A 144,179-nucleotide genomic window follows, 5' to 3' on the forward strand; every position below is an offset into this window, starting at 1 on the left:
TCTAACAGCTGTCCTTCACCATCGAGAAAACTGAGGCCCAGAACATTAAAGCAGTACTTTTCTGAATATCTCAGTTAAACTACCTGATTTATTTTGTATTTCTCCAGAAGATTATACTCCATGTTATGAAGTTTTGTCCTATCGCTTACATTGGACTCTACCAGTCTGCACAAATTTTCCTTTGGATCTGTGAAAATCTGTTAGCCACCTCTATTGAGAGGTGGGAAATAGAAAGTAAGAGGAAAGAGTCGAATCATCGCTGGCTGTAAGTTGAGTTCTGTTTAAGAAAATCCATGTTCTAGCTTGATAAACTTTCGCTAAAAGTCTCAATTAAGAGCAAGTGGTCCTGGAATTTTTTCTCAGGTAACTAGTTTATGCTCTAAAATCAGATTAGAAGTTAGTTGGGTTCTTTGATCTTTTTTGTTTGCTTATTTGAATTTCAATCTTTTCTATAGAGAACATGAACTACTCGTGTAACTTAATAAAACTGTTGTAAAGAAGTTAGTAAATTGTGAACACTTCGAATTAGCATGAAGATGTTAACCCCATGGGAGAACTGTCTGAATGGAATTGCTGCCCAGAACTGACTGACTATAGCCTTAGGACTGTTTTTAATGGTTCTCTAGTTCATTAAAGCTAGGTCTGCTAGGCTAATATAGCAGTGTGAATTCATTTTTGAAAACTCACTCTGCTCCAAACACATAGCAATGATGGATAAAGTACAGAAAGTACCAAAAAATTCAACTGACCTAAAAAGGAGAGATTAATATCTTACTGGGCCAGTCATGGAAAAGAGATTTTTTTCCATCTATATATTTTAAATTTTAATTTTTTTTAGTTTGAGATAATTGTAGATTCATATGCAGTTGAAAGAAATAACATAGATACTATCTACTACTTACCCAGTTTCCCCCAATAATACCTTATGCAACTATAGTATAATATCTCAGACAATTGACATTAGTATAATCCACCAATCTTAACATATTTCATGAGTTTCACGTGTATTTAATTATTTATTTATTTTTATTTATTTATTTTTTAGGTAGAACTTGGACTTACGACCCTCAGCTCATGACCTGAGTAGAGATCAAGAGTTGGAGGCTTTAACCAACTGAGTCACTCAAGCACCCAAACATGCATTTAACTCTATGCAGTTTTATATTGCATATACAGATTCACATAATCACCTCCACTGTCAGGAGACAGAAGAGATCCATCACCATAAGGATCCCTTGTACTGCCCTTTTATGACCACAGTCCTCATCTCTATCCCCTGGCAACTACTAATCTGTTCTCCATCTCTAAGATTTTGTCATTTCAAGGCTGTCATATAAATGGAAGAATCATACAGTATGTGACCTTCTCAGATTGGCTTTTAAAACTCAGCATAATTCACTTGAGTTCCATCCAAGTTGTTATATATAGCAATTCTTTTCTATTGCTGAGAAGTATTATATGGTGTGAATGCGCCACAGTTTGTTTATCCATTCACCTATTAAAGGATATCTGGGTTGGTTTTAGTGTTTGGCTATTACAAATAAAGCTACTATGAATATTTGTGCACATGTTTTTCTGTGAATGTTAAGCTTTCATTTCTCTGGAATTTTCATTTCGCTCAGAATTTTTTTCTGTCTCCAAAAATAAAAACATAATAGGATGAAATCATACCATTCTCACAACTGGTCTGTGAGTCTGGCTTAAATGATAGCACTCATGTTAGAGATGAAGAGACTGGAATTGTCAAAATGCTTCAGTAGAGTTAGTCTAAATGTAAGCTTTGAAACTGGTATTCTCTCTCATTTAAGGCCTTGTTTATTCTTTAAGACAGCTCTTTTAGAAGGAAAGTTTACTCCATACCTTGAATCATAATCTGCTACCTTTGAGGCTTTAGGTACAAATGTCTAAAATCACCAAATTCTGCAAACATATAGATGTCTGTGGTTTTGAAAATTGATCCTTATCCCTATTCTCTTAATGAAGAGAACAGTCCAGTGACTGCAGACAATCAGGAATGCATTAGTGCCAACTGGGGAAGAGCAGGGAGTCTGCAAAGCCTTCAGCTGAAGCTAGATTAGCAGCCAGAAATTCTTCTTCCCCATAAGCTGGAAAACAGCTGTCTCTGGAAGCTCTTGCTCCAAAGGAGGAATTACTTACACTCTTTTCTTTAGCTCAAGAGATCAAGGCCTGGCCAAATGAAAGACCAAGTCGTTTGTCTGTTCATTCACAAAGGGCAAATCTAGCATCCCCAACCTCCGACTAGCTATACTTGAAAAAGTAACCTGGAAACTAAGAACCACCAAACCCTAAGCTTCATTATATCTTCCTTGGATGGTTTCATTTTATTCAAATGGGCCACTCAATGATTATATTTTTGTCAATATTTATCCATGTAAGAGGAGATGAAAAGGCTTAATGACTCAGCAAAACCTAAAAAAAAAAAAAGAGAGAGAGAGAAAAAGTGAGTCTAAATCCATCAAACCCAACATGTGCATTTTAGAAGATAGGGAACCAGCCGAATTTAACAATATGCTAAACAGGTAAGATATTTTATCTTAGAATTGAAGTCATCAGCAGTGAAACATGCAGCTTCTTTACTCTGTCCAGAAAAACAAGAAATGTTCTGACTCTGTTGTAAGAGTCATGAATTCAACCCAGGGCAGGCAGGGATGCAAATGACCTGAATATGCCACTTTCCACAAGTAATTCAGATTAAATGAATTCCCCACCTTTCCTGGTTACTGGGTTGGCCTTACATAGAAATAGAACTGATCATTGCCAATGAAATGGGATTCCACATAATAAAAACAATAATGACAATAGCAACTAACATTTATTAAGTGCCAGCCTGAGGCTTAAATGCTTCACAGGGATTATTTCTTTAAATTTTTGTGATAATCCTATAAGGTAAGTATAATCATCCCTATTTTATAGATAATGAAACTGAGGCTTAGAGGGGATAAGTAAATTGCCTCATATCTCATAGCTACTAACTAATGGATCCAAGATTCAAATGTGAGCATGATTAATTGCAGAGTCTAAGTTCTGAACCATATGCTGAGCTCTTTACTCTTAAACTTTATATTAGAAAGCCACTTGCTTGGATAAGATACAGTCCCTTACTAAATGGCAATCTCATTTGAAGGGGATTACATGTTCAGGTGTTATGGTATTACTAATCACCAACTCCAGTGTCACTGAGTTTTCCAAATCCTTTATAACTTGATAAAAAGCTGAGAGAAAGTGTGTCAAAGAAACAAAGGAGAGTGAGTATGAGAAGTTTAAGGATGGCAATGAGGTTGTGGAGGGGCTTTGGGAGTCTGTAAGAAGGCTATAACCAGAGTCCCTATGACTGCTACCAAGTCTAGCTGAAGAGATTTAGAGCAAGCCTACTTTTATTCCTCTGCCTATAAAAGGCATTCATACCCACACAGGACTGGCCTTACTCACTGACCATTCTTTTATGCTGAATTAACTTTACTGATACTTCTGGGTGGCAGTAGTATACATTCTTCTTAGACCTCCTCCCCAATACACTTTCATCCACGTTTTTGGGTCTTAAACTCCATATAGGTACAGTCTTCTTGCCTCTGTTTATACTCAATAACCTTTGATGAGTAAGAAACAGATTTACAAATTAAAGGGATGGAGAGGAGTAGAAACTAACACGAGCTGAGGATCTGTTATGTACCAAGCACTGTGCCAGGGATTGACATATATGACCTCCTTAAATATTAACAGCAACCCACCCATGAAGGTGTATTATCTCCTTTTAACATTAGAGGAAACCCACATCCAGAGCCCACTCACAGTTTCACAGCCTCACCAAGCCAGGATTCAAGCACAATCTTACAAACTCCAACTTCCATTTTTGAGCCACTACAAGATCAAGTAAGTGAGCTATAAAGTAAATATCTTAGAAACAAACCCCTGATTAAAATTAAAATAATATTCAAAGGAGCAAAAAGGATACTGACACCTTCTATGCATCTTGATAGTCAGGACATAAAAGAAGGCGGGATTGGCCTCGATGGGGAAAAGTAGTGAAAGTAATGGGATAGAAAACCTAGTCAACCATAGAGTTTGACGGCCACTCATTTGGTGTGGTTGTGAATGGCATGTGCCACTCATGATCAACAGAAAGATGGCCTAGACGTTGAATCTTTTAATCCTTCCCTGAGAGGAGGACATGTACAGTTAACATTCTAAATAAAGTTACTTTTCTGATTACAGGGCTGATTTCTGACTTCAAAGCCCAATGTGGTTTCTTTGAGAGGTAGGATGGGCCACTGTGAGTCCTGGTTCCCATGTGGTCTTCTAAGAGCAGCCAAGCAGAAGATAATCCTGGGCTTTCTCATTGCCCTATTACAAATGAGGTTTTCTGTGAAGAGTGACAGCTTTTAGCTTTTGCCTCTCCCACAGGAGTTTCAGTTCCAATCATTAGCATTATTTCCCAATGAAAGAAAGGATGCACAGGGAATGCCGTTGGCCAAATTATGTCCTTGTCTCACACTCAAGTGCATTTCTCTTGGTTTGAGGGAGAAAGCCTTGAGCTCTTCTAGAGGCAGTTGTTTTAATCATCTCTTTCACCCCATTGGTGAAGGAGGGATTGCCACCCTAAAGTTATGTGGATGACTAAACACATGAAGCCAACACTGCACAGATGAGGTCAACAGAAGTTTGTGAGTCACATATACTCACAGTCCAGGAAAGGAAGACACTGTACATCACACATGGCCACATGAGAATTCACTCAGGAGCAGAGGGAACAACCAGGCAGGCTGTGGAAGACACGCACAGTAGTATGAAGAAGGTGAGATGCCCTTGATTTCCATGGGAGTATGTAATTGATTTATTTGAATAATAATAATTCCATGAGCTGACAGGGAACTAAAGTCTGCACTATGTGTGGTCTCTGTGTTGAGAAGTTGCTGGCTGGAAGACCTTACCCACAGGAGCAGAGCAGGGAGGTAAATTTGTGATTAGGTCTCAGTTTTCCTCAGAAGTCAAGCAAGGAACACATCATTTTAGGCCTTAGTTTTAGTCTTTGTACTGCACAAGGACATGTCATTAATGAACAAAAGTAGAAACGACATAATACAAATAATACTAATTTTGATTTGTATATGTTCTTACTCTATCAACTTACATGCTCTGGAAGTAAACATACCTGCCCTTCCCCTTTTCTTCATGAAGTCTTGGAAAATACTCTGTTCCTTTTGATGGAAGGCCACAATAACCAGTAACTTAGAGTTATTGATTGAAGAAGCCGATTTTTGTTTGAGCAGATGTTGCCATCCATTTTTAAAATTAATTTATCAAATATTTATAGAAACTCTGAATAGAAACCCTCAGTATATGAGCTATATCAGAGTTCTTTGGTTGCAGGCAACAGAAACTGACCCTGGTTGACTTCAGCAAAAAAGGAATTTGTTGGACTTCATTTGAGTAGTTTAGAAAAAACAATCAAACAAACAACCTAAAGAACTCAGAAAAGATAATAATCAGGGAAGCTCTTGGGATCATGGCAACAGAAATGAATGGACACTCTTATTAAGGGCAGCATAGTAAAATGAATCAGCTCTAACACTTCAGTCATTGGCTTAACATTCAAATTCCAAGAAGAGTCTTAATGGCACTACTTAAATCTTGGCCAAAGAATGGGGAACACACTAATTGAATGCCCCATCAAATCTGCAATAGGTAAGGGATGATTTCTCAAAGGAAAATCAAATGATTGTTTATCCAAAGAAAGGGGAAGGGATCCTGGGTAGGTAAAAACAAAACAAAAAATACAAGTACCCATTTCTAGAGAGATTTTTTTAAAAATATTATATGAATTAGAATATCCGTGATTATTAAACAAAACAGGTAAGTCATATTTTAGTTCACTTGTTGGTTATATTTCCTGTGTATTTTTCTATTTGTATACATATCTTTACATTTAATTAAAATGAAGCATTTTCAATGCCTCAATATCTAGCTATAGGGCAGATTGTTATGGATTTAATTAATTAATTATTTGTTTGTTTGTTTAATTTTTTAAAGTAGGCTCCAGGGGCAACCCGGGTGGCTCAGTGGTTTAGTGCCGCCTTCAGCCCAGAGCGTGATCCTGGAGTCCCGGGATCAAGTCCCACATTGGGCTCCCTGCATGGAGCCAGCTTCCCTCTGCCTGTGTCTCTGTCTCTCTCTCTTTCTGTGTCTCTCATGAATAAATAAATAAAATATTTAAAAAAAAATGATTCAGAGTCTGAATATACTGTGTTCTGTGTGTGTGTGTGTGTGTGTGTGTGTGTATGTGTGTGTGAAAGCAAAACAACTGGTATCTAGAACTGTGTGTCCCCCTTGTCACATCCAAAGATTCTCTAGCTGTTGGACAATAGGTCATCTAGTTTCTCATTTGTCTCTACAAGAGAACTGGGCCAGTATAAATATTTTTTCCCCAGGGATATTAATCTTACCATCCATCCTTGAGAGTTAGGAAGGAAGCAGAGAAAAATAAAAAAATAAAAAATAAAAAAAAAGGAAGGAGGCAGAAATGGTTATGGTTAGTCTAGATCTTAATATTTTAATATTTTTAATATTTGTTACAACCGCTTTGTGCAGGCCTATGAAGGAGGGAAGATTGTGGGCCAAGTGGTAAGGAAGGGTTTTTGGGAAAGAAATTTGACTTAAAGTCATGACTATCACTTAAAAATGTGTAGATGAAGTTTAAACCAAACATTTCAGATTAAGTTTCCTTATCTAAATTATCTCTCCCTTTCCCCCAAATCCCATCAAAATGATATAGATAATGTCAAAGGAAAAACAAACCCATTGTAGTACTGAAAAACTGAAAGGAGTACTTCCGAGTGAATAAAGAATTTCTGGAAGATATAAAGCAAATGGAAAATCCCCCCAAAGCTGAAGAACCTGTAACTCCATGTAGTTGAAAGAGAGGAATATTCTCCCTCAGAAAAGAGAAAAAGAGAGATGAAACAGAAAAAGTAGGAAAACAAATCTTAAAAGGAAGGAAGGAAATAAATTTTTCAAAAGAATCTTAAAATCCTAAGATCAAGGATAATAGGAATTAAAAGAAGGCTTGCCTGTATGGAAAGGTAGGTTGGGTAAATAATTAAAGCCTACAGAACAGCTGCACCTGTGCTCTGCTCTCAGAGTTGCTGGTTCTGTTGTTTGTCCCAGGATATACTCTTCTCTTGCCCAAATAAATGAAAATCTAATACAGAGTATTCTCAGGGTAGTTGTTGGGACAAGAAAAGCATGGAGCTTCCTAGATAATATATGATCACTATGTGATGGCCAGTAGAAAAGAAACAAGCAACTTGTACATCTTTCTCTCACCTTCACTTAATAATTGCCAAAAGAAAGTTTGCTATATTCAGAACCTGTCAATGCCAGAAAAGCAAAGATTTTCACTGGGGCTAAGGAAATGCACTTTAGCTACCTACCTAGGTCAATATAGAACATTAATAAATATGAATATACAGCCAATGATCATCAATCATTTGAAGAAAATGAAGGACATGAAAGAGAGAGAGCAGGAGTGAAAGAACTACTTCCTGAAGAAACAAAGTTAATAGAAGAAACATAAGAGAGTCAAGAGCATGTCACACCCAAAAGAAGAGCAGATGGCTTTAAAAAGAATTTATCAGAATCCTTGGAAATTAAAAACATGATCCCCAAAATAAACAACAGATGGCTCAAATAACAGAATTTACATAGCAGAAGATAAAATTAGTAAATTAAAATATCTGGCCAAGGAAATCTCTCAGGATGCAATAAAAAATAATGAGATGAAAATAGGTGCAAAATTAAGAGACAGGAAAGATAGTTACAGGAGATCCAACATTTGTCTAATTGGAGTTCCAGAAGGGAAGAAAACCAAGAAGAAATTATTAAATAAATAATTATGCAATCACATAAAAAATGCTCAACATCACTAATCATTGCAGAAATGCAAATCAAAACCACAGTGAGAAATCACTTCAATGCACTAGGATAGCTATCATCAAAAAACAAAACAAAACAGAAAACAGAAAATGACAAATGTTGGCAAAGATATGGAGAAACTGGAACCTTTGCACATTACTAGTGGGAAGGTAAATGGTGGTGTTTCTGTGGAAAATAGTATGGTGTTTTCTCAAAAAAATTAAACATTGAATTATATAATCCTGGAATTCCACTTTTAGGTATATATTCAAAAGAATCAAAAGCAAGGACTCCAAAGACATTTGAACTTGTTATTCACAACAGCATTTTTTACAGTAAATAAAAAGTGGAAACAAACCAAGTGTCCATCAGTGGATAATTGGATAAACAAAATGTGGTATATACATATGAAATTGCTCAACCACAAAAAGAAATGAAATCCTGATACATACTTCAACATGGAAAAACCTTGAAAATATTATGCTTAAATGAAATAAGCCAGGGACAAAAGGACAAATATTGTATGATTCCACTTATATAAGGTGTTTAGAGTAGTAAAATTCGTAGAGACAGAAAATAAAGTAGTGATCACCAGTGGCTGGAGGAAAGAGGGATGGGGAGTTATTGGTGAATGGTTATAAATTTTGGTTTCAGAAGATGACAAAGTTTTGGAGATGGATGGTGGTGATGGTTACACCATCATTTGAATATAGTTAATGCCACTGGATTGTACATTTAAAAATAGCCAAAATGGTAACTTTTATATTATGCAAATTCTGAAGCAAAACAAAATATATTACATATTGTTTTTTCATTTAAACAGACATTTTTAAGAAGAAAAAATTATATAACATTTCACTGAACTTAAAAGTCTTAGATTGAAAGAATTAATTGAGTGCTGAGCAGGAATAATTTTAAAAGAAATAAACCTAGACACCACAAACTGAATTTACTGAAGTCTAAGATTAAACAGAGACTCCTAGAGCCACAATACAAGAAAAATAGATTACTTAATCATATTGACATCTTACCTACAGTACAGGATGCTAAAAACAAAAAATGATAACAACAACAACGAAAAAACAATGGAGTGATGCCCTCAAAGTTATGAAGGGAATTATTTTAAACATAGAATTCTTTCTTGAGCAAAACTAGCATTTAGGGATCCCTGGGTGCCTCCGCGGTTTAGCGCCTGCCTTTGGCCCAGGGCGCGATCCTGAAGTCCCAGGATCGAGTCCCACATCCGGCTCCCGGCATGGAGCCTGCTTCTCCCTCCTCCTGTGTTTCTGCCTCTCTCTCTCTCTCTCTCTCTGTCTATCATAAATAAATAAATAAATAAGTCTTTTTTTTTTTTTTTTTATGATAGTCACAGAGAGAGAGAGGGAGGCAGAGACATAGGCAGAGGGAGAAGCAGGCTCCATGCACCGGGAGCCCGACGTGGGATTCGATCCCGGGTCTCCAGGATCGCGCCCTGGGCCAAAGGCAGGCGCCAAACCACTGCGCCACCCAGGGATCCCAATAAATAAGTCTTTTAAAAAAAACTGGCATTTACATGTGGAGGGAAGAGAACGTTTGGACCTATAAGGTCTTCAATGACCGCTTAAGAACCCTTCTTAGAGTAATTATTAGAAGATGAAATAGGGCAAACTATATTTCATTTAAAGAAAGACGTGCAATTCAAGAAAAAAATAGAAACTAAAAGACGTTTTAATTAAAGTTAAATAACTATTTATAGTGTGTCTATAAAATGCACTACAGTTTTTAGGAAAAGGTATGCATAATGTAAAATAATTAATAATAATTAGAATTTAAAATTCAGAGTAATTTCAACAAAACCTGGGGAAAGGAATGGGGTGAGAAATTAAGTGAAAAGATTTGACTAGTTTTGTAGGGAATGGGATTTTAGATAGGGATTAAATACCAATTTCAAGAGAACACGTTTATATATGATTATTGAAAATTTAAGAATACTAGGCAATAAAAGCAAGATTTAGAAATTTCAGATACCATGGGGAGAAAAAGAAAACTTTATTGACAAAAGGGAAAAACAAGGACAATTGCAAAAAAGTAAGCAAGACCAAACAAAGTCAAGAGTCTTGCAAAATAGAAAACACAAGAAGGCAGGAAATGTGACTAAGGATAGATTTAGCAAAGACCCAGCACCTGCATTGTCCTGGGAACTCTCCGGAGTGCTTTGCAAGTATTGACTATTTTAACCAAGCATATAATTATCTCAATAAGTGGGAATGGGTTAAATCCCTCAATTAAAAGAGATTCTTATGTCTTAAGTTATGTTAAAGTAAGGGAAGAATGGGAGCAAAAGTGAAAGTGAGAGCAAGAGAGGAAAGAACACCTTAAAATAAAATTAGTTAAATTTTGTAAAACAAAGAACTGGGAAAACTACAGTAAACCAAACCAAACAACAAAATAGCAATGGCAATATGACTATTGAACAATAAAACTCAAGTTGAAGTGCATTAAATAAAAGAAAAGGATTATTTGATAACGATGAGAGCTAGAAACTATTAAAAGCTTTAAGAGTACTGACTTATGAGCCTCAGAATAATATCAAAATTTACTAATCCAAAACTATTAGGAATACCAGGATTTGAACTGATTGAGAAGATAATAGAGTGAAGGAGGAAGTCTCAGTAAAAAGAAATTACCCGATCAGTGCTCGTCCTGGGAAATGGTCACCTGGACTACAACCGAGGCTCACTGGAAGAGGTTGAGGGAGAAATAAGACTTAAAACATGGAGCAGGTTGAGGAGTCTAGACTTTACCTTCCAGGAAAGGTGACAAGGAGCAGGAGAGAGAAGTGATAAAAGGAAGATTAATCAGGCAGCAATTGCAAGACTGGCTAGAGGGGCGCCTGAGGGGCTCAGTCAGTTGAGTGTCTAACTCTTGGTTTCAGCTCAGGTCATGATCTCAGGGTCATGAGATAGACCCAGGACAGCGGCTGTGCATTCAGTGGGGAGTCTACTTGAGATTTTTTTCCCTCTGCCACTCCTCCTTGCTTGCTCTCTTTCTCTCTCTCTAAAATAAACAAATCTTAAAAAAAAAAAAAAAAAGAAAAAGAAAAAGAAATAGCCGGAGAAGAAATGGAGTATTGGCAAAACAGACCAAAGTGCATACTTACTGTTGGTAAACCAGTGGTACATTTTCACAGATCTTTATGTTCTTGGATTATCACAAAGAAGTGTTTGGAAATTGAATTCAATAATGAAAGCACTCTGAAAACTGAGGTGCTATAAATATGTAATATTAATATTAATTATTCTCATTCATTCTATAGTATTACATTTAAATACTTAGAGTCTCTAAATTATGATCAATGTAAATTGGTATCTGTAATCCTTATCCTGTAGGTAATTGGAAGCTTTGAAGAACGTGATCAAAGTGAATTATTTTCACCAAGAAATCCAAGAAAAGCCAGAGTATGAGCAATTACAGAGTCTGTCCAAGCATATCGCTTTCCTCTCCGTTTTTTTTTTCTTGCATGGTTATCCCACTCTATACTATGCAGAAAGTTAAGATACAGGAACTTGAAAAGGTCCTACTAACTAGAAGGACATTTTCTCCTGTGGGAGAAGCTTTTTTTTTGTTAGGATATCAAATCAGTTTTGTAAATCTAAGAAAATTTTGATATTTAGGAAATACAACTTTTAACTCTGTAGTGCTTAAGATATGCACAGAAGCAGGCCATGAAGAACAGATCTGACTGGTTTTAGGTACTGTTGTCAGAGACACACTCCCCCTGCTCAGCTGCATTCGCAGGGGAGAGCCAAGATGGAGATAAGCCCAACAGTAGATCATTCAAAAACGCATTGCTTTTTAGTTTGGGAGCATAATCAATTACTTCCTCTTCTTGCAGCTAGGTCTTTCTAATTGCATATTCCCTAGGTTAATGCTCAAATTCATTTGCTATCCCTGACCACACACTAATTTATAAGTGTTGGAATGGCCCAGATATGCTTGTTGGCAGTGGTGCATTAGCCCAGGATTAGCCATTTGCCACAAATAATTACAAATGGGTGATTCACACCCAGATAACTGAGAATCCTTAAATATATATATTTTTGTTAGGAGCCAATTGTTAAATGCCTGTGATAGCTGTAATTCTGTGTGTGTGTGTGTGTGTGTGTGTGTGTGGAGAGAGAGAGAGAAATTAAGAAGGATTTTATGATAATTTTATGGTAATATTTTAGCACTAAAAGGTAATTACGAAAAATCTTGCTTTTAGGAATGAAATCATTCTCTTTAGTCTCTCTCTAACTTCGAATATGTGAGAATTCTTGTTTTTAAAGGAAAAAGTTCGATGATAATCTTTAAGTAAATGATTTTAATGTCACATACCAGAAAGAGAACATATATATTACATATGAGGTATCATTTCTCAGCTGAATTCATCAAGAATGATCATTTTCATGATTTTTATCAAAGCTTACACTGGTAATAAAAATAAGCATAATTATCATTCTGGCTTCACAAAGCACTGTTGTGAGGTATTGAGAGTAGGTGTTAAGATAGGATTATTATTGAAGGATATAAACCATTTATATATTTTTCCATAATATCTATAAATATAATAATTTAGAAGGAATAATAATCAAAGTTTATATACAATAACATTTTCTTGACAGATGGAAATAGGTGAGTAGTTCAGTATTTGGTGAATCTGTCCCAAATTACAAGCTAAAGATGAGATAGTTACTGATAATTGGTAACAGCAATTGAGAAATTAAATGAATACCAGCTTGCCAAAACCTCATATTAGAGATGATTACTATTCTACCCACCAATCATTTTCTTGCTGCCCACTTGCTCCTCTTGGAGATGTCTGGCTGTGACCAGAAGGGACCTTAGAACAATGTGTCCTTGCCTAGCAGACAGTGTGAGCTGATTGGACCAAGGTTGAAATCTCTCCAAATCTGAGGGCATCACATTCTCTCTCTTGGTTTTGGATATGCAAACTAGAATGCCATTTGTAATCAGAGATGGAAGCTGCTATTTTTAGGGACATATGTAATAGTATATTTTTCAAAAGACAAAAGCATCAAGCAGGTGCAGCAGAGACAGCACATGGGGCCAGAGAAACAGGGAGGGAGAGAAAGAAAAAGAATTTTACTGATCACTTTTTGATTCTGTAAAATTTGACTCTACTTGCTAAAGTTGGGTCTTGAAATGCATCTATATCCTTACAATAAACTTCTCTTTAATTAGCCCAGCTTAAATGGATTTCTTCTTGTAACCACGCATAAGAAACGGTTCAACCACTACGTTAATCTTCAAGACTTCTAAAGATGGCAATAACTTACATTTTTCTGCCAGAATTTCTGAGAGAAGCAAGCAAAGAAGATATCAGAAATGTAGTTGCCTCAGTACATTTTGGTTTGGATTCCAAATCAGTTTAGGGAAGCAGTGGGTGAACATTATTTTTACATGGCCCATAGTCAGCTTACTCTACTCACAAGTGGGACTACAACACTATGGAGATAGAAGTTGTCAAGAATTTTTAAATTATTTTCTTTTAAGTGATATTAATACCAAGTGTAGGGATTATACAGAGCAACTGGGTCTGCCATTCATCGCTGATGGAATTGTTAAATGATACAATCGCTTTGGAAACGATTTGACAGTTTTCTATAAAGTTCACAATATATTTGCCTTTTGATCCAGCAACTCTACTCCTAGGTATTTACCCCCAAAGAAATGAAAACATGTCCAGAAAAATACTGAAATAAGAATATTCATTTCAGTATATTTATTGTAGCATAAAATCAGAAAAAATCAAACTGTCCATCAACAAAAAAATGGATAAACCAGTTATGGCACATTCATACAATGGGATGCTACTGAGTGATAAAAAGGAAGAAACTTCTGATACACACAATGGCATGAATGAATCTTGAAACGACTGCTGAGTGAAAGGAGCTAGAACCCTAAGGTGTATTCAGTAGCAGGCAAATGTAATATATGGAGACATAAATCAGAGCAGTGGTTGTCTGAGGGGAGTGGTTGCAGACTTTGAAGAGAACTTTCTAGGGTAAGAATTTTCTAGGGTGATGGCAATGTTCTGTAACTTGATTAGGATACTGGTTTACAAGTGCATACATTTGTCAAAATTCATCGAATTTGCAATCTGTGTGCTTTACTGTGAGAGAAAAGTAAAGACATTATTTGATCAAAAAATATATGAGGGCAAAAACAGTTACTAAGGCAGAGTCGGTAAAACAGGAGAACGGAGGGGGATACATTCAGAGGAAAGAGGCTCCAGCTTGTTGTTCAACTCCAGGGTTCCTAGTACATCTGCTTCCCCTGGAGACCCTGGTAATAGACACTGACCTTGAGATTCCAGCACACATGAAATATATGAGACCCCAGATGAGTTAACCTCTCGGCTATAAAACAGTGATGGTGACAGTGAGAGCACTCACTTAGTGGGAACTCTGTAAGAATTAAGTGACTTAACACATGCAAGGCTCTCAAAAAGTGCTTGGCATGTAAGAAGTACTTGATAAATGTTAGAATCTTGTTCTTTAAAAAAAAAAACAAAAAAACAAAAAAGAACTCTAAAGTGGATCCTCATGCATAGACTCGCTATAACAAGCTTTAACATATCAAGTAAAAAAAAGATATATGGACTTTTGGAATTTTGAAACTGCCCATATATTTCTCTGAAAATGGTGGTTTCTATTCAGAGAAGAGATAGTTCTGAACTTTTCACAGGAAGTCAAGAAGTTGTGAATTGTAGTAACGGTTTCACTATGTTGCGTACCACAGTTGGGTGGGAAAGACCACTGGGGTTATAAGCATTTCTTCTCATGCCAATGACTATAAAGTAAACATACCATTAACTGAAGTGGTTACTGTGCCGGTTTGTTTTCTCCAAATTACATAAACTATAGCTAGTGAGACTACTAGTGGAATATTGAATAGTGCATTTGCTCTTATTGGTTCATCCTTCATTTGATCAAAGGCTATGAACATCTTCATTTCACTTCAGATTTTACCAACGGTATCCATGAATTAGACCTCAAAATGACTACATTACTGCAAACTAGATTAACTTAGCCAGCTTATATTACTGGCAAGAGTTTGTCTTTGTTCTGAGATAGATATACTGTTCTCAAAATCTGATAGAGCCCTCTTTAAAAAAATTTGATGAATTCCCTAGTAGTGTACAGGAATCCAGAGACATTACTTACTGAAATGGATGCAACCGTATAATGTATCTTATTGAATCAGGACTATTTCCCAGTTGATTATTGGATGCATAAATCCAATCAGAGTTATCACCTATCGAACTGAAAACATTAAACTTACAAAGAAAAATGGATCACCTGACAAATCATAAATATTGCCATGGCATCTACATCATGGTACTCTTTTGTTTTGAGTCAGGACTTGGGAGAAATATTAACTGTTTCAAGGGACGGGGAGTAGGGTATGTTCTCCTTAGGGACAACCCCCTATAATCAGGTTTAGGAAGTCAAACTACCCTTCACATCTGAAAAGGCACCTTTCCAAGCAACACGTGACAGGCTCCTTCTGTCTCCCTGTCCTTTCTCCTTGGAGCCAGTGACCTCCAGAGCTGTAGACAAAGCAGCTTTTCTGCTGCATTTAAAACAAACAAACAGCACAGGAAGGTGACCCCATGTGATCAAGAGAATATTAGGCTGTTCTCACTGATCATAAGAATGTAAAGTCGAATTCTCATTAATATGCTGTTCCTGCTTTACTCCTGAGAGAAAGTTGAATTTGGGGTTACCAGGAGAAAGCAAGGCCATCCCAGGGTGAAGCAAAGTGGGTTTTTTCATTTTAATTTTAGAATGGCTTGTCAAATCCTCTATTATTTCCCTCCTCTCTATGCCCCATTATGTTTTTCTTTGTCTCATACGTACACTTAGACATCAAGTAACCACATCTTACATTATTTCTAGAGACTTCTGCTTTCAAATGTTATGTATTTTCCCCATCGGCATATTCATATCAGTCAGATCATGTTTCCTGCTTCTTCATTTGGAGACCAAGGTCACTAGTACACCCATGATGAAAAGACGGCCCTGTTTCATACAGGCTGTCTGTCTTCATTCCTCTATCATTAAGTGTGGCAGACATTTTGCTACATTGGTATTCTCTGCCATAGTCTGTATGTTAGTTAACATTCTTTTGGTTGCGAGTGAGAGGAACAGTCTCTGGCTAAGTTAAGTCAAAAAAGTAACTTATTGAAAGGGTGCTTAAGCAGCTCTCAAAATCTGAAGATGAAGAAAACAGCCAAGCCCGCTGGCTGAAATGTTGGCAGCAGGACTCCATGGACCTTCTTTCTACACCATGAATCAGCAACTAGTGGTCCCATCTCTGTGTGTCTCCATTCAAAATCCCAAATTGGAGATTCCCTCTGGAATCTGATTTGCTTAGCTTAGGTCAGGTGTCCACTGCTGTATCATTCAGCTTCAGCCAGAAGGGAAAGCAACTTGATATAACATTGCTGCTGAGGGCTACCCACTCTTCCCATGGGGCGTTTCCTTGAAAGGAAAGGGAAAATGGCCCTGAACCGAGAGGTGACAGCAGGAGGCATTTGAAGCTCAGGAACCTCTCTGTCCATTGTTTTGAACCGAACCATGCCTGGCAAGCATTTCTTCAATACTCTTCCATCTTACTTCCAACAATGGCTAGAAGCATTGCCCCTGCATCCTAAAAGAATGGCACATTCTTCAGCCCAAATGTTTTCGTGGCTTTAGAAATGTTATTTGGCTCACCTTGACATGGTAGACAGAGTGCAAAGCTAGCAATGGATTACAATATACCTACCAAGCGTGATAGACTAAGTTCTGAAAAAGAAACTTCTAAAGCCAAGTAAGATACATCTACCTCCCAGAAGACATAATTTAGGATGGAAGGAGGAAGGGCTCTTTTAAAATGCCAGCTGGTTAGTTTATAGCCTCTATCAGTGCTGCAGAGATGGAAAAGGAAGGTGTCAAAAAAGTAAAATAGCTGATTTACTCTCTACAGAAGATTAACAGCTTTGCTAGGCCAAGGCAAGTAAGGAGGTAAGAGCAGAGTGAAATGTTACTGTTGGACCCACACTGATGAAAAGGGGTTGGGTGAGCAGATTGACCAACTTCCTTCTATTGTGATGAAAACATTGCCATCCATCATGATAGAATCTAGCCAGTCAAGATTTGGGGATCCAGATTGTTTAAGTTTCATTTTCACAAATTGGGACAAACAATGATTCTGGAACTAAGTAACCAAATTTCCTCTTCTTATCTAAATTCAGGATATCACAGACCATTAGTCTCCTCTGAGAATGTATTCACGTCTCCCTTTATGGAGTAGAGACCAAAAGCCCCAGAAGGAAGCTGTAACTTGGTGAAGGTTAGCATCAGTAGGGTTGCTATAGCCAAAATGTGGACCAAACCCAGGAAACAAGAGGTCAGGCAGGATTGGAGGCAAACCAGTTTCCAAGCCAGAATTGGCTTGTTGGGGCATCAGATTGGCTCATCCTCTTTCTGAGCACCGCGAAAGGCAAGTGCTTGGCTGAGAATCACTGCTCCTCCTGGCCTGGAGCGAGAGCAGCACCAATCTTACAACCAAGCCTGAGTCTGGAGGAAGAGGATGAGGAACTGAGTGCAGGACACTTGCCTCCACACATCTGGAACCCAAGGTCACTGACTGAAATAATCTAAGGAGGTCATAAAGGCATGGCTAAATTCTGGAACATAATGAAATGAAAATATCTTTCTGAACCTATTGTAAAAAATCATGTGCTTTAGCAGTGTGCTAAGAAAACCCATCAGAATCTCACCTAGTTTCTAAGTTTTTCCAATGTAAAGGATACCTTTCTATTCACCCATGACCTGGGGTATGACTTCATGGGATTCACAGCCCCTATCATATTTAAACTGTGCCATCCGAGCCTCTGAGAGATATTCAGGTATTAGGTGAGTGCTTCTAAACCCTGTCAGATTCAGTATCTCTTTTTAGAGCAAGTATTTTGTAACATCTCCTTTCCTATCTTGAGATGATAATCACAGATAATGTATCTTAACTTAACTTGTAACTTTTTAAAAAAAATCAACATAATACCATAGCTGTAATTTTAAGAAATAAATAGAAAGTAATTTATAATAAAAAATACATATTTCAATATGTAAAAGCTCAGACATGCCTGCATTAAAAGAATGAAAAAGCCAGATATTTGTACCTATATGCAGAATTACTATGATTGCAACAGCTAAAAATGCCAACAGTTATAGGCGCTGTGTTGGCAATTCAAGTGCCCCAAGCAGTATTGCTGTCAGTGATATAATTTTCTGAAGTGGCTAACAACTTTTATTAAATTCCCAACAAAGCAAAGTATAATCTTCCATCCATTTGCATGGTAGCTGCACTCATGGGAAATTCAGTATATATTTAAAGTGTACCCAATGTAGTCTGTGTTTAACATAAAGAAGAGTTAGGCTTTAGGCTTAGATAATTATAAACAGGTTTCTCACCTTCACTGATGTCTTTTGGGACATTTAAAAGACATGTAGATCATGCATCAATTATTCGCTATGCAAGACAGTCTTGTATATTGCAGAAGATACATAATCCCTGACACTTAGCTCATGAATGGCCATTATCTCCCCTAAACATTGTGACAATCGAAAATTCTCCTCCACATTTCCAAATGGTCTTAGGGGAAAGTGTCTCTGAGAGCCACCGTATGACGGCATCTTAGTATGAAATATCATTTAAAACACAAGAGTCAATTAATTGGCCCTTATGCAGTATCTTCATAGTTTTAATGGTAAAAAATTTCAAGCATGCAAGACTCAACTCTGGGCACAGGGAGAGAGGGGACAACTGGAGGGTCCCTCAAATAATTTAAGCCAAGAGCAGATGAGAATGTTATAAAAACTAGACATTTGATCTAGAGAACTAGTAACTGTATCGTTGAAAACCTAAATCATGTACCAAACCTATACAGATCAAACCTGCCAGGTTTTAATCAATTGTCCAGAATGGAAAGAGCTCACCATTTTAGGTTGCTGCATCCACCTGAGAAATCGCTAACATGGCATCAGATCCGACTCTGTTCTGTGCTTCTGACCTTCTAGAATACTTCTAATGTTTCATGGAATGTTTTAATGTTTCATATTTAATGTTTGCACATTAAACGTTTAATATTGACCTCCTGTGACTTTTGCATAATCTAAGCATTAAGCCCTTTGAGGGCAGGGATCTTTTCTAACATATCTTGGGCTTCCTCCCAGGAACTAGTAAACAATTGGTGAGCACTCCCAAGAAGGAATGGAGAACAAGGGATGGGAAGAACTGCTTCCAGGGACTGGAACCTGGTGGCAGTCAAGAATTTTTGCTGTCTCCAGAGATGGGGAACCTGGTGGCATGTGGCCTGCTGGATTTCAAAATCACTATGATTAGTGACTATTCTCTACCCCTCATCCTTCCACCTTATAAATGTGTTTGGTATGTCCTTCTCATCTCACCATTGATGTAGGATGTGAGTAGGGGGAGGGGATGGAGATCCTTGTGTTTCTAGTTCATAAGTCTCTAGGTGGAGAGGCACTATACTGGAGGAGTATATGCTGAAGAACCTCATCGGCAGCTGGATTTGACTATGATAATAATCCTGGACTTCAAGTCTGATACCATAATGACGTGAGACTTTTGAGACTGTAGTAGATTTGCAAAAAAAAGGTCACAATCTCTTTGAATTTCTTCCCACACTTGGTCCTGTGGCCCACACTTGGTCCTGCGTCCTGCTTTTGTCAGTGTGACACCAACAAAGTACAAAAATAAGCTTGAAATGTGCTTGCACTTTGGGATTCAGAATTGTTTGGAAACCCTGTAAGCAAGCTTGACTTGCCTTCTAAAGGAGAGGATGTGGAAATAGGCCACAGCCATCCAGCCATCCAACCCATCCACAAGCTGACCTGCAACCACATGAGTGAGTGAGCATGCGGAAGTCCAGCAGAGCTGCCTATGTGAGTCCGACCCAAGTAGCCAACTTACAGAATCATGCGCTAATCAGTGGTGGTTGTTTTAATCCACCAAGTTTTGGAGATGGTTCGTTACATACACAGATGAACCTATGTAGTAACTCTACAGCTCTCAGTGAGAGGAACCTCATCACCACGAACAGCCACTGTGAAGTTCCCCAGATTAGAACTGCAGAAGGCTTCATTATCTGGCTCACTGGAAACATCAAAGTTCCCAGCTTATCCAAAGGAACACTGGCCACTCTGATTACTGACTTGTTTTATATATCCAACTTTTACACATAAAGGTTTCAATCTTGCTAAGTTATCAGATCCTGAAACCGCTTGAGAGAAAGAAACTTCACGGTCCAATACACCTACCTGACATTTTTAGGCAGTTACTCTGACTTTAATTTTACCTTTGGCTTATGAAACCTTATGTAATGCATCAGTTTTGCTCCCTAAAAGCTTTAGGGTTTATCAAATTACATGTTGTTAGTTGACCCCTCTGCTTTTCTCCCCATTATGCTGGCTTACTGCAAGGTACGTGTGATTAAATATCATTAACCAAGGGGAATAAAGAAGTCTTGTAAATACGCATGCCAACCTTTGAGCAAATACAGTTTGCAGGCTATTTCAGAAAAGAAATGCTGGAGTTCTCATCTGGCACTTCTATTTCTGAGTTCAGTGGGGGCTATGTGAGGTGACCGGGGTGCTCAAGTAGGGGTAGACAGGCCTGGTTTCCTAGTGAGGCCATTCCCTCTGTTTTCTGTGAGATCTTAGAGTTCTTTAACCCACCCCAAATCTCAGCTTTCCCATCTGCTAATGGGAATGATGAAACCTGCTTTGCCACTCACAGGGTGGGTGTGAGGAATAAATGAGGTCATGCTCTTGAAGAGATTTTGAAAACTCAAGACAAAAACTTCAAAGCTACGTGTGTCAGCATTATCAAGTGTTCACCAGGCAACAGAAGCTTTGTGTATAAAAAGTTGCTTCTAATGACAAAATTTCACCTCTACACAGTAATATGTTAGTGAATCAGTAGCTACCACGCTTATCAGAGAGAAGAAGCCAACGCAAAGCCCTCAGGCCTTGGTTCCCTGGCAGCTAGGAAGCCAGGGCACCTGCCCTCCCTGGGCAGTGGTCTCCACCTTCTGTTCAGAATTTCTCTGTCAGCATGGTGGGGGAGATCTTCTGAGCATGCATCGCATTTATTTATGACATTAGATCATTAGACCATTTCTATGGTTACAGGGTGTACTTCTACCAGAAATGTATCCACACTCCTCTTATACACACCCCCTGATATTTGCGAGGCCCAGGGCAAGAGGCTGAATGGAAATTCGCATGCCCTATGTATGAATATCATTTAAGTATCACATAAACTCATATGGGGGTTAAGTAAAATATATTATATTCTCCTATCTTGACAAATATACCTTCACACTAACCTTGAAGGCTGATTTCAAAGTTAGAATTCCTCAGACTTCTCAGACATATATGTAGACATCTCTGTCCTCATGCCTCAGCTCCACCCACACTTCCCACAAAGTTAGTGGTTTTGGCCTCTGCTCTGAGAACTGTGCTAGGGGAGTATGGTCCACGCGCAGTAGGCAGACCCAGTAAGAGGTCTGCATGAGCCCTGGAAGTGTGGTATGGACTTTTGGGCAGACATTTCTAGGGTCCTAGATACCTAGAGTATGGTCCAGAAGGGAAGTCATGGGCGCTCTTCATGGCTGCATTCCCTTGGTCCTATAGACTCCTCAGCCTTACTTACTGGGATCCCTGAGGTCTTCAGCTCTCAGAGTTACCACTCCCCTTTCCCCAACTTCAAAAGCAAAGTCATGACTCAAGAAGAGATTAGGAGGGACCTTAAAGCTGTTTTGAAATGAACAGGGCATGAGTACCATCCAATCATCCAACCATCAGTGGTAAAAATAGACACAGACTATGAGCAGTTGCTATGGCCATAGTTTTGCCTGGAGCTGGCATCTCTCTCTCTATCTGATATTTGTTCATAGCTTGTCCCTCTCCCTGCTACACTGGCAAAGTCCATACAACTGACACTCTGTCCCACGCGACTTGCTGGAACTGGAACTCTTCCCTGACCCCCCAGTGTCTTTGACCGGAGCCCTGACACCCTTCCAAGTTCTTCCCAGCTCCTCTTTCAGGGGCTGGATGCCTCAGTCAATAAAATTACCCAGATGCATAGTGCCACTATCTGCCTTACTGTGGTAAAACCTGCTGCCTATATCCCCACAGATCCTCCCAACCCACTGGCATGGGCCCCATCGAGTTTGTCTAGAATTATTCTTCCCATCCACTTCCTGAGCACTGAACCACCATCAGGCTGGCTATATGGATAGACTAGATGCAAACACAGAGAAACAGAAGCAAGACTTTGATGTAAGCAGGGTCCTATCTTTCTGGCCTCGCCCTCCCTATTTCCAGGCTTGATAGTCCTCGGTTTCCACCTTTGTGGCTGGGAACTCTTTTCCATCCCATAGCTCCAGCCCAGAACTCCTGGATCCATGGTCATCTTCCCTGGTTTGCTCTTTCTGCTCCCTGCTTCTAGCAGAAGCTGTGTCCTGACTCTTTTTGACCTGAGCTCCAACGTACCTTCTTGCTCACTCAGAGCATCTGACTAATCATCTCCCACTTGGGAGAGGTGGGATTCCTGATGCCCACCCCCCACCCCGGGCCTACAGGCCCTTGTGTCTCAGGCAGTGTCTCATGGAGTACCTGGGTCCCAAGTAGAAGTACAAATGCAGTTCCATGTATAGTATGCCTAAATGTTTTAAAGTTATACGTTAAGCCAACCAACTGCTAAATAAAACACAGTCTATTATCTTAACCTGGACAAATGTACCTTCCTGGTGTCCTTGAAGTCCAGATTAAAAATTCAGTTTACTAAACTCCTCAGAGCTTTATGCCAGGATGTGGAGGCCCATAAGAACTAGTCTTCAACCTGCCACACAACCTCCTCATCTTCTGACCTGCCTTTGCTCCACATGAGGAGGGATCTTGAAAGGACATGTGGACATCCCACTCCTCATGCCCAGGGTTCATCCACACTCTTTGAAAACATCTTACCTTTGCCCACCCCATCTTTGAGGCGACCAAGCCAGGGAGGAGGTTGGCACAGGCCCTGGAAGCAGCCTGAGGCTATCTGGATGAGGAAATCTGGGGTCCTGGATACCCAGGCAGATGTGGTCTAAAAAAGGGGATGTGGGCTTTACGTGGGGAGTTCCCCTGACCACGGATTTCTTGCCCTGTGGGGACTGGCACAGCAGGGGAAGGGAGAGAATGAGCCCATAACACCTGAGGTCCAGTGCAGGACTTCTCTTCCAGGCCTAGAGGCTGTTAGGAGAGAAACAACGAAGAAGTTTGGCTTTAAATGTGTCCAACCTGAGATGCTGTCCTACGTGGAGCTGTCCTATAGGCCTTTAGGAACATGGTTACAAAGTTTGGTCAAAGAACCACAATCAGCAGAAACGTGAACATCACAGAGCTAAAGAAAGAAAATTAAGTGGGATTTCCCATACCAGCTAACAGCTGGTAGAAAGTTATTGAAAACAGGGAAGCGTTGTAGTGCCCCTGGAATCACTGCTCCTAATAGTGCAAAGGTGGTTGCCTCTGCCTCTCCTGGTAAGGCTGTTTTAATAAGATACATGGCTTTCTAGGAGCCATCTGGGGCAGCTGGAAGGCACACTAAGCTAGATTAGGGTTGACTACAAGTGCCAAAAAATATCAATGGCTTACGTAGTGGCAGTCGGGCTGCAAAGTTGGCATCACAACCACCAGGAGCCAGGCTCCCTCTATCTATCATTCTGAATAATAGTTTCCACCTCATGGTTCAAGGTAGGTGCTCAAACTCCAGTCATTGCAACCACATCCTAGCAAGCTGGAAGGAAGAAGAAGAAAGTACACACCTTCACCTTTAAGGACATTTCTCAGAAGCTGTACGGGGCAGGTCTACCTTCATCTATCTCACTGGCCATCTCATGGCCACACCCGACTGCAAGAAGCTGGGAAATACAGCATTTATTCCAGTCTGCTAGGGTGCTCTCCTCACCCCTCTCAACAGGGGGTTCCATTACTGGAGCATAGAATGGAAATCCAAGGACAATTGGACAATTAGAGACTCTGCCACAGGTTGGAAGGGAAGAGGTAACAGAAAGGGGTGGCCTGAGCAGCAGGCTTTCTTTGCTTCTGCTGCACAGAGAAGTCCTGGGGGGTACAGCCCCCCTTCCGCCCTGGTCCTTCTGCTGCTGTTTGGGGGGGATGGAGACCTCCCCCACCGCCAGCACTGGGGCCTTTCAAGTGAAGCCCGAGCAGTCGGCCCCTGTGGAGGTTCTGGGTGACAGTCAAGTCTTCACCTGTCCCTGCTCTGCTCATCAAAGGCTGGCTGTCTCTCTGAGCGAGCTGCGGCTGTTCTTGGGCCCCGCAAGCTGAGAAGTTTCCGGGGATCAGCAGTTCTGGAAGCTGACTGGCCCTCGGGTGCCCAGCACATGAGCAACTATGCCGCGTGCAACATGGGGCTGGGCCGCGCAGGGCCTGCTGCTGGGTACCCAGTCCGCGACGGTCCCGGAGGCCCTGCGTCCAGTCCTGGGGGTGCAGCCACCAGCCCAGGTGGCAGCTCGGGAACCAGGGGACGTTGAAGTAAGGAAGAGGAAGGAAAGTAAGAAGCAGAGCCTTCCAATGAGAGTCTATCCTCTGCCTTCGTGCTCTGAGCCCCTCAAAGTCAAGGGCTTCCGGGCGTCAGGAGGCAGCAGGTCAGGGAAGGAGAGTCCAGGGCACTGCAGACCCCTTGGGGCACCAGCAAAGGGGCCACTAGGGCCGCATCCCAGCACCAGCCTGCCCCGCCCGGTAAGTCCTCGGAGACCCCATTGATCCGTGCTCTCCCCCAGTTACCCCGCACTGCAGGCCCAGGCCGGGGAGCAGCATCCTGGCCAACGCACAGGGTTTGGGGCCAAGTGGAGCCCAAGTTAAAATTCTGGAGCTGCTATTTACTAGGTCCGGAGTCATAATCATAGTAACCTGAGCCTCAATTTGCCTACCTGTAGGATGGAGGGGAGAGGGAAATACCTCATAGGGTAGCTAGGACACTTCCATCAGGATGGTCCGCATAAACCCCTGGAGCAGTTCTGGCCCATGCACACATACAAGCTGTAGTTGCCTCCTCTGTCCCTTGTCCCCCACTGCAAGCACTGAAGCCTGGGTAGGGCCTGCCCAGGAGAACCCCGCTGCATCTAATAATCCTTGCCCATCCCCACTGTGCCCAGCCACAAATTCCCTCTCAGCTGCTATTCTTGACTCTCCGGTTGAGCCCTACCCTTACTTATCCAATTCGTTCTCACCAGTCACAGAATGTCCTTTCTCAACAGCTGCCTGGCCCACATCAAGTTCTCCCTGCCCCAGAGAGACTTATGGAGGAAGTCTTTAATTTCTCCTACCACAAAAAACTGCTTGTTGGCTAAGTGATAGCTCAGCCCAGATGACCTGGGCCTGGCTAGTCCGGACAGTAAATCCACAGCTGTGAAAACATGTGGTCCTAGGAACTGAGCATCCCCTGATTCTGAAGCCCCTCTGAAGCACCCCCACAGTGACTAAAATCTTCTTTTGGATCAGAGCAAGATGCAGGGCGGACTGGAGAAACTGGAACCCCAGACACTTCCTTCTGGGCTGTTACATATATTTGTAGGTCAAACCTCCTTATTCCTCCCTCTACCTCTGGCTGGTGACATCCGCCCTGGCCAGAGGAGCCTGGCCACACCGAGTCTAGCTAACACTGGAGGCCTTAGACTGGCAGACACAGAAGAACTTGCTCCTGATCCTGACTTGCTTCCTCAGTAAGACACACTTGGGGAGATCTGAATCTGCCTTCTCTTCCTCTTCCTCCAGCCACAGGGCAAGGACCCCTATAGCCAGCCCTCTGCTGGGCTCACTTCCCAGTCCCTGAACTGGTTTCCTTCTGTTACCTCTTCTCTCCTCTTCATTATGAATGCTTCCCTCTGGATTGGATCATTCCAAACACCATGAAAATATACTTTGCCATTTCCCAGTTAATAAACAAAACAAAACAGAGACTTTCTCCTCACTCTGCTTCCAACCACTATCCTGTTTCTCATTCCTTCATGACACAATCCATTATGGCTTCCATTCCTTTCTCTCTGCTGCAACTGGTTATCAAGACTTCCAAAGATCTCCATGTTGACAGGTCTTGGGGAATATTTTCTACCTTCATCTTGCTTAGCTTCACATCAGCTTTCAGTTGACCACTGTCCTTCTTCTTTGGCATCTATAATGCCAACTCTCTTGTGATTTTTGTCCCTAGTCACTAATCACTCTCTCTCTAGCTTCTTTGCTAGTCTACCCTCTTCTATCCAACTCCTAAATACTGGAGTTGCTCACTTCTCAGCCCCCAACCTTGTTTTTTTTCTTTACACTCTATTGAGGGCCAGATATGTCTCATCTATTTTTGTGGGCTTAGATCTCTCTAAATACCATTTATATGCTGAGTACTCCTCAATTCACAAATATTTCTCAAACTTCACCTCTGAAATTCATATTCAACTCACTACTAGAATTATCCATTGAGGATCTTACAGGTATCTGCAAATGGCCAAAATGGAACTTTTGATTCCCTTAAGCCTCTCTTTCTTCTTCAGCCTTCTTCAACCAAGAAAAAGGCATAACACTTCTACCCAGTTAGTTGCTCAGGCCAGTGATTCTTGTTGAATGTACATTCCACAAGGGAAGGGATCTTTGTTTTCATTGTTGATGTGACTGGCACATAGTAAGCACTCAATATTTATTTGTTGAATAAATGATTTCCTTAATTTTTCTCATGCTCCACATCCAATCCATCAGCAAATCTGATTAATTACACTTCCTTTTTTTCAAAAAAAGATTTTATTTATTCATTCATGAGAGACACAGAGAGAGGGGCAGAGACATAGGGGGAGAGAGAAGCAGACTCCATGTGGGGAGCCTGATGTGGGACTCCATCCCAGGACCCCAGGATCACGACTTGAGCCAAAGGCAGACGCTCAACCAGTGAACCACGCAGGTGCCCCTGATTAATTACACTTCCAATCCAAACCAGCACACGCACCTGCTCATGCCTCTTCATCTCATGGCCACCATTCTGATGATCTCTCACCTGGATGCCTGAAATAGCCTTTCTTTTTGTCTTGCTGCTTCCACTTTTGTACCTTGCCAATCTGTTTTCTTTACAGCATCAGATGATACCACTCCTTTGCTTAAAATCTTTCAGAGGCTTCAGGGTAATATGAATTCCATTCTTCTGGCCTACAAAAACTTGAATGGCTATTTCTAACTTTTGGATCTCATTTCATTATCTTTCAGACTTTCTCATTAACTTTTAGTTATTGGTCTTCCATGGATATCTACAAATTTCCAATTTCCTTCCACCTCAGGGCCTTTTCATTCACTGCTCCTTTTGCCGAGGAGTATTCTTTCTTCTCTTTGCTCTTTGAATGGAAGATTCTTTCTCAACCTTTATGTCTCAGCTTAAATATCACTTTCTCAAGAGATTTCATTGAACAGCTTACCTTGGTATTTTCTATTACAGTACTACCATTATTAACATTCAGTAGAATCTATCATTATTTTGACCATTTATTTAAATGTTTATTGTCCCTCCCCACCTCTTTCTCTACTCCTCCTGCATGTTTATTAACTTCATAAAATCATAGGCTGTGCCTATCCTGTTCACCATCAATGCTACTGGTCTGGTATAGGTACCAGCATTTGCTCTAAACTGTATTTATTGAAGAATGAATGAATGACTCAGATGTGCTTCACCTGTCAAATTACATGTGCATTCTTGAGATATCTGGTCCAACTTCGCAAATATTTGAATATTAAGTAACTCAGATATCAGTTCTAGGTACCCATTCTTTCAGATTTACATATGGTTGAGAGTAATTCTCTTTCCTGCAAAAGTTTAATGTCCTCCTCAGGATGTTTATGAATTCCTGGTCTTATGCTCTCAAGAGCACTTCTGGTCTTAATTTGCTGCTCCTGTAAATTCTCAGTCTCGTTCACATCTCTTCTCATGAAGCTGTTCTTAGATTTCTGCTCCAACATATTCCAGATGAGAAACAGCTTTCTCTTTCTCACTGGCCCCAAACATCACCTGACCAGGCATTTGAGGATAAAGTAGAGTTTCTTGATGTGTTAGAACATTAGTTGGGATACAGAAGAAGAAGCCAGAGAAACAACAGTGTTTACACTACAGCACTAGGAAACAAACAGCTTTAAATGTCAACATTAAACATTCTTGTCCTTAAAAGTCCTAGAGATACCACCACCGCCACCCTGCCATTGGTGATTTTTCACTGGTGACATTTCATGGCCTGGCCTCTTCTCCTTTCCCATTGTTCTTCCCCTAATTTCTTTTGGAGAGCAGCTTAATGCTCTCTTCCTCTTCTTTTAAACCAAAGGGTGGTGGGAGGGAGCAAAATGGGGGGTGAGTGACACTTGCCTTTCAAATAAACACAGAAATAGTCTAGTCCCTTGGAAAAAGAGTGGCGGCTCTCTGCTCCTCCCCGTTCGACAGACAGCTGTATCTTCTGGTGCATGGCCTTCTGTGTCCCCACCCGCAATGTGTCAGTTGTGGATCTGACCTGCCGCCTGGAGAAAGCTGCCAAATATGACGACATCAAGAAGGTAGTGAAGCAGGCATTAGAGGGCCCCCTGGGCTACACTGAGGACCAGGTTGTTTCCTGTAACTTCAACAGTGACACCCACTCTTCCACCTTCGACACTGGGGCTGGCATTGCCTTCAATGACCACTTTGTCAAGCTCATTTCCTGGTATGACAATGAATTCGGCTACAGCATCCGGGTGGTAGACCTCATGGTCCACATGGCCTCCAAGGAGTAAGAGCCTCCTGGACCACCAGCCCCAGCAAGAACAAGAGGAAGAGAGAGGCCCTTAGCTGCTGGGGAGTCCCTGCCCCAACTTAATCCTCCAACACACTGAGAATCTCCTGACCTCCAATTTACATCCTAAACCTCAAGGAAGGGGAGGGGCTTGGGGAGCCCTACCTTGTCATGTACCATCAATAAAGTATACTGTACCCAGCCAAAAAAATAAAAAATAAATAAATAAAAAGAAACAGAGTGGCTGCAGATTGTTGTGATTAAAAAAAACAACAAACCCTTTTTAATTCTATTGTACGTACTCGTACTTGCACCAATTAAAAGAAGTATATTTATTGCTATAAGTGCCTACATTAATAGTGATAGAGAGAGAGGGATGATAGAGATAAAGACAGAGATAGAGATGATTGGGCAATTATTTTGGTTTTCCAAAGAACTCCTGTGGAAAGGCCTGAGGCCCATGACCTTGATTCTCAGTGAGTCATGACTTTGGAGTCTGAACAAAATTCTTCTTCTCTGGGTCTGCAGCCACCTTACCTCTACTCTCTCTTACTGTACCCGTTATACGTTGGCTCATATAGACCAAGTAGCCAAGTCTGGTAGAGTGTGAACTGGGGAAAGGGTTTAAAGACATTTACACAAATCTCAGTTAATATCGGATCCAAGGAAGAATAAGAATCTTCATTTGGATGTAAAAGTATGGAATACCCTTGGGATTGGTTGGACTTGATTTCCAAAGAATAACTCTGAGCACATAGGAGAACTCATACATCTCAGAAACAATAAGGAAAATAATAAAAGGACTATGTTCCTCTGGTGAAAGAGATTGAAATCATTTGCTCTAGATGAAAACATTTGGAAAGGTCATGTTTAGATTACCCAGGGAACATAATAGCTGACTCCCTAGAGCTCAGAGCAAAGTGCACTCTCAGACTTCACTCTGAGATTGAAGTAGGTTTTCTTGTACTCTAAGTACAAGTTGATATATTCTAGACCATTTAGGCTGAGAAAACCTGGTCTCTAAATACAGAGGAATTCAGACTTTATAGAGAGGTCTGAGCCATTACTTGCTTGCTTTAATTAATGGGGAATGGGGTTATAAATGGAATAATCAGCATCAATATTTCTGTGGGTCACTGAGTAAGACACATGCCAAGTATTCTAGAAAGAATAGAGATAAGACTGTCCCACCATCCATGGCAAGGTGGAGAAACAAGGGGTTGTTGTTATTCCTGTGGGTCTCCTCTTACCCACAAATGGCGAACAGGGCCAATCCTTGTCCCCAGCTCATTGCCTCTTCCAACATGTTTCCTTTGTAAGCTAAGTCTGTGAAGAAAGCTGGGGCCTGCCTAGGGGCCAGGCACGGTCTCTCTGATGAGGACAGCTCTACTCTTGTTCTCTGGATGGCTTTTACTACCAACACTTCAATCAGATCCTCCTTTGCTTCTTGCCTTCTTGAATGCTACGTTGCTAGATTGGGTCAGTAGAGGTTAATTCGATCAGAATTAATGACTAAAGGAATTCCTACTCAGTCTCTTCTCCTCTGCCTTCAGGCGTAACTCACTTGGGAGATCCAACAGTAAGGATTTAGGGGGCTTCTGGACTGATGTTTGTAGTCAATAGTGACCCAAAGTCCCTTTCCTTCCTTCCCTGACTAGTTCTGTAGTACTACAGGCACTGATGTGATTCCTCCCTTTCCTCCACTCCCTCCAAATTCAGTATATAGGCAAGACATTTAGATAGATCTCCCAAAGCCACCTCCTTCTCTCCATCCCCACTGCCACCAGCCCAGCCCAAACCTCAACTGATGTGAAGGCAATTTCAGATGCTTCCTTCTCTTCTCTCTTTTCCCATTTTCCACACATCAGCCAGAATGATCTTTTAAAATGCAAATCAGATGATGCCTCTGTCCTGCTAAAGCCTCCAATGCATTGGCAGCTTCAGAACTTCTATACAGGTTAGAAGAAGGACTGTCGTGCATCACTTACCTAATATTGTGGAAACAGCAATTAAAGAATGTGTGGAGGAAGGACTCATGGGCTTATGGGGGGTGGAGGAAACCTCAAACCACTTTGAATAAAATCTATTGTATCTTATGGCTTGAAAAGACCTCCATGGGGTAGCTCTCCTCTTTCTCTTTGCCCTCAGATAGACCCACTATCCCTTTGCTCACTGTGGGAGGGACCAATGTGGACACACTGGTCCCTCCCACAAGCCGAGCTCTTTCTGTCCTAGGACCGTTAGCACATGCTCTGCCATCCGTCTCTGCTTCTGCATGACTGAACCCTCCTTGGCCACCACGTCACCCCCTCAGGGTGGTCTTCTCTGACCTCCCTTAGAACCACCTCCCATCCCCCCTTCTCCCTCTTTCCCATTACTCTGTATCACCACACTGAGCTTTCTTCATAATACTTTCCTCAATTTTGTCAGTCTTCCTGACTAGACTGTAAATTCCAAGAATGCAAAACAGCATTTTGATTTTGTTTCCCAGCACTTAGCACAGTGCTCATCACAATAGGCACTCAAAAAATACCCGTGAATGAATGAATGCTTGAATGAATGAATGAATGAATGAATGAATTATACTGGGTGGCTGTATTATTTCTTTTCTGGCCAAAAGAATCATGTGTGACTAAATTAAGAAGGTAACAAGGAGGGCCGCCCGGGTGGCTCAGCAGTTTAGCGCCACCTTCAGCCCAGGGCCTGATCCTGCAGACCCGAAATCGAGTCTGCATGGAGCCTGCTTCTCCCTCTGCCTGTGTCTCTGCCTCTCTCTCTCAATCTCTCTCTCTCTCTCTGTGTGTCTCATGAATAAATAAATAAAATCTAAAAACAACAACAAAATAAAAAGAACATAGCAAGGATTAACAGCAAATTTGGGCTCTGCACGCAGTTTCAACCATTCACATGCATAAACCAAAAACTGGAGTGGGAAGTATAGATGTATTATCAAGGGATAGTCTGATGGCCCCTGAACCCAGAGAACAGGTATCAGGGATCTGGGAAGGTACGTGTACAGATATATCATTACCACACTTAAGTGCATCTAGAACCATATGGTCTAGTGCTGGGTTTCTCAGCCCCCACACTATTGAAATTTGGGGCTGAAAACTTCTTTCTTGTGAGGAGCTGTCAGGCACATTGTGGGAAGTTTAGCAGCATCTCTGGCCTCTGCACACGAGATGCTAGGATCACCCTACCAGCAGTTGTAAACAACCAAAAATACCTCCAGAAATCACCCAATGTGCCAGGAAACAAAATCATCCCAGTTGAGAACCACTGGTCTAGGGCACCACTTAACCATCTTCAGATGGATTGCAGTGATCTGAAAGACCTTGGGGTGTGCAAAAGAAAGAAAGAAGAAAATGAGATTGGTTATAGGTTGCTTTTTATTCCTGGCATGAGGACTAGCACACAGTATTCAAAGGCCAGAATGTGTAATCAATCTAGTTTTAGCTTCAGAAATAGACAAAAGATCTACAGAATGAAGCCTGAAGCTCACTAGAGACTTCCAAAAGAAGAGAGAGGTGAATTAAATACGACTAGATAAAATAATTCATGCAACAGCAACAGGATTTAATTACGGCTGGCTGCAGTCTATGAATGTGAATCAAAAAAAGTGCCAAAGGCACATCGAGCAATGATGACTGAAATGATGCTCATCGTAAACGACCGGCTTATGAACCAGGGCTTGCTGGATAGAACATGGGGAATGAGCCGCGTCTGGTAGGGCCTTAATCAATAGGCAAGTCCAGGTAAGCAGTTCAGGAGCTGCTAAACTGATGCGATCATTGGCCACGGCACGGGGACGGGAGCGCTTTATAAATCATCCTGACATCAGTCCAAGCAGTAGAAAAGCAAAGCTGAGGTTTCGGGCGCTGGGTCCGGAAGGAGACGGCATGTGCACAGAGAAAGTGAGTAGAGAGAAATGAGAGGGACGAGGCGGGAGTGATCTGGGCTCTGCCCGTAGGGAACAAGCGCCAAGACTGTGTTGCAGAAATGCAAACTGAGACACAGAGAAGGCGTCAAAACAGTTAAGTAAACGGGCCTCGAAGGCACTTGGAATGGAAAAATGATTATGGCGCAGAGCCCTCCCAAGGAAAACAGGAAACACTCTGCACTGGGGGAAAGCACAGAACCTTCCTCGCACAGACAATCCTACATGCAAGTGGAAACTTGAAAGGAGACACGGAGCCGCAAACTCTCGCACACACACTCAGGAGCCACATAACAGCTGCCTGATGCAGAGCAGAGTCTGTGAATGTGTCTTTGAAATTATCAGTGGCAACAGCTGAATAAGACAGAAGCTGTGAAGGCTTCTTCTCTGTTAAGAGAGGCTTTTAGAAAGTATCCGGGAGGCCACGGGCTTCAGGATTTCAGCAGCAGGGGAAAAGCGTTTTGAAGCCCTAGGCCGCAGCCTGAATGTAGGAATTGCTAAGAAAGTGATGCTTAATTACAAAGAAATCAGCACAGATTTTCAGTGGGGAAACTGTTTTGCAAACCTGCGAGGTGAACCTGTAAAGGAACATGTTAACGGCTGAAGCTGCCTACCCAAATCATTTAAACACCTTTCCGGAAAGCATTTGACACCATTCTTTGTAAAAACCCTAATCTGCAAAAATATATTCTGGCATTTACAAGGCAAGCTATTTTAACCACAATGAGAAAAGAATCCCCCCCGCCCCTTCCCCAAACCAATTTTGAGATAGGCTATCGAGTTACAGTCAATATTCTGGTATGGCAGGAAGAACACTGAGGCTCATTTGAAATACTGTGTGCAGCTCTGATAAGGACATAAATATGGAGAAGGTGGAGCAGAGAGCAACCAAGTGATAAAGAGACTCAAAGGAGACATACTTTACATTAGCACGTATCTTGCAAAATCAGCAACTGCACAGCACTTGGTCAGCAAAGAAGGGAATTTATGAGTGGATTTCATTGAGATGTTAAGGGGAAATCTAAAGGGATTACAACTGATCATGCAACAGGGCTGTTTGATTTTGAATGTATGACCAGGGTCTGCAAATTCAGGTGCATTTTTAAAAATGTAAAAAAAAAAAATTTCTTGTTTATTTAGTTGTTTGTTTGTTCACTGGTGGAGGTCGTGGGCCTTTTGAAGTGGGGAAGAAGGGCCTTGAGCAGTGTAGGGACAATGGAGCAACTGTGAGAACTGTGAAAAGGAGAAACAAAGAAGAAAATGAATCTTACAGCATCTTGGACATGGCCGTATAGATTCATCCCACCCTAGACTGGAGAAATAGCTGTTTTTCTCCTTAGGTCCATCTCACAGTTTTATGTATGGATATGTTTCTTCTTAGATCAACCTCATTGCAGATTTTGTGTAATCTGCCCCATGACGCAGAAAGCAAGCCGTCTCACCATGATAGAGAATCTAGAACACCTACATCAGGCTTCTTAATGTTCCCTGTGGCTTCTTTCTTATTTCAAGTCCAACACATCCTTCAAGATTCACCCAAATTCTATCTCCTCTAAGAAGTCTTGGTTGACTTCTTCGGTTGAATGTGATTGCTTCCTATTCTGAACTCCTCTGGCATTCTCTTCTCTTCGTGACATCATTTATTGGGCGTTTACTTTATACCTAAAGTAAGTTGTATCAAGAGCAAAGAAAAAAATCAAAGACTATGGCATTTTGAGTGGGGAAATAAAGCAGGAACAGATTAAAATGAGAGAACTGGGATCTAACTCAAATTAAGATTTGAAAATGGAATAGATCAATTTTCTTAGAAAAGAGAAAAAGGACTTTAAATGCTAATATATGGTTTGTGTTTATGCTAGGTTACTTCATTATGTTTTCACTAGGTAATCCTACTCTACAATATTTGCCTGTGTACATATACTTATGTAAATTTTTATTTATTTTTTAATTCTGGAGGGAAAGACACCTGTTAATAACTATGATTTCCTCCAGGGAATGGAGTACCTGAGAGACACTCAAAGAAGACCTAATTGACATGAGCACATCCAGTAGGGAGTGTGAGAGGGGGGGAGATGATTGAGGACTTTGGATTTGCCCCATTCGTGGATTATTTTTATTTTTGTAATGCATGCTCACGTGAGTACCTGCCAGAGTCTCAGAAGAAATAAACCACCGCAATTATTTTAACAGTGAGAATTTAACATAAGGAATTTTTAACCAGGTGTTAAAGCATTTCAAAAGCGTAAAGGGAACACCAAAGTACCACACAGGTCATCACTGCCCAGAGCACCCACCACCTGGAGCTGGGGAACAAAGGGAGGTCAGCAATCACTACATGTTAAGAGTCTGGAAGGGAACTTGGCTGGCCCTGGTGCCTCGGGATCTCAGAGGGCGAACTCAGATCTCCGACAAGGGGCATCAGGGATGGTAGGGAAACCTCAAAACTGAAATCAGTGACTAGGGGAGAGTCAGGCAGGAGGGCCTTGGCTGAGCCACCCCCGCAGGAACAGAAGAGCAGGGAGCGGCTGGCTCTTCCTCCTTCCCCTTCCTTCCACCCTTCCCTCTCTCTCTCCCTCTCTCTCTCTCTCCCCCTCCTCCACCACCCATGCCCCCTAATGGAGATGATTGCAAAGCTGTGCCAGGGAACTGTGTACAGTGTTGGTGAACCTTATTCACAGCTTACCAGTTATGTTGTGCAAACCCTATGATCCCCGTGGGTGATATAAACAGTTCAGCTCTCTCCTAATCCTAAGAGTCAGAAGCAGCCTCAAAGACGTTAGAAGTGGACCCCGCACTGATGTCTAACCAGTCTCCTTGGAGAGGAACATTGGATTGGTAGGGAGTACACGCAGTTAGGAGCGAACAGTTTTTATTCTTTCTCTGGCTCTGCCACTAAATGGGCTATCGTATATAAACTATGTCATCTCTTTTAAAATAACAATAGTAATGGATGTCTGGGTGGCTCAGTGGTTGAGTGTCTGCCTTCAGCTCAGGTGATTATCGGGGTCCTGGGATTGAATCCCGAATTGGGCTCCCCACAGGGAGCCTGCTTCTCCCTCTGCCTGTGTCTCTGCCTCTCTGTGTCTCATGAATGAAGAAATAAAATCTTTTAAAAATAAATAAAATAAAATAACAATAGTAAGAATTAACCCCTGTTAGAGTATGACTCTCTGGCCTCTGTTTCCCTGTCCATTTGAGGAGGTTGGACCAGCTGATACTGAAGGCTATTTCTGCAAGACACTAGGATCCTAACACAAAGGAACTCAAAGGTCCTGACTAAAACATAACTACAAAGAAAAGCTCCCTCACATATTTATAGACCCCTGATCTCTCAAGACTGATAATAGCACAAACTTTTACATAAGTACAAAAACTGCCAACTTGACATAGGTTATTATTCACCATCATCTATTCTCCTGCTAGGAATTAGATGAGAAAAAAAAAAAAAAGGAAGAGGATCAACAGCTTTTTAGAAAAAAAGTCATTTAGGATAATCTGTTTCTTGCTTTTGGCGTTTAGGTGTGTGATCATCCCACATTTGACTATAACCCTTAATATTAAATTGGGGAGAGGATAATGCATATTTTTTATTACTTTGTTTTTTCCCATTTTTATATCCTGTTTGACTTTAAAATTCTCAGTCTATCACAGGCCTTTGAGATGAGTTAGTATTTTCAAAATGGAAAGGTCCAGAGACCAGGGATGCTTGAGAACTTGCCTGAGGACACCCACCTGGTAAGAACTGAGCTGGGATCTGAACGTGTGATGAGTTTTACCTATAGTGACAGTACCAGGACTGCCAACACTAAAACTGATCTTGTCGTAGAAATCCTATTTTTTAAATAAAAACTCTCCTGTCAGTGTGTAACCTTGTAACTCTTGACGAGCCAGGGATAGGGACATTAATACACTGCCAGCCCCTTGGCCAAATGACCTGACACCACTGAATCCCTGGAAGTGTCACCAAAGCAAGTCATAGGCCAGCCGCCCACCATGCTAATGGGGTCCACAGGTGTCCAACATCCCCAGAAACTTCACACCTCACCACTGGGCCTGAGTTGTAGAATATGATGGAACCCCTAAGAGTCTCAGGAATGGAGTGATTTTATAAGCACAGACACTCATTTTCTTAGAAACGTTCCTGTGAAAAAAAATTGTGCACCTAGGCTAAAGCAAGCCTCTTCTGTTCACCATCAGATGATTTTAGCTACAACATTTATAGTGCCATTTTGGGCTTATGATGAAGTCCCTTGTAGGCTTTTGGACCCCCCCTGCTGGGAAATAGAGGGCTCACTGTAATAACAAGATGCCTGCCTCAGAGAGAGATCTTGATTCTTCATCTGCACATCTATAGAGCCCCAGAAAGAGTGAGGGCAAGAAAGGGAGTGCAGGGAGGAGAGCAAGCCTTCCCAAGGAATGGTCTGGGGTGCAGGTTCCATGTCAGAACTCCAGGGACAGCTAAGCAGAAGGAGTGGGGAGAGCTGGTCCTGTTTCTCCTCTTCCCTCCCCAGATAGGCTGGAGGTCCTTTGAGAATGCCATGCCCTCTTCAGTGTAGTCACAGCCTGTGCCCAGTGTATATAGGGCTATCGTATATCATATATAATAGCCCTCATACCTGAAAATGAATTACTTTAATCAACTATCAAAGTCAACAACTAATTGCATCCAATATTATCTCTGAAGGGAGGGTGGAAGGTACTGGGGGTTTCGTAGACCAGGGCACAAACCCCAGGAATTCCACCATCTTTATAAATCTATACAGGTACACAGCTTCTTGAGCCTGGGTGTCTTCGTTTGACAAAGGTGAGTGATAAAACTGCTTTTGTTGGCTGGAATAGTAGTTTCCTATGGCTACTGTAATTAAAAACAACAACAACAACAACCTTAAAATAACAGAAATTCTGACTTTCATACTTCTGGAAAATCAAGTCCAATATCAAGGTATTAGCAGGAGTACGTTCCTTCTCAAGGCTCTCGGGAAGAATCTTTCCTTACCTCTTCCGGGTTCTGGTGGCCCCAGGCATACCTTGGCTTATGGCAGCATAACTCCAATCTCTGCCTCATCTTTACACGCCCTTCCCTCTGTGTCTCTTGTCTTATAAGGGCATCAGTTGTTAGATTCAGGCCAACCCTAATTCAGATGATCTCATCTTGATTCTTAACTAATTGCATCTGCAAAGACCTTATTTCAAAATAAGGTTAAATTCTGAGGTTGCAAGTGGACATGAATTTTGGGGTGTGGGGCGGGTAACGGGAAACATCACTATCAACCTATGATGGCTGACTCGGAGGCTAAATGAGAAGTATCTCACACAATACTTGCATGTTATAGGTCTTGAATAAATAAAGGGATGGTTTTTGGTTTTATTACTATTGCTACCGTAGGAGCCATTGTTTTCCTAGGCAATCAAAACAAAATCTTTGATCTAGGAATGAAAGGGCAGGCCTGGGGAGTAGTAGGGGAGAGGACAGCACAGAGACCCAGCAGAGAGAAAGTGCTAAAGTGATGATTACTATGTGGACTTGCTTCATTTCTATGCCTCCCGAGGCCAAGACCCAGGATAAGCTATCAGCGTTGGTTGGGGAAACTAGACTCTTCAGCCTGGCCCGGCTTAGCTTTATTTCCCTGAGGGAAGAGAAACAGAAGAATCTGGGGAAAGGAACTCCCCACATCCCCACTTCTAGTATATGTATTTCAGAATGTTTCTTACAGGAGTGGAAGAACAGATTCTGGAAGCAACACTCCCACAGGCTGAGGGCTTCTCACTGAAAAGTGACTCTATCTCTCGGAGCTGAGCATAGAGAGAAACTCATGATTCCAGATGATTCCCGAACCCTGGAAATCAACCAAGGATAGCAAAAATGTGAAGTCAGAGACAGCTGGAAAAGCTAGACCCCTTCCTCCCCAAGGCCAAAATGACAGGCATCCTGAATGTTCTAAAATTAGGTCAACACAATTTTGAATACACTAAAATTTCATTCTGATACAAACTGTGCACTGCCAAGCATTGTAACTAATAGTTTTGGTATGTTTGACACATCTTTATGTCATCAGAGGAGATGGAGGGGAGAGAGATGAGTCACAACGAAAAATTATTAATTATTATTATTATTATTATTATTATTATTAGTCTTCCCTTGAAGACTAACTTCGTTCTTCCAGAGACTAGCCTAGTGGGCTGTCAGCCAAGTGTTCCTAACCTTTTCTCTATATCATGGATACTTTTTTGAGAGAGAGAGAGAGAAAGAGAGCACGCTCACACACCTGAGCATGCACAGTGCGGGGAGGCTCAGAGGGAGAGGAAGAGAATCTCAAGCAGACTCCACATCCAGCATAAAGCCCAACATGGGCTGGATCTCATGACCTGAGATCATGACTGGAACTGAAATCAAGAGATGTGTAAGTGACCGAGGCACCCAGGCATCCCTATACCATGAATACTTTTGACAGCTTGATAAAGTGCATGGGCCTCTTTTCAGAATATGTTAAAAAGCAAAACAAAATAAAATAAAACTACTGACACCAATATTAAAATACCAACAACAAAACAACAAATTCGTGATATAGTCCTTATGTGCTTCTTTTTAAGGTATTAAATCACAAGATCCAGCAGGAGGTCCTCCTGCTACTGTAATTTTGAAGTAATGAGGGATACAACCAATATTTCAAGATCTCTGCAGCACCCATGGTGGATCTACAAATATCTGTGATTTGTTGCCTACACTTCATAATTGAAAGAAATCCTACATTTTAGTAAGAGGATAGTGAAAATAAAACATAGTTTTTTGCCCTATCTAAGGTCACAGTAGTCTATCAATGGAGATCAGTGGCCCCCAAATTTAGAACCCCTGTTCTAAGCAAACTTTTCTTTTTTTTTCTTTTTTTTTAAGCAAACTTCAAAGGTACCCAGTTTTTGGTGGGGCTCTGCGGGCTAACCTGAGCACCAACACAGTTATGTTGGCAAAGGCGGCCCCCTGCTGGCCAGAGGGTTTGTGCTAGTTATCTGAAAACTCCTTTAATTGGCCATGTTAGAAAACAATAGGTCGGGCAATTAATTCATTCACATCAAGAAATGGAGCAGGAAAGCTACTTGTCAGCCAGGCTCCAGGGTATCTAATCAGTATAGGTTTAAAAGCTCCATTTGGCTTAATGGGGAAGTGCTGATGGTTTGTGGCTGGCTGTTGGTCATTAGCAGAAGAGGGTGAGATGCCAGCCCAGCAAGCTGTTTCTAAGGGGGCTGCTTTCACCTGCTCCTGGCCAAGAATGACAAAAACCCTGCAGATTGGTTAAAGGTTAGATTTCCACCATGGGCTTGTCTAACCAAGATCTTTAGGACCTGCATTTGGTACTTGGAGTGTGGAGCCAAGGGGAAGGGAAGGAGAGCAGAAATGAATTTAGGACTAACTGTGAGCCACATACCAGGGTGTTTACAGATATGCTATTGCAATCAATGACTAATGCAACTCTGCATTTTTTAAATTGACTTTTTTATTTGTTTTTATATACAGATGTAAATGAAGCTTGGAGAGGGATGTTGTCACTTGCCCACGGTCACTGAATGAATAGCCGTGTGGGTTGGAGGGATGGGAGCCCATCTGATGCCCTGTTTCTGCCACCAGAGGCAGGGCAGTGAGATGCCCATAACAGTGCCCATTCCTCTTGGCACAGAGTTCTGGAGACTGTTGTTTGGTTTGAATCCCAGGCTTCACCATATACTAATGGTGTGAACTTAGAAAAATTAATCCATCGTGTGCTTCAGTTTCCCAAGCTGTAAAATGAGAATAATAATAGTACCTATTGTAAGGGATGTTGCATTGATTATATATGAAACCCATCTGTAGGCAATTAATAAATGATAGGTGTGATCACTCTCAGACAATATTGCCTCCTGAACACCAACACAGCAACACAGCAGCCGATAGCTTAGACCAGTGTTCCTCAATTGCAGGCGATTTTGTTCCCCAGGGGACACTTGGCAATGTCAAAGACATGTTTGGTTGTCACAACCAGGGGGCCAGAGATACCTTTAAATACCCTCCACAGAAAAAGATAGCTCCTCCCACAACAAAAAGTAAGTAGCCCCAAGTGTCAGTAGTGCCAAGATCAAGAAACGCTGCCCTGAACTGAACAACAGGGAGATAAAGGATATTTTGCCAGATAGGATGAGGCACTAGATTGAAACCACAAGGCCCCATCCTAGCAGAGGGAGGACAGACAATAAGCAAACGAATAAAAAAGAGACCATTGGATGACAGTAAATGCTCTGAGAAAAAAAAAAAAAACACCAGAACATGATTGGGTCAGGCGGCTTTAGATTGGATGAACAGAAAGTCTTCACAGAGGAGGTGGCATTGAAACTGGAACCTAGATGACAAGAAGTGACCAGCCATTGAAGATCTGAACAAAGAGCATATAGCTGGCAAAGGGATAGTTCTTCAAAAGGTGCCAAGGTAGGGAGAACCTCCATGTGCCTGGGGAACAGAAGGAATGGGAGGCTAGAGACTAGCCATAAGGAAGGACGTAGGGAATCAGGTAAAACTCCCAATCAAGCCACACAGAATGGCTTCTTTTGGACAATGCTACCCCTTGATGTACTCCCTAGTTAAAAATGTGGCCTCAAAGAACTTGATGGTAACTAAAATATGTGATTTGTTATGTGGTATAAATTTTAAGTTGGTTTTAAAGTTGGATTTTTTCCCCCTTTAGGAATCAATACTAGGAAATCTCTTTCCTAGCAATAAATTAGTTAACAAGGTCAGTTATTGGAATTGGCTATTTCTGTTTGAGATAAACCGCATTTTTTTTTCTGTTGGAGCTTTTTCCCTGAGTGGGGTGTCATATTACAATGCATATTCTGAGAATCAATAAAGCCAGGATAGGGGGTGGGGAGGAGGGCAGATGAGGCGCTCTGCTAAACCCATAGAGCTTTGCCCATAGCTCCTCTGCACTTAGAGGCTAAGGAAGGCTCATCAAAGGACCTGATTATCTACTTTTTCCAGTGCTCCTGATGGATTTCTTCCCATGAAGGCAAAAGATGCTGTAACTTCTCCTACAAAATTGAAATTGAGTTGTAATTCATTAAGCAAGCAAATGAAGTAAATTTTGATAAAATATCCAATAGACTGATTGGTTTATAGGATGGAGGGGAGGACTGTCAAGAGGTTTCTATTTTTGAAGAGGGGATAAACTATCTCCAGAGTCCTCCAGGCAGGAATGTATGGTATAAACAACAGGAAGTGAGCCCTCAGAGGTCTGGACAGATTATTTGGAGCATTCTTAAGCAGCTCTGGATTGAGAGTCTTCTCTGGGTGCTCTATTACATCTAGGTTTTAAAAATTAGCTGGGCAATGTTTAGGACTATTACTAGACCCTACTTAGAAAGTGTGACGGGGTCTCCAAAAGCTAGCTCTTGGTCAGTGAAGCTGGCAAAGCAAACCTGTCAGCCATCTACCAGAGTCCACACTGACTTATGACTCAAGGAACCCAATTAGGGCAAATTACTAGTTGCCTCCTCCTCTTCCTTTAGTCTTAGGACCCTTAGTTTTATTTGGGCAATAAATTGTGCCCAGCAAAAGACTGTATTTCCCAGCCCTAACAAAATTATGTTTGGCCATATGCCTAATTCCTAGCCAATGAAATTAAATGGAAGTGTTTTGTGTGATCTCTGAGAGAGCATCTTAAAAGACAGCTGATGGGTACCCTTTGCTTATTCTTTTCTTTTCCTATTCTGCTGCTGGAATATAGATATAATGGCTGGAGCTCAGTCATTTTGTACTATGAGGACAAGGGTCATACTTGAAGGAAGGCAATACTGACTGGAAGGAGGCTGGCCCCCCCAAAGACTCTGTGGAGTTCACATACCAGCCCAAAGTATACTATCTCTGTACTTCTGTTAAGTTGAAAATAGAGCAAGCAATTGCACTACTGGGTATTTGCCCCAAAGATACAAATGTAGTGATCCAGGAGGGGTACCTGCACCCCAAGATTTATAGCAGCAATATCCACAGTAACCAAACTCTGGAAAGAGCCCAGATGTCCTTCGACAAATAAATGGATAAAGAAGATGTGTATATCACATACAATGGAATACTACTCAGCCATCAAAAGAAATGAAATCTTGCTATTTGCAATGATGTGGACGGAACTGGAGGGTATTATGCTAAGTGAAATAAGTCAATCAGAGAAAGATAATTATATGATCTCACTCATATGTGGAATTTAAGAAACAAAATGGGATTTTAGGGAAGGAGAGAAAAAATAAAACAAGACAAAATCAGAGAGGGAAACAAATCATAAGAGACTCTTAATCATAGGAAACAAAAGGAGGGTCGCTGGAGAGGAGGGGGTGGGGGGATGGAGTAACTGGGTGATGTGATGAGCACTGGGTATTATATAAGACTGATGTGATGAATCAATGACCTCTGCCTCTGAAAACCAATTATATGTTAATTAATTGAATTTACATTTAAAAAATCAAAATTAAAAAAATAAATCACCTTGGCAGGCCTCATCAAAGGAAGAGAATGGAATTCACATGTTCAATGGCCTTTTTCATTTTATACTGGTTTAAGACATCTGCAATCATTGATATACAGAAATAGGCCCCTCACCTTCAGTCCCTGATAGCAGAGTAGTTAATAATCCTCAGCTAATAAGAAGTCACCAGAGGATCTGGGAAGTCCCTTTTTGTACTGAGCTTACTGATCTTTCAGAATCAAGAGTATGAATTGACTGGCTCTACAGTAGTCATTCTTAGAATTAAAACAAGAGAGGTAGTTCCTTGCAGCATGGGAAAATAATTGTTACTATTCACCAAATGCTTCTCAATCTCTGCCTTCCAGCCACACAATAGAATTATACTTGGTGGCTCTCTGTAGTTGAGTAGGGTCATGTTCTGGCCAATGAGCTGTATCACTTCCAAGCTTGATATTTAATTGCTCATGTGAGACCCTTCAGAGCTGTATTTTTCATTTACCATCGTTTCAGGTAGTGGCTGCTCATCAGCTCTGTCCAGGAGGGCAGGCGATGCCAGTGCTGAGCAGAGTCCTTGGGTATCTCATATTGGATAAGTAGTGTAAACAAAAATATAATTTTTTTTGCTTCAATCCCCTGATATTTGGAGATTGTTTCTTACTGCAGCATAATTATTATTCTGACTGATATACTATAACATCATCCAGAAAAAAACCTTCTGAAGATGGAAATAATCACGGGAGAACTGAATGATATAATCTATGGTCCCAACAATCAGAGAAAAGACGTAGGTAAGTTCCCTCTGCTTTGAATCATGCACTTAACCCTTTTAACATCAATAAATTCTGCTCATGAAACTTTTTTGTTAAGCAGTGTCTATAACGTAGCTACAAAAATCTGTCCGTAAGCAAAGCCATCCTCCCATTCCCCAGTGACTTCAGACCCCATCAAATTACCGCCCAGCCTGGCATTTAGATTCCATACACAATTAGCGCCACCGTGTGGTATTCACAATAAGTGACATTTGTCATAGAATTATAAAAGTAAGGTCACTTACCAAATAATATCATTTACTCATTGAGAAAGGGATTGTGTACATGATAAAAGAAACCATATCCAGCTTGCTAGGATGTCAAATCAAAAGCAAGAGGGGAAATTCTCCTGTCATGTGAGCCAGGAAACTAAATAGTAGTGAGATGTGCTCATTTATTTATTCATTCAACTAATATTTACTAAATTCTGCTATATACCAGATATTGTTCTGGGGCCTGAAAATACAGCAGTGAACAAGGGAGACAAAGTCCTTGCCTGAGTTGCAAATATAGACAATGGAATAAATCAACAAAGTAATATATACTACAATGGCAGATATGATAAGTACTATAAACCAGAATAAATCTGGGCTAGGGCATAAAGGGGGGGGGGGGGGAGAGAAATTATTTTAAATAAAGTTGACAAAAATAAAGGCAAACTGTCTACATTTAACCCTCCAAAAGTTACTTACTTTGACTGATGTGATGAATCAATGACCTCTGCCTCTGAAAACCAATTATATGTTAATTAATTGAATTTACATTTAAAAATCAAAATTAAAAAAATAAATCACCTTGGCAAGCCTCATCAAAGGAAGAGAATGGAATTCACATGTTCAATGGCCTTTTTCATTTTATACTGGTTTAAGACATCTGCAATCATTGATATACAGAAATAGGCCCCTCACCTTCAGTCCCTGATAGCAGAGTAGTTAATAATCCTCAGCTAATAAGAAGTCACCAGAGGATGATTTTGGATCATCCAAAATCTCAAATATATATAAACACGAGCCATTCCTTTGCAAATAGTAAATGTCAAAATGCTTCCAGATGCCCAAAAACTTGGTTTTTAAACATTATCCTCTTAGTCCTCTTAGTTACTGTAACAAAACTACCATAGACTGGGTGGCTTAAACAACAAACATTTATTTCTCACAGTTCTGGAGAGTGGGAGGTCCAAGATCAAGGCGAGGCAGATTCAGTCCTGGTGAGAACCCCCTTCCTGGATTGTAGATGGCCATCTCGTTGTGTCCTCACATGGCAAAAGGAGATTTCTGGGGTCTCCCTTTTGAGAACATTAATCCCACTCATGACGACTCCACCTAATAACATGATATTGGGAGTTAGGATTTCAACATATGAACTAGGGAGGGACACATTCAGTCTATAGCAACCATCCTGAAAAGAAATCATGATTATTCAGAGAAAACACTGATTTTTCAGGACTGAGGCAGGAAATGAAGATCCCATTTTTCATTATGACAAAAAATGCAGCATTCAAAGACTAATAACAACTATGGTCATGATAGTTTTTACCTGTCACAGCAAACAAATTATAGGGACTCCCACTGGTCAAATTGGGGACTATTCAAGCATCAAGATAATAGTAACTGTTATTGATACTGCATTGGCTGATTACAATTCATGAATTTGTGGTGATTTGTTTTTTTAAGGGAAGAGGCTCTGTTTTATAGAATGCCAATGGAAGGTATTATAGAGAGAATCATTAATTTGCAAACTATAGCAGAATTCATGAAAGGATCATCCTGTATATTAATTCCTGTTGCCAATGTAACAAATTAGTACAATCTTAGTGGTGTAAAACAACACAGATTTATTATTTAACAGTTCTGGAGGTCAGAAGTCTAAAATGAGTGAGTATGGCTGCTCTCCTTCTGCAGACTCCAGGGGAAAATCTGTTTCTTGCCTTTTCTACTTTCTAGATGCTGTCTACATTCCTTGGCTCTCATGGCCCCACATCATTCCCACATTTGCTTCCATTATTGCATCTTCTTCTCTCTGGTTCTGACCTGTTTCCCTTTTATAAGGGCTCTTGCAATAACACCAGGCTTACCCAGAAAATCCAGGATATTCTCCTCATCACAAGATCCTTAATCAGATCTGCAAACTCCCATTTTGCCATGTTAGGATAACATATTTACAGGTTCCAGATATTAGGATATAAACATCTCTGGAGACTATTACACAGCCTACCACCGTATACGGTGGCATATATGTGTGTATGTGTGTGTTCTGGGTATATGTATTTATGTGTATATATGTGTTCTATAATACCAAGTATACAAATCACTTGTAAGATATTCTTGCCAAAAATGTTTAACTTGAATCTAATCAAGTATTTAGTGCCAACTTCCAGCCAGCTTACAGAAATGACAGCATAATAAATAATCAAATACATTGCGTGTATGGGACATGCTATATGTGCACTACCCTAGACTCCTCAAAGTTACAGTGTCATAAAAATAAATGGAGGATAGTCTAAAATTTTTAAAAGAACTTGAGACATAATAACTAAATGCTATGTGTGAACCTTGATGGGATCTTGGTTCAAAGGTATTTTAAAGACGGTGGAATTTTAAACTTGGGTTAAATATTAGATATTATGGAACTATGGCTAATATTCTTGTATTTATATAGGATAATGTCCTTAGTTTTTGGAAATGCACGTTGAAATATTTAGGATTGAGATACACAATTCTGAAACTTACTTTCCAATGGTTTAGATAAAAACTGTGTAGAGGGGGAGGTGGAGAAGTGAAACAACATGGCAAAATGTTCATGTTTCGTTACTCTAAGGGGGGAGTATATAATCCTATATTGCAGCTCTGACAGTTAATTTTATGAGTCATTTGGTTAGGTCATGATACTCAGATAGTTGGCCAAACATTATTCCAGAAGTTTCTATGAAGACAATTTTAGACGAGATTAACATTTAAACCAGCAGATTTGGGTAGATTATCCGTAATGTGGGTGGGCCTCATTTAATCAGCTGAAGGCCCGAATATAAGAAGACTAACACCCTTTTGCTGCAAGTATGAATTGTGTCAGGAGACCATCTTCTGACTTAAACTGCAGCACTGACTCCTCCTTGGGGCTTCCGCCCAGTTTTAGTGATATAAACATATCTATCTTCCTGGGCTATCTAATTTATAGTTAGCTAGCTTATTGCTAGCCTCTCAAAAAGCTAAAAATGATTAAAAGTAGCAGGATGGGGAACAGCTGGAGAGATTTAAATAACCCAATGGTGCATAAGAAAATGGCTTTGAAATGGGAAAATACACATATTAAATGCACTACATAGGGACGTGTAGTCTTTCCTTTATGGATAATTGAAGGCAGAATCAAAATTGTAAAGGAAGTAATGATAAATTAATAACAGACTTTAAAAATGAACTTCGGGAAACTTTTAAACAGTAGACAGAAAGGGGCTTCGTTCTCTTGGTGTCAGTGGCTCACACCTGAAATAGGGAACTTAATCAGAAAGAGTACAATGAAATGGAAAATTGCCAAATTGGAGAGTTCCAACATGTAGCTGAACATTTAAAGAGCTTTAAGAAGTAAACTAGATGGAAGTCAAACCAAACTTATGTCCCTTTAGATAAAATAACAGCCCCCCAACTTGATATATGTTGGCTATTGTAAATAATGCTACAAAGAACATGTTTTAACTTTTCTAGAATTTCACAGAAATATAATTTTACAATAACTACTCTTTTGCATCTGGCTTCCTTCACTCATTTTCCTTCACATACAACACTTTGTATGCTTATCATATTCTATGCATCCTATATGCATATCCTATGATAAACACATGTTTAACTTTATAAGAAACTGCTAAGGGCACCTAGGGGCTCAGACAATGCTCTGCCTTTGGCTCAGGTCTTGATCCCAGGGTCCTGGGATAGAATCCTGCATTGGACTCCCTGCTCATTGGGGAGTCTGCTTCTCCCTCTGCTGCTTCCCCTGCTTGTGATCTCTCTCGTCTCTCCCTCTCCCCCAAGTGAATTAAAACAAAAACAAAAACAAAAAAACCTGCCAATATCTTATAAATGGTTGTGCCATTTTGCATTATTACTAACAATATTTGAGAATTCCAGTTGCTTCAGATCTTCACCAATATTTTGTACTTGTAGTGGTATCTCCATGTAGTTTTATTTTTTAAATATTTCATTTATTTATTCATGAGAGACACAGAGAAAGAGGCAGAGGCATAGGCAGAGGGGGAAGCAGGCTCCATGCAAGGAGCCTGTGTGCGACTTGGTACCAAGACACTGGGATCAAGACCTGAGCCAAAGGCAGATGCTCAATCACTGAGCCATCCAGGGGTCCCTAGTTTTATTTTTCTATTAAGGATGTAGAGCATCCTTCTATGTGTTTACTGGCAATTAGAGTATCTTTCATGGAGAATCTATTCAAATATTTTGCCCAGTACTTAAAGGGCTGTTTAACTTTTCATTAATGAGCTATAAGCATTACTTGTATTTCCCAAATATAGGTCCCTTATCAAATGTATCTATTCCAACTATTTTCTCCCAATCTGTGACTTAGCTTTCCGTTTCTTACTGCTTTCAAAGAGCATTTAAGTTTTAATTTTAATATATTCCAATTTACTTTTCTTTAATGATTCATGCCTTGTGTATCCTAAGAAACCTTTGTCTATCCCAAGATAGCAATTTGTAAGTTTCTCTCTGTAATTTCTAGGATTTTAGCTTTTAAGTCTATGACTCATTTTGCATTCCCAATTTTGCACTAATATTATATATGTGAGAGGCAAAAGTTGAGATTAGTTCTCATTTGAGTGTATAGTTATCCCATTTGCTAAAAAGATTACTTTTGCCTCACTCAATTACTTTGGCACTTTGTCAAAAACCAATTATCCAAGAGGTACAAATTTATTTCTGAACTCTATTCTGTTCATTGACATTTCTTATAAAACAGGTCTACTGGAGAAAAATTCACTCATCTTTTCCCTGTCTGAAAAAAATCTTTTCTCACCTTTTCTGAAAGATATTTTTGCTGAATATAGAATTATAGGTCAACAGGCTTTTTCTTTAAGCACTTTACAGATGTTATACCAAGGTCTCTAATTTGCACTTTGAGGAAAGAAAAATACAGTCATTCTCTGCATGGAATGTCTTTGTTTTCTCCAGCTGCTTTCCAATTGTTTTCAACAATTTGATTATGGTATACCTCAGTGAGGTTTTATGTGTCACTCTGCTTATTGAATTTCTCGCATCTGTGAGTTTATAGTTTTCATCAATTAGGAAAAATTTCAGATACTATTTCTTATATTTTGTCTTCCCTACCCCAGTTTCTAGGAATCCAGATACAAGTATGTTAGAAGATTTGTTATTATCCCATAGGTGGCTACAACGGTAGCTGTATTTTTTTTCTTTTGGTGCTGTAGTAAGCTTCAAGTTCACTGATCTTCGGTTCTGCAGGGACCAATCTAGTGTAATTCCATCTCATCCTTCTCATCTAGCTAGTGACCAGAAGTAATCAAATAGCAGCACTGATTTTTAAAAATAAATCTTAGGGATCCCTGGGTGGCGCAGCGGTTTGGCGCCTGCCTTTGGCCCAGGGCGCGATCCTGGAGACCCGGGATCGAATCCCACATCAGGCTCCCGGTGCATGGAGCCTGCTTCTCCCTCTGCCTATGTCTCTGCCTCTCTCTCTCTCTCTCTCTGTGACTATCATAATTAAAAAAAAAAAAAAAAAATCTTAGATGTACTTGAATTATTAGTTTAAATGTATTAACTACAAATAAAATATTTAAGGGCTATTAATTTAGAAATGTGTAGTTTTTTCAATACTTTATTGTATACAAAATTATTTTATGTATAGTTAACATTAGAAATGATATTGAATATGAGACCAACAATGAGCTGTTGCAGTTTTTTTTTACTTTGATCTCTTTTATAGAAGGTAATAACAATCTGTGGAAAATGCTTTATTGTATCATGCCAGTATACTACAAGGAATATTTCAAAATAATACAAAAGTAAGCCACAGACTTGACTAAGTGAAGATCAACTCATCCAAAAATCACTTTCCTTAATTTTTCATAGTAATTGCCAGAAGTCCAATAAGCTGATTTTTCCAAGAAGGATCATTCTAATAACTTTGAGTGTTCAATCCGTGCAATGGTCCAGTCAGGCTTTACTCCTTGTGTAAACTCCCTCTGAAATCTAGGGAAAAAAATTACAAATAATGTGAATCTTAACATTAATCCAAATACTTCTTGGATAATTACATAATTTGCAAATGTACAATAGAGGCAGTTTTTAGCAACAAGCTAATGGTTAATCATAAATAAAAATCAAGGGACGCCTGGCTCAGCAGCTGAGCGTCTGCCTTCGGCCCAAGGTAGGATCCTGGAGTTCTGGGATCCAGTCCCACACTAGGCTCCCTGCGAGGAGCCTGCTTCTCCCTCTGCCTATGTCTCTGCCTTCTCTCTGTGTCTCTCATGAGTAAATAAATAAAATCTTAATAAATAAATAAATAAAATCAAAACAAAAAAGTTTTATTTACCAATTCAGTCAAAAATATCCTCACAAAATTAGAACATTCTCCACTAAAATGAGTATTTTTAATGAACTGATATACATTGTAACATCTGCCAGTTCTTAAGAGAAACTTGGGTATTATTCTGCTATTAAATACTAGCTATAACAAATGCTTATTAATATGAGGAAAAATAAATTGGGACTATGGTAATGAAAAGGGTACTTTAATGGAATTTGGTTTATAGACATTAGGTCAATTTTGAAAATAACAGTTTTAGTAGGGAACATCAGAAAAAACAGAGGTGAGCATTGATTATATTGTTATTTAATTATAAATAATGTCTTGAAAAGGAGATGATTCAGATTTTGTATAACAAAGCAAAATTCAATAAAAAGAAGAAAGCACACTTCAAGAAAAGTGAAAAAAAAATAAGGATACATTTACCTTAGTGAAACGATATATTTTCTTTCTTAGGTCATTTTTGGGCTGTTTGTTATTTAAATCAAGTTTATATAGTTTTGGTAACGTACTCTCTTTTAAATAAATATATAATTATTTCTCCACTGACTGGCTCGATTGGTTCGCTGTTCCAAATCTTATTAGCACAAAAGTACATGACAGTGTCTCTTTTAAATCAGTTTCTAACCTAGTAGATAGTACCTACTCATATGCAGGAACCCTTCAATTTTGTATCTGAACTCCTACCAGAGTACCTGGTAGATAAGAAATGATCAATAAACGTCTAGAGAGTGGGATGGTCCATGTGCCAACTGTGGCAGATTTTATTTTCCAACAATGGCTATAACCATATGCCCCATCCCACATGTTCTTCTGCAATGTGACCCTGCTATTTCCCATAAAAAGGTGGAGTCTCTCCATGCCCTTTCAACCACAGGTCCTAGGACTATTTTGACAGGTAGGCTAGGTGGAAATGATGTTCCAATCCCAGGCAAAGCTCCTCACTAGTCTAGCCAACGATCATGTAAAACATGTGAACAGCCTGAGCTACCACAAACCCAAGCCATGAAGAGAGGCCTTGGAGAATGAGATGTTATGTGGAGAAATCAAGGAGCACCAAGGGGGTGTACATGTGTGTGATGAAGCCACTGGGGAAATGAATCCTCCAGCCCCACCACCCTAGTTGATGACAGACGAGGCAAAGAAAAGCCCACAGCTGGGTCTTTCCAAAATTTCTGAGCAGTAAAACAGCAGAGAAAATAAACAGCTGCCTGAAGTGACTGAGTTTGGGAGTGGTTTATAATGTAGCAAGACAGCTCAAATACCTTTTAATTAAATTCAGCAATATTACCTCTTTCTAATTTCTGAACACTTCTGTTTCATGTCCAGTATGTCTTTATGACTTTCTCTCTTCTTAAATAACTTGTCAAATTTCAATCCTTTTCTTCCTAAAGCTCCCTTTAGTTTTCATACCTTCATACTTCCTTCATACTACCTTCCATTTTCTAGAGAAAGGAAACAATGAAATGAGATTAGACTTACTCATAACTTGCACTAAGAAGCTGTTTAGTTTCCACGTTCTGATCCCCCAACTTAACCTGGAATACACTGGCTCCACTTAAAGTTTCACTGGGGATGTTGGCACTGGTTAGATACCAAAAGCACATCAGGATGTTAACAAACTTCCTTCCTTAGAAAAAAAACACACACACACACATACAAATACAAATCACAATAATCTATCATCCATGTATCCACAATGAAAATTAGAAATTGGCAGCAGCTACACAGTTGTTACAGATCATTTTTTGTACTTATTCTATCCTAACTTAAGATACTTATATTGATACTTTTTTATTTTTAGAGAGTTCTCTTAGGGTTTGTGACATATTTGGCTTTTTCTCTGCATCTCAGAAAGAATAGTTATGATTTATTGAACATGTACCATTTATCCAATTCACCTTGCTATGTGCCTAATGTTTATGACAATGTCCTGTGTTAAAATGAGTTAATGAAAAATAAATAAATAAATAAAATACAATCAGTTAATGATCATGGTGCTGGATGCAATTTGAAATATTAGGGGAGAAGATAATATTTATCACTAAAAGTACCTATAGAAATATTTCAAATTAACATGTATATGAAAAATGTTTAACTATTTAAGACTCTATATCAGAAGTGCCTTGGAAAATATGTAAGCAAAGGCTAGATTTCCTGTGTGCCTGGCACATGATACATTTGCAAGTATTTGTAGAAGAAATAAATGAGTCAATAGATTTTTAGGAATAGGTATGCATAGGGAAAAAGGTATGCATTAGACAAGGAGAAGAGCCAGACAACCACTAAAGTTCCTTTCATCCTTTTTCATGCTCTCCAAACAAATCCAATTTGGGAGTTCCATAGTTAGTCTTATTTTCAATAAAGTCATTAACCGATATTATTTATTTTTTCTTTCACATCTTACTCCTATTTAATATACAGCCGGACATTTAAAATGCTGAATTGTTTCCTTCAGGTTAAGAAATATGAAACACAGATATTTTCTATTTGAGACATGATAGCTGCCTTAGACAATTTTCATCAACTTAAGTGACGATGCCCTCTCTTATGAATGAAATAATAGTAGACAATGGTCCCAGATACAAGGGTTTAAGTAACTATCTCCTATCTCTACTCTTCCAGAGTCAGGTCTTTAATGAATGTATTATTTTCCCTGAAGTCTGCTTGTACCAACAAACCCCCCTATTCCATGACTCTCCACTAGTTTAGCTTATCTGGCCAACTATTTATCATTTAAAGCTGACTATGCTTTAGCATTACCTTTCTCATCATAGTAAATGGAGATGTCTCCTGTCGATGTGTATACAATTTCATCTATGTCAGCAGCAAGGGCATTTTTATGGTTGTCAGGTAGTGAAGTAACCTTTTCCTTCAATACATGTAGCACCTGAGTATGGAAAAAGCAAACCATAGTTCACTTGTTGAATTTTCAAATGCCTTTCAAAAAGCAGATGAATTCTTTATGAATTTTTCTAAGCCTATTTTAAAATTTACTACCATATTTACTCATATTCAAAAGCAAGGCTGAAATGCATCAAATTGTTCAACAGTTAATTCCGAATAGAACACTTAGGATAAAGACAAATGAAAGACATAGTTACTTATGCCTTAAGTAGCAAGTCATTCTATTCTGTGCTTTTATATAATCCAAAGTACCAAAGTAAAGACACAGGGACACTGGCTAATGGCACACATACTACTTTTAAGCATAAATAAGGGTAATATGCATCATTCTATCGTAGGAGAATAACATATTTATTTTTTAAAGTAAATTAAAAGTATACTTTACCTCTTTGGCCACAAGTTCTTCCAATAGATCAAATTTACACTGTGACAGTAACTTGGACACATGAGCAAAAGCCTTAAAAAAAAAAAAAAAAGATGGAAAGAGGTTGGTAATCGTTATTGCAAAACACCATACAATGTACAATGCTCATATACAATGCTCATATTTAAGTAGCTTAGTATCACAAAGACTATTTTATGATAAATAAATAATGTCAAATACTATGATTTGTTCAACAGTTAATTGTGTCAAATACTATGCAACATGTCAAATACTAAGTTATCATTGTTAGGCATGACTCTTTCAAATTGATTGGCTTTTCTCTTCTTGTATGGCCTTCCCCTACCATATACAGTGGTGAGCTGATTGCCAATTACGTATCCACTTTCAGGACCTGGGAAAAGATGCTGTGTGTGTACACATTAGCTCCTAAATAAAAATCTTTCTAAAGATTTCCTTTTGAAATAATGAAGTAATCACTGTTATCACTGTAATGACTATAATATGCAACCCTCCTCTTAACCATGACCACAAAGAATTTGAGAAGCAGTACAATCTAGGTTGTACTGGGAGTCTAGAGATTTAGGTTGCAATCTGAACCTCATGAAGATTGGTAAGGCAGGTTTGACAAAGTGGGAAAAAAGGTAATGAGGTTATACAGTTTCATACAGTGGATACCAACTCTGAAGTAGAAGAATCCCATTTTAAAGTAGGGGGAAATGAACTGCAATCCTCCACATCCTTTGCAGTGAGAAATGAAACTGCAGAAGACTCCACTTATCTTTAAGGAGCTTTCAGATGACATGAGAAGGGAAGTGAGTAAACTGACAAGTTCAAGAATTATGATGGGTAAGAACAGGATGACCTGAGCAGAAAAGTCACTTAGGCCAATCTGGGAGGACCAGAGAGAGCCTCTTAAAGAAAGATCTAAGATGAAATCTGAATAACTGGCAGGACAAGGAGGAAGTGCAGACATATCAGGCAGACAATAACTGTTTAGGACGGGATGGGATGGGATGGGATGGATGAGCAGTGTTTCCCCCACATTCATATGTTGAAACCCTAACTCCCAGTACCTCAGAAGATGACTATATTTGGAGAAAGGCTCTTTAAAGAAGTGATTAAAAAAGCTGAGGGTGGGCCTTAATCCAATCTAACTAGTGTCTTTATAAGAGGAAATTTTGACAAAGCACCCAGGGCACATGCACACAGAGGGAAAAAAACCATGTGAGGACACAGACGACAGCCGTTTGCAAGCAAAGGAGAGAAGGAAGCCAAACCTGCCAAAACCTGGGTCTTGGACTTCTATAATCCGGAACTGTGAGAAAATAAAGTTCTGCAGTTTAAGTAACCCAGACTGTGGTATTTGGTTATGTGCTCTGGAAAACTAGACAATAATAGAGTTGAATTCTGAGAAAATGCATATAGCTAAATGGATTTAAGGACCCCTTAAAAACACTTTAAAGGTCCTGAGGGTTCAGAGACACTTTTATATGTCAATAAGCCTTCATGTGAGGAAGACGGGTGGTATTTAGGTAAGAAGAAACAAAGACTATAGTGATCATGGTGAAACCCAATCATTACATTCTAGTTTGGCCAAGCTATGACGTTTGTGTGGCCAAAGATTCCACCAGAACAAATGATCTGATAAGATAATAACAAACCATTAGGAGGCTGCTCTGACCAGGCTTTGATAATATAAGATTGTCTAACCCAAAGAGGCTTCTATGAAATAGCCCTCTAATGCATGCAAGCAAGATACGGGAAAATAAACGCTACATGATTAATGTGGTTTGATGGTGTTACGTAATAGGGAAGCTCAATCATATGCACATATCAATCATGTGATATTGTGATAAGGCTGTAAATACACATTTATTCTTCCTACTGGTTCCTGGCACAGAGGAGCTCCTAAAATAAGCCCCTTTCAACATACCTGAGTTTAGGCTAATGAGGTGACTGTTGTCAGAAGAACCAACCTTGTGATTAGAGGGTTGGAACTTTCAGCTCCACTCCAAGACTTTAGGGGGGGAGAGGAGCTGGGGATTGAATTAATCACCAATGGCCAGTGATTTATCAATCATGCCTACAGAATGGAACGTAAATAAAAACCCTACATGAAGGGATTAGGAGACATTTCAGGTTGGTGAACACGTGGAGGTGTTGGGAAAGTGATGTGCCCAGAAAGCATGGAAGCGCCATACCCTGCTCCACACCCTTCTCTGTACATCTCTTCCATTTTGCTATTCCCGAATTGTGTCCTTTTTAAGAAACTGGAAATAGCCAAGTAAATTGCATTCCTAAGTTCTATGAGCTGTTCTAGCAAATTATCGAACTTCAGGAAGGGCAATGTGGCCAATTTATAACTGGCCAGTCAAATTGAGAAAATGCATATATCCAAATGGATATACTTATGAGTAGCATCTGAAGTGGAGGCAGTCATCTGGGACTGAGCCCTTAACCTATGGGGTCTGCGTTAACTCCAGAGAGTGTCAGACTGTTGCAGGCTGCCCTAATGAGGCCTGGATGACACATGAGAGTCTAGCCTAGAGAGGCTTCTAGGAAATAGCCCTCTTTTTCATAGAAAAGGCTAAATCTGGCAAACAAGATTATAGGAAAACATACAGTATATGATTAATGTGGTTTAATGACAGTAATAGGGAATATATCATGTTATTTGTACGTATTAATGGAAAGCAGGGTCTGTGGAGCTAATAAAGCTTAGTTAGCACTGGACCACCTATTTCTCTGGCTCATGCAATGAATAAAAGCTTCACTAGACTGTACTTAACTATCTCAACTGCTAGTGACTAGAGGACCAACACTGCTTGTAGACTGGGTCACAGGACAGTACATATAATGCATCCTGGAGCCAACTGTTTTATCATCTGAAAAGGATTGTCAGACTAGAATGATGATCCTTAAGATGCCTTTCTGGGGGTGTCTGAGTAGTCTCATTAGTTAAGCATCTGCCTTAGGCTCAGGTCATGATCCCAGGGTTTGGGGATCGAGCCCCACATGGGGCTCTCTGCTCAGGAAGAAGACTGCTTCTTCCTCTCCCTCTGCTGCTCTCCCATGCTTGTGCCCTCTCATTCGGTCAAATAAGTGAATATGATCTTTTGTTTTAAAAAGACTTTTTGTTTTCATGTTCTCTGGTTAAAAAAAAAAAATCTGAATGAACATGATCTGACGATAACTTAATATTCACAACCCAAGATAACATTTTATTGCTGGGAAGTTAGCTTAAGGAGAAAGGGCGAGTGGAGCCCAGGTGAATAGATGAAGTAGCTAAAGTCTTTGCACCAGCCCTAGAATTATACCCATGCAAAGAAAGATACAGTTGTATCAGGAAATCTAGTAGGGAGAAGGTTTTTTGGCTGTGTCCTCTTAAATCTTAGGTGCTGATGAACTGATTTGCCTGATATAAAAGGGTACGTTAAGTAATCAATGGCTTTAGGGAACTGGTAAATATTTGCCATGGATGACACATTCCTTTTGAAAGTCACAATGGTTAAATGGTTAAAGCAAAAACTGACAGATGAGGCAAAAACTGTTTATAGACTGGCTGATGAAGGTGTGGAGATACTACTTAAAAGCAAGGAGGAGGGCTAAAATAGGACCAGAGTGGCTAAAAAGTGTCCCATGTTCCTCTCTGTTCAGAAGATATGGGGCCTAAGGCCTGATTCCTGTCCATGGAGGCAAGAAGATTTCATTCCTTACTGACACATAAATGAGCTGGTACAGTTATGTAATGCTATGAGGTAGACAAGCTCACATATCATTGGTGAGTACGGAGGCGGACAGTGGAATCGTGCCAATTGACCTCTGCATGCACAAAAGACTTTGAGAACTGACACAGCGGAGATTTACCTCTTATAATGCTATTAATCAAGCTTGCCCTTTGCTCTCTAATCTTCTTATAAACACACAAAGCAGTCAAGAGTTGACGCAAGGAAGCAGGAACCAGGAGTTAACATCAACACTGATTGTACAAAGTTGGAAACAACTTAGGACTGACAGGTCGTACAAATAAATATAAAAACGGCTGTGTTTACAGAAACAATCTGAGATAAATTAGGACTATATCACTATCAGTATACGATCAGCACTGTGAAATGGTTGCAGTTACAAGTTTAAGCAATATGACAGTTTTGAGTTAGGAAGCAGACTAGGACTTCTGAAACGTTTGGGAATGACCAACTCTCTAGGTGATCCAAAACAAATTTTTATAGAGGGACTTTCCTCCCAGAAAAATGCCTGGACCCACACAATCCGTAAAGGGCAGCCCAGCTGGCTCAGCGGTTTAGCGCCTGCCCTCAACCCAGGGTGTGATCCTGGGGACCCGGAATCAAGTCCCACGTTGGGCTCCCTCTGCCTGTGTCTCTGCCCCTCTCTCTCTGTGTCTTTCATGAATGGATAAACAAAATCTTAAAAAAAAAAAACAGATTAAAAAAAAAAAAACTGTAAAAAATCTCAGGACCCAAAGTGACCCTTATGTGGCAAGGGTCAGGCCAGGGAATTATCAGTCCCTGGGAAAGAGACACAATAGGCAGGGGGTCAGGGCTATGAATCGCCAAAGGCTATTTCTCAGGGTGCGGGGTGCTGTGTGCCTATCAGCCACCAGTTGGTCTCAGCAAATTCTCTGAAAGGGGAAAACTGCTTATCCCTAGGTTCTTCTCTAAAGCGCATTGTGGGGAAGGATTAGGGAGGGGGTCGGGAGACGGGCAAGGAAGCTCTACTCACAGAAAGATCTGTTTGGGCAGCCTGGTGGCCCAGTGGTTAACCATCTGCCTTGGGCCCAGGCCGCAACCCTGGAGACCCGGGATGGAGTCCCACGTCGGGCTCCCTGCATGGAGCCTGCTTCCCCCTCTGCCTGGGTCTCTGCCTCTCTCTCCCTCTCCCTCCCTCTCTCTCTCTTTCTCTGTGTGTGTGTGTGTGTCTCTCGGTGTATGTCTCCATGAATAAATAAAATCTTTAAAAAAAGAAAAAAGGGGCAGCCCCGGTGGCTCAGCAGTTTAAGCGCCACCTTCCGCCCGGGGCCTGATCCTGGAGACCTGGGATCGAGTCCCACGTCGGGCTCCCTGCATGGAGCCTGCTTCTCCCTCTGCCTGTGTCTCTGCCCCTCTCTCTCTCTCTCTCAATAAATAAATAAATAAATAAATAAATAAATAAATAAATAAATAAATATTTTCTTAAAAAGGGGAAAAAAGATAAAGTTCTGTTTTTCTCCCCCAAATTACACCGTTGCACCGTCTTACTCTTGCAAAAACAATCGTTAACTACTCATTCATGTATCCAGCAAAGGTCTGCGCGCTGCCTACTGTGCGCCAGGCACCGCCTCCTCGACCGTGTAGAAGAATCGCGTTCAGGAACGATTAAAGCCGTGGTAGCTTTTGAGTGGCAGAGATGGGCTTTGAATCGCATCCATTTCTATCGGATTCAAAACCTGTAGGCGGAAAAAGAAACCGGGGGGCTCCACCCAGGCGGTCCCAACCGGACCCCGCACTCCTCGGCGACCTTGCGAAGCATCAGCAGAAGCTGAATTGAATGAAGCCCCAGAAGGAGCCTCGGGCTCCGCGTCTGGGTCCCTAACCGCCCCCCCCCCCTTCGGATTAACTGCAGAAAACGCATCGCTGGACCCTTTTCCCCCCTTTTTTGCGTGTTAACAGCTCAACCCCCAACTCCGCAAACCAACCTGCTTCGCTCCCTCGGAGAATTCCGCGATGCTGAATTCCTGGTCGAAATAGGCCCAGATTAGGAAGGCGTAAATTCGAGTCCGAACCCAGTTGATGGGGTTGGAGAATCCCAGGATGATCATTTTGGTTTTCTGGCGCGGCTGGGGCGGCTCCTCGGCGCTGTAGGTGCGCCGGGCGTCGGCGGGGAAGGCGGAGAGGGCCGCGCGCGGGCCCGGGGGGCTGAGCAGCGGACGCGGCGGGCCCCGAGCGAGCAGCGCCGAGGCCCCGGCCCCGCGAGGAAGCGGGGCCGCTCCGGAGCCGAGGCGGCGGCGACAGAAGCAGCAAAGTCCAGCCAACGGTGGCCTCACGTCGGCTCCCCCGGGGGCCCGGGGTCCGGCGGACCCGCCCGGCAGCGGCGGCGGCTTGAGCAGCAAGCGGGGCCGCAGGCGGACGGCCAGCGCCATTTTTATGACTTCTCACCCCACTTCCTGTCTGTGCTGCGCCGAATGGACGTCGGCGGGAAACCAGCGGAGCGGCTTCCGGAGAAGGAGCCTAGCGATAAAGCGGGCCTGCCTGCTGCTGCCGCCGCCTCTGGCGAGTCAGCCCCGCTCCGGGTCTCACCGAGAGGACTCCGCGTCCTCAGCGCCTCCGCGCCCGCGACCCAGCTCTCCAGCCAGCCGCGCTCGGCGGGGCCGCCGTTCCGCGGACCTTTTTTTTCTCTCCGGCTCGTGTTTCCGGGCGGATGGCGCGCTGAGGAGCGCAGCGCACCAGGTTTCCTGGACTCGGAGGAGGACGGGCGTGGGCGGCCATGGCCTTTCAGCGTGTCCCGGTTCCCCGGCTCGAGGGCGTCTCGCAGGACCGGTTTATGCAGCAGCTCTATCCGCAGGTAAGGCGCTCCCTACCACGTAGCGCGGCTCCGAATGGTTCCTTGCGGCCCAGGGTATGGGGAGGAAGCAGCGAGCGGCTGGGGCCGCGGGGGCGCGCGGGGCGTGGGGCGGACCCATCGGCTCCGTGCTCCGGGGAGAACAGCTCCACGTTCGCGGGCAGGACAGCAGCACGACGGCGGGGAGCTGAGTGCGAGAAACGGCGGGCCTGACAAGCACGGCCGGCTGCGAAGGTGGCCTTCGGGGGACCCCCTTGCTCGCTAGGCCTCCTTCCGTTACCATGGCAACGGGGGGGGGAGGCTGGTTGGTTGGTTTTCTCCCAACCCCACGCCGCCTCCGCCTCTCGCCCCGGGTTTCCGGAAGCTCAGGGCAGGCATCCCCGCCCCGGCTGGTCGAGCGGAAAGGTGGCCCGTGGAGTCCGCTCGCGGTGCTGGATTCACAGCAGCAGGCGTTTCGCTGCACTGAGCCAAAAGGGGAGGAAGCGGTGGGAATGCGTCGGGAAGCTTGCCCCGGCCCTGGATTCCGACTACCCCGGGTTCCCACGGTGCAGGGGTTGGACTCTCTTCGTGTGTGTGATTTTGAACCTCAGCTCTTCAACAGAAACCTCAAGAGGAAAATATTAAGGAGGAGCGAAGTATTTTTACCTGCAGTGCTTTGTAAGGGGATCCCTACTTGAGGAAAACTGGGACTGGAGAGCCCGGCCGATCCCTAAAGAAACAATAATCCGCAAGGTTGAAGTAGGTTTATGGTAGACCCCCTCGCTCCCGACGGATTTTGCTTGATGTTTACAAGGGTGGTCAGAGAGCTAGAGTTCTCACTATTGAAAAAAGCAGGAATGGGCAGCACGGGTGGCTCAGCGGTTTAGCGCCTGCCTTGGGCCCAGGGCGTGACCCCGGGGTCCCGGGATCGAGTCCCGCGTCGGGCTCCCTGCATGGGGCCTACTTCTCCCTCTGCCTGTGTCTCTCATGAATAAATAAAATCTTTTTTTTTTTTTTTTTTAAAGCACGAATGTTTTGTTTTTGTTTTTGTATTTTAGGAGTTTGCAACCTACAGAGAGGATCTAAGCCTTTATTTGTTGGTCTAGTGCTGTATGGTTTGTGGTTGCCCTCACCATCTCCATCTCAGGACTGTGTTGGTATAAGATGCTTGTAGAGCACTGAGGAGAGGCAGGGATATATGTGGAAATGCTTTGTAAGAAACATGGTGAAGGGCATTTTTTAACGTGATCTTCCCAGACATGATACATAATGTGTCACAAAGAAAGCATCACTGTTTCTTAAAGTAGAAAATTGCCAACAACACTGTGGTCACAATGTAATAAACTTAGAAGTGAGTAAAACTGCAAAATAAGGTCTTTCTGCTTGGAAACCTTGAAGAATATCTATGAGGCGGCATAGTCTTCAGATTTTTTTTTAAATATTTTTTTTTAATATATTTTTTTGATTTTATTTTTACTTATTCTTGACAGACACAGAAAGAGAGAGGCAGAGACCCAGGCAGAAGGAGAAGCAGGCTCCATGCAGGGAGCCCGATGTGGGACTCGATCCTGAGACTCCAGTATCAGGCCCTGGGCCCGAAGGCAGGCGCTAAACCACTGAGCCACCCGGACTGACCTTTTATTTTTAATATTTTATTTTATTTTATTTTTATTTATTCATGACAGACACGAGAGAGAGGCAGAGACACAGGCAGAGGGAGAAGCATTTTTTAAAAGATTTTATTTATTCATTCATGAGTGACACAGAAAGAGAGGCATAGACACAGGCAGAGGAAGGAGCAGGCTCCATGCAGGGAGCCCGATGTGGGACTCGATCCTGGATGTCCAGGATCAGGCCCTGGGCCGAAGGCAGGCGCTGAATCACTGAGCCACCCCAGGATCCCCAGTCTTCAGATTTTTAACGTGTTTTGATAATTAACAGTGTGATATAGGTGCATGAAAAGATAGACCAGAGAAATAAAAAAGTCTGGAGATACACATACATCCAGAAATAAATTTCCGTTTATATGGAGATTTAGGATGTGTTGAATTGAATGTTAAAAACGACTGGGGCACACCATTTGCTTCGATGTGGATGGAACTGGAGGGTATTTTTTTTTTTTTTTTTTTAAAGATTTTATTATTTATTCATGAGAGACACAGAGAGAGAGGCAGAGACACAGGCAGAGGGAGAAGCAGACTCCATGCAGGGAGCCTGATGTGGGACTCGATCCTGGGTCTCCAGGATCACACCCCGGACTGAAGGCAGGCGCCAAACCGCTGAGCCACCCAGGTTGCCCCGGAACTGGAGGGTATTATGCTGAGTGAAATAAGTCAATCGGAGAAGGACAAACATTGTATGATCTCATTCATTTGGGGAATATAAAAAATAGTGAAAGGGAATAAAGGGGAAAGGAGAAAAAATGAGTGGGAAATATCAGAAAGGGAGACAGAACATGAGAGACTCCTAATTCTGGGAAAGGAATTAGGGGTGGTGGAAGGGAGGTGGGCGGGGGGTGGGGGTGACTGGGTGATATTCTATATGTTGGCAAATTGAACACCAATAAAAAATAAATTTATAATACAAAAATCACTGGGACAAAGGAACTTTTTTGTTTTTAAAGATTTTATTTATTTATTCATGAGAATCACAGAGAGAGAGGCAGAGACACGGGCGGAGGGAGAAGCAGGCTCCATGCAAGGAGCCCAATGCGGGACTCGATCCCAGGATCACTCCCTGGGTTGGAGGCAGATGCTAAACCACTGAGCCACCCAGGAGTCCTGCAAAGGAATTTTTAAATAAATGGTGCTGGGGCAACTGAATAGTCACTTAAAAAATGATAAAATTATATTTATGTCTGACACCATACACAAGAGTTATCTTTAAATGGATCAGAGATGCAAATGTATTTAAAAAAAAAAAGAAACTATACAGTACCAGAGGGAAACATGGGTAAATTCCTCTATAATGTAGATCTGTGGAAGGACTTTGTAACTGTGCCTGAAAATTCAGGTGTAGTGAAAGATTAAAATTTGAATACATAAAATTCAAGCTGGGGGGGGGATACCTGGGTGGCTCAGTGGTTGAGCATCTGCCTTCAGCTTGGGGTGTGATCCTGGGGTCCTGGGATCGAGTCCCCTGTCAGGCTCCCTGCATGGAGCCTGCTTCTCCCTCTGCCTGTGTCTCTGCCTCTTTCTCTCTGTTTCTCATGAATAAAATAAATAAAATCTTAAAAAAAAAATACAAGCTGGGAAAAAAATATTTGCAACATGTTTCATAAAAGGGCTGTGAAAACCCATGTATGTAAAGAACTTTTAAAAATTAAAGGGTGGGGTGTGAAAGGCCACAAGTCTGATAAAATGTGAGCAGTTGTCGCCTCTAAACATGAAAAGATATTCAGCTTTACTCAGAACTTAAAGCCACACTGAAATACCATTTCTTATCTATCATTGGCAAAAATCAGAAGGCCACTTTTTAATAATAACAATACTCTGTGGCTCTGTAATACTTGAGGCTGTGAAGAAACTGGCACTCAAATACTTTATGCCAAGTGGTGCAACCCTTGTGAAGGGGAATTTGGTATCTATGTCTCTGTGTTTACGGTATGATCCAGCCGTCCCTCTTTTAGGAGTTTACTTTAGGGATTACTGGAAATAACCTAAAAAAAACTTTGCATAGGAGAGTGATTAAATTGTTCATTTACACTATGGTATACAAAGTTGTAAAAAAGAATGAACTGATAGCAGTGATTTCCAGGATATATTTTTAAATTAAAAAAAATCAAAAGAAAATACATAACATGCCACCTTTTTGTGTAAAAAAGAAGGGGAAATAAAGAAGTATATATGTTTTTGGTCTTGTTGCAAAACAAAACAAAAAACTGGATTGATAAACCAGAAATGAGACTAATTATAGGGCTTGATTGTGTACGAGGTGGAAGAATGTGACTGGTGTGACCTTTTTGTATAGTTTGGACTTTGGGGATCACATTAATGTTTTCAATTCTAAAGTAATAGTAATAAAATTAACAAGAATGAGGAATGATTTAAAAACCTAAAATTCTAATATAGAATGTAAAAACAAGGAGAAGAAAGATAAGTAACCCAAGTCACTTTTGAATATAATACTCTGTGTCCTCAGTCTAAAAACTAAAATGATTGTAAAGAAATACTGAGCTTTAGTTAATAGACTTGCTTTATATATTGATGTGACTTAGCAATTGTGAAAGTACTTACCGTGAATTTGTGCAATTGATTAAACATTGAGGATGATGGAAGTGAAGTTTCTCACTGTTAAGAGAGATATAAATAAAAATTAAAATGAATCTTATGGTAAAAGATCAGAAGGGAGGTATCAGTATTATGGCTCATATATACATGCGTTAAATGTATATATAGTATATATGCCTGCTTGGAGAGAGATAAGTAGATATGGTATATACCTATGTGGGGTGTATGTCTGTGTGTGTATGTGTGTACACGTATTTGGGAAAGGGGGAAATGAGTATACACAGACTTCCACGTATTTCCCAGCTCTGTTCACTGAGAAAGCGTAGAAGTAATGATACCCCAATAGCAATGAACACACTTAACACCCAGACCATGGTTTCTAAGTAGCATTCCCTTTAAAGAAGCCAGAGCTGCTTGAAGAAATGACTGTAGGGCTGGGATGGAAAAAGTATAAAAGGATTCTGTGTGGTGTTTCTTTTGTTTTGTTTTGTTTTGTTTTTGCTATAAAGTAAGGAAGTGTTCAGGTAAAGTCACAATAGCCAGCTTGTTTTGGATCCTCCTGGCCAAATCTAAGATAATTTGAGCATCAACATTTTATCAGTAGATTATAACCAAGTGAATAAAATTAATAAGTGGAGATAAGTAAATTAGAGCATTTTGACATTAGAATGCCAGCTAATATAGAAGATGATGAAATTTTTAAAAATCATGATTTTTTGTATTCATCATAGCATAATTAATTCAGGCAGGAATTACTGATCAAAGTTAACACCACAAATAGAAAACAATATCATGTGCTACCTGATATGCTACACTGAGAAGGGCACAACATTGCTTCTTTGGCACATTGCTTCCCAAAGTAGGTGACTTGAATATTAAAGAAACGTCAGATAAGCTGAAGTTGAAGGGCATTCTACAAAATAACTGGCCTATACTTTTCAAAAATGTCAAGGTCATGTAAGAAAAATGCTGAGGAACTGTTACAGAATAAGAGAGACATGGCAACTAAATGCAATGTGGCATCTCAGAAAGAGGAAAAAACCCCAACAACTATAAGGGATATTATTACGACAGTTAGCAAAATTTGGATATGGACTGTGAAGTAGTAGTAGTAGTATATCAGTGTTAAATGTAATTTTGATAATTATTCTGTGGCTAAGTAAGAAAATGTCTTTGTTCTCAGGAAATATACTCAGGTTTTTGGAGATGAAGGTGTATGATGTCAGCAACTTACCTTCAAGTAGTTAAGGAAAATTTAATTCTTAATAATATGTTTGTCTCTATACACATAGTGAGAGTGAGAACAAATGGTAAAATAAATGGGGCAAATGTTAAATTAACAGTTGGTGAATCAGAGTAGAGAGTATATGGGAGTTCTTTGTTCTTGCAACTTTTCCACAAGTTTGAAATAGTATCAAAATAAAAGGTTAAGAACAATATTGACTATAAAATATACATTTTAATCATTTATATTTTTGTCATAAATAATGCTTGTGAAACTACTTTTTTTAAAGATTTATAAAGATTTATTTATTTGAGAGTAATAGCAAGCATGCGGGTGGGGAGGGCAGAGAGAGAGAGAGAGAGAGAATCTTGAGCAGACTCCCCACTGAGTGCTGGAGCCCCAGAAGCAGGACTCAATCCCATGACCCATAAGATCACAACCTGAGTGGAAATCACTAGTTGGATGCTCAGCTGACTGAGTCACCCAGTCGCCCTGATAATTCTTTAAATAATGTTGATTTTTTGTCCTCAGCTAATGATGGTACTACTATTTCCTTTTATTTGTTTTCCTAATGTTAAAATTTTGTTCTAAGTATATTATATTGCTGTTCTTCCTATTTTAGTTAATAGCATGAATTGTCAAAAGACTTGAGTTTGAGCATCTTAGGATGCAGAATCATTTCTTACTGTTTTTGTTCTTCTATTGCCAAATATAACTCCATATATATTTTCATTTTCCCTAATTTTTTTCTGTTGTATATTTTCCCAACTTACAGAGAAAACCTCTAGTGTTGGAAGGAATTGATTTGGGGGCATGTACAAGCAAATGGACGGTGGATTACCTGAGCCAAGTTGGAGGGAGCAAAGAAGTAAAGATTCATGTTGCTGCAGTTGCCCAGATGGACTTCATTAGTAAGAACTTTGTATATAGGTATTTTCTTCTGAGGTTTACTCTGGGACTACAAATAACTTCTTTAAAATCTTTAAGATATTTTTATATTATTATACAAAGACCGTGTGGCATTTCATCTTTTGGCTATTTTGATATAGTCATGGAACAGCTTACTAATTTTTAAAGAGTGGGTTTTAAAAGGCAAAAATTCTGAGTTGTTACAATTATATAAAGACATTTTCAAAGACCATTTTTCATATAGGGTGTATGCCTGATACCTAGGCATAGGTATCAGGATAGGTTTTCTTTTTCTGCTCTCTCCAGAAATATATAGGACATGTAGTTGCTATGTTTGGTATAGTTTTTCATCAACTTGGATAGCTTTCAAAAAATCGTATTAAATTTTCTCTTTTGACAAAATAAACTTAAATACTTTTAATTTCCCTTGTGGTTGTCATTTTATGCTTTGAGATGAGATGTCTTAAAAGTAAGATAGTTAAAAGATGCTGAATGTCCAAACTTGAAAGTTTCAGATGTCAATAATCTTATAGATTTAATGTTATTTATTCCCAGAAGTTTCATTAAAAATGTTAAAAAAAACCAAATTTTTATATTCTGAGCACGGGCAGTTTCCAGCAAATTCAGTCTTTTGAAAAACTATGTAGTTCACAAAAGACGATTTTTAAAGAAAGGTAGTTCTCACTGTTCTTCCAGAGTTTAGAGATGAGTAAATAGAGCTTCTAATGTCCAGAGTCATTCCTTTCTCATTAGAGTTTTCCAAGCTCATATAGTAGCTTGCCAAAACATTTCTTAGTTTTTGATCCTTTGAATATCCACCATTATAGTTTTGGTTTTTAATAGGCCGTGAATTGAATTTAATTGCCGTAAGTTTTTCTAAGTGTAAGAACTTTCCATTTTTTATTAAATCAAAAAGGTGGAAGCAAGTGCTGGAATGATGAACATTTTTAGGTCGGCCGTTAATGATGTTTATTTTCCAGAGAGTCCAAAGCCATAACAAATGGGTATTGAAACTTCATCTAAAAATTGCTTTGCTATTTTGTCATGTTCCATAAACTTTTCAAAACTTGTTTTTGAATCACATACATTATGTAATAGTTCCTATCCCAGCTTTCTCCAAGCCTTTCATTAGAGCAACTGAAGAATTGCAAGATTATTTTCTTAGTGCAAGAAAAAAATAGATTTAGTCATTTTGGCAGTTACTGGGGAGTAGGAAAAAAGGGAGACATCTAGGTCAGAGAGAGTCTAGAAAGGAAGAAATCCTACACACATATATCATCATTATCACTTCAGTTTAAAGTTGCATGTCTGCTTATTAAATATTTGAGGAGCAATACATTTCCAAGTCTTAGCTTTTACTTCTTTCTTCTGGGTGGCTCTCATTGTTCTTCCTGAATCAGGGTACTGTGAACGGGAGGAGTCATGTGTGGTGAAAGAATACTGTTGGTATTCTTCTGGTTATAGATTTAAAAAAATAAATCAGTCTGACTCTTATGAGCTTAACTGCTCTGTCACATCATCTAATTCATGTCATCATCTTGCTCTTATTGTTTATTATACTTTTATCATTCCTGATCTTGGTTTGCAAAGCAGCTTTTGCAAATGGGGAACAGAAAAGTGAAGATTTTTTTCCTTGTTTCAAATGTTGGTAACTGCTTTCATGCTGCTGAAATGGTTTAGTATCATTGTTGTTAACCCCACCATTTGTTCTTTACTGAACACTTACTATATATCAGGTGCTGTGCCATGCATCCTAGGTTATATTAATCATTTAATTTAGGAACAATCTATGAGGTAGTTTTGTTTTCAGTAATTATACAATTAAGAAAATGGAGGCTTAAAAACATTAAGTAACTTGCCCAAGATCATATAGCTTGAAATAATGGAACCAAACTTATACCCAAATTTGCTTGACTCCACAGAACCCATGATCCTAACCCCTCTTTGATATTATCTCCCTTACTAGTCTGTCTCCCAGTCCAGACAAATGGAACTTAAATAACAGATGTCCTTCTTTTTGAAACATGCACAGGATAGATAAAACCTTGAGTCTAAGAAACTTTTAATTCATACCTCATTTCCCCCCTCTCAGCTTTGCTTCTACAGAAGCTCTGAGAGGCACCACTTCCTAAGGAAAAAGATTGCTGAGAGCACCCAAGTTCTGCTTCTGGAATTTTTTTTTACTCTATCTGCCCTGTTCTTGTAAAGGTTTTGAAACACTTTTGAGTTTTCCCTCATAAAAAGATAAGCCTGGGCAACGGCACCAATTACAGGGGTAGCTCTGGACCTGAGAGGCTTCCATATTTTCCCCAAAGTCTTCCAGAGTTGCTTTGGTAGAAATGAAGGGTATATGGTGAGGTCAGAGATGGAAAACATTGCATAGGAAGATGCCAAGTAAATTTGTTGATATAATTAACTAAAAACTGTAGTAGCAAATGGGTCTGAGCAGATGGTAGACTCCTCTCTTGCAATGCTCACTCTTCTACATAATCATCAGCAGTGTCTTCAAGTTCAGATTGACATTCACGCCCACAGGACCCACTAGTCCATAATCTGGCATTAGATTCACTTAGCTTTGTAAAAAGATACAAGGCAGGAAAGCACATACTAGCAGTATAGTATCAGTGGGACTCCTCATGCCAATCCAGGAGCCATTTTTGTCTCACCAACTGACAGCTTACTTCCAAGGGAACAAGATTATAAAGATGGGCACAGACACATATTAGCTAAATTAAGCCACATAGTCCACAGAAACCAGTGATATGAAATGGCACATAAATTTAGCTTCTGTGTTCCTACAAGGGACAAACTCAATTACAAGAGTTATACCACACACAGGGGAAAGCCAGATCCTTTACTTTTTAACAAATACTTATAATCCACTCATCAGCCTTTTAGTCCAAATGTAGTTCATCAATCAAGAGTCATTTTTACAATAAGCATGGTTAACTGATATCACAGCAGACATTCACATTTATCTTAACCCAGTAGGTTTCTACAAAAACCTTGCTAGGAAAAGGTAAGCCCAAGGTCATCTTATAGAGAAGGAGAAAGGGTTTTTGCTAACACTTTCTCCTCACTTCCTCAGTACAGATTCCAAGTAGAAAGATTTGGTGGTAAGAGTGAAAGGACTAAAACAAAAGGAGAGAGAGAAAAGACTACTACTCTTAATCAGAGGTTTGGAAGCTGGAGTGCAGTGGCGGTTGTGAGGAGAGGCTTTTGACCCAGATGCTCTTGAGGACTTTATTGTCTTGATGTTACTGTTGTCATCTTCATATAGGGGTCAGTACTTTTGATTCTAGATTGTTGAAGGGACTGGATGGAACCAAAGAAATGGTAGCCCTCCAGGTTCTCAAGAGTGAGCTAAAAGGAAATGAACTCCTTCTGTGATGTTCAGCCCCGTTTAAAATGAGATTAGGAGATAGCCATTTGAACAGAAATATGGAGGAAGAATAAAACTTGGTCGCTTCCCTGAATTCTCCTTAAGGTATTCCTCAGAATTCTTAAAATGATGGAGTGGTGAAGAAGATTGAGAGCAATGTTGTGGGCTTCTGTTTTCTGTGGTACTGCCAAAAGGCAGGAAGATCAGAGAGTGAAGGACTTGATCTTCACTGGACCATTTGCCTACTGTCTCTTCCAAAATAGCACTTAGTATTTTGTCCGATTCCTTAGTCACAGGACTTGTTTTGCTATGACACTTGAAGTAGCAAGTTTGAAAGTTTGTTTATATCCAGATGTAACCAGATACCATAGAAACCTTTTTCTAACAGTAACTTGGAATAGGCAGATATTAACATAAAAGGATTCATCTGTCCTATAGATTTAAAAGTCTTTAATTTTTGAAATCATAATTTTAGACAATCTAGGTCAAATAAGCACACTGCTAAATGAATTTTTAAAATTTAGAATTACACATAATTATAATAAATAATTATAATTATATAATTATAATAAAATAATTATAATAAATATTATGGATATTGTAAAATAGAAGGTCATATACAACTCCAACAAGCCTATATATATACTGATAAGGGTATGACTAGTTGATTTACTATTAGGTCCAATTATAATAAATAATTATAATAAATTAATAATATAATAAAATTATGGATATTGTAAAATAGAAGGTCATATACAACTCCAACAAGCCTATATATATACTGATAAGGGTATGACTAGTTGATTTACTATTAGGTCCAAGACTACTTTTGTGTTTATTTCAGAACTTTACCTTTTGATAAGTTGGTTCAGAGGGCAGCTGAAGAAAAGCATGAAGAATTCTTTATTTCAAAGGTAACTGCTTTGAATGGATTTTCTTTAAGAAGCATTAATATGTATATACTAGTTGGATTTTCTTGTACAAGAACATTAGATACAAGAGCCTTCTCTGATAGCTGTTTTTAAGATTCGGTTGTATATGCCATAGATGCAGTTTTGCTGTTTATTAGATCTCAAACCTTGACTAAATTATTTTTCTGTGCCTCGGTATACTCATCTATGAGATAGGAACAATAATAGTTCCTATTTGATAAGGTTTTTGTGATAGTTAATTAAATAAAATCTGTAGAGTACTTAGCACAATGCCTGACATGTGGAAACTACTCACTAAATGTTAGCGATTAATAATACACTCTTTGAAAATGCTTTAGTCTGATACATAAAGTTCAAATGCTGAAGGAGAACTTTATTTTCATATCTTATTGGCTATTAAAACTACTTCTATATTATTATTATCAATGTGATTTTTGTTGTATTTGTTATAACATTTATTCAGGATTAAATGCAGAAGAATTCTACTTACATTATAGTCCAATTTTAAATAATCCAATTTAAGTTTCTTGAGATAAAGCATGGAGGCATATATATATAAATACATTTTAAAAAAAATTCACTGTTATCTCAAAAGCACATTTTAAAAATAAACTGCTTTTTAAGCTTTGAATAAAGCTGTTGTCTGCATCTGAGCCAGCCAGGCTGGTGGTCGGTTTGGTTGTGACAGGTGCTGCTACTCACCGTTCTCACAACAGGTGGTGGTTATACTAGACTACCACCAGGATCCCTCAAGCTCTGCAGGTCTGAGTCTGCAGTATGATTTAGATTGTCTGCTGAAACTGATTCCACTGACTATATCTGAACTAACTGTGTATTCATCTTATTTACATACTTTCCATACTTTTTAGATGTAAATCCTTTATCTTGCCTTGGTTTCTTTTACTTCACTTGACATTTCACAGCTATTTAAATCTGTACTGCTCATTACTCTTGGATAGGAAAGTTCTCAAGGTCAACGGCATACACATGTATATTTATGTCTTAAAATTAGGGAAGGTATGTAAATAAGATGAATTTAGACTGTCCGCTCAGTCTTCCAGGAAGCAGGGGCTAAGATGGAATTAGGAGTGCAGACAGGTTTATGGGGGAGTAATACTTTTGAAAGGAAAGGAGTGGATTGGGTCGGGGGAAGCCATCAGACAGTAACATAGGTCTAGCAGAATCTCTGCTAGCTCACTGTGGACCCCTGAGCAGAGACTGTCTGTCTGAGGAGTCCTGTGTGGGTGACAAGGTCTTGGCCTTTTGCCATCTTGCTCAGTCATTGCTTGGGACTACCGAAGAAGAGCATGACCATGAAAGGCTGAGGTGGACCTGAAAGAATTCATAGCTAGCACCTGTCAGTTAATCACACTCTTTGCCACTAGTGGTAAATTCTTTCTTGAAGGGGTTCTGAGCAATATATCTCTGTGTCTGCCCCATTCATTTTTTTTTCCCAATCCGAAAACATTAGAACTGGCAAAAAAAAAAAAAAAGAAAGAAAAGACCTCAGAATTTTGAAAAACATACTTTGAAACCTATTTAGCCAATAATAAATTTATAGAAATTATCTGATGCTACTTATAAAACACTGGATCTGAGAGTTAATTTAAATTTTTAGCCATAGATTTAAAATATGTTGCTAAGGTAAATAACATGGATTTTGAATTTTGTGTTGTAATAGTCAGTATATGTATAAAAGAGGCAGAACTCTGAGTTGGATTGCTTTTATGCTTGACCCCGTATCTGAGTTCTCTAATTCTTAGAGGAAACACAGATAACAGTAGTGTGTTATAATTCAGACAGTTCCTTACTATAGCTACTAAGTGAAGAATAATTGGCAGTTTTAAAAAGTATCAACATAAATTTACTACTCTGAAATGACATATTTCTTTTTTTTTTTTTTGTGAAATGACATTTCTAATTCATATATGAGTTGACTCTAAAGGATTTGGCTTGAGAATTTATATGATCAGTGATAGGCTTAACTTGATAAAATGCAGCGTTCTAGATTTTTAAAAAATGTATTACTGTATAAATTATCATATTTATTTCCTACCCTGCATTTGCATTATATTAAGAAGTTTGTTATTGGCCACAACAGTACCTTGAGATCATGTGTGTTACTACACAAATGAGAATTCTTTTTAAGTCTTATTGTTAAGAGTCTAAATAAGTTAAAGTCCAAAATAAGCATTGTGTTTTAGATGTAGTAGATATATGTTGCCTTTCAAATTTATTTTATGTAATATTTTGTGGATCCAGCCACTATTACAAGCAGCATATAAAGACATTTCTTTATATGGCCACCAGAGAGCATTAGTAGAAAGGATAAGAAAATGGAGCTCTCTTGAAAACAACTGGGTTAGGTTTTTAAGACTTAATTCCTCCCGTCTTTTACTTTCTGTTATTTTTAAATGAATATTTATGTTACTTTTCTTTGGGATGTTTAAGGATGAGAAGTACTACTTACGGTCACTTGGAGAAGACCCTAGAAAGGTAAGAATTCTGAATGTAAAACAAAGGCTTAAAACCTAATGGATGCATATATTTTAACTGGCCCTGTACTTTTTATACTTATTGCCTGACATACGACCTGCTTCTTTTTTTCCCATTCTTTTCTCAATGATTTGTGCCCTTGAATAAAAATAAAACAATTAGGGGTGCCTGGGTGGCTCAGTCAGCTGAGTGGCCGACTCTTGATTTGGACTCAGGTCATGATCTCAGGGTCCTAGGATCAAGTACTAAGCAGGGTCTGTGCTTTGCAGGGAGTCTACTTAAGGTTTCTCCCTCTCTTTTTCTCCTCTCCCATTTGCATGCACATGCTCTCTTTTTCTACAGTAAATAAATGAATCTTTAAAAGAAAAAAAGTAAAATTATTAAAAGTTGATTACTTAGCTTTTAATTTTAAGCAGGACCATAGTATCTTTTAATAGATGTTTAAAGTCATCTACTCTAATCTCTACACAATTAAAAAATCTTTTCTACTATGTATTTTACAGATGGTCATTCAGCTAATAAAACATAATCTAAGATAATTATTAAAATATTGAGTAATTCACTAATATAAGCTTTGACATGTATTCAGAATCAAATTAATATGGCTGCAGTATTAAGTATTGGTCCCTAAAATGATGAAGTCATATTCTGTTTTTTCCTATTATGTCCTTATTTAGTTCTTTAACTTCTTTTAGTCTCCTCCCTCAGTAAAATCCACAGGTTTTACATAGTTAAAATTGTTAACTCCTAAATTTTAAATACTTAATATTGGAGTAGATGGTGATTGTATGATAGTTTCTTAAATAAGAAGAACCTATTATTAATGAAGCATATTAAGCTTAACTGTACAATATTGTTGAATCTGCAATCTATTACATAGTCTGTTATTCCTTCATTCAAAAGATCATATATTGACTGTGGTCACCAACTAGTATTTTAAAGCAATGAATAGAGTTTTACTCCGTTCCTCCTTAATATCATAGGCTCTGATGGCAGCCTGAGGTAAAACAAGTATTATACCAATACTGCATTTATTATTAAAATTTTTACAGTGTTTCTCTCAATACAGGATGTTGCAGATATCAGAAAGCAGTTTCCTTTACTGGAAGGAGATATCAAGTTTCCAAAATTTTTCAAAGAGGAGCAGTTCTTTTCCAGTGTTTTTCGAATTAGCTCGCCAGGATTACAGCTTTGGACCCACTATGATGTATGCTACATAAATGAGAAATCCGAATCTATAGTAGATATTTAGCATCTATAGATATAACATTTACAGTTTCAACTTTCTGTAGAATACCCTAAAGATCTGGGAGGCAAAATTTGCTGAAAGATGAGATTTGAAAACTGGTGCTCTGTAAGTTGATGATATGGGAGTAAATGATTTAGCTAATGCTACAGCCTAGTTAGTTTTCTCACATTTGCATTTCTTTGTGGTGGTGGCCTTGGTTCATTGTATTTTGTGTGAAGTTTTATTAAGTGGTTTTTTTTATATGTGATAAATGGCCACCAGATGAGGGGCAAAATTGTACAATGAAGAAGCAATAAAGTTGTGACAATGAGGATGTGGAAACGATACACATGACTAGATGGAACTGTTACTCAAGAGAAAGAAGTTTATGGAGAGCGATTTCCAGTTCTAAGAATTTGGGGATATCTGAAGGTCTTAGATTATACATCCCTGGAGAATGTGAACTGTCCACTATATTTTTGAGCAACAAGATGTATAGAATATTGTCCGTGATCATTTATTCTGGGGTATTATAATTTTATTTGCATTAAGTATGTACATATAAATATTTTAAACACACTAAAATTATAGTATTACGTATGGTTTGGTGTTGGGTGGAGAAATTTAGGAAGCTAAAGCAATACCTATAGGTTTCTAAAGATAAAATAATTTTTTAATTAGTTCTAAATCAAGCTATATTAAGTTTTATAAGCATGTTATAATTCAGCTGAGGGCCCCTTGGGAAGATTTTTAACATAATAACTAAATGAGATAGACATGAATTCTTAGCATATTTTTTAAAGGTTTTATATAAATGATATAGTGAGAAAATGATGTGGTAACTTAAATAATATTTTTTTTAAATAATATTTTTAATTATGTGACTATTTTAAATTTTAACTAGTATCACTTTTGTCTAGATTTACAATAGAATTCTATGAAACTTTTATTAAAAATAAGTCAAAGAAATGCTTGTTACATAGTTATATAGTTAAGGTTTACATAAGAAAAGGGTTTGTAGTGAAAGGAGAAATGGTTAGGTGGGAGCAGTCTGTAAGTAATTATGAATATATCTTGCTTAGTATATATTTTAATTCCTTTGCTGAGAATTATGTAACTCTGCCTTTTAATATTTTCCATAAAGTGTACCTTTGAGTATGCAGAAATAATCAAGATTACTCCATTAATAAGTACATCAAGAAAATTTGCCAGATTATAATTCTGTAGAGATAATTTGGAAATCAAGATGCCTATAACTAAATTATGGTTGGCCATATATTAAAAGAGTTTAGCAGTGGTTGATTACAGTAGTACCTTGTGTTTTCCCAACACTTAATTTTTCTAAGTGCTTTCAATCTGTTTCTAATGTTGGCTGTATAGCATTCCTTGGCAGTTAAGTAAGTACTAACTAAGGGGAGCTTCAAATAGGTGAAACTACCCTCTCTGTCAGAATGGTGGGGCAAGAGCAAATAGTTCTCAGATTTCCAGTCCTTCCCATTTTAAGGCAGTGCTGCAGGAATATATTTAATAAAGGTACAGTTGCATTTACAATACAAATGTTTGCATTGTTAGAATATTTCTGTAAGAGTTGTAGATAATGTGAATCAAGTCTTACTAAAGGAATGAGATTTAGATTTAACTGTTTGGAATACCATTAGTTTTGTTTATTTAAATTTTAGATAATGTTTATCCATAAGTTCTTATTGGCCTTCAGGTAATGGATAACTTCTTAATACAAGTGACAGGAAAAAAACGTGTTGTACTGTTCAGTCCTCGAGATGCCCAGTATTTATATTTATCAGGTACTTTTTTTTAAGTTTACATATCTAAAGTCTAGTCTATTCAGTTACTCTTTTTGAGAAATCTTTTACTTTCATAGAGAAACATTGTAGGGCTTATTTCTAATTATCATGTATTTGTGTTCTCCATGGGTATATATGTAATGATAGGCTATATGAACAATAAAATTTTAAGTTTTAATTATACTACATAGATGTCAATAGTCATAAAGGGTGGGGGGTGGTCATTGAATATTGTTTTAGGTTTCAGGAGAATAGTAATTGTTCTTACACTGTGGATACAATAAATAATTGTACAGAAAAGAATAAATTTTCAAGTTTATATTTGTGATTACCTTTTAAGAAACGCTAACTTTGCTTTAATCTCTATCATCCTTTTTTTGGGAACTTTTCAGGTACTAAGTCAGAAGTCCTGGATATAGATAACCCAGACTTAGTTAAATATCCACTGTTTTCCAAGGCCAGAAGGTATGAATGTTCCCTTAAAGCTGGAGATGTATTATTCATTCCTGGTAAGATTTCTAGACTTCATTCATTTCCTATTCATAAAATCTGTATTCTGTCACTCATCCATTATATGACTGTTTTAGTTCAAAAGTATATTTGTTATATGTATTCTATACAAGTTGATTTTTATATATCATTGTTTAAAGTATGCTAAGCACATTCTTATAAAATTAATAGTCTTGCTTTTCAAAGGCAATTTATAACATTATACTCCTATCTTATTAAATGACATTAAACAAGTTACATTATATCTGGGAGAAGATTATACCTGGTTGTTCTTTTTAATCATTTCTAAAATATTTGCATATTGGGGCTCTTGGGTAGCACAGTCGGTTAAGCATCCAAACCTTAGTTTCAGTTCAAGTCCTGATTTCAGAGTTGTAAGATTGAGCCCGTCGGGCTCCGCACTCAGTGCAGAGTCTGCTTAAGACTCCTTTCTCTCTCCCTCTTCACCCCCCCTCATCTTTCTCTAAGATAAATAAATAGATCTTTTATAAAAATAATAAAATATTTGCAAATTTTAGAACTATGTCACTTAAATATTTACCAATAAACGGTAAATATATTTCAAAGCCAAAACAGACTAGAGATTGTTAAAAATCTCAACACCTGTAATGTCTTTTGTGTGCATTATTTTCTGTGGTCTGAATTAGTGCCACTTTGCACAATAGGCATTAGTTGTTAGTGATGCAACTAACATCTGTAATTATTCAAAAGTGAATACCTGAAGATTATAAAAATCATAAGATAAAAGGAATGTATTAACAAATTATATAGTCGTATTTCTCACATCTAAGTTAATATATTTTAATCATTAATACCTCTTTTCAGTGACAGAATTAAGTAAAGAAGTTTTTTTTTTTTTTTTTAAGTAAAGAAGTATTAATAAGAATATGATCTCGGAGTGCCTGGGTGTCTCAGTTGGTTAAGTGGCTGCCTTCAGCTCAGGTTATGATCCCAGGGTTCTGCTCAGGTTATGATCCCAGGGTTCTGGGATCAAGCCCTGTGCAGGCTCTCTGCCCAGCGAGGAGTCTGCTTCTCCCTTTCCCTCTCCCTCTGCCTGCTGCTCCCCTTGCTTTGTGTTCTCTCTCTCTCTCTCTCTCTCTGTGAAATAAACAAATAAAATCTTTAAAAATATATATGATTATCTCATTTAGGGTTACCTTATAAATTGCTTGAGGACAAGGAACTATGTTTTGGTAATCTTTATATTCTCCAAGGGGCCTGATACAATGTCCTTAACATAAGTATCTATAAAAATTGAATCATTAATTTCTTATTCATAAGTTCTTTGTAAACAACTAGCATACTAGTCCTTAAATGCGTTGCCATTATTTAAATTTTTTTGGTTTTGTATCTTTAGAGTGGTTAAGAGCTATGCGGTTTTCTCTTATTCTGTATGCTACTTTAAAAAGCCAGACATACTTAACATTTGCATGTATTTTGAAATAAAAGCAAAACCCCTGTCTTTGCATTTAAATTTAACAGAATGGTTAGCTTTATTCCTGTTATATTGAATAAGGAAAAAAGATTCTGAAAGAATAGTTAAGATTAAATCCATGTTTGAAACTAGTTTTGCAAATCAAAATATTTTAAGCTTTTGTTTTTCCTAGAGCACTCTTAGAATGAATTTGTTTCTAAAATTTAGCATCTTATCTTACTTTCTCCCATTCACAAGATTAAACATTTTTTGATGTGGCTAGTATTTTTTTTAAGATTTTATTTGAGAAAGAGAGCACAAGCTGGGGCAGGGTTGGGGGACAGAGGGAGAAGGAGAAGCCGACTCCCCACTGAGCAGGGAGCCCAACTCAGGGCTCCATCCCAGGACCCTGAGATCATGACCTGAGCCAAAGGCTGACCAGATGCTTAACCAGCTTAGCCACCCAAGTACCCCACTGACATGACTATTATTTCATCTTGGTTATATATTGTGATGTTGCTTTCATATTCCTATAGCACCTATAGATTGAAAACATTTAGATTCAATTGAAAACAAAGAAATGTTCTAAAGGAAGTGAAAAATTAATTAGCTGTATCATATGATAATGCTTATTCATCCTCCCCACCACAATATTTGCTTTATTTTTATACACTTACTGTACAGAAGCCGAAAGAAATATAAGATATTTATAATTGCATTAGCTTAATATAAAACTAAGGAAGCTACAATGAATGCAAATTTAAGCAAGTTAGAAAACCAAATTCAGCTTGAATAGGAGGTCTTTGAGAACAAAAATATGAGAACAAAAGTACTGTGCTGAGGCGGAAAAGGTCAAAGATACTCCTCAAATAATTGAAATATTCTGTGTACAAAAAATAAACACTTTTGATGTGGTTGTATGACTCAGGAAGTGTAAACAAGTAACAAAACATAGCCCCAAATTACAGAACTTACAAAACAAATATAACTTTATTATGTCTTTCAAGTTAAAGGGGAAAATTGCTATTTTCCAAAGGTTTTAAAAGTAGAGTTGTGTTATTGACACTTTAAATTGGTTGGCAATTCATAAAAGTTAAAATGATTCTGTTAAAATCAGGAGTGTGCTAACGAAGGGATCTAGTTACAAGAATTTCTTACATTGGCTATATGCAATTTGTGATATTTCACTGACATTTTGGTTTGTTTCTTTTTTTTTTTTTTTTTACTCTAGGTTTTATTTTTAACTTGTTTTTTTTCTTTAAACTTTCTCCAGCTTTATGGTTCCATAACGTAATTTCTGAAGAGTTTGGAGTGGGAGTGAATGTCTTTTGGAAGCATCTTCCATCTGAATGCTATGATAAAACAGATACCTATGGAAATAAAGATCCTACAGCAGCATCAAGAGCTGCACAAATTTTGGACAGAGCTTTAAAAACACTGGCTGAATTACCAGAGGAATACAGGGACTTCTATGCACGGCGAATGGTCCTATACATTCAAGATAAAGCCTATAGCAAAAACTTGGAATAAATAATGAAGTGAATGCAATGAATATAAATTTTAAATACAATTCAGTTCAAATATTGGAAGAGTATAACAAATTATTTTTTAGAAGATTATTTGTTAAAATAGGAAAGAAAAATGTCAGGCTTATGGATTAAATAAATAGGAATTGTTATTTATGGTTTCTATTTAATACAGATTTTTATGATTGAAAGACTGCTGTATTGGGTAGGACCACTCTAGTTTTCAGATGCAAATAGCAAAAAACCCAACTTAAAATGACTTAATAAAATGTATTGAATCATTATACATTTAGTCTACTGATAGAATGGGCTTCAGTATTTCTGATCCAGTGATTCAGTAGTGTCACCAAGAGCCTCTAGGGTTTTTCTCCCATTTTCAACTGCAGCATTGGCATCATCCTAAGGCTGGCTACCCTCGTGGTCATGGGATGATTGCCAATAGCAGTTTGAGCCATGTGCATCTTCATTTACATGCAGTGGAGGAGTCAGGCTGGATTCCAAGGGCCTTCTTTTAATATGCAAAAGCTTTCCCAGAATTTGCCACCAAATCCTTGGGTCTCATTAATTTAAAGTGGCTTAGACCTGTCCATCCCTGAACAGTCACTGGGAAAAGGTATGGAATAACTCATGCCAGTCAGGTCTCCTGGAGCTTTTAAATAGAATCCTCTCCCTCTGAGGCACATGGGAACATCAGCATGGATAATTTTTAAAATCAGGATTCAGATTAGGAAAAGGTGAGCAACCGACATCTATATCTCTGAGCTTTTCAAAACACAGATGTTTAGGCCCCAACTTTGCAGACTTGGATTCAGTATGCTTGGGGTTTGCTATATAATATATGTATTTGATAGACCTCTGAGGTTGTTTTGATGTATAATCAGGACTGAGTTGGATCAGATGATAGTAATTTGGATTATTTTGTGATTCATCCAAAACACGTTTGTTTGATCTGATCTTGGTTTTTCTTGGCATTCACTGCCCCCCCCCCTTTTTTCAATTCAGAAAATATTCAGATGTTTTAATTTATACCTACAGCTAAACTTCAACCCAATTAGTTTTCCCCACTAAATGCTTTTCACTTACCCTTTTCTAAAGAGAAAAAAATTTTCAAGAACAAATACAGGAGAGATCCCAATTATGTTGTCATCATTGAAGACAATGAGCCATTGTATGTGGATCTGTGCCATTCTTTGTTTTGTACCTAGTAATTCTATTGCAGCATCATTGAAAAAAGACCAGATATATTTACTGAACACAGATGTGCTCATCTAAAGCAATCTGAGTGCATCAAGTTGGTGCATTTTAAATTATGGAGAAAATAATTTTCTCTGTTAAAATAATTCATCCATATCCTGTTTTTGGAGTTGGATTAATTTCAGATATAAAAAGCAGATTACAATAAATAAAAAAGGAAAAGTATATGAAAAATAACTCTCCTTCCTAGGTGTCTTTAGGAAGAGATACTGAAGTTACTCAGGTCAAAAAAAGTGTAAAGATGGTCTATTAGAAAAGGAAGTTACTTTAGCCAGATTATTAGATTTTTTTTCATTTTTGGTTACTTATATTAAGCAAAGAAATTCTTTAATGATTGCTTTTCCCTTGGGAAGAAAAAAAAAGACAAAACCTCTGTTAGTTTGAATAGTACTTATAGTCAGCTTTTAGATAAACCTTGGTTTTTTTTTTTTTTCTTTTAAACCATTAAGAGAATTGGTGCAAAGTATATATCCAGAATCGTAGAAAACTTGGAAGTTAAAACTGAGATTATAATCTTCCAATGAATATTCATTTTAATTCAGTTTATTTGGGAAGCAAACTGGATGACCTTAGGCAAGTTAAGAAACTTAATCTTTATGAAGCTTATTTTCCTCATCTTTAAACTTGTACTTTATAGGGTTGCTGCAAAACTACAAAGAGGTAATTCAGGGCACCGACAGTTGAGAGCTGATGCTAGCTTTCTGATTTGAGATGGCTCTCGTTGCAGTTAAATTCTATCTTAGAAAACTAGAAAGTAAACCCTTTAGGAAGTTTTAAAATTATTTCCTTGGTCATAATTTCTGATGTTAAGAGTTTATTTTAAATTCAACACATTTTTATCTTTTTTGCTGACCTGATTGAGACCAAATGAGATGTTTTTAATGTTAAAACTTTAAAATATTAAGCAGTATGTGTTAGCTGCAACTTCTCAGGAATTCCAAATCTTAGAACTTTATTGCTGAAAAGGATCTTAAAAGTCACTTCATCAATCCAGATTGCTTAAGGGAGTGTCAAGGCTTACACAGCTGGGTGATGGAACCTACAATCACGTTGTGACCAGATCGGTAATTCTCCATGCTTTCTCCCTTAGGTACAGCTCATCTTTGTTACTCTTTGGCTACAGCTTAGGGGCTTGACTTGATTCACAAAAGAATTTTTTTCCTCTGCCAGCAAAACTCACTGTACAGCTCACTGTACCACACAGACAAAAGATACAAAGTAAGACAAAGGGATACAAAATAAGATTAATGAATAAGTAGCAGAGAGTTCTATAAAAATGGAACACTATGCAAAGAATGAGACAGAAGTATTGTGGCACTGGCAAGAAATTTTTCCAAGGTGATTAAATGAGAAAAAAGTTGCAAACTATAGGTATGGTATGCTGTCATTTGTGTAAAACAAAGGTATATTCTAAACATTTGTGTATGCATAGAATTAACTGCTAAAATATGCAAGAAACCAGTGAGGGTGATTGCCTCTGAGAAGTTAGACAAGTTAGGTGGGCAGACTAGAATCTGCAGTTGTGTATTTTTTCTGCCCTTCTATTTATTCTTTCAAAGTAACTTTTTGAAATACATTTGTAGACTAATTAGTTTTTCGTGAACATTAACAGTGTTTGTCTCGGCATATAATTACATTGGAATTCTATTTATTCAGTAATTAAAACTTGTCACTCATTTTTTAAAAGGGAAATAAAGTCAACAAGGCTTACTTTGTATCTTTCTATCCTTTTGAACAGCAGCTATGTGAACATTTGGAAAGAACCTTAGTAGGGAGGCTTTTCTCTCACCTATCTAAAGTTGCCAACAGACATCTAAGCTGAATCTAAGTTGACAAAAAAAAAAAAAAATGTAGAAAGCTGGAATGCAGGTCTGGATGGAGTTGGAACTGTGCTACTGACTCCTTCCCTCCAGTGCTAAAACACAGATGTAGTGAGGAAGAACTAATGTAGATTGGCAGTCACCCACACATCTCTGGTATTACCTTAATGTCTTGTTTCAAGCATACAGTCCCTAAGTGTTGGGTGTTTTAAATAAACCTAAGTTATATTCTATTTTTTTAAAGTTCCATTAGATGGGATACTAAAATGACCATCCTAAGTGACTGCCTGTCTCTACCACTAAGAACTGCTAGGTCTCTGCCATTGTAAAGACCCAACCTGAATTTACAGATGACATCTATCTACATGTATATCTTACCCTCTAAAACATGTTTCTCTTAAGGACCCTTAAGTATAACAAAATAGCTATTTTAGGAATACTACCTTTTGTTTCATATTTTTGCTTTTAAGTCAGTCTATTACACATTTCTATACTCAAATGCTTGGGATTGTCTGTGCCTAGACCATTCTTGCCCTTGCCCTGGGTGCTTAGGTATTATAGGTATTACATGAATGAAATGAAAAACAGATCACACCATATTCTAAATAAGTCTCTTAATGACAGCAAAAGGAATACAGACACCTGAAATGATTAGCACATAGAAGGAAAAACTTATTTTTGAGTAATTTTCTTCAAGAAATTTAACAGAAGATATGAAAATAAAGTGAATTATTGGGCAATTTAAAGGAGAGAAAAATAATTTACAAGGAGAGTTTCAACATTGCTCATATGAAAGAAAAAACATGGAGGATTAATGAAAACATACAAACCTAAACTGGCAAAGTGGAAGAAATAGCTTTCTTCCAAGTAACAATCTGAAGTTTTAACAAATCTAGTAACATAAAGCACATCCAAACAGACTTCTCTGGATTAGATTTAATACAATTGTACATTCATGCTGTGGCGGTAACAACTTTCACATTATCTTTGTGGCTTCTCAGTTGACTCTCAAGACACAAACACAAAGGCACAGTCTAAAAGGATACACTAACATTTACAATAGTTTTAAGCAAATGTAGAGAAGACAAATTTGAAGTCTTAAAATATTTGAATATGGATCAGCTGGAATATATTTTCATTCAAGAAAATATTTCTACTTTCAACACTAGTTTTGCTGCAGTGGCAGTTCCAGGTGCCCAGTAAGTTATTCTCAATATTCACTGAACATATAACAATTATAATTAAGCAATCACATGACTAGATAGCTAAAGAACCTAGATTTTTAAATATCTCAGGTTTTTAAAATGAATCCTGCAGGAAGTCCTACTTTTTCCATTTCAAATGTTAATCCTGTAAAAATAAGTGCCTTTCCTTCCCCCCTCATTAGTGTATTCACTACCTTATGAATTCACTACCAAATGAATTTAACCAAGGATTATTAAATATTGAAAGAAGCCATCCAATCCATCATGGTACTTTAAGATTAGGTAATAAAATGCTAGAATCAGGCTGACATGTTTCTTTGTTGGGAATTTTTGGTCTCAAAAGAAACATGTATTTAAAGAAACTGAAGCAATATAAACTAACATGTCCTTTAAAAAAATTGAGTGATACAATTCTATACTTTACAGAATTAAGGGATGTTATTTTTAAGCATTTGGTGAGTAAGAATTCTTTCTCATAACTGAATATTTGGAATGTATTATAGTCATTAAAATACAATTCTGTGAAGAAACCAAGAGATTAACATTTTAATTCTGTATTTTATAAATTTAGGTCCTCTGGGTTATTAAGATATTAAGCTTCAGTGTCTTTTTTCCAGTCTGGAAGCAGCAATGTTACTTCCCTGCTTAATTATTTCATGACCCATAAAAGCTAAATTATTAATAAATTAAAAAGTGTTCATCCTTTATTGTAATCACACAGCTGTCAATGTCGGTTGACATTCATTAGGTCTTGGGTTTCTGAAAATGTATTTATCTAGGTCAAGAAAAACAGGCAGAAGGAAACCTCACCCAAATTATGTAGCAGTGTTAAGCAAATTCAGTTTTTGAGCCAAATTAAATCATTTGTGTCTTCAAACTTTCCCTGTAACTTTTCTTATAGCAATATAATTTTGCATTTTGGCCAAAGAGAGCTGCTTTCTTTTGGCAGACAAAATCATGCTTCTGGAGAAACATTGAGTTAGATCTTTAGAATCTGTCTCCTTTTCAATAGAGCAGTAACAAATAGTGTGTTACACATTTATTTCACCTAAGTTGATCTCTTTCAAAAGACTGATATGATGAAAAGATTTTAAATCTGTAGCATATTTTTACCCAATATACCTAATTATGTTCAATTTAAAACAATTTTCCAAAAGAACTGGTTTTTGGTCAGGAGTCAAGAAACTCCAAAATAACTTATCTAAAAGTTGTCAATTAAAAATTAAGCCATAGTGCTTAAGTGTAATGTTTTCAAAAACCAACTATACACTACTGCATGTTCTTGGAAATTTGGAAACAAATATACTTGACTCTTAAAAAAATACTTGGTGGCACATTAAAGAATGACTATGAGTTTACAAAACATATGAAGCAGGGTATAGTTAATTCCAAAACTATGGAAAACATCAGTGTGCCTTTGCTTTACTTGAAGAGAAATGGAGTTTTGAGTGCCAAATAGCTAATTACCATTAGCGTCACCAAAATTAATCCCAAACATTACTCAGAAAATAACTATTTCCAACAATTTTCAAGACCTTTTATATAAGGACTATATTGTAACTTTCATTCTTAAGGGTCTTATCTCTCTCCTTGTAGGATTATCAAAAACCATCTTTTACTTTTCAAATGAACTAATTCTAACCCAACCCAAATTAAAAACCGTTCACATTCACAAGCAAGGAATACTATTGCACATTATACTCATTTTAGGAATGTGTGCTTCCTCCCCCCACCCTCCCCCAAAAAACTGACAATGCATCTATGAATTATATCTCATTATCTGTATTTATAACACTCAAAGTGCTTCTGCTCTTCCACTGAACAAGTATATTAATACTTTTATAGTCTCAGAATACTTCATGAACCCTGAAGTGATTCTCTATGGAAGGAGCTTCCTTTGCAAAATGAATTTGGCTAGTCACCTGCATACCAAAATCTCCAAGAATCTGAACAAATTTCTTGTGCTCCTTTCCAATCCAAGATCTCATTGGATCACACACTTGGTAAGGTGTTACATGGGTATGAACAATAATCCCTGTTTGTGCAAATTCTTTCAGGACTTCTGGATAAGTAACCCACGTATTGCTTCCTCCAGAATGACCGCCATCCAGCCAGTACATTGTTCTTATGCTTCTGATAAAAGCATCTATGTTCTTGTCTTTCTTGGCTTCTTTTAATTCAAAAAGCAATTGATTCAAAACAACACAACCTTTACTGAATCCAATCAAAGTAAAAGAAGCACCATTTAGTGATGGTGGGTAAAAACTCAAGGTGGACTCATCAAATTCTTCACAGGTCCTCTCTTTTTCTCCCTGGCAACCATTAGTAGTGTGAGAACTGGATCTACAATTAGATGCTTTGGAGTCCTTATTCAAATCTTTTACATTCTTCTTTGATATCAGACTGTTCTGACTTAAGTTAAAAGCATTAACTAATAACATATAAAGGTGCTTAAAAGCTCCAAAGTCAGTATTGTGTTCTGGAGCACCAAACATATTACTTTTCACAAAATTGTCGTAGCAGCTGAATTTGTGCAAATGCATTCGCGAGCACTTTATCACCCAAATATAACTATTGGGGAACCGGTGGGCTAAAATGGTGGCAACATTTTCTAGACTCCAGTTTTCCCACTGATAATTCTCAGGATGACGAGTCATAATTTCATGGTAATTCTGAAAGGTAAGAAAGATGAAACAAGCATTAAATACATATTTATATAAAATTATTTCCACAAAATAGTTTCCCATTTTTATTGTGGAGGAAATTGGGATGTTATATGACCAATGGTTAATGTACTAAAAATGAAAACTATATGTCTATCATTACCTTCTGATCTTAAGATTTTAAACAAATAATTTCCCAATTTAAACTTAAAATCTATCAAAAGACTGGGTTATAAGATATAGCTAAATAGCATAGTAGAAATTTTAAAAATTAAACTTACTTTAAAGGGATTATAGATATTTTTATTTTTTTTAGATATTTTTAAATAAATTTTATTTAGTATACATACAATCTCCTATTCCTAAACACATTAACTGAAAATAAAAATTGGTTTATTAAGCTTTTTTGATAACACAAAACCTTAAAATATTTTCTCATTAAAGCTGTTATCCTGAATCCCTCCCTTTTTGGATTACTCTAACAACCAAATTTCAATTTTGGGTACAACAATTGAACAACTTGGGTTTGAACTGTGCAGGTCACTTACAAGTAAGTTTTTTCCTGTAAATACAGCATAATACTGTAAATGTATTTTCTCTTTCTTAATAACATTCTTTTTTTTTTTTTTTTTTTTTTTGAAGATTTCATTTTTGGGATGCCTGGGTGGTTTAGTTGGTTAAGTATCTGCCTTTGGCTCAGGTCCCGATCCCAGGGTCCTGGGATCTAGCCGCATATCTGCTCTCTGCTCAGCCGGGTGTTTGCTTTACCCTCTCCCTCTGCTTATACTCTTTCTCTCAACTTAATAAATAAAATCTTTAAAAAAATTCTGTTTTTAAGTAATCTTTACACCCAGCATGGGATTCGAACCCACAACCTGGAGATCAAGAGTCCAATGCTCTATCATCAAACTGAGCCAGCCAGGTGCCCCCATAATAACATTTTCTTTAAAAAAAAAAAAAAAAAAAAAAAGATTATTGGGCAGCCCTGGTCTCAGCGGTTTAGCGCCACCTTCAGCCCAGGGCATGATCCTGGAGACCCTGGATCAAGTCCCATGTCAGGCTCCCTGCCTGGAGCCTGTTTCTCCCTCTGCCTGTGTCTCTGCCTTTCTCTCTGTCTCTCATGAATAAATAAATAAATCTTAAAAAAAAGATTATAAAAAAAATAAAATAAAAATAAAGATTATCTTATTATAAGAATACAATATATGATACATATACAAAATATCTGTTGAATCAATTGTGTATCAGTAAGGCTTCGGATCAACAGTTGGCTGTTAATAGTTAAGTTTTTGGGGAAATCAAAAGTTATATGTGAATTTTCAACTGTGTGGGAGTCAGTGCCCCTAACCCCTGCATGGTTCAAGGGTCAACTGTGCAATGAACGTTCTAGAAAAATGTTTTTATATATCTGAGATTACATCAATAAAAATAAATTCCTGGATATGGGGCTGGCCCAGTCAGTTAAGTGTCCAACTCTTGATTTCAGCTCAAGTCATGATCTCAGGGTGGGGAGATGGAGTCCTACACTGGACATGGAGCCTGCTTGAGATTTTCTCTCTCCCTCTGCCCCTCCCCCAGCTCTAAATAAAATCCTTTTAAAATAAATAAGTAAAAATAAATTCCTGGATATGGAAAGATTGTGTCAAAGAATATTCATAATTTAAGATTAGTTATACAGACTCCAATACTATCTTCCAGAAAGGTATGTATAGCTCTTCTTTTCGTTCAATTTCTTAGGCAAAGGACAGCCTATTCTAATTTGGATTTATTGAAAATTTGAATGAAATTATAATTTTGTTTATTTATTAACCATCTGGAGTTCTACTTGTGTCTGTGCATAACTTTGGTCCTTTTTTATTTGGTTCTTGTTTATTTAAAAGCATTCTATATATATATTAATAAATTTTTGTTTAGGTTCCAGGATATGCATATAAATTTTGTTTTCATTTTAATTCACAGTAGCTTTTTTTTAAAAAGGGAGAAATTCATTCAAATTTATTCATTTATTCTATGAGATTTATTGGATACCTACTGATTGAGTATGGATCAGAACAGACTAAACTACTGCCCACACAGAGCTCACATTTAGTAGAGAGATACACAGTAAACAACTCCATAAGTAAACAGAGCAACACTGTTCAATAGAAATATAACATGATCCATGCAAAAAAATTTCTAGTAGCTACATTTTAAAAAGAAGGTAACAGGTGAAACTACTTTGAATAATATATTTTATTGAGCCCAAATATCTAAAATATTATAATTTAAACATGTAACTGATTTAAAAAACTAGTAAGAGATGATTACATTTCTTTTTCTTACTAAGTCTTTGAAATCCAGTGTGTATTTTACACCTACAGCACATCTCAATTTGGATGCTAAATTTTCACTGGAAATACTGGATCTGAATTTAGATTTCATAAAATTTACAGTTGAAAAAGCAGATTCACATATCCAAGTTGTTCAAATATACTTAAAAGTTTTCTAGGAACTGAACTATCAGTTTTTAGGTTTAAATTTAAAGTTAAATATAATTAAAAATTTAGTTCCTTGGTTAGACCAGCTTTCGAAAGGTCAATAGCCACAAGTGGGTAGAAGTCAGCACAAAATATTAAGATGGTGGTTAAGTGCAATGGAGTATAATTAAAAAAAGAAAAGAAAAGAACAGGGCAAAAGGAATACAAGGATTTGGAGAGGGTGGAAGATTATTATTTGAAACACAGGGTGGTCTCCAATAAGATGATAGTTGAGAAGGACCTGAAGGAACCAAGGGAGTGAAGCAGGATATTTCAGGCATAAGGAATTGCAACTACAAAAAGCCCTGAAGTGGAAGCATGACTGGTATAGTCAAGATACAGCAATGAGGCTAGACTAGCTCCGGCAGTGTGAACAAAAAGAAAAAGTGATCACCAAGGTCAGAAAGATTGTTGGGGAGAGGGGGAGGTGTGAGGACTTTGGCTTTTGCTATGATAGGGTTTGGAGCAGAGGGTTGATGTAATTTCTGTTTTGAAAGGATTACTCTTGTTCCTATGTTGAAGGATCAGGAGTTGAAGCAGGGAGACCAGCAGGAGGTTACGCAAGTGTAATCCTGAGGAGACAAGGTGGCTTGAACACTGAGTGGTAGAAAAATTAAGGTGGTAAAAGTGGTCAGACAATATATTTTGAAAGTAGAGTCAACAGCATTCTTGCTGATTGACTGAATACAGAGTATGAGAGAAAGAGAAACAGAGTTGTGATTTTCCTTTATTTATAACACTATATACTATACATGCTGAACAATTTTAAATGCACTTCTCTTTTGACCTAGTAATTCCACTTCTAGGAATTTATCTCAGTGATATAACTGCATATATGCATAAATAAACATGTTTAAGGTTATTTTTGTTTCAAAAGAATGAGGCAGGTCTATGAGTACTCAACATGCGTTATAAAACAAGGGCTAAAAAACCCCTGTAAGCTACGCTACCATTTGTGTTTTAAAATAAAAAAGTTCGTGGGGTCCCCAGTGGCTCAATCATTTGAGGTTCCCAGTCTTGATTCAGCTCAGGTTCTGAGATTCAGCCCCATGTCAGTCTCCACGCTCAGTGGGGAGTTGGCTTCTCCCTCTCCCTCTGCCCCTTCCCTTGCTAGCACCTTCTTTCTCTCAAATAAATCTTAAGAAAAAAAAAAAGTTTGCATCAGCATAGAATGTCTCTGGAAGAATACATATATCAGCAACAATGGTAGCCTTTAGGAAGAGAAATGGGAGACTGAAAAGGGGATTTACTTTTTAATGTACAGTCTTAAACTTAATTTTAACAATATTTTTCTATTAAAAAACTAAAACTGCGCAGCCCAGGTGGCTCAGTGGTTTAGCGCTGCCTTCAGCCTAGGGCGTGATCCTGGAGTCCCAGAATTGAGTCCCACATCAGGCTCCCTGCTTGGAGCCTACTTCTCCCTCTGCCTGTGTCTCTGCCTCTCTCTCCTCTCTGTGTATTCTCATGAATAAATAAATAAAATCTTAAAAAAAAAACAAAACCTAAAACTGATAGAAGTAAAATTCACTAAAAAACTTTAGTCTATATACAAAGGTAGAAGGGAAGATGGAGAAGACATCCATAAAACCACCAATTAGAAATAATCATTAAAATTTGAGTCTAGCATTCCAGTTTTCTCTAGTATACAAACACATTTACAAATACATATATTAGACAGCATTCTTACTTCTTCCTCAACAAGTTTATACTTACAATTTTCACTTAACAATATATTTCAGGCATGGTTCCATATCAAAAAATATAGATTTGCATCACAATTTTTAGACTTCCCATCAAAAAGATTAATATCAATTTACACTCTCACTGGCAGTATACAAGAATTTACCCACATCCTTACCCACACGGGCTACTAACATTAATTTTTTTAAAACCTTCACTACTATGATAAAATACCTTACTTTTTATTTAATTTGCATGTTTTGATTCCTAAGAAGGATGAATATTTTTCTGTTTATTGACAATGTTCATTTTTTTTTGTTAATTCTGCGTTCGTGTCCTTTGAGAATTTTCCCAATCAGATACTCAATTCTTTCTTACAGTTAATAATCTCATTAATAGCTTTTCATATGTTAAAAAATATTTACTCCCAGGAGGAGGCTATCATTTGGCTTTTTATGGATTCTGCTACTGCCCTCGGCATATTCAGATTTGTGATAGAAAATTAAAATAGGAACTTAGATCTCAAAGAGCTCAGCTAAATCCTTTTTATAGCTATGGAAACTGAGACCTAGAAACTATATAGTTATTTCTATCATACAGTTATTTGGTTAATGAGTCAAAATGAATTCAAGATTCTGTAATTCTCAGTTCAGTCTCTACCACATAGGTAAATCTAAAAACTTGGTATTTTCTTTGATTAGCCCTAAGTTATATGATCAAAGGGGGGACATGCTTATACAAAGGAACTGTGTGCACTAAAATATAAAAATAATATTGTTACTGTTGTGTCAAAACCCGGATCCATTAAAACAATGGATAAATACTCCCAAATTCCAAAAAGAAACACAAGACATCCCCATAGAACTTGCAGACAGGTGGCCAAAACTGGTTCTGCAACTCAGGCCAGTCTACAGAAAAGGCTAAAGACTATGGGAAGAGAGTGCTTTCTTTCAAGAATTTTTATCTCAATTGGGAATGCAATGCGCTTATTCCCCTTGGGCGGGGGTGGGGGGGGGGGTGGGGGGTGGGAGTATGTAGGGAGCAAGCTTCTCCTCATCACCAGTGAGGCAGGTGGCAAAAGAATTTCTACGGAGAGATTAAGGGGTTCTTATTTCACAGTTAGATGCTTGCTGACCTGCAAAAACTTACAGGCCTATCCCATACAGCTACTAAAGTTAAAGGTACAAAGATCTTTAGGAAAACAACATGCAAGTGTCTACAACAGTTCGGAGGCATTCATGATTAAGTTTCAAGCTAGGTGGATTATTCCTACAGCAGAGCAAGTACAACTATATTCCTGGCACAGAGCTCCTAAAACCCTTGGAATTTCCCAGGTGACAGGAACACCTTTGTTCTAATGGGGTGACTCTTGGTGGGCTTCTGAACAGGAATTGGTCAACCAGAAAAACCAAGACATGACTGAAGTTTGGAACTTTCGGTCTCACCATCCATTCTCCAAAGAGAGGCTGGAAATGGGAGTTAATGACTGATCATGACTATACAATGAAGCCTCCATAAAAAAATCCCCAAAGTATGGGTTCAGGTAACTTCTAGGTTGGTGAATACATGGAGGTTCTAGGGGAGTGCCACACTGAGAGAGGTCTGCACCCCTTCCCACATACCTTACCCTATGCATCTCTTCCATCGAGATATTCATCCATTATCATATCCTTTCATAAGTGGGTAAACAGTAAGTAAATTGTTTCCATAAGTCACTCTTACAGATTAACTGAACCTAAGGAGGGTATGATGGCAACCCCAATTTATAGGCAGTCTGCAGGAGCACAGGTGACAACCTGGGACTTTTGACTGGCACTGGAAATGGGGGTGCAGTCTTGTGGGACTGAGCCCTTAACTTGTGAAATGTAATAATAACTCCAGGTAGATACTGTCAGAATTGAGTTATAGGATATCCAGCTGGTGTGCAGAGCATCACATGGTATGAGGAAAAACCCATGTAATAGGTTTCAGAAGTGTTGCGAGTGTGGTAGTAGTATGAGTAGTAAGGCGTGACACACCAGGACATACATTTAGGGCATGGTCATCTCTATATCCTAGTCTTTAGGAAAACAGGTTTTTTAAAGGTAAAATTGGCAATGACCCAAATGTTCACCAAGTGCTGAATGAGTAAACAGATTGTATATCCATACACCAGAAAACTACCTCGGAATAAAAAGGAACATACTAATGATACAGGCAATAGTAAGAATGAATTTCAAAAGCATCATATACTAAGTGAAAGAAGTCAGACACAAGACTACATACTACGATTGCAAATTAATGAAAATGTACAAAAGGCAAAACTATAGTGAAAGAACGCTGATCAGTGGTTGCCTGTGGCTGAGAAAAGAGACCAACAGAAGTGGGGAATAAAGGTACTTTTTAGGGTGATAGAGATGTTGTATAACATGATTATGGTGTTGGTTACATAACTGTAACATTTGTCAAAATTCATCAAATTGTAAGCTTATACTTGAAAAAAGAGATAAGTATAATTTTATATACTGAAGCTTTAAAAAGCAAGATAACTCAAGAAAATTGGAAAATGCCTCCTTAAAAAAATCCTGATTTCTGTTCCCTCCAAAATCATTACTGGATTAAAAAAAAAAATCAATGTACCTAAAGAAATATGAATTACTATGTTCTCAGCTCACCTGTTAATTCAAATGAGAAAATAACAAATATAGAATAAAAAAGGACACACAACACCAACAAAAATGATTGCAAGAGGAACATCAAGAAAGTAATGGTAATTAAAATTTAAAATTACTTGGACAACCAGATCTAATTGATACCAAACAACAAATCGGTATCAACAAGAAGTAAAGCTTCTAATAGTACCCTACAAAGTTCTGTTGGACCAAATCTGTTCGGTATTTATCCAAATTAAAAATAAAGATATTGAAAGAATGCCTATTTAATTAATATATGATACAAACCAGAATAATGGTTCTATGAAAGAACTGATATACTAATAAGATGAGCTGTGTCTAACAGGGTAAATTTCACACAAATAAACATTAGGCTAAAAAAAAAAAATCAAGTACAAAGATATGAAGAAATCTGAGCCAAAAGCATTTCATATAATAAGAGCCATGATTTATCAAGCACTTCCTGCACTGTTCAAAGCAACTTACATATATTCATTCATTCATTCAACAAGTTATCTACTGAACACCTACTACATGCCAGTCACTGAACACCAATCACTAAGCATCAGAGATAGTGAAGAAAACAGACATGAAACTGACATTGTAGTGTTGCAAGACAGACAAAAACCGAAATGAATAATACAGTAAATGAAATGGGTAAAATAGAAGAGGAAAGCTGACAGGGATCACATGTATGTGTACATGTGATTATGATACAGGATGGTCAGAAAAGGCCTCACTGCGAGGGCAACTTTTGAGCAACTCAAAACAGGTGAGGTAATGAATCCTACAGACATCTGTAGGCAGATTGTTCCAGGCAATATGTGCAAAGCTTTTGAGGTCAAGTGTGCCTACCCCGAGTAATACAAAGAATGCTGTTTGGGCAGAGTAGACAGAAAAAGGAGAAAGGCAAGCAAGAGTGGGAAAAGATAAAGACAGTGAAGAGCCCTTCTTCAAAAGTACTCTGGCTTTTCCTCTGAGTAATGGGAAGCTACTGGAGTTTTCAGCAGTGGTGTGGCCATGATTTGACTTACTTTTAAACTGGTTATTCTGATCACCTAGATAGGTTTAGAAGGGAAAGCAGCTTTAATTGTTGATCGAGGTGTAAAAGAGAGGTTACTAAAAGATTAACTTCAAGATCTCTAACTTGAGCAACTAAAAAAAAAATTCCCATTAGCCGAGATGAGGAAACTGCAGGAAGAACAGATTTAAAAGCAAAGATGCAGAGATTTTATGTTTGAGGTATCTATTAAATATCCAAAAGGAAATACTATACATGCAACCGGTAAGTCTCGAGTTCCAGGAACCTCTCTAGGCTAGTTATACAAATATCGAAGGTCATCAGAGTACAGGTGGAATGTAAAACCACAAGACTCCCAAGAAATCACTACGGGGATAAAGGTAGAGGAGAAAAGTCCACAAGCCGAGCACTGGGGTAGCCCAATAATTGAAAAAGTCATCAGAAAGATAAGAAGGAACTGTTACTCACGAGGAATTCCTGTATTTAGTCCTCATTGATATCCTATAAATTATTATTGCTATTTTATAGTTGAGGTAGCTGGAATTAGCCAGAGATGTCATAGCTAAAAAGTGCAGAATCAGGGTTCAAACCTAGGCAATTTGGCATTAAAGCCTTTTGATGCATTATCTTACTCTTCTCTAAAAGACCTGGGTTTTTAAAGCACTTCATACACTCTCTGTAAAGCAACACTAGATCACTGTCCAAAAAGCTAATGGAATCTCAGGCTACATAAGGAAATGGATGATGTCACACACACACACACACACACACACACACACACACACAAAAAGAGGAGGTATGACTCTAAGTGTATTCAGCACTTTTTTTAAGACCTTATCTGAAGACTTGTATTGTTTTCTGACTGTAACACTTTATAAATATTTAGCAGACTCTCAACAAAGGTTCGTCATCATCATCATTATAGATGCACATAGTAGCTGTTCCTCCAATCTCTGGAAGCCGCTATCAGTAATGTCATGCTGTTTTTTTCCCAAACTGAGCAACAGAGGATCAATGATCTACTCTTCAATCTAAATACGAGGGTTTGTTTTTGGTTTTGTTTTTTTCACAGTTTCTATTAGCAGTCAATGAGACCGGTTCCTTATTTTAAGGATAAGAGGGAAAAAAATTACATGCATCTTCATCATCGTTTGACACAGCACAAAGTTTGCGACTACATCAGTCTGAAGCATCCATCTCAAAAACTAATACTACTGTTTCAGGGAGTGAGAAACCCAGCTGGCCAACATTTTAGCTTCCCTGTCCACACACCGACCCGTACTACCCCCGACAGAACTTGGCTCTGACGATGGAAACGCTCCGCGTTCGCACACGGCCCACCGGGGCGCCCGCAAACCTTAGGTGCCCCCGGGCGCTGCAGACGCCATTGGCGCGACGCTCCCGCCTGGATTTTGCATTTCGTGAATGCAAACAAAACGGCCCACGTACAACTAACTAACTGACGGGACGGCCGCCAAACTAGACAACACAGCTCTGCATGGAGACCTAAATTAAGACCCAGGACAAAACATGGGAGACACCCCTAACTCTGGGAAACGCACAAGGGGTGGTGGAGGGGAGGTGGAGTTGGGGTGACTGGGTGACACTTGGCGGGATGAGCCCTGGGTGTTACGCTATATGTTGGCAAATCGAACTCCAATAAAAAAATGTTTTTAAATTTAATTAAGACCCAGCTTTCCCAGTACCAGACAGCCACGAATATTTGCCTGAAGATCTAAAATCAAATAAAGCTAAAAAAAAAAAAAGTACAGAATTCAGGTTGAGCGCAAAATATTGACAGGCTTAGCAATTACTGCCCCTTTTACTCCCCACCCACCCTCTTTTTTCTAGAGTTAGTAAAAGGGGGGGGGGTCATACCTTTAGAAATTTTATTTTAATTAATTAATTAATTAATGCATGCATGCTTTATTTTTTGCCCGTTTGCTCTTTAATGACTGCCAGGGTTTTCGGCACCCGCGTGCTGAGTTAATCTGAAAAGCCCCGCGCCTGCCTGCCGCCGAGCCCCCGCGCGCACCTCTGCGCCGCCAGGTTGTAGGGGTGGATGTATATGCACGCGGGGCCTCATTCCTTCGGGCTCGGATTGCACACACCCCGCCGCCCTCCCCCCCCAAGCTCGGACGGACCGACAGCTGGCTCTGCCCGAGGTCGTGACCCTCCAAGGGCACCTCCCTCCTCCTCCCCCCGAGCCGGGGGCTCCCGGAGCAGGGGGCCCAGGGGTGTGGCAGGGGCGGGCCCTGGGATTTCGCGGGGCCACGCGGCTCAGGGCACGTGTGGGCGTGTTCGGGGCAAGCCTGGAACCCCGCACTGGGCCGGGGCCGGGGCCGGGGCGACTGAGGCCGCTCGCAGAGGCGCGCGGGGAGGGAACAGGTGTCCTACCTGCACGTCCCCGGGGAAATAGAGAACGTGATGCTGCGGCTCCTCCCTCGCCGGGTCCCCAGGGAGGGCCGGCCCCGCCGCCTCGGCCGCCAGCAGGAGCAGCTCGTTGCTGCGCTGCGGGTCGGCTCCCGGCACCGGGGGCAGCTGCACGCACTGCGGCCGGCGCGCCGCGGCCAACGGGGAGCCCCGTGCGCAGCCGCCGCCGCCGCCGCCGCCGCCGCCGCCGCCCAGGTTCATGGCTTCGGCCTGCGAGCGCGACGCGGCCATTCCGAGGCTGAGCTGCGGCAGCAGGAGCAGCAGCGGCGGCGGCGGCGGCGACCGCAGGAGCCTGAACTCCCACATGGGTCGCTGCCGCGAGAGCGGTTCGGGGCGGGGGGAGGTCCTGAGGGAGGGACCCGGGCGGGCCGCCCAACGGTCCCCGGCCGGACGGGGCGCGGCGGCGGCGGCGTCACAGGCCGACGTGCGCGCGCGCGCGCAGCGTGCGTCGGGGCGGGAGGGATGTGCCCGGAAGTGGGCGGGGCTTCCGCGGGTTGGGGAGGGGGCGTGGCCCGAGGGAAGGCGCTCCTGATTGGTAGGTTCTGCTGCGCGGGAAGTTCGAACGGCAGCCTGGGGAAGGGCGGGAGCGGAGCCAAGGAAGAGGGAACGAGCTCCTGGCTCCGAAGGAGGGGCCGCAGCTGGAGTGGGTCCAGTCGCTGGGTAGGGTTTTCAGTAAACTGTGCTCGCGTCTCTGTAGGCTCACCTTTCAGGTGAGGTGTGTTTTTTTGTTTTTGTTTTTAATATATAGTTCTTGGAGCCCTAAAGGAAGAGAATCTCCCTTTTCTCACAAGCTTTAGTTTTCTTTGTAGATAGACAAGATTTCTAGTTCATGGGAATTGATGGTTAGATACGAAATCTATCTAACGCACCTTTGGTTGGAGGTGGGGAACAGGATGCATGGACTGGGACAGCTAAAGTGGGCCAAAGGTGTTTATTTCCTGCTGTGTTTGCAGCCAACGGGATTGGCTAGTTTATTTTTTTAAGGTTTTATTTATTTGTTCATGAGAGACACAGAGAGAGAGAGAGGCAGAGACACAGGCAGAGGGAGAAGCAGGCTCCATGCAGGGAGCCCGACGTGGGACTCGATCCGGTGTCTCCAGGGTCACACCCTGGGCTGCAGGCGGCGCTGAACCGCTGAGGGATCTGCTATTTTAGAGTTTCCAAAAACCACTTTGCACAGTAGGAAAGTGATGACACGTCCAACAACCGTCTGTGGCCAGGTGTGTAGGAGTAAGATTTGGCCAAGTGTATGCCAAAGATGGGAGGAGGACGGCTCCTCCATATATGCAGCTGTTTGTGGGGCGAGGCACCGTAAGGAGCCTTATAGGAGAGAAAGCGGTGAGTTATAGCTATGGCCGCCATGTACTGATGATGCCTTACTGTACATCAGGAATTGAACTTAATAACTTAAAGGGAACTTTCAACTTTTAATGTTTGTGGGCCTGCTCATGGGCTCCCGGGGAAGCCATACATCTAACATTTGCCAGAGTCAGCAAAAACCTCAAAGCTTGGGCTCTGTTTCTGTCCTGAGCACCCCTTGTACATCTGCTTCACTTAAACAAACAAACAACAACAACAGCAACAACAACAACAAAAAACAAAACAAGCAGCATTTCATACATAAAGGAGTTTAAAAAAAAAAAAACGACAACACGTCCCTGGTTCCCATAACATTAAGATCATGCAGCCCCTATGTGTACTAAAAGCTTAAGATAAAGTTTGTAACTTTCAGAAACGTCTTTTATCTAATGCTTTTTATGTAAACAGTGTATATAATCCTACACCAAATGTTCCTTCCTTAGAGCCCTCTCTTCTCCTTTTTTTTTTTTTTTTTTAGACTTTATTTATTCATGAGAGACACAGAGAGAGGCAGGGACATAGGCAGAGGCAGAAGTAGGTTCTCTATAGGGAGCCCGATGCCGGACTTGATCCTGGGACCCTGGTATCACACCCTGAGCTATAGGCAGACGTTCAACCGCTGAGCCACCCATGCGACCCTAGAGCCCTCTCTTCTTTATGAAGATTGTGCGCCTGGACAGCTGTCCTAATTTGGGATGGAACAAAATTCATTTCTTTGAGAAATTCTAAAAGACTTCATTTTGTGTTGACAAACTGGGCACTTTGTATTATTAATTGTTCTGAGTCTATATATGTATGTATTGAAGTATACACACTGTTTTCTTTGCTCCACATATCAAAAATTTTAAAATAGTCTTGCGGGGGGCGAGGCGGGGGGGTTGCCTGGGTGGCTCAGTTGGTTAAGTGTCTGACTTCAGCTCAGGTCATGGTCTGGGGTCCTGGGATCAAGCCCGGTATTGCATTCAGGGAGTCTGCTTGTCCCTCTCCCTCTGCCACTTGTGCGCTCTCTCTCTCTCTCTCTCTCTCTCTCTCAAATAAATAAATAATTTAAAAAAAAATCCCAGACAGTCTTGAAGTAAGAACACAAATGAAAAAAATGATAAAATATAATTTTATTATATATATTTAGTGAATTCATCTAGGTGTAATATACTAACCTACAGTGGTCTAAATTATTAGGTTCCATCTGACATCAATAATAGTGTAACCAATGAAAAATTAATTATTACTAAGTAGATCTGCTTTTTAACAATTACTAGTTAAAAAGAAACAGGCCAAGTATATAACGATGAATATGTAATCATGTTTAGGAAACCAACCTTCACTCTATTTTGTGAATCACATATATATTGTTACATTCTTGTTAGGTAGAGGATTACTGAAATATAATCCAAAAACCCATATACATATATTCCAAATGTAGCTTTTGATTTTTATAGTCTTGTTTTTAGGTTGACCTTTTGAGTCAGTCACTATTGAAGAGGATGGAGAGTTCTTGTGTTTTATAAAGAAGATTAATTGTGTTAAATATTAAATACTACAAAGTTGTCCCAGTCATTTTAAGATATTTAAGGTCTTTAAGAAATACAAATAAAGATTTAAAGGTCAGAGTAAAGAAACACTGAAGTAAGTACAACTTTTTTCCCCCACAGTCAAGGATTTACATGAGCCTTTAGTAGCCACTTCCAGAGAAAATGATAGCTCTTAACTCATCAGTTGAGGTATATATGCCATTTATGTTAAGTCATTGACATTGTAATTGCTTTTCATAGGTCCTATTGATATTACTGTAATACCTGTTTTCTTTCTCCATCCCCTCTTCTCTTTTCCAGGAAGATCAATATTGTAAATCACTACTTTTCTAACAACGACAGGCACAGACTGCCCGGCACTTTTCCCCTTTATTCACTCTCTGAGGTGGGCTTTTCTCCCTGAAAAAGTCTTGCATGTATGCAGTTAGTGTAACTAGTTGTTTGAGTTTACCCCTCCTTTTTTTCAGATGGACGTGTCCACAGGAATTTTAATATACTTAAAGGGCCCAAAAGGCCACAACTTATCTCCAGACAGTAGACAATGCTCAAAAGATCCTATGGGGCTTTCAGAGCTTTTGTTACACTATTCAATATAAGAAAAATTTGCAAAATTGGAACGAATCTGAGAGAATGTAATTAACATACATTGGAAAGGATAGCATTAAAAAGTCATAAATCCCAATATCTACAGAGGTTAAGCCTGTATCATAAATAGTAAATTTGGCCATGTGTAATACAATAGGGAGTGGTAAAGACTACAGCAAATTAGAGGACATACCATGTTCCAAGGAGACAGTCACTATTCACTGCCATCCAGTGGTAAAATGTCGAATAGGTTTTGACAAAATCAAATTTTTCTTTTTTTTCCCCCAAATTCAAATTTTTCAAAGGAAATCATATACATAGATTTTTTTAAATTTATTTATGATAGTCACAGAGAGAGAGAGAGAGAGAGAGAGAGAGGCAGAGACATAGGCAGAGGGAGAAGCAGGCTCCATGCACTGGGAGCCCGACATGGGATTCGATCCCGGATCTCCAGGATCGCGCCCTGGGCCAAAGGCAGGCGCTAAACTGCTGCGCCACCCAGGGATCCCTCATATACATAGATTTTTATGTGTCATTTCCTAATTTATAAATCTTGCCAACTAGTTAAATTTATTTTAAAATGTTTTATTAAATTAAATGCAGGCATAGACTAGATTTGGCCTATGGGCCACAAATGTGCAATTTCTCTCCTAAAAGATAAAATGAATGGGTATAGAATGGCAGAGAATGGGGGTGGGGGAGGTGGGAAGGAGACCTTATATATGGGTTCCTATGGGAGACTGAATGGAAAAGGAGTGAAGAAAGCAAGATTTTTAAAGTTTTTTCTTGTTTTAGTATTTTTTTTAATTTTAAGATTTTCTTTATTTGGGAAAGAGAGGGAGTGAGCGAGAGAGAGAAGGAGCAGGGAGAGGGGCAGAGGGAGAGAGAACCAGACTCCACACTAATCAGGAGCCTGATGTGGGGCTTGATCCTGGGATTCCAGGATCATGACCTAGGTGAAGGCAGACACTTCACTGAGCCACCTGGGTGCCCCTAAAATTTTTTCGTTGAATTTGGATTGGATCCCATTTGATATTTTTCGAAAGATTCCAATTATGTTTTAATTCTTTTCCGTTTTTCTTGGCTTTGGACAGGTGTGTTGTGTATTTTCATAAGCTTCTGTACCAGAATTGGACACTGAAAGGAGCAGGCTTCAAATGAGGTATGCAACTCTAGTGTATAATTTTGCCCCCACCCAAAATGCCTAATAAAACAAGATTACAGAATAAAGGCATGTGGGGATTTGAAAGCTTATTTTTTGGCTGATTTTGCTAGCTAAGTGACACTCTTTCCACTGCCCTTGTAGCATATGATTTAAATACATGCTTCAGCAAAATCCAATCGCAACATATCAAGACCTTATGGATTATCTTTAACACTCAATGAACCCTCAAATGCAATGATTTAGCTAACTCTTCTTACACATATTATACTTTACCCGCTATTAAAAAGTTAGGAAATATCAATTAAAAACTTAATAAATCCTCAACAAAATACTAGCAAGCCAAATTGAGCAACATACAAAAAGAATTATACACCAAAAAAAAAAAAAAAAAAAGGATTTGTCCCAGGATTGCAAGGTTGATTTAACATCTGAAAATCAATTAACATTATATACCATACCAATAGAATAAAAAGCAAAAATGCCATGATCGTCTTTTTTTGTTGTTTTTAAGATTTTATTTATTTATTTATGAGAGACACAAAGAGAGAAGCAGAGACACAGGCAGAGGGAGAAGCAGGCTCCTGGTGGGAAGCCAGACACGGGACTCGAACCCCGGACCTGGGATCATGCCCTGAGCCAGATAGGCAGATAGATGCTCAACTGCTGAGCCACCCAGGTGTCCCCCATGATCATCTTAATAGACACAGAAAAGGCATTTGACAAAATCCTGTGCCCTCTCATGATTAAAACAACAACAACAACTCAACAAACTATCAAATAGAAGGGGAAGGGACTTTTTCAACCTAATAGAGGACATCTATGAAAAGCTCATATCATTAGTGGTAAAAGACTGAATGTTAGCTCTATAAGAACAGGAAGAGGATAAGAGTGTTTACTCTTGCCATTCCAATCAACACTGTACTGGAAGTTCTAGCCAGGCAGTTAGGCAAGAAAAAGAAATAAAAAACATCCAGATTGGAAAGGAAGGAGTAAAACCATGCGGATGACATGATTTTATTTATAGAAAATTTTAATAAATCCACTAAAAACTATTAGAAATAATGAACAAGTTCAACAAGGTTGTAGGATACCAGAACAATATTCAACAGTTGTATTTCTGTGCCCTAGCAATAACCAATCTAAAAGTGAAATCAAGAAAATTCCATATACAATAGCATCAAAAAGAAAAATACTTAGGAATAAATTTAACAAAGGAGATGACGAACTTGTATCCCGAAAACTACAAAACATGTTGAAAGAAATTAAAGAAAACCTAAATAAATAGAAAGACATTTCATGTTTGTAGATCAGAAAATATTATTAAGATGGCAATTCTCTCAAAGTTGGTTTACAGATTTAGTGTAATCCCTATCAAAATCCCACCTGTATTTTTTTGCATACATGTACAAGCTGATCCTAAAATGCATATGGAAATGCAAGGGACCAAGAATAGCCAAACAGTCTTGAAAAAAAAACTTCAAAGTTGGAAGGCTCATAATTCCCCCCTTTCAAAACTTACTACAAAGGTACAATAATCAAGACAGTGTTGTACTGGGACGCCTGGGTGGCTCAGCGATTGAGCGCCTGCCTTCCGCCCAGGGCGTGATCCTGGAGTCCCGGGATTGAGTTCTACATCGAGCTTCCTTTGTGGAGCCTGCTTCTCCCTCTGCCTATGTCTCTGCCTCTCTCCCTCTGTGTCTCTTAATGAATAAATAAATCTTAAAAAAAAGAAAAAGTGATGTACTGGCATAAGGAGAGATACATGGACCAATGGAATAGAATTGAGAGTCTAGAAGTAAACCTTAAATTTATAGTTAATTGATTTTCAACAAGGGTCCCAAGAAAATTCAATGAAGAAAGAAGTCTTTTAACAAGTGGTGCTAGGGTAACTGGACAGCCACATGCAAGAGAATAAAGCTGGAGCCTTTTCTTACACCATACATAAAAACTAGCTCAAAATGGGTCACAGACCTAAATGTATGCACTGAGATTATAAAACTCTTAGGAAAAATATATGAGTAAATCATGACCTTTCATCAGCCAAAGCCTTCTTAGATATGACACCAAAAGTACAAGAGTCAAAAGAAAAAAATAGATAAGTTGTACTTCATCTAAATAAAACACTCTTGGTGGCTCAAAAGGCACCAGGAGAAAGTGAAAAGCAACCTATAGGATGTGAGAAAATATTTGGAAATCATGAACCTCATAAGGAATTTGTATCTTGCATCTAAAATATAGAGAATATGCAAAGAATACTTACCACTTACCAATAAAAAGACAAATAACGGAGCACCTGGGTTGCTCAGTTGTTTAAGCATCGGCCTTCAGCTCAGGTCATGAGGATCAGGGCCTGATTAGGGTCGTGGGATCAGGCCTTGCATTGGGCTCCCTACTCAGTGAGGAGTCTGCTACTCCCTCCTCTACCCTCCCCACTTGTTCACTTGTTCTCTCTCTCTCTCTTTCTCTCTCTCCCTCTCTCCCTCCCTCCCGTTCTCTCTCTCAAATAATTTTTTTAAAATAATTTTTTAAATGGGCAAAGGATCCAAATAGATATTTCATAGAAGATATAGAAATGGAAAATCAAGACATGAAAAATACTCAACATAATTAGCCAAGAGGGAAATGCAGATCAAAAGCACAAGAGTTACCACCTTATACCCACCAGGATGGCTATGATAAAGAATACAGATAATAACTAGGGTTGGTAGTCATGTGGACAAGTTGGAATGTCATGCAATGCTGATAGAAACAGTGAAGGTGTTTGAGAAAACAGTTTGACAGTTCTTCAAAATGGTAAACATAGATTTGCCATGTGGCCCAGAAATTTCACTCCTAGGTATATACTCATGAAAACATATCCACTTAGCAGCTTGTTTACAAATATTCACAGTATCATTATTCATAACAGCCAAGAAGGGGAAACACCAAAATGTCCATTAACTGATGAATGAATAAATAACCTGTGATATATCCATTAATGAAATATTATTCAGTGATAAAAAGGAATGAAGTGCTAATACATGTTACAATATTGATTAACCTTGAAAACATTATGCTAAGTGGTAAATGCTAGTTATAAAAGACCACATAATGTATGAGTCAGTTTAAATGAAGTATCTGGAAACGGCACATCTATATAGCACAGAAGTAGATTAGTGGTTGCACAGAGCTGGAGAGGAGGGAGACTAGTTAAAAACTACTCACTAAGTCTAGCCCACAATTAAGGGAAGGAGAATTAGGCTTTACTTCTTGAAGGGAGCAATGTCAATGCTCTTGTGGACGTATTTTATTTTGTTTTTTAAATTCAATTTAGTTAACATATACTGTATTATTAGTTTCAGATATAGAATCTAGTGATTCATCAGTTGCATGTAACCCCCAGTGCCCATTACATTCAAGTGCTTTCCTGAATGCCCATCACTTAGTTATCCCATCTCCTACCCACCCTCCTCCAGCAGTCCTCAGTTTGTTTCTTAGATTTAGGATTCTCTTATGGTTTGCTTCCCTCTAAGTTTGCATCTTATTTTATTTTCCCTTCCCTTCCTCTATGTTCATCTGTTTTGTCTCTTAAATTCCACTTATGAGTGAAATCATATAGTATTTGTCTTTCTCTGAGTGACTTATTTCATTTAGCATAATACCCTCTAGTTCCATCCATTTCATTGCAAATGGCAAGATTTCTCTTTTTTAAATGGCTGACTAATATTCCATTATATATATGTACATATCTTTATCCACTCATCTATCGATGGACATCTGGGCTCTTTCCACATTTTGGCTATTGTGGACACTGCTGCTCTAAACATTGGGGTGCAAGTGCCCCTTCAAATCATTATGGTGTAAATACTAGTAGTGCAATTGCTCAGTTGAAGGATAGTTCTATTTTTACCTTTTTGAGGAACCTCCATACTGTTTTCCAGAGTGACTGCATGAGCTTGCATTCTGACCAACAGTGTAAGAGGGTTCCCCTTTCCCTGCATCCTCACCAACATCTCTTGTTTCCTGAGTGGTTAATTTTAGCCATTCTGACTGTGTGAGGTGATATCTCATTGTGGTTTTGATGTATATTTCCCTGATGCTGAGTGATTTTGAGCAATTTTCATGTGTCTGTTGGCCATTTGTATGTCTTCTTTGGAAAATGTTCATATCTTCTGCCCGTTTCTCAACTGGATTTTTTACTTTTTGGGTACTGAGGGGTTTTTTGTTTTTGTTTTTAAAGATTTTATTTATCTGAGAAAAAGAGAGACTGAGAGAGTATGATTGGGAGGAGGGGCAGAGGGAGAGGAAGAAGCAGACTCCCTGCTGAACAGGGAGCCAAACACAGGGGCTTCATGATCTGAGCCAAAGTCAGACACTTAACCCTCTGAGCTATCCAGGTGCCCTGGGTGTTGAGTTTGATAAGTTCTTTATAGATTTTAGGTACTAGCCCTTTATCTGATAAGATATTTGCAAATATCTCCTCCCATTCTATAGGTTGCCTTTTAGTTTTATGGACTATTTCCTTTGCTGTGCAAAAGCTTTTTATCTTGATGAAGTCCTAGTAGTTCATTTTTGCTTTTGTTTCCCTTGCCTTTGGAGATGTACCTAGTAAGAAGTTGCTGCAGCCAAGGTCAAAAAGGTTGCTGCATCAATTCTTCTCTAGTATATTGATGGATTCCTGCCTCACATTTGGGTCTTTCATCCATTTTGAGTTTATTTTTGTATATGGTGTAAGAAAGTGATCCAGTTTCATTCTTTTGCATGTGGCTGTCCAATTTTCCTAACACCATTTGTTGAAGAGACTTTTTTCCATTGAATATTTTTTCCTGCTTTGCCAAATATTAGTTGACTATAGAGTTTAGGGTCCATTTCTGGGTTCTTCATTCTGTTCCATTGATCTACGTGTCTGTTTTTGTGCCAGTACTCTACTGTCTTTATGATTACAGCTTTGTAATACAGCTTAAAGTCTTATGGACATATTTTAAGACAGCTATACTCAGACTCTACTCTAGGTGTATTAGGATTCAGAGATCTTTGAACTTAAGCACAAGGAGTATAAATAAAAAGTGAAGTAGAGTTAGCTAAGCCATTATCTATAAAATATAAGATGACTCTGAAAGGTAAAAAGAAAAGAAGAAGAAGAAGATGATGATGATGACAACGACGACGACGATGACAACAAGCTAGGGACCTTGGGAGTCAAGGAATAACAAGATGGTAAATATACTGGGTTTTCTTTACAGAATTAAAGTTAAAGAATCCAGCAACTTAGGAACTCCTATAGGCACAAACAACTGTTTCAAGAAAAGGCTGTTGTTGCCAAACAAAGCAGGAGGGAAGGGGAGGCCTGGCAAGGCTTAAAACTTTGAGAAAAATAATTGCTCTACTCCAGCAAAGTATCACAGAAAAAAACTGTGGGCCACCCAAGAAGCAAAGGCTGAGTGGGGAGCCTAGACTTCTACCCTCAGGTTGAATGAGGTGCCTCGACACCCCTGCTTGCATAGTGTCAGAGAAGCCCAAGTAGAGAGCCTGGACTTTTATCTCCATCACCAGTAGTAAGCCTTCTCCTTCCCCTACATTGTCAGTGGATAGGGAGAGTCAGGACTTTCACCATTGCCCAGCAATAATGGTCCCAACAATGGGCCCACAGTGTCATTATAGGCCATGTGGAGAACTAGAACATCTGTTTATACCCAGTAGTAATGAGAAGCTCTTCCTCCCATCCATTGTCAAAGCAGGCCAAGCAGGGAATCTGGATTTCTATCACTACACGGCAGTAGCAAGGCAATAACCATCTCCCCTGCTATAGTCATATTGGACAAAGTTTAAAACCAAAAGTTTAAATAATATACAGAATGAGCACTGGGTGTTATACTATATGTTGACAAATCGAACTCCAATAAAAAAATACAAAAAATAAAAATTTTTTTAAAATTAAAAAGGATACAGAATCATATAATATGAAAAATTCCAGGTTTCTTTTGAAAACTACCTGTCATGCCAAGAATGAGGTAAATATGAAACTGAATTTAAAAAGACAAATAATGGATACCAACAGTGAAATATCAGAGGTGTTAGAATTCTCTGGTAAAGGTTTTAAAGCAGCAATGATAAAAATGCTTCACCAAGCAATTATAAACACATTTGAAAAAAAAATTAAAAATAGCCTCAACAAAGAGAGAAAGTCTCAACAATGCAATAGAAAACTAAAGACAAAAAACAAACAAACAAACAAACAACAAACCTACGTAAAAGCCATAGAGGATGGGCTCAAAATCAGTGTAGGAAATAGAGGAAAGAGTCAGTGAACCTGAGTATAGAGTAATAGAAGTTACCCAATCTGAACAACAAAGAGAAAATAGACTGAAAAAGATAAACAGAGCCATGGGGGATTGTGAGACTTTCACAAAAGATCTAACATTTATGTCATTAGAGTTTGGGAGGAGAAGAGAAAGTAGAGTTTTAAAAGTAGTTAATGAAATAAAGGCTAAAAATTTCCCAAATTTAGCAAGAAACATAACCTATAGACTCAAGAATCTGAAATGAACCTGAAACAGGATAAAACAAAAGGAATTTATGCCAGTATACATCATAGTTAAACTTGTGGAAATTGAAGACAAAGGAAAAATCTTGACAGCATTGAAAAAGAACTGATAAAGGAAAATTTCAACTTCTAATGTTTGTGGGCCCTACGCCTAGGCTCCCAGGGAAGCTATACTTTAACATTAACCAAGGTCAAATTGACCCAACAAAATTTCAGTGCCATGGAGCCAAGATAGTTGGAGATGATGATATGAAGAAACTGAATTTCAATCTGGAGGTGGGGGGGATTGAGAACACTCAGACCCTGAGGCTTTGTCTCATCCAGTTATTATTAAGAGAGCTAGCAGATAATAATCATCATGAATCTACTTGTTTAGCTATAGGAATGATTAAGTTTGGGAAACAGAGAAAAACATTTTTACATCAAAGAGTAAAAGAATTGTCCCACACAATACTTTACAATCATGCCATATGATGTATAAAGAGGCTATTAACTCAGGGACAGGGAGCAGAAAAGCTATATCTGGAGAACAATAGGGTCAAGAGTCAGTATGCAAGCTCAGGACCTTAAGTATCCTCAGTGTGCCAAGGGTAATGAGATTCCGTTCTCAGGTAAACTCTACAGCTGGTTACCCACACCTCAAAGCATGGGGTCTGTTTCTGCCCCAAGCACACACTGTACATCTGATTTGTTTACATAACCAAAAAGGAGCATTCTGAACACAAAAGATAAGAAAAAGAAAGAAACTTCCTGATTCTTATCTAAGTCATACATCCCTACATATACTAGAAACTTAAGGTCTGCAACTTTCTGAAGTGTCCTTTGTCTAATAATTTGTAACTTTTTAAAAAAAGATTTTATTTATCTATTCATTAGAGACACACACAGTGAAGCAGAGACACAGGCAGAGGGAGAAGCAGGCTCCAGCAGGGAGCTCAATGTGGGACTCAATCCCGTGACTCCAGGATCACGCCCTGGGCTGAAGGCAGGTGCTTAACTGCTGAGCCACCCAGGAGTCCCAATTTGTAACTTTTCAATGTAAAAAGATGTATATAACCCTACACCAAATGTTCCTTTGCAGGAGCACTCTTTTCTTTGTAAAGTTTGTGTATCCCCTGCAGCTGTCCTAACTTGGGCTTGAATAAAATTCTCTTACTTCTAGAGATTCTAAAAGGTTTGTTCATTTTATGCCAACACATCTTATCTATAGGAGAAAAGCAATGGGAAATGATAGCAAATTTCTCATCAGAAACATGGGAGTCAGAAGTACTGGGTATGTTTTTCAAGTGCTGAAGGAAAGGAACTGTCAACCTAGAATCCTATACCCAGTAAAAATATCTTTCTGGAATAAAGGCACACAAATCTACAATTTGAAAATAAGTTCAGTTTTTTTTTTAAAATTTTTTAAATTTATTTATGATAGTCACACAGAGAGAGAGAGAGAGAGAGGCAGAGACATAGGCAGAGGGAGAAGCAGGCTCCATGCACCGGGAGCCCGACGTGGGATTCGATCCCGGGTCTCCAGGATCGCGCCCTGGGCCAAAGGCAGGCGCTAAACCGCTGCGCCACCCAGGGATCCCTAAGTTCAGTTTTTTAAAAATATCATTAGGCTCCTTCCTTTGTCATCCTCTTACCATAGGCAACAGTAATGCCCATTGTTTGCTACCATGTTACAGGTCACCATTGTTCAAGGCTTCAATATGACTGCCCAGTTGACTTAGTATCCCAGATTCCCCACACTGTCACCAACCTCAGATATCAGTCTAGACATTTTTGCGTGGAGGAAGTGGGGAATGTCATTATTCCTGACATGTGAAGAAAATCTGCTTATCAGAGAATGAAAACAAAAGAGAATCAAATTCCCAGGTTTAGTCCCGAAAGCTCTGAGCTGTCTTTGTTTCTGGGAATTATCTCAGTAGCATTTTTTTTTTAAAGCACCACTTTCATTTTGTATTAAAGTGCATGAATTTCATACATACTGCTTAGTGAATTTTTATTTTTTTTTTCTTAGTGAATTTTTAAATTTATAACTATTTTTAGAGCATTTTCATGTTTACAGAAAAACTGAATGGACAGTACAAAGAGTTCCCATATTCCCTCTATCTCCCCAACCTGAGCCAAAGGTAGATGCTTAAGGGACTGAGCCACCAAGGTACCCTGTTAGTTTCTCTGATATTAACATCTTCCATTAGTGTGATACTTTTGTTAACAATTGATGAGCCAATATTATTATATTGTAATTGTATAAACTAAAGTTTATAGCTTGTTTACATTAGGACTTACTTTTTATGTTTTACATTTTATGGAGCTTGCCGACTGCACAATGCCATATACTGACCATTACAGTATCCTACTGAATGGTTACCCTACCTTAAATATTTCCTGTGCTCCACTTATCCATCTCTCACCTTACCCTTCCCCTCCACTGAACCCCTAGCAATCTCTGACCTTTTTATGGTCTCAAGTTTTGCCCTTTTCAGAACATATATAGTTGAAATCATATAGTAAATAGGCTTTTCAGATTGGCCTCTTTCATTTACCAATATGCACTTGAGTTTCCTTCATGACTTTTCACCACATAATAGCTCATTTCTTTTTACTGCTGAATCACATTCTATTGTATCCATGTATCTATTGTATCTACACTGTGTTTATCCATTCACCCATTGAAGGATATCTTGGTTGCTTCCAAGTTGTGATGATCTTAAGTAAGGCTACTATAAACACTTGTGTGCTGGTTTTTATGTGTGAACACAAATTTTCAGGTCTGGAGTGCCTGGATGGCTCAGTCTATTTGGTGTCTGCCTTTAGCTCAGGTCATGATCCCAGAGTCCTGGGATTGAGCCCACATTGGGCTCCCTGCTCAGTGGGGAGCCTGCTTCTCCCTCTCTTTGCTGCTCCCCTTGCTTGTGCTCTATCTCTGTGTCAAATAAATAAATAAATAAATAAATAAATAAATAAATAAAATCTTAAAAAAAAAGTTTTCAGGTCATTTAGGTAAACACCAAGAAGTGTAATTGCTGGATCATATGGTAAGAGTATGTTCAGTTTGGTAAGAAACTGCCAAAATGTCTTCCAAAGTGACTGTACCATTTTGTATTCCCACCAGCAATGAATGAGAGTTCTTGCTGTTCCACATCCTCACCAGCACTTGGTGTTGTCAGTGTTTTGGCTTTCAGCCATTCTAATAGATGTGTAGTGATATCTCATTGTTTTATTTTGTAATTTTCTAATGACATATGATGTTGAATATCTTCTCATACATTTCTTTGCTGTCTCTGTATCTTTTCTGGTGAGGTGTCTGCTCAAATCTTTTGCCCTTTTTAAATTAAACTGTTTTCTCATTGCTGGGTTTTAAGAGTTCTATATAGACTGCAGATACCAGTCCTTTACAAGATATGTATTTTGCAAAGATTTTCTCTCAGGCTGTGGATTGTCTTTTCATTCTCTTAACAATGTTTTTCACAAAGCAGAAATTTTTAATATTTATGATGTCCCACTTATCAATCATCTTTCGTGGATTGTGCTTCAGATGTTGTATCTACAAAGTCATCACCAAACCCAAGGCCACCTGGATTTTCTCGTATGTTATCTTCTAGGATTTTTTTAGTTTTGTATTTTACATTTAGGTCTATTCTACATTTTGAGTTAATTTTTGTGTAGGGTGTAAAATCTATGTCTAGACTCTAGACTTTTTTTTTTTGCATATGGATGTACACTTGTTCCAGCACCATTTATTGAAAAGACTATCTTTACTTCACTGTAATGCCTTTGCTCCTTTGTCAGAGATCATTTGATTATCTATGTGTGGTTGTGTTTCTGAGCTCTCTATTCTGTTCCATTGATTTTGTCAGTAACCTTTTAATAATTTCCCTTATTTGCTTAGGCTGATTTGAATTGAATTTTTATCAGTTGCAGCCGAATTATCACTGATTAATTCAAGCACTTGGTACATGCCAAGCACTGTGCTAATCTCTTCACATAAATTTAATCACAACAGCCTTTTGAAATAAATAAGGAAATTTGGGGTTTGTGAATTTAAATAACATGTTCAAGATCATACCACCAATAAGTGACCCAAGTCTGTCTTCCTGTCTATACTATACTACCTGTCAAAGATGACCTTGTAACTCCTCACTCAGACTATTATGGTTGCTCTAATAGTTTTCTTCTGCTAATTACTGCTTTTAATTACACTATGGTTGCCTTCTAAATTAAATACTGACTCCTTAGCCAGCACTTAAAGCCTAAATGATTCTCCAGCTTTTTTCTTATATTCTCTTACATGCTCAGTGGGACTACTCTATGATCTTGTGTTACACCCTCTGCTTTATTATATCAGTATGTGACCTAACCTATTCCTCATACTTGCTGCATCTCCAAGTATCAAAGTTCCTTTTGTCAGAGTCCACCTCAAATGCCATCTTTTCCCTTGATCCTTGTCAATTTTGTACCCCCACCTCACCCTAAAACCAGAGCAGAGAGTTCTCTCCTTAAAGTAATCAGAGATTTTCATTTAAACCTCAGTAGCAGGACACCTGGGTGGTTCAGTGGTTCTGCGTCTGCCTTTGGCTCAGGGTGTGATCTTGGGATCCTGGGATTGAGTCCCATATCAGGTTCCCTCACGGAGCCTGCTTTTCCCTCTGCTTGTGGCTCTGCCTCTCTCTGTGTTTCTCTCATAAATAAATAAATAAAATATTCAAATAATAATAATAAACCTCAGTAATGGCATATCTTATGCCTTGTGTTTTTAGCTTGACTTGCCCTTGCTACTAGACTGCCACCACCCTGACAGCTTGTATACTGAGTAGAACCTGGCATGTATTTTTTATTTTCTTGAGTATATAATATGTATACCAAAAGCTTCACTAAACACTGGGGTGACAAAGATAAAAGGCATAGCCACTGCTTAAAAAAAAAAATGTATAGTCTAGCAGGAGAAGCCAGACCAGAATGCAATTATTTTTCTGTAACTTACATTCTAATATGAAAATAAACCTCCACTATCATGGAATGGAGCACAGAGTATGAAGTGCTTAATGCAGTATGAATCAAGAAAAGACAGAAGACTTACCGGAGGTCAACAAATAAGAGGAGGTAGGCTGCTGAATGAACAACACATGCCAAAGCAGAGAGGCCTTAAGAGAGCATTTAGAGTGCAGGTAGCTTGGATTAGCTACACTACAGTGTTTGAGTTAAAAGACGACAAGGGATGAGGCCAAACAAGTAGGGAAAAAAAATTCTGAGCCTTGCAAAGGAGTTTGCATGGCATCTGCTGAAGGACAGAAAAGTTATTGTAAGGTTTTCAAGCAAGGAAATTCTGTGATCTCACTCATGCTTACATGGATCACTCTGACAGTTATGTGGATAATAGATTGGAATTAGCTGAGCCTAATGACAGGCAGGAAGAGCAGCTAGCAGAATGCTGCAGTAGTCTAGATCAAATAGTATTAGCACCTGAATAGGCCAAGGTGAAGAGAGAACTTACTTGAGAGATATTTAGGAGACAGAATTTATAAAACTTGGTGATGGGGTTAAAGTAATTCTTTAAGATCTCAAATTCTCTGTGCCTGGGATTCATTTAAACAGTGTCTTTCTCATGCCAACCTAAAGAGATCCTTCTTCCTCTTCCACTGTAGTGCATCTCCTTCTTCCTTCCTTTTCACCGAGACCACCTTGCCAAAACAGCATCTGCTACCAAAGGGACCCTCCAAAGAGTTTCTGCCTCATTATCAGAGCTTTTGGCGCTACTAGAAGGTAAAAGAGCCTCTGCTTGCACTGCTAAACTTGGGAGAGATGTACTTCTTTTGGGGGTGGTGGTGGTGAGGAGAGATGTACTTCTAAGATGAAAATTAGAACTCATTTTTTTTTAGAAATAATATTAAAAGGTACCCAGGTATATCATGTGTTAAATGGTCTATTTTTTTTCTTTACGGTCTGTTGTAGGAAGATATAACTGTTTAAGGCACTTCAATGACAATTTATAAACAACCTTCTTTTTTAAAATCTTGGAAATTAAGTAGAGGGCTTCTTATATACTGGTGTACCAAGATGTAGGGAGCAGTTCACCTCAGCAAAAAGGAGTATTTTATTGCTGACATTCTTTGGACTTGCTGTTACATGTTAATGGTAATAATAATAAGGTAGACCTACCTTTAATCTTTTTTTTAAAAGATTTTATTTATTTATTCATGAGAGACACAGAGAGAGAGAGAGAGGCAGAGACATAGGCAGAGGGAGAAGCAGGCTCCACACAGGGAGCCGTCGTGGGACTCGATCCCCGGTCTCCAGGATCAGGCCCTGGGCTGAAGGAGGTGCTAAACCACTGAGCCACCTGGGCTGCCTTTTTTTTTTTTTTTTAAAGATTTTATTTATTTATTCATGAGAGACAGAGAGGGAGAGAGAGAGAGGCAGAGACACAGGCAGAGGAAGTAGTCTGTTTTATTTTTGTCTTTAAGTTTTCTTGCAACTAATGCATCTCTTGTTGCTTGCTCCTAGAGCTTTTACTTCTAGTCCCCCTTTCTGCTCCACTACTTGGTCCACTGATGTTTATGTATAAATTAGCAGTTGAGAAATGGAAATTAGAGGTATGTCATAAGACAAGAAAAATTCTGAAGGTAAAAAGTCTAGACATGAATCTATATTCTCCATTTTACCAACAAAATGATCTGGAGCTAGTAACAATTTCTCTGAGCCTCAGTGTCCCCATCATTAAAACAGGATTAAAACATCTGTTTTGCTGAAGGTTAAACAATGTAATCTATTTAAAGCACCTGGCCCTTAGCAGATATTCTCAAAATATGAATTCTCTCCTGCAAAAAACATTTTCAGATTTTCTGGCTGCCCAGGTTGTTTTGAATATACTCGCTACATTTAGGGAATTCCCAATCTTAATGTCAGTGCTGCTTCCCCAAGGTAAACTCTGAAAACGAGATTTCCAGACTCTCACAGCTAGGGCGCAGACATATGACCTGGCCTTCAACATTCAGCACACCTGCATAAGACTTTGACTGGAAGTTCATAGCTCAAGAAAGGAAAGATTCTGCTTGGAAAGCAATTTGCTGGCAAAGGCATCTGACCTTTGGAGGTGGAAGTGATTGCAAGGTTAAATTCCTCGTGCAGAAGTGGCCTTAGTGGGCAGTGGAATTGGCAGCAGTTGCTTTTAGTGTTTGTGGGGCAGTAGCTAGTAGTATTGTGACCTCCTTATTGTGCCAGTTCCACAGTGCGGTTGTGAGCATTGTTCCTGGAAGCTGAGTTCCATACCTGTCCCTCCAGCCTCCCGGCAACTCTCTGAGTCTTTCCATCTCCTCTTAAGCTTCTTTTCTGCTCATTCAGCCAGAATTAGCTTACGTCCTTTACAACCGTGAGCCCTGACTGATCTACAGGTCTCCATTGGTATTAATACCTGTGAGTGAGATCCCAAGAAGACTGTCAAGGTAGAGGCAGTAATGATGTAAATTATAATCGCCTTAAACAAAAGCACATAGTTCTCGGAAGCAAATCTTAGAAAAATTTAAGGAGCTATATAAATGAGTGGAGATTGAGGAATATGACTTTTGAGGAAATTGTAATATTAGAATATTTCTGCCACGTTTTAGTTTCTCTGTTGCTGTTGGAAATAGGTAAGAGAAGTAGATTTTCATGCTCCCCTCAAAAGAAATTATGTCATACCATATATATATATGTAATCCCTGGATGTTGATTCTGCAGAGCTGTCCCAAGTGAGTTTATCAATTCAAGTCAAAGCCGGAATCAAAATAAATCAGGCATTATATGGCATATTAAATTTCTAGAGCTCAACTCTGTTCCCTTAATCTCTTAGCAGCAGTAACAGAGTGGCAGCTTTCACTCATTGCAGTAGGGAAATAACAAAGCAAGAGTAAAATTGCTGTTGCAAAATGAAGCACATCACCACATTTCCATCTAATGCATTATAGTTCATGAATCTCCCAGGAGCCAGAAAAACACAGTGAAGTCTTTAAAAGTGAATCCAGATGTCAGCCATCACCATAGCAGTGCTTTAATTATCAAAAAACAAAGAAATAACTCCTTAGGTACATTCTAAGCAGGTGTTCCTTCACACACACACAAAATAACAGAATAGCTGAAGAAGCAGCTGTGGCATTGTATCTGTTTCAATCCAGAGAAGAAAAGTACAACCTAAATAACAGACTACCCAGAGGGAGCTTAGAAAAATCACATTTATTAGGATTTTGTGAGTATTAATCTATACAACATAACAACTGATTAATATTAATTACTCCATTTTACAGATGGGAAAATTGAGTGCCTCATTTGCCAAGCATTTCTAACTCAAAACCTTTCAGTCTTTGATGGGTTCACTGTATAATGAATTTATTTTTTAAGATATTTTAAGTATACCTATAGCATGGGGTGGTTTTTAGAAAACATATATTTTAAACACAATCCATTTTCATTCTAGGAAAGTTAGAAAATAAAGAGCAAAAAGGAAACCTTGAAACAATCTCTAATAACTGCTATTTTAAACTGGAACTTCAAAACTGGGTCTGTGGTTGGGTTTCAGAAGATCTGTGAACCCCTGACGTTAAAGCAAAAAAAAAAAAAAAAAAAAAAGACAATGTGCATTTTTCTTGGGACTATATACCTTTTATCAGGTTTGCAAAGTGCTATCATTCAAAGATCAGAACTCTCCATCCTTCTGGACTTTATGTATGTGCCTGGAGGAACAAAGACATCACCTACAAGTCACAGCCTGAGAAAGATGGCCTTTATCTATAATGTTAAATGGGCCAAAACAAGTAGTTATTTCTAAAATTTGACTTCTCCTTTGCACATTAGCCTTGCCAAATTATGGAGTATTAGGAAAATATTTCCTTTCTTCCTTAAGAGTTGCATTTTTTGTTTTTGAGTGTTTCTCTGTATATCCAGTCTTGATTGTTAGCTGCTGCTGAGGAAGCAAAAAAATAAAATAAAGAGATGCTTTTGCAACTCACATTAGTAGGAAGATCTGACAAACAATAAAGTATTTACAAGGAGCAGCAGAGTCAAGGTGGTGATATCATGGATGAGTAATTAAAACCTGAATATATTTCACAGCAGAGAGGAAAAAGGCAGTTGAAAAGAAAGAGTGAGGACATAAATGAGGGAGCAAAAGACTTGATAGCATCTTTTTGAAAAGCTAGGGGGTAAAGGCTTTGTGATTGAACAGGACAGGAAATCAGGGGACCACCATCCTTTGATGTTAATGTAGCAGGAAAAGGAAAAATATTGAGAGATACCTGTGCTGTAAAACACGCTAGACGGATGAGCTATTTGATGAACCGTACCACCCATTCAATGATCTCTTAGTGAGACCTTACTATCTATGAAGCACTATGGATAGAAATATGTGTAAGAAATAACTCTGAGCCCCAAGGAGTTTATAGCATAACTGGGGAGACAAATATAAATCAGTTCTGCAAGGTAGCAGAGTCAGAAGCCAGGGACAACAATATTTGTAAGACTGCAGTGGAGGTGGTCAGTGAAAGCATGAAAGAATGGTACTCAAAGTGGGTCTCAAAATGCAAATATTTTGTTGTTATCTGGCAAACAAGGAGAGCAAAGACAGGGAAGAAGGGAGCGAATCCAAAGGCATGCAGAGGTGTGGAAGGATGGCGTGGGTAGAAAATGCCACGTACATTGACATAGTGGCAAAATAAAGGACTCAACAGGTGGCACAGGGCTAGTAATGATGTTGGTTTCAGCAAAAATCCAGAGAAAAGAAAAAAATCCCCAGCTAAGTCAGTGACAAGTGGGGAGAGAGAGAGAGAGAAGAGGATTAACCTAAGAAATGGCTGGAAAGTAAGAATATCAGGATTTAGTACCTCTTGAGAAAGCCATTATGAACCCTTGCCAAGGCTGCATTACCAACAAAGATACTGAAAACATCATGTTAGAATCAAACTCCCACCTCCTCTTTAAGAGACTACAAGACATAGGGCGTGCCCCGGTGGCTCAGTTGGTAAAGCATCTGCTTTTGGCTCAGGTCATGATCTCAGAGTCCTGGGATCGAGCCCCTCCACCAGCTCCCTGCTCAGCAAGGAATCTGCTTCTCCCTCTCCCTCTCCCCGGCCCCAACTGGCTCATGCTCTCTCTAGCTTTCTCTCAAATAAATGAATGAATGAATGAATGAATACATAAATAAAATCTTTGGGGGCGGGGAAGGGACCACAAGAACTAGTTCTATTATGTCTCACACCTCTGTTTACCTCTGTTTATCTCTATTTGGGCTAAGCTTTCCCCAAATGCTCACCCTCATATTGCTCACGTTATCTCCAGGGCCCTTTGGATGCAAAACTCAGGGAGTACTATTTACATTATATTCTGTGCAAATAGGACATAGGGTACAAGCTGAATGATGCCCTGCTCACCCCTTCCTCAACTCCCAAATCCTTTCACTGTGGCCTTCAAAATGCCCTCCAGAATGTCTTACTGTGTGATCAGCAAACTGCCCTACAGCTTCAACCTCTTGTTTAAATGATTGCAACTCACATTAGTATTAACTTGCATTAACTGAAAGCTCTGATATCCTGTTGTTCTTGCAGCCTGTCCATCCAAAGCACCTCAGTGCTAAGAGGTGGAGTAGATGGCTTTGCATCCATAGCTCCTTGCAAACCACTTCATGCCCTTCTCTTTCTTCAAAACTCATTTCCATTTCTTCCCCTCGTCATCACCAATATTTAATGTCCTCCTTCCCATCTCAACCACTGAAGACTTTAGCTTTTGGTTCATTTTTTCTCTTCACCTCCTTCTATGTAATCTCTGGAACTGTGTCATTTATGTGGGTGATTTATCTCCACTTGCTGTCTCTATTCCTGGATCTTCTCACCTCCAACACCTGGTCCTCCGTTCCATTGCAGCTGCACTACCTTAGCCATTTCTCGAATCTCTCAGAACCAAAGTTTGGTACCACTGAAATCTGGGCTGTAGATATCTGGCTCCGGGCTATTGTCCTTTTATTCTTTCCCCTCTTCTGTAGAACTCCCACAGCCACAATTTGTCGATTTAATTGAGACTTCCAGTACCCTGACCCCACACATTTTCATTATCATTTAATCCCCTTTTCCTTCTACCTTTTTGCCTGGTTTTAAGTTCTATGATTATTGAATCATAGAGATTATTATAATCATAATAATTGATATAATATGATTATTATAATAATCATAGTTATTATTATGATGACTCCTTTGATAATACCTATCTTTGCCTCTTTATTCATTCTGCCTGGAGAGGTAGAAAAACTTATTTGATTGGAAAATTTGTGAAGAATTACTGAGCATGCTCAGCTCAACTCTTTCCTTGCCCCGTGGGTGATAAACCTGCCCACAAAAAGCACATGTTCCCCTGTGCCCCTCTAAAGGCAGGCTCTGCCCTGTGCAAAGATTGGAAGAGGCCTAGTCTGTCCCAGTGCTGCACTGTGCTGGGTAAGCAGGCTAATTCTGCACTGTGCTGGGTGAGTGGGTTCAGTATTAGAAAACTCATTTCTGTTTTTTCTTTTGCCAGTGGTGTTTCAGCCATACTGGTCTTTGGTTTCCTAGAACAACCCAACTCTTGGTACCTTCCTGTTTTTGGCCTTTCTCTGCCTGATTCACTTCTTTTTCTGCTCTTCTTCAGCTGGCTCTTAATTTTTTAAGGTTTCGACTTAACGCTTCTCTAAAGAAGTATTCCCTGGCTTCACTATTGAAGGTAGGTTGTCGTCCTATTATGCTTATGTCTGCCTCTTGGGGAGTTTAACTTGAATATATTGATCTGGGCCTCAAAGGAGAAGGCGTGTGCTAATTAGAATTTAAACATAAAGAGGCATATAAGATGGCCAAGGAAATAGTCAATGTTGGATAAGTGGAAACAGTGTTGGGAGAGATCAGAACCCTGAAGAACCTATAAGAATTATTTCCAGGGAGAGAATTCAATGATGGAACTTGAGAATGAATAGTCAGAGAGATAGGAATTCCTTGAGACAGGAGAGGAAGGAGAAATCTTTAAGGAAGGTTTAGTTTACAGTGTAGAAGCAGCACTGAAAACTGTCAAAAGGAATTCAAAGTTAGGGTCTGGGCCTTTGCTATCTTTCCAAGAGAAATCTTAGCAGAAGTAGGAAGGGAGTCAAAGCCAGGCTACAGTGGATTGGAGACTAAAGACATGGAATAGTTTAGAATAAGTAGTTTTGGAAACTCGGCAAAGAAAATGAGAGAGATGAAGCAGAATAGTTGGAGGGGAACTTAGGACCAAACAAATTTTATTAAGACTGGAAAAGATTTCACCAGTTTATAGATGAGGCTAACGGATCGGAGAAATTTACAGTATCGATAGTCTAGGTACTAGAGAAGGCGGGAGGGTAATCAGCTTTAAAGTGGAGTAGCTTACTCCTCTTGACAGAGGAATGCTTCTTCCTCTGACCCTGGAGGGAAGAATGCATATGGCATCGGTAAGTTTAGGAGAAGATGGATAGGAAATCTGGGAACAAGATTGTTCTTGGGAACAAGAACATCAGTTGAGAATGTAAGAGTTGAGGCCCTGAGGAGAATGGTAGAAGTTTATAATAGCTGCTTGAGGTGGTAGGTGGGATGATAGACGGAATTTTCACCAAGAAATAGTGAAAGGATTGGTACTTAGTATTAAAACTATGGCTGAGGCCAGTGGGAATCTTTATCCACAAACTCAGGTCTGCAGAAAATACCACTATTTTTTTAAGCTAATTTAAATTTACCTCTGAGCCTCAAATTAATAAAGCTGGAGAGTAATTCATTCTCAATTATTACTGGGCTCCCCAACCTCCTCCCCTGAGAACTGTGCAAAAGCCGCTACCTTAGAGACCCCTCCAGAAAAGTAGATTTAAGTTATTGGCTCATTCTGCTTAGTACTGAAATAACCACTGCCCAACCCATGAGCCATCCTTCAGATCTGGCAACTCCGCTGCATGTTTTGGGAATAAGACTCTTCTGCTAGTTAATAGCTCCTATGACCCCAATCCTGTCTCCCTGTATGCCTGTTGATGCATTTTCATATACTTGTCACGAACACTCTAGGATCTGTGGACCTCTGACCTTTCCCAATACAGAATGTAATGCAATGATTTTAAAATTGTGACTGGAGAGGCAGATTAAAAACAAAATTTAAGTAAATCCATACAAGCCAGATTGGGGGTAGTGATGGTGTATGAAATTAAATTAAGTTGTCATATACTAAGAGGTTAATTGCAACCTGGGTAAGAAGTTCAGAATCCTATTTTCCCAGATCAGGTGATTAAATTTATAATGTTTACAGTAAAAATTAGGAAACTGTGAAACTCAAAAAGATACCTAGCCACACATGATTTTTGGGAAACCAAATTCTAGAATATAATGTAGACAGGGTTAGACAAGGTTGTAGGTTAAATAGGGTTAGACAGGGTTGTGGGTTGACCTAGCGAGCAGAACTTACCATGTGGATTGAAGATGGCTGCGAATTCTTTGAAATTTGTGTCATTGAGAGGTTGAGTTGAATTCCTTACTTCTTGAATCTAGCCTGGACTTAGTGACTGCCTAATTAATCTAATTTGGTGGAAGTGACATTCTGGAACTTCTGAGGCTAAGTCATTAGAAGCTCAGGGGCTTCTTTCTGTCGGGGCCTCCTGAGCAGCCATGTAAGAAGTTTGGTTACTTTGCAGGAAAAACTGCATGGGAAAGTGTTCACCTAAGTCCAGCCTTCTAGACATCCATATCCAGACAAGATGAGTGAGTTACACTGTCTTTCACTCTCCAACTCTGCTCAACAATCAGTTGAATACCACCAAGTGGCTACCTAGTCAAAGCTAGATGGAGCAGATGAGTCTCTTAGCCAATCTCTGCTTGAATTTATGATTATAAAAATCACCCCATGTAACAAAATTTTAGTTGTTTTAAGCCACTAAGTTTTGGGGGAATTTTTAAGCAGCTGTAGTGCTTGTTGAATTGTAAGTTTGTCTTGTCAGTCATGTAAAGTAGCAGAGATAATCAGATGTCTTAAATTTGTCAATATAGTTTAAAAGGCTTATTTTTATGTGTGTAAATGGAGACTAACTTTTTAAGGAATTTTAATCTGTTGAATTTAAGAATTAATTGAACATTCATCAAAGAATGAATGAACGTGATTTATAAAGGATTTTTACTTCCCATCCCAGTACTCTGATAATGATTAGGAAGTCTGACTATACCAAAAGTCTGGGGAGGATGGAGACCACTTTTAAGGGAATGTAAAGTGATGGAATCCTTTGGAACATAATCTGCTGTACCTTACAACTTAGTGATTCTACTCAGTTATTTATCCAAGAAAGATTCGTACATCTATACACTAAGAGATGTGTTTAAGAATGTTCATAGCAGGGTGCCTGGGTGGCTCAGTCGGTTAAGTGTCTCACTCTTGATTTTACCTCAGATCATGATCTCAGGGTTGTGAGATCTAGCACCATGTCAGGTTCCCCGCTGGGTGTGGAGCCTGTTTGAGATTCTCTCTCTATACCTTCCTCTGCCCCTTTCCCTGCTCAGGCACGTGCTCTCTCTCTTTCTTTCTGAAAAAACAAGAACAAAAACAAAAAAACATTTAACAAAACAAGACAAAAACTGAAAACAACCAAGATGTTCATTGACAGAAGGATGGGTATATAAATTGTTGTTTATTCAAATTGTGGAATAGTATATAGCAGTGAAAAATGAGAACTATACAGATGCAATAACTTAGGTGATTGTCAGAAATGTAATGTCAGTAAAAAAGCAAATTACAGACAAACATAAAGTATGATATCATATAAGTTCAAAGTCATATCAAGCTAAATATGACTTAGGAATAGACATACTCATTTGTAGATAAAACTTATGGAAAGCAAAGGAATTGTAAACACAAAAATAAAATAGGTAGCTACTTCTGGAAGGGGTGATAGGATGATCACAGAGAGTCTGGAAGGCTTCGAAGGTAACATTCCTTTTCTTAAACTGGGTGGTAGTTATATGGATGTTTATTTTGTTGTTCTTTAAATCATGCATATTATTTTATATGTATCAGTTTATATATGTGTGTATATGGACCTATATGTACATATATTCTTTTGTAAGCATGAACTACTTAATAATTTTAAAAATTCACAATAAAGTGAATATATTTGATTTCCAAGTTATGTCTCAAAGCTTAAAAAAAAGTAATTTTACATTACACTTGAATAAATTGACAGCTATTAAAAGCACAACAGTGATTAAGTACTGCTGCCCTTTTCACCCATAGGAACCCTGTAGAACATTTCGAAACTCAACTGGCACAGTTCATACTTTTCTTTCTGTCCTCTCTAGTGGGGTTCCTTTCTTTTTAAGATTTTATTTATTTATTCATGAGAGACACAGAGAGAGGCAGAGACACAGGCAGAGGGAGAAGCAGTCTCCATGCAGGGAGCCTGACGTGGGACTCAATCCTGGATCTCCAGGATTACGCCCTGGGCTGAAGGCAGCGCTAAACCACTGAGCCACCCGGGCTGCCCCTCTAGTGGGGTTCCTATCGTAATATTATTTATGAATTTCAGCCTTTACAAAAGATGGAAAGAGTTTGAATATATGCTACTTTTGCGTTTCAATTCAACCTGACAAAGGGAACTATAGCCACAAAACTTCCCTGACAAAGGGAATCTAAAGCATGACTGTCTGCTTGAAATGGAGAAAGAAAAATATAAGGAAATAAAGAGAGGACAAGCACAAACTAATAAATTACCTGGCTATAGATGTTTTATTACACATAATTTCTCTTGCCACATTCAACTTTTTTCAGGATTTTTGCCATTTATGTGATCCCTTCCTATCAGTTTGTTATAAATAATATGTTCATTTAAAAAGGCCATATGCTATTCTAATAGCATTAACAGCCAGAAGCTTCTCTCCCTTCACAAATATTTTTAAAATTTCTTAAAAAATCAGTCTATTCTTGAAAGTCAGTCTTTCATCCTGGCATCTGAGTCAATAAAAGAGCCTTAAATCATCCCTCGTGACTTTATAATCGAATTTCCTTCAATGAAATCCTTGTGTGGGTATTTGCTGACTTAGAAATCTCCCAACTACAAATTGCCCTCTAGGTTTTAAGTTCTGTGCTCTTCCCTTCAGAAATTCTGCTTAGTTTTTTTCCCTCAGCAGAATTTTCTTTTATGGATTTTTAAGGTAATAATTAGGCAAGGGACAAATTTCAGAACCCCCTTGCCTTTCTTTTCTTGCATTTGATCTTCAGTTTTCCTCTCTTGTGTATCCATTCTATTTCTCCCTATACCTTTCGCTACTTTTCCTTTGGACTCCCTCCTTTTTCTGAGTGTGTAGCTATTAATTCCCCAATTCCCAAAATAAACATAAGAGATTTAGTATTTGGTTGCTAATCTGCCCCTTATTTTTGCTGCATCTTTGTTTTGCCTGTCTCCAATCTCTTTTCAATTTTTGTCCTGTCTCATTCCAAACATAATTTTATGCCTTTTGCCAAACACATTTTCTCTTGGTTTTACTCCTTTTTAAAATTTAACTCTCCTTTTTCTTGGCAATCATTTGAAAATTTAACAAAATATATAAGTTATTATATTATTTGAAACTTACAAAAGTTTCCCCTGGGAGCAAAGCCAGTAGACTTGATCTCTACATTCTCATTTACAGATAGCCAAAGGAAGGGTAGATGGAAATATCTTGCCTTAAGCCATATGTTAAGTCTGTTAGAAAGGCAAACTAGGTCAGGGATTAACTGCCCTCATATCTATCACCACCTGGTACACTATCACCTGAACCACTTCTTTCTCAAGAGAAATCTAGGGACCACCTACATCAAGTCATCCTCCTCACTTTTCTGCTCTAAACCCAAGTATTCAGATTCAAAGGATAAGGCCCAGAAAGCTCCATGTTTAATAACCCCACAGTCATTCTTAGGTACAGTAAAGTAAAAAAGGAAGGAAGGAAGGAAGGAAGGAAGGAAGGAAGGAAGGAAGGAAGGAAGGAAGGAAGGAAGGAAAAATTGAAGAAGGAAAAAAGCCACTGCTCTACTACTGTAGCTCAGCTTCCTAAAGTAGTGAAGTAACTAACCTTTTTGTGCACATTGTGTGCATCCAGTATTGTGGTCTATTTTTTCATAGTCATGTTATTATTTATTATTTATTATTAATTCTATAAAAATCTATTGAGTTAGATTTCTTAAATCTATTTTATAGTAGAGAAACTGAGGTTTGAGCCAAAGTCATTCAGCTGGTAACACAAAGAGTCCATGCCTAACTCCATTACTCTAGATTTTAAGAACTGTGGCATGGTACATGTTTTAAATGTAGCATAAATAGGGATGCCTGGGTGGCTCAGTCAGTTAAGCATCTGCCTTTGGCTCCAGTCATGATCCCAGGGTCCTGGGATTGGGCCGCCCCAGGCTCCCTGCTCAGCAGAGAGTCTGCTTTGCCCTCTCCCTCTGCTCCTCCTCATCAGCTCATGCTCTTTCTGTCTGTCTCACTCTCTCTCAAATAAATAAATAAAAATTAAAAAAAAACATTAATGTTGCATAAATAGCTATCAGATATAATGTTACCATATATATGGGATTATATTCATCTCCTAGTATACTGCAAACTATAAAATATGAATCGATTAGACTCACTCAAATATGTCTACTTTTTTATTGCTATGATTGACATGAACATTATATTAGTTTCAGGTACACAACATAATTATTTGATACTTGTATATATTGTGAAATGATCACCATAATAAACTTAGTTAACATCCATAAACACTCATAGTTATGAATTTTTTCTTGTAATGAAAAATCTACTCTTGGCAACTTTGAAATATATAATCTAGTATTATTAACTATAGTCACCATGCTGGACATTATATCCCCAACACCTATTTATCTTATAATTGGAAGTTTGTATCTTTTAACCACCTCTACCCATTTCACCCATCTCTAAGCTCCTATCTCTGGCAACTACCAATCTGTTCTCTGTATCATGACTTCAATTTCTTTTTCTTTTTTTTTAGATTCCACATATGACTGAGATATTTATCTCTTTCTGTCTGACTTGTTTCACTTAGCATAATGCCCTCAAGATACATCCATGTTGTTGCAAATGACAGAATTTCCTTCTTTTTTTTATGGCTGAACAATATTACATTATATATATGTACCACATTTTATTTTTCCATTCATCCATTGATGGACACTTAGGTTGCTTCCATATCCTAACTATTGTAAGTAATGTTGCAGTGAACCTGGGGGTGCAGATATCTTTTCAAGTTAGTTTTTTTGTTTCCTTTGGGTAATTACCCAGAAGTGGAATTGCTGCATTATATAGTAGTTCTTTTTTTTTTTTTTAAGATTTTATTTATTTATTCATGAGAGAGAAAGAGCTAGAGAAAGGCAAAAGCACAGGCAGAGGGAGAAGTAGGCTCCATGCAGGGAACCCCATGTGGGACTCAATCCCAGGTCTCCAGGATCAGGCCCTGGTCGGAAGGTGGCGCTAAACCGCTGAGCCACCCAGGCTGCCCTATATAGTAGTTCTAATTTTAGTTTTCTGAGGAACGTCTACACTGTTTTCCATAGTGGTTGCACTAATTTACATTCCTACCAACAGTTCAAAAGGGTTTTCTTTTCTCCACATCCTTATCCCAACTTGTTATTGCTTGTCTTTTTTTTTTTTTTAATATAAAGATTTTATTTTTAAGTAATCTCTGCATCCAATGTGGGACTTAAATTTACAATCCCAGGATGAAGAGTAGCAACTGAGCCAGCCAGGCACCCCACCTGTCTTTTTTATAATAGCCATTCTAACCGGTATGAGGTGACATCTCATTGTGGTGATTTATCTTTTCGTGTATCTGTTGACCATCTGTGCGTCTTCTTTGGAAAATGTCTATTCGGATCCTCTGCACATGTTTTTAGTTGTTTAGTTTTTTGCTATTTCAGTTGTACGGGTTCTTTATATATTTTGAATATCGATCCCTTATCAGATACATAATTTGCAAATATTTTCTCCCATTCAGTAGATTGTCTTTTCATTTTGTTGATGGTTTCTTTTTCTGTGCAAAAGTTTTTCAGTTTGATGTAGTCCCACATGTTTATTTTTGCTTATGTTGCCTTGCTTATGGTATAAAATTGAAAAAACATTGTCATTAAGACTGATATCAAGGATCTTACTGCCTATATTTTCTTCTAGGATTTTTATGGTTTAGGTCTTATGTTCAAGTCTTTAATCCATTTTCAGTTGATTTTTTGTGTATGGTGTACAATAGTGATCCAGTTTCATTCTTTTGCATGTAGCTGTGGAGTTTCCCTAATAACATTTATTGAAGAGATCATTTATTTCTCCATTATGTATTCTTGATTCCTTTGTCATAAATTAGTTGACCGTGTATGCATGGGCTTAGTTTTGGGCTATTATGTTCCATTAATCTATGTGTCTGTTTTTAATGCTAATGCCATATTCTTTTGATTACTAGAACTTTATATTTTATTTTTTTTAAAGATTTTATTTATTCATGGGAGAGACAGAGAGAGAGAGAGAGAGAGGCAGAGGGAGAAGCAGGCTCCATGCAGGAGCCTTACGTGGGACTCAATCCCAGGTCTCCAGGATCATACCCTGGGCTGAAGGCGGTGCTAAATCGCTGAGCCACCCAGGCTGCCCTTTAATATAGTTTAAAATCGGCAAGTGTGATACCTTCAGGTTTGTTCTTTCTCAAGACTGCTTTGTTGTGAGTCATGAGTTTACTTTTTCTTGAAAATTATCTTTTAATATAGAAAATGTATAATCAAATACAATGACAAAAGAATTAAAAATTATGAATATACTAATTACGTCAAAGAACCACGATCAAGTTTTGGTCATAAAACTTACAATGCATTGTTCTGTGTGGGAAATGCCCCCTTTTTTTCTTCCTGCTATCTGGACTACGAATGCAGTAGCTAGAGGTAGAGCCACCACCTTAAATCGCAAATTAGAAACTGAATATTGAGGATGGTAATAAAAGTCTGAGTCTGAATGTCTTTCCATAACACCCTGAACTGCTTTCTAGATTTTAACAAATTCTATCATGTAAATGTTAATGATTGTAAAAGCTAACAAAGCTATACTTGGTATTATTTCAAAAGGATAAATCAACAATGAGAATGTAATATTTTAATAATAATGCATATGTTGTCATTCTTTGGTTCTCAGTTATAGCTATTAAAATTCTGTTTTGTGCTTAGCAATCTTACAGGAATTGTTTGTAGTGCACTTCAAGTTTAAAATAAACTCAAAATGAAAATGACAAATCCACTGTTAAGATAATTATTTATGATTCTATGGTAACTTTTTAGAGATAACTTTGCTATGTCAAAAACAAAATTTGAATTTTATAGGATGAGTAATACATTGAGACAACAGAGGAACTCTGTTTTCCCAGTTTCAGGTTTTTGGCTCTATTGCACCAAGCCAAATGTCCTATATCCGTTTAAAGTACTCTAGCAGATTTAGGATTGGAATGCAAGAATTACGTTGTAATGCTGGATAAAAATGGGACTAATGGGAGGAAATATGAACTCTTGGAGAAAGTTCAAGTATCAACTAAGCCAGTCAAAGAATCACAGTTTATCATTATAATTGATACTTAGAAAAATATCTTCTGAAGAATGAAGTGAAAATCCTTCATTCCCTATTCTAGAAGTTGACCCATTATACCGAATTCTGTCATAGCAGAATTTATTCCCATGATTTAAAAATATTTTTTCCACCTTGCTCTTCTCAGAGGGACAGCATCACACGTGTAAGAAGATATTGTCGTTTTTAATCTGTATCTATTGTATATTTAGGGAGTGGATAGGTAAAATAGGGTTGGATTTGGAAACCCGTAGAGAACATGAAGAATCAAATAGTTTGATTTAAAAAGGAGAAATGTAGTGTTTTATAACTAATGTAACAAATTTTAAGAAATTGCTCTTTCTTGTTATTGTTTTTGAATGCAAGATGCATTGAACAGGTCCAAACAGCAAATTGCAAGGTGAATTTCAGTGGACTTAATGCAAGACTAAATTTCTGCATTTAAAATAGAAACCACTAATATTTTCCTAAATGTTCAAGTTTTATAAAAAAAATAGATAACTTTAATTTCAGGATCTTTGTAGGTTGGATTTCCCCCTGTTTTTAATTTAACATAAATAAATGTTAAAATCTAGAGGCATTCTCTGAAGCTATTAGAGCTACTAAAAGCCACTACACAAGGATTCCATTTGAAGATCCCCCCAGAGGACAAATTTAGTGAAAACTCAATTCTAATTTTCCTTCTATATAATGCCAGAAGACCAAACTGACCCTGTCAGGATTTGATCCTTTAACTCTGATTTCTCACCTGAGATTTGGACCATATAATCATGCTCTAAGTACTTTAGCAAGGCATTCTAACACTGCATTTCTAATCAGGGACACATAAAACAAGATTTGTCCTTAAGCTGTTTTACTTTTCCTTATAATGGTCTCCATTTCCTTTCATGAGGCATTATCTTGATAAATTGCTGTTTTTTAAAGATCACTTCTTGCCTGGAAAATGTGTAATAGGTCAGACACTGAAGGTTCTTGTTGGGGTTGAGATTTTGGCCACATGTTGTATAACCTTACTGCTTGCTGTACTAATACCCCATGATATTCCTGATTTTGCTCATTGTTTCTAATTTGTATACTGGTTATATTAGTAAATTAGACTGGGTAGTTTCTCCCAATGATAAAGGATACTCTTTAGCTAAACTAAGAACTAAAAAGCAAATCAGAATATTATTTTACTTGGGAAAATTATTGTATTCTCAGTACTTAAGCTCTGAGAAAGAAAGAAAGAAAGAAAGAAAGAAAGAAAGAAAGAAAGAAAGAAAGGGGGAGAGAGAGAGAAAGAAAACAGCCCTGTAAGTCAGGTCACATTCCTTGAATTCAAATGTTAATTATTCCCAGAGAAAATTACTGTGCTAATTGATTTATAGATGTATGTTAGAATTTGAATCACTTACCTACATTCATCCCTAGAAATCTAGCAGTAGTTTAAAGAAAACTTACATGGTAATTTGTCTGTACTTATTACACTTGGAGGAACACTTAAAAAACACTACACATAAACAAAATACAAAGCAGGCACATCACGATGGAGTACAAGTTCCTTAGAGTGACAATAACAATTAGTATAAAAAGAGCAGCGTTGGCTCCATTGAGGACTACTATTTCCTCAAAACCAAAGGAGCAATTTAGAGGAAAGTTATCAGAATTAGTCACTATATCAGTGAGTTGGTTGTTAAGTAATGCCCTGAACCAATTTTGAAATAACACACGAGTATAGTAGTGCTACTGGGAAACGGTAAAGAAAACATTTCTGAATTCATTTATAATTACCTAGATTTTCTGTCAAGTAAGTTTTTTATTACCAAGAAGTCAAGAAAACACCTGTCCCTCTGTTAATTTTTTATAGCATTAGGTTTATATCTCTAATAGAGGATTAAAAGACTACTTTATAATTATCAAGCATGAATCTCAGATTCATATTTAAAAATAAAATTCATGTCATGCCCAAAGTCATGGAGAAATTTAGAAGTGGTGTTTAAAATAGAAATTTAGACTACTGACTTGAAATCTCATGCTCTGACCACTAGACCACACGCCTGCCCAAGAATACTTACATTTTTTTACTGTGTATTCTTCTTTGTAATTAGATGCAGTGATTAGAGTGTCTTTTGCATTACTCTGCATTTTTCTTTTAAGTCAGGGTTGTAACCCACATAGGGCAATGTCCCTTACAAAACTAAACAAGGGATTTTCAGTCTTGCAATACAATCTCTTGATATTTGTTTATAGGTTTCACACATCAAAAAAACAATGAAATCTGTAATTTTTCAAATTACAATCTTCTCATTCTCTAAGTTATGTGCCTATGAGAATTTGCAAATCTTTTGAAGAGAATGTAATCTTTATGCTTACAAAATGTAGGCTTTCATATTTGGGTACAATTACAAATCAAGGCCTTTTTTTCCCCCCCGTAATAATCAGTTCTCCAAGTTGTGGGTTTTCCTCATTTGAAAATAAATTAATGGGAATTTTAAAATATAATTCATCCAGTTATTAAATCTTTTCAATCATTAAAATTAGAAATCATTTCTATTCTCAATCTGCAAGGAAACAATGGCAGAACAGGCCTGATAGCATATTACAATTTAATTTTTGTTGACTGAGGAAGTAAGAATAAACAGCTAAAACCACATTAATTTAAATCTAAAAAGGGAAAAAACTTCTATGAGTCCTTATTATTTTACTTTTTTTTTAATGACAGCTATATATTGCATGCTTAAATATTGAGTTTTTCTATATCAAGTACTTGTCCAGAAAGAAAGGCCATTTTGGAACAACAAAAATTCAAAGTACTATAGATGGCTTTCTAAGGAATTTGAGTTAGTATTCAATGTTGCAAAAAAACAATGATAACTTTTGTAGCTCTAACCATCTAGTTTATAAAATTAGAGATTGATATATAAGGGAACTGATTTTGCATAGTCATTCATTTTATTTTATTTTATTTATTTATTTTTTATTTTTTTTTAATTTTTATTTATTTATGATAGTCACAGAGAGAGAGAGAAGCAGAGACACAGGCAGAGGGAGAAGCAGGCTCCATGCACCGGGAGCCCAACGTGGGATTCGATCCCGGGTCTCCAGGATCGCGCCCTGGGCCAAAGGCAGGCGCCAAACCGCTGCGCCACCCAGGGATATCCATAGTCATTCATTTTAAAATAACACATCATAGTTACTAAATCCTACAGTTATATGTAGAGGCATACATATTTTCTGAATGCTGTCATGTAATTATGTAGAAATTTCATTTTCAAAGCTATGAATTTGAGACACAGGTTACTTTTTTTTCCTATTAATACTTTATTAATTGAAATGAAGATGTGGTCATTCACATTTTTCCCAGACCTTTCTGGAGCAATCTATATATAGGGCAGGCAGTGGGAGCTGGGGGACCAAGGAGGCAATAGACATATGTAAAACTTGTTAACTCTTAAATAAAATGTGTGGGCTTGTTGGGAGGATATAAAGAGTTTCCCAGAGGGAAAATAAAGTGGAATCAGGAACACCAATGCTCATACAAAGAAGTACTCTTCTACATAATGGTTGTCTTTTTTTAAAATCAAAACTCTAGAATATAAGTTTGGAGAACAAGTTCTTTGTCTAATTTGCTCAACACTGCACCTCTGGTGTCTAGAATCACAAATACTTATTAAATGAATAAATGAGTGAATAGGTGAATGAATATGCAGTGATTCTTCTAGATATATTTTATTTTATTTTATTTTTTTTTAAATTTTTTTTTAAATTTTTATTTATTTATGATAGTCACAGAGAGAGAGAGAGAGAGGCAGAGACATAGGCAGAGGGAGAAGCAGGCTCCATGCACCGGGAGCCTGATGTGGGATTCGATCCCGGGTCTCCAGGATCGCACCCTGGGCCAAAGGCAAGCGCCAAACCACTGCGCCACCCAGGGATCCCTCTTCTAGATATATTTTAAATCAAATTGCCATATTAACCTTAATAATTATGGGTAAACTGAAGGTAATCCCACTGACAGTGAGTGGTATAGGAAGTATACACATTGAAGATGTTTAAGAGAACAGAACTGTGGCTGGGATCAAGGATTCTTGAGAACAAATGGCCACTTGGGCAACCTGAACTTTTCCACAGTAGTTGTAAGTTGTGGAGAGACTATTGATTTATTGACGTGAAAATCTCTTCTTAAATTTAGGATGAAATATGATAATTGGGCTTTCCTTTAAAATCATACTTTGATCAGATGCTTGGGTGGCTCAGTTGGTTAAGTGTCTGACTTTGGCGCAGGTTATGATCTCAGGGTCCTGGGATGGAGCTGTGGGTCAGGCTCCCCACTCAGTGGGGAGACTGCTTACTCCTCTGCCTCACCCCACCCCGCTCATGCACTCTCTCTCTCTCTCTCTCAAATAAATAAAATCTTACAGATAAAATAAAATAATACTTTGAGAGCTAAAGTGGAGGGGAATAGATGAGGTATAGATGAAATAAAAAATAGATGAGGTATAGATGAAATCAAGTTTACTCATGTTGATAGTGGTTGAAACTGGGTACATGGGATCCATCATACTCTTCTCTACTTTCATGCTTGAAACTTGAAAAGTCAGCAAACACACAACCCTCCACTTAAGCGTGACATAATAAACATTTATGTTGCCCAATACATAGTCTAATCTTAGAAGGGCCTACTTATATCATGTAGGTTAAGAAAATTTTTGAAAAGATTTGTCTTCATGACAAAAATTGCTTTTAGCTCTAGATGCAATAAATCATGATGGAAATCATTATCATATCACTGATAACAGGTTTTTAATAATCTCGGGGGAAAGGTAGGGAGCATAGGCTTATGTTTACCCAAAGCCCAAGTTATCCTCAGCACATCTTGACATTCAGCTAGATGAGGGCTGAGGAAGTCAAGGAGGTTAGTGGGAAGGTAACCAAGTAACCAAGATAGCTTTGGAAACCCCCTTACTGCTACCATTTGCAGAAGACTTAGGTATGGCCCTCTCATTGGGCACTGGAATTTATTACTTTAAAGTGCTTTTACATTATTCTCATTGTTTGAGCATAAGCCAGATTTATCTGTCAAATAAAATTAATCTTAGTTCTGGCCTCACAACCTTATCTTAGTCCATTTAGGCTGCTGTTAAAAAATACCAAGGGCTCATGGGTGGCACAGCTGGTTAAGTGGCCAACTCTTGTTTCTGTTCAGGTCATGGTCTCTGGAGTCATGAGATCCAGCCCCTGGTCCATACTCAGCACAGAGTCTGCTTAATACCATTCTCTCTCCCTCTGCCCCTGCTTCCCACCTCTAAAATAAATAAATACATCTTTAAAAAAATATCATAGACTGGGGAGCTTATAAACAATAGAAATTTGTTTCACACAGTTCTGGAGACTGGAAGTTTGAAATCAGAGTGCCAGTGTGGTTGGGTTCTATGAAGCCCCCTTCCAAATTAAGGCCAGTAGACTTCTCTGAATCCTTTTGTAAGGGCACTAATCCCATTCATGAGGGCTCCATCCTCATGACCTAATCATACCCCAGAGGCTCCACCTGCTAATACCACTACAGTGGGCATTAGCTTTTCAACATATGAGTTCGATGAGGATGCATTCAGACCATAGCAAACCCTTTAATGATTTTATTTTTCTCTTAAAGTCTAATTCTTTAACAAGGGACACATGTTTTTCCCTCCCTCTTCAGAGGATTTTTTTTCAGGTCTTTTTCAGCTCAGTGATTTGTAACTTCATAAATAAACAGTCTAATATATATTAAGTAATTAGGGTAAAATGAGTTTGAATTCTCAGTGTGTCTTTAGGCACCATCATAAGTAATGTGATGCATTCAAATAAGAGTTGATGAGGGGAAATGAGGTAATTTTTCCAGTCCAATCCTCATGCTTTCCTACTCAAAGAGTATTTTCATTGAGATTGATTTGCAAATATTTGGCTTGAAAACTTAAAAAAAAAAGCTATGTATTATAGGGTCCTCAAAGGCAGGAATTATCTCTCCACAGGTATCTTTTTAATTTTCTCATAGCACGTAATAAACAATTCTGTTGCGTGGGAGGCCCCAATACCTTTCTTTGCACTCTTAACCATCACTATCACCACACAGCCTGGTGTAAAAATAAATAATTCCAATCTTTAATAGTGTTAATCTGAAAATTTTTAAGCCTATCTTTTTATTGAATTAAGAAAATACACAATGGCATCATTGTACAATTGAAACCCACCCACTGTGTGTTTGGTACTAAGACTGAAAAAATCATACTGTAACAGAAGAAAGCCAAAATTAAGTGAGCTGTTCACTTCAAATTGTACCATAACTCTCGTATTCATACAATGTATTACAGTTTCCATCTGACCTCTCAAATCTACTTACAAGAAGAGAGGTTTATAATTCAAATATTATAGGAAGAGGAAATCTAATTTTGACCTTGAGTCAAACTGATGCCAAAGGAACTTTATGGTTTTCTTTACTTTATAAGCTGTAATTGCAAATACAGTTTCCTTCATCTAAAAAACTATTCCACCCTGAAATTTTCAAACAAAAATAGTTTGCAGAAACATTGGCAAAAGACATCTTCAAAGGAAACTAACTAGTTTGAATTAGAAGGAGAAGGAGGAGAGAGATGGTGGATATTTTTAAAGGGATTATGTTTTCAATATTTTGGGCATTCGATGTCTAATTCCTGTTGCTTTTTTTAAAAGCATTTCTCATTTAAAATTTAAAAGTAGATTAGTAATTTAAATGTGCTTAATTTGTAAATAAGATAAAAATAACATGTGTATAAGATAACTTGAAGAGAAAAAACATGTGAAAAGCTTCTCTTTAAATATTAAATAGAAATAAAATTGTTATTAGGAAATGTCATAAAATACTAAAATAGGTAGTATTAATAAAGACATAGAAATGGTGTGAAGTTCATTTATCAAAAATATTTTGACTGATTATTTCTACCAGAATACTTGAGAATATAATTTCATGTTCAATACCAGAAAAGAAAAAAAAGTTATGTTGGTTGTCCCCAAAACTGTTCATTATGATGTGTCTATAGCCAGTTAATCTCAAAGTAAACCATGCCTAACTTTGAGATTAACTGGCTCATTACCTTTGCCACAAATGTTCAATATAAAACACCTCAGACTTCTGGTTTTATGAAGTTAGTATATTATTCAGTAGGTGAGAGGTTAGAGTAGGGTGTGACATTAGCATTAGGTAAAAATGTTATTCCTTCAGGGTGCCACAGTTGGTTAAGCTTCTAACTCTTGATTGATTTCAGCTCAGGTGGTGATCTCAGGACATGATTTCAGGTTGTGATCCTGGGGTCATGAGATTGAGCCCACTTTGGGCTCTCTGCTCAGTGTAGCGTGCTTGAGATTCTCTCTCCCTTTGCCCCTCTGGCTCCTGTTCTCTCTCTCAAATCTTAAAACAAAATTTTTAAATTAAAATGTCCCTTCTCACTTCTTATTGCCTCAGATTCTAGGTTATTTCACTGACCTCAGTTCTCAAATAGATAACTTTCGTGTATGTATATGTGTATTAAGTTCTCAGACTCAAGTAGTTTTGATTCCAGTGAATATTACACATGGATTTTTCACTACCAAAACCATGTTTGACCAAGGTTGCACAAAGGAACCCACCAAATTCATCTCAAATGTTTTTAGTTTACCTTTGAATTAAATATAGGAAATACAGAAATGATAATGCAGCAATGAATAAAAGAGATAACCTGAATCATTAGGAATACATAAATGTTGGACTGAGGTAGTTCATTTATCTTTAAACAGCCATCATATTAAAGAGAAAGTTCAGAAGCTCTTACTTGTTTCTAGGAAGACATAATTAAATACAATAAAAACAAAAAGATTCAAAGAAGCATCACACCTTCACAGGAATGACTTTTGTGTCAGGTCAGGATAAAATGATGGGTTTAGAAAGATAAAGCCATTTCCTAAAGTAATAGCTCACCCCTGCCCCACCAAAAAAATCCCCACCAGATTAAGAAAAACAGAATAAACTACCCCAAGACAAGAATAATAAGAAAATGAAGATAAAAATGGATTTCCTAATCATTAAAATTGTAGTGGCTGTTGTACATATCCAAGAAGACAATATACCATGTGGTGAGACCCAATCTTGTTTGCATTGTGGAAAACTTATACCTTGGGTTATAGTAAATGCTCTGTAGGCCCTCTTCAGGAATAGGTGGTTTATCTTGTTAGATTCCTAAACTGTGCAGGGCAACACTATTCAATTCATCCTGTGGTTCCCACTCTCAGAAAGAATATGAAGATGGGTTTATGTTTTTACCCAATAGGGCACTTCATAGAAACTTAACTATTAAACTAGAAAGGACATGATAGGATTCCTCGTCTAACTCCCTCATTTTACAGATATGGAAACTGAGGAGCAGAGAGAGAGCCTAAGCCATTTGTCTAATGTTATACACTTGTTGACAGGCTGGAATAAATACATGGCTTCTTGATCACTGGCCCAGAGTTCTTTTCACTATGCAGTATTACTAATCAGGGACATAGCTGTATCAATTCAAAACCAAAAATGTGTTATTCATAACATTGATGATCTTCTTACAGAAGTAATGTGGGACCTGAATGCCATTACAATTATTGTCGTTGTGGTTGTTAGATTTCACCGCCTTTATCCACCTGCTGGGGCTCTATCTTAAGGCACACAGGCAAGCAAAGTAGTCTACTCTCTTGTAACATAAAATAGTTACTTTGGGGTCAAAACGATTATGTGAAGGTTCCTGCAGGAAAAGTTCTCTTTTTAACACTCTTGCCTTCTCCTGTTTTCCAAAATAAGGGTAACTTAGAGAAGAATGGACTTTGGATACCCACTTGCCCTTGGCTGAACCTCGTTAGCCATTCTTGGTGTTTCCATTTGAAGAGATGAACAAAGGAGATGATTAAGTAACAAAACCTTTCAGGGTATGGCTTTGCTTACTTTCAGGGAGACGGAGAGGATGATTGTCTATTAAGATGGGAGAAACAAATAAGAATAATAGCCAACTGAGCATTTTGCCTATAAAATTAGAATTTAATTATGAATGTAATTAATATAAATGCTTTTTCTATATCAATAATCCCATGTAGGCTTCCCACACTGCCCTTAGCATTTGGTGCTCCTGATACCTTGTGCTGAATATTTTCTTTCAAGTCAGAAAGGAAAACTTACATTTTGAAAAAGAGAAGAAACTTCAAATATACTATGTTGTACATAATCTTCTTTTCATTTTACTCTCTTTTTAGATTTAGAATAGATTTATATAAATACATATTTAGGCTGAATGCCAAACAGCTTAGTATTACAATTGTCAGATGCTGAAGCTAGATATAATAGAATGAACTGTTGGATACAAGAAGAAATGTGAAATGTAATCACAATTACACTTTTACAATAAAAAAAAATGTCGGTAATGGAATTTTTAAAGTTTGGTCTGGTACAGGCACAAATATTCATATTTCTGTCGATCTATTTCTCAATTTCACAATTAAAAATTCTTATTCTTTTTCTATATAACATTATCAGCTTTCACAATCTTCCCTAATTTTGCAACATTTTGCTCTTCTTATAGTTCCAGTGTATAAGGAAATCTTAATCCAAGTTATATCTGTACATTCAAAATGAATATTCATATGTTAACCAATACATTAGAATGGCCTTCCTTGTTGGCATTAGGCCCCAGCTTTACTAATTGTACATGATGCGGACATGATGATGTTGACATAGGTATGTGGCTACTTGACTTTCCAAAGGCTAAAGGGAGGCTATAGTTGAAGCCAAATAGAAATCTTGGCCAAACACCAAAGTAAAAAAATCAAAATTTAGGAAGTCCCTAATTCAGAGTTTGGTAGAATATTTCAATAAGCAAAGGATGTCCTAATTTTTTATAGTTTTTCGATTCTTTTTTTCTCTTTTTCTGGAGAAATAACTAGACATTTTAAACTGAAATCAGTGAATTCCCCTAAAATCCACAAGATGGTGCTATGAAGTGGCATTTAGAAAATTTTTGAAAACCATATGCCTTGGAGCAACTTTCAGGCAGGGCCAACTAAGTACCATTTAATAATATCGACTACAGGTAAACGCCATTTAAAGAAAGTAAGTCAACCAGATTAGTTGACATTAAGGAAGGCATATCTTTACTCCTACTGTAATACTTTTAATACTTTGTCCCCCAAATTATACTTCTGAAATTCTTTTATTGGTCTCCAGTTTTAAAAATGTCTTATGAGAAGGCTAAGAAATAAACTTGCATCTTAGTGGGGCTAAGTCGTAATGAAAAAAGTTCTGGGTTGAGATAGAGACCAGAGTCTAATCTCCGCCCTCCCACTGAATCGTAGCATTCAGCCAGCCTTCCAAGTATTTCAGCTGTTCTCCACCATGGGTGATTTTACCCCCTGGGGAATATTTAGCAACGTCTTGGAGACATTTTTGATGGTAACAACTTGGGTGACGAGGCTGCTACTGGCATCCATGGGTAGAGGTCAGGGATGCCACTAAGTATACTACTATGCACAGGAAAGACTTACCCACAATGAAGAACTATCCTGCCTAAGATTAACCGTGCCTAGGTTGAGGAACTTGACCTATTCGTTCATTCCTTTGTTGGCTTGTCTGCTCATTCATTAACTAGTTCATACATTCATTGACTTCTGCATGTACACATTCATCACTTCAACACATTTTTACAAAGCGTCTACTATGATTTAAGACCAGACTAAGGTCTAGGGATTAAAAAGACAAAAATTATCCAATTCCTGTTCAGCATGAGACTATGGGGACCTATGAAATAATGTAACAGTATGTGATCAGTGTTTCAGTGTTAAATGTAGGATGTTCTAGAACACAGAAGAGAATAATAAATACCGGAGAAAAGGGCAGGATTCAGGAAGGCTACACAGGGATGGGGGTTGTTCACTCTGTGGGGGGACAGAGGTCATAGAATGAAATTTTGAGCAGTGCACAAGCTAAGCCAGAGACAAACATTAGTCCAGAGTGTGCTTGGTGAGCAGTAGGCTGCTGTGGTGTCAGAGAGAGGAAGGAGGTTGGGAAAGAAAAGTGAAACTCTTACAAAAGTAGAATGGGGTCCTGCTGAGAAGGGCCTTGGGCTTCACCCTTCAGCCATCAAAACTTAAAGTAGAAGAGTGATATTAAAGTAAAAGAGTGGTAATCACTTTACCTCTTTAGGTCTGGGTTTCACACCCTTCAAGTATTTGATGAGATATGTTAAAGGTTGCCTTTAGTTTTAAAACTACATTTTATAAAGTCAGTCAATTAGATATATTAAATGCTGTATATTCTTAGGTTGATATTAGGGCTATCAATAAAAATCACAATACAAAGTAAATATACACAAAAGTTGTGTTGTTACAGATATGTGATTTCACTGTAATGAACAAAATATAATATATTCCTATTATATTATTTGGCATTTGTTTTAAGGGTGGACATACTTGAGAAGATCAAGTTAGTCTGCAGAATATAGTCTTCCAATTGGTTATTTCCTATGTCAATAACTTCTTTTGGTTGTACCCGGGATAGATTATTTTAAAAAAAGATTTTATTTATTCATGAGAGACACGCAGAGAGAGAGAGAGAGAGAGAGAGAGAGAGGCAGAGACACAGGCAGAGGGGGAAACAGGCTCTGTGCAGGGAGCCCGACACAGGACTCGATCCTGGGACTCCAGGATCACACCCTGGGCCAAAGGCAGGCGCCAAACCCCTGAGCCACCTAGGGATCCCAGGGACAGATTTTTTTTTCCCCAGGGACAGATTTTTAAAATATTTTTTCCTTAACCTTCTCTACGTTTATCAACAAGTTTCACACAATCTAATCAGATCTAAGTAATTTAAGAATGCTTTATAATTTGAGTAATCACTTAATAATATGAGTGCTTTAGGGACATTAAACACTGGGGTTTCTTATGTCGTACATTAACAAATGAAGAGAACCCAAAGATTAACAATTGTTTGAATTTTACTTAAGTAAAATTAGTAGCTATCAAACTGAATATTTGATATAATTTGATTATGATTTATAAAATGTCTTTTCATGATATATTTCTCATTTGATATTTTTATATTTGTAATTTAAATTCAGTTTTAAAATATAGATAGCTGAACCCCTATTCCAATCCAGTTCTGTTGTCATTCAGAATTTAGTCCATAGGTCAAATGACATACCATGAGATTTTAAAAAATTGGATGGGGAATGCAGAAAAGAAGAATGGGCCCCATATCTAAATAAAATACAGAAATCTCCTTTGGGAAATGCTGCCATTATTGTACCCCAAATAGAGCCATGAAAATATTAATGATAAAGTGACAGAGGCACCAGGAAAGCCAGGGCTGTGCTAACAGCCTTCAGAACTGGTTAGGGAGGCAGGAACTAAGCCACTTTCATCCTTGCTTCGATGAAATGGTCTGATTGCATCTTTTTGAATCCTTTTTTCTCCTTCCCCCAAATCATGATCTTTCCAGGTTTCTGTATCATACTTCCTTGAATATTATTAATGAAAACCTTTGATGGATCATTTCAGATTTGAATATCCATTCATATTCATTTTCTTCCACAGAAATTATTGTTAAAACCCAACAATTTAAAGTAGTGTTGATTTTTCACAGTGCTTGTGTTTTTGAGACAGCATCATAGACTTATTTCAAGATAGAGGGTTTATCTTCAAAAGATGAGAAATATATATGCAGTTGTAAAAAGGATTTCAAGCCCCAGAAAAGTGGTTGAATTCCTTGGTACTTTTCAAAGGCACTTTGCAGTAGCAGGGGCAAAGTGTGAGGGTGACCTGCAGCACCTACCCCTACCCCTGCTTCATCACAAGCTCTGCTTCCACCTCTATGGTCTCTTTGTTCCAGATCAGATATCGTTTGAACAAAGATTATGATGAGGGTGTCAGATGATCTCTAAGGTCTTTTCTGACCTGAACTTCTGTGAATTTGTATTTTCATTTTTTTTTTGAATTTGTATTTTCAAATTCTTTCCAAAAAACACAGAACTTCAAGCTAAAGGAGTTGCATAGTAACTGAGAGGCTACAAGGTAGGATAAAGAAAACATTAAACAATAGCAGCAAAAAATTAATCTTGTTCACCTCTTCTTAAGAAATTAGACATTTTCTATTTAAATGCAATGAAAAATAACATTTAAAAAGTTGATTCCCGGCACCCCGGGTGGCTCAGCGGTTTAGCGCCACCTTCGGCCCAAGGTGTGATCCTGGAGACCCAGGATCCAGTCCCATGTCCGGTTCCCTGCATGGAGCCTGCTTCTCCCTCTGCCTGTGTCTCTGCCTCTCTCTCTCTGCGTGTCTCTCATGAATAAATAAAATATTAAAAAAAATATATAAATAAAAAGTTAATCCCTTCAAACACTACAGTATACAATAAAAGACAAATCAGCAAGAACAACTTCATTGGAACCTTCAGTTTGAATGTCCTACAGAGACAGAACTTAAAGATCTGACCAAAAGCAGAAATGGTTCTCCTCCTGAAGGGCTCATTTTCTTTCTTTCTCTCTTCTTTCTTTTTTTTTTTTTTTAATACTATTTATTTATTTATTCATGAGAGACAGAGAGAGAGAGGCAGAGACATAAGCAGAGAGAGAAGCAGACTCCATGCCAGGAGCCCAATGTGGGACTCTATCCCGGAACTCCAGGATCATGCTCTGGACTGAAGGCAGATGCTTAACTGCTGAGCCACCCAGGCATTCCCATGAAGAGCTCATTTTCAATGCAAGGAATGGCTCTGAACTCACACGTGATTAGGACATGCAGACATCACAGGAATGCTTCTGTCTAAGGTCTCTGATTCCTGTGCATATAGGAGGTTACTCTCTTGGAATCAATGAGTTGACATTCTCTTGCATATACATAGGACATTAAGAACAACAGTGCCTACTACTGCGCAGAGCGTGAGTGGCCACTACTGGGTAAGTCACAAGATGTATTATCTTTCTTAATGAAAACTGGCGACATCACTCAGTGGTTGGCATTTTAGAGTAAATATTAACAACACCTCATGACACAACCAAAATTCATGTTACCTAGGGAAAAACTTTTCTAAGCATTCCCAGCATTTTTCTGAATATGATAAGATACACTTTGTGAATTACAGTTTTAGAAAAAATTTTAGTGTAGTCCCATAAACTAGAACAAATTTTCAGCAAAAAATCAAAGTCTATTTTAGGAACTGTTTTTCATCTGCGATTTGACTAATAGCTATAAAAGACAGCTTTGGAGAAAGCCTCTAGGAGACATTTCATTGCATTCAATGCCTAGGTTGCATATTAAAGGAATGCACAACTGAATGACCACATGGAATAAAAAGGAATGTGTGGCATAAAACATGGCGTACATGGTATAAAAAGGCAAAAAATGAATTAAGGGGTGGATAGGTCACAGACTTTTAATTTTTGCCTAGTTACATGAGATAGTCCCTGTATGAATGAATAGAATGCATAACAAGTGATTCCAATTTAAGCTAATAAGGATGCTTACATTCTAGTCTACTGGTCTTTTATGATAAATTCAGCCAACCGAATCCATATTGTGTAAAGGGAAAGACATTTCCCAAAAATGTAGGTTAATTCTGGAAATCTTGTGAGTTTTTTCTTTCCTTTATTAAGACAAAAATGGCTGGAGATAATTTCCCATAATTAAGGCAGCAGTGTGTGGGCAATGGAGGTGTTTCTGTTAGTTGTTATGACTTCTTTCTGGATATTAAACTCCTTTTACTCATTTAAACAAACTAAAAATTAATTTTTACAAACTAAAAATGGCAGCAGTGAAACCCATTTGCTGTTTTTAGAAAATGACTAATAGAACAGATATTTCATAATGTCACATGATTCAAATAGTTTAAAACAAGTAATTAAAACCACTTCTGTGCTTGTCCTGGGATGATAACTAAAGTCGCCTTTTTAAATTATTCATTTATCAGACCATATTTATATGAAAGAGGAAATGAAATCTTTTCGTGTTTCATGAAGAAGGGAGAATGTAATCTGATATAGTGCAAAAATAGGGCAAAAGTAAAGTAAAATGTTAAAAGAAAAAAAATTGCATTAGGAACTAGATTTCTG

General features: G+C 38.6%; 4 protein-coding genes and 2 long non-coding RNA genes across 9 annotated transcripts in view; 3 read left to right on the top strand and 3 right to left on the bottom strand.

Annotated features, from left to right (window-relative positions):
• Positions 1 to 1,652, top strand: part of LOC112922890 (uncharacterized) — a 22,586-nt gene extending 20,934 nt beyond the window's left edge. For both annotated transcript variants that reach the window (XR_011998053.1, XR_011998052.1), the window contains exons 3-4: positions 108 to 265; positions 1,046 to 1,652. This is a non-coding gene — a long non-coding RNA (uncharacterized lncRNA). The remainder of the gene's footprint in view (positions 1 to 107; positions 266 to 1,045) is intronic.
• Positions 1,653 to 27,971: 26,319 nt separating this feature from the next.
• On the top strand, positions 27,972 to 28,912 carry LOC112922831 (glyceraldehyde-3-phosphate dehydrogenase-like). The gene has a single exon (XM_026002477.2). The coding sequence runs from the start codon at positions 28,527 to 28,529 to the stop codon at positions 28,830 to 28,832; it is 306 nt and encodes a 101-aa protein (XP_025858262.1). The 5' UTR covers positions 27,972 to 28,526; the 3' UTR covers positions 28,833 to 28,912.
• A 9,612-nt stretch (positions 28,913 to 38,524) lies between these two features.
• Positions 38,525 to 45,310, bottom strand: LOC140595928 (uncharacterized). Its single transcript, XR_011997903.1, has 3 exons — positions 45,212 to 45,310; positions 44,748 to 44,781; positions 38,525 to 38,605 (listed from the first exon to the last, which is right to left on the bottom strand). It is a non-coding gene; the product is annotated as an uncharacterized lncRNA (long non-coding RNA).
• A 4,564-nt stretch (positions 45,311 to 49,874) lies between these two features.
• MAIP1 (matrix AAA peptidase interacting protein 1) lies at positions 49,875 to 60,136 on the bottom strand. Of its 3 annotated transcripts, none has more exons than XR_011997902.1 (5): positions 59,586 to 60,136; positions 53,894 to 53,965; positions 53,365 to 53,491; positions 51,893 to 52,046; positions 49,875 to 50,264 (listed from the first exon to the last, which is right to left on the bottom strand). XR_011997902.1 is itself a non-coding variant. In XM_026002595.2 (5 exons), exons 1-5 carry the CDS (start codon positions 60,027 to 60,029, stop codon positions 50,186 to 50,188), a joined length of 870 nt encoding a protein of 289 aa, XP_025858380.1. In that variant the 5' UTR covers positions 60,030 to 60,123; the 3' UTR covers positions 49,875 to 50,185. The 3 variants fall into 3 exon arrangements, 1 of the variants encoding a protein (XP_025858380.1); XM_026002595.2 differs by lacking the exon at positions 51,893 to 52,046 and adding an exon at positions 52,084 to 52,231 and having other exon boundaries at positions 59,586 to 60,123; XR_003235541.2 differs by lacking the exon at positions 51,893 to 52,046 and adding an exon at positions 52,084 to 52,185 and having other exon boundaries at positions 50,125 to 50,264; positions 59,586 to 60,135.
• TYW5 (tRNA-yW synthesizing protein 5) lies at positions 60,112 to 83,044 on the top strand. Its single transcript, XM_026002594.2, has 8 exons — positions 60,112 to 60,451; positions 66,657 to 66,811; positions 71,017 to 71,086; positions 73,556 to 73,600; positions 74,670 to 74,807; positions 76,543 to 76,630; positions 77,023 to 77,139; positions 79,828 to 83,044. The coding sequence occupies exons 1-8, from the start codon at positions 60,374 to 60,376 to the stop codon at positions 80,082 to 80,084; spliced, it is 948 nt and encodes a 315-aa protein (XP_025858379.1). The 5' UTR covers positions 60,112 to 60,373; the 3' UTR covers positions 80,085 to 83,044.
• Positions 83,045 to 83,753: 709 nt separating this feature from the next.
• Positions 83,754 to 97,731, bottom strand: C16H2orf69 (chromosome 16 C2orf69 homolog). Its single transcript, XM_026002593.2, has 2 exons — positions 97,288 to 97,731; positions 83,754 to 87,031 (listed from the first exon to the last, which is right to left on the bottom strand). The coding sequence occupies exons 1-2, from the start codon at positions 97,627 to 97,629 to the stop codon at positions 86,207 to 86,209; spliced, it is 1,167 nt and encodes a 388-aa protein (XP_025858378.2). The 5' UTR covers positions 97,630 to 97,731; the 3' UTR covers positions 83,754 to 86,206.
• Between the last annotated feature and the right edge of the window lie 46,448 nt (positions 97,732 to 144,179).

The sequence above is a fragment of the Vulpes vulpes genome, chromosome 16, assembly GCF_048418805.1.
Source record: "Vulpes vulpes isolate BD-2025 chromosome 16, VulVul3, whole genome shotgun sequence".
Classification (NCBI taxonomy): Eukaryota; Metazoa; Chordata; class Mammalia; order Carnivora; family Canidae; genus Vulpes; species Vulpes vulpes.

Coding starts and splice junctions, on each gene's coding strand:
- LOC112922831 (XM_026002477.2), top strand. CDS start 28,527: ATGGCCTTCTGTGTCCCCACCCGCAATGTGTCAGTTGTGGATCTGACC.
- MAIP1 (XM_026002595.2), bottom strand. CDS start 60,029: ATGGCGCTGGCCGTCCGCCTGCGGCCCCGCTTGCTGCTCAAGCCGCCG. Junction 53,966..59,585: donor TCTCCGAGGGAGCGAAGCAG/GTTGGTTTGCGG, acceptor TTTTTTTTTAAG/GCTTTTGCTCATGTGTCCAA. Junction 50,265..52,083: donor CTTCTTAGTGCAAGTTATGA/GTAAGTCTAATC, acceptor TTTTTTCCCTAG/ATTTCAGAGGGAGTTTACAC.
- TYW5 (XM_026002594.2), top strand. CDS start 60,374: ATGGCCTTTCAGCGTGTCCCGGTTCCCCGGCTCGAGGGCGTCTCGCAG. Junction 71,087..73,555: donor AAGAATTCTTTATTTCAAAG/GTAACTGCTTTG, acceptor GGGATGTTTAAG/GATGAGAAGTACTACTTACG. Junction 76,631..77,022: donor CCAGTATTTATATTTATCAG/GTACTTTTTTTT, acceptor GGAACTTTTCAG/GTACTAAGTCAGAAGTCCTG.
- C16H2orf69 (XM_026002593.2), bottom strand. CDS start 97,629: ATGTGGGAGTTCAGGCTCCTGCGGTCGCCGCCGCCGCCGCCGCTGCTG. Junction 87,032..97,287: donor ATTTCCCCGGGGACGTGCAG/GTAGGACACCTG, acceptor CTTACCTTTCAG/AATTACCATGAAATTATGAC.